Source organism: Cervus canadensis, chromosome 27 (assembly GCF_019320065.1).
Source record: "Cervus canadensis isolate Bull #8, Minnesota chromosome 27, ASM1932006v1, whole genome shotgun sequence".
Lineage (NCBI taxonomy): Eukaryota > Metazoa > Chordata > Mammalia > Artiodactyla > Cervidae > Cervus > Cervus canadensis.
This window is the reverse complement of record NC_057412.1, coordinates 35,502,678-35,646,856: the sequence shown is the minus strand read 5'-3', so window position 1 is coordinate 35,646,856 and position 144,179 is coordinate 35,502,678. Positions and strand designations below refer to the sequence as shown.

The following is a 144,179-nucleotide window of genomic DNA, read 5'->3' as shown; positions in this document are numbered from 1 at the left end:
CTATAGTCATCATCATCATTAAAAAGAAATATCTCTATTTCTTAGAAAAAAGAAAGGAGAACTAGCATTAAGTGGTGAAATATGAAATTCACAGATGGGAAAATGTTATATCTTAATCTACCTTTGACATAATGGATCCTGAACAAGAGCCTTAGAACCATAGAAAAGTTCTTTATTCCTAGGGGTAACATTTTCAAGGCTGGTTGGTGATGGAAATAGTTTCATTTGTTGGGAAATAGTGTTTCTTTGAAGATTTTTTACACCTGCAGAAAATGAAAACATATTTACTTCTGTAGGAATTTGCCTGAAATATTATAATTCATTAAGAAATGCCTGAATGAAACATAGTTCATTTCACAAACCTTCATTTTTGTGTTGAATTCAAAGTGGAAAAAGCTCTTCATAATTAAACACATCTGACTTCATTTTGTCAATATAACCTTTCTATTTCCAAGTGAATAGAAATCTGTAAATATGGTATAAAAAGAAGTATTTTAATCTTTTTAAAAAATCTGTTCAAACCTGCATCAGCAAGTAGTCAAGACTCCTATTTATGTATACTCTTTTATGAAATTTCTATTAAGCGCTTCTTAAAAATTCATATCAAATAGTTTAAGAATTGGTATTCATTTGCCAAGTCATGTCCAACTCTTTGTGACCCCATGGTCTGTAGCCACCAGGCTTCCCTGTCCTTCACTATCTCTCAGAGTTTGCTTAGACTCACATCCAACTTCAAACTCATGTCAAATTCATGTTTAAATATAAGACATTTTACTTGGTGTGGTAAAGCTTTTCCTATGTAGATTTTTCCTTCCTCTGTTTTTGTATCCTGTTGATAATATGTCCTTTTAACAAGAAGAAATGCTGATAGATTAGATTATGTGTCTTTGAATAATGCTTCAGTTTTTTAAGCAAATATATAGAGATTATTCCAATATATGTGATATTAAGTGTGGACAGATATCTACTTTTTAACATATTTGAGCTTTCCAAGACACCAATTTTTTTTCAAATTGGAGTCATATCTTTAATTACAGTACTGTTTTTAATTTTATGGTGTATGCATTAATGGAGAAGGAAATGGCAGCCCTCTGCAGTGTTCTTTCCTGGGGAATCCCATGGACGGAGGAGCCTGGTGAGCTACAGTCCATGGGGTCAGAAAGAGTCAGACATGACTGAGCAACTAAACAACAACAATGCATTAATAACGATCTTATCATGTTTGCATGTAGTCATTTTTTATAACAATCTGTTCTGATTCAGTATGACAAACCTGGAGATGATCCACCGTGGATCCTGGAAGGAACTTCTGTTCAGAATGCTGAGGTAGCACAAAGGATTAGATTGGCAAATCAGAAATATAAGAAGTGGAGGTCTTACCCAGTGTCAACTTTATTAATGCTTCAATGACACAAGGAAATACAGTGCAGAGAAAAAACAAGGAGAGGTGTAGTACCATCAGGGCAATCTGGCCCTTTCTCTCCTCATCGGAATGCACTCCAGCCCTAAGTAATCACAAATCTATATTACTTATACAAAACCTGCCATTTCAGCATGAACCATCCTTATTTAATACTAAGATAGTTTCATAGCTTTTGTGACATTTTCAAGAAAGCCCTGGGCCATAAACACAAAGTTCTAGGTTTGTTTAAAATAAGCAATCTTAGACAGAGTAGGAACATTCTGCTACAAAGATTACACATCCAAAGACTCTTTGGCTAACAATTATCACTGGTTAATTTTCAGCATACTCTGTTTTTAGAGGGTCTACAGAGGAGAGTTGAAGCATCTCCTTCCTTAGTTATTTGTCGGGAGGTTCTGCCCTTGTAAAAGGAGAGAATGGACTGAATGCTAATTGTTTATTACTTTCGCTTAAGCATTATCAGATGGGGAGGAGTGTCAGTTGAAGTAATGGAAGGCAGTAGTGAAAAGAGAAGTAGTTTGACCAGGACATTACACACCAAAAAGAGGTATAAGGATTTAGGAAAGAGAAAGAAAGTCACTTAGGAGAACTTTTGCCTATTTCAAAACTCTATCTATACCCCAATATCTGTATAAAATACTTATGATACTGTCACCACCCTGTGAAGAGTTTAATGCCATGTTTTGCTTTCATTATTGAAATTGCTTTAGTTTGTTAAATAGTTTTCTTGATGAATATTACTTAGGACTTCAAATCGTACACCAAGGCACTAAAAACATAATGGAACTGCTGTGTAAAATGAATGAATTTTATTATATTTTGCCAGGCCAGCAGTCACTGAAATGATTAAGAACATTCTGCTATCACTCCACTGAGAAATGATGTATGTCAATTTAAATACTTTACTCAAAAAAAAACACATGTATGCCAAAGTTCATTGCAGCACTATTGATAATAGCTAGATCTTAGAAGCAGCCTAGATGTTTATCAACAGATGAATGGATAAAGAAGATGTGGTGCATATATACAGTGGGATATTAGCCATAAAAGGGAATGAAATTGAGTCATTTGAAGTGATATGAATGAACCTAGAGCCTGTCATACAGTGTGAAGTAAGTCAGAAGGAGAAAAACAAATATATTAATACATGTATATGGAACCTAGAAAAATCATACTGATGAACCTATTTGCAGGGCAGGAATAGAGATACAGACAGAGAGAAAGGACTTGTTGACACAGAGGCGGAAGGCGTGGGTGGGACGAACTGAAATGATAGCATTGACATATATACACGTCCATGTGTAAAATAGACAGCTAGTAGGATACTGCTATATAGCACATCTGCTGCTATATAGCTCAGCTCAGTGCTCTGTGATGACACAGATGGGTGGAATGGGGTGGGGAGCAGGTAGTGGGAGGAAGGCTCGACAGGGAGGGGATATATGTATACATATGGCTGATTCACAAAGTTTTATAGCAGCAACTAACACAACATTGTAAATTATATTCTAATAAAAAGAAAAAACTAAAAAAACAATTAAATATGAGAATATACAATTAGAAAATATAAAATTATACCTAAAACCATTTGGTTAATGTACTTCATGTGGTTGGGCATCTTAAATGGTGTTAAGATCTTGTCTGAGTAAAAGCAGTGAAGGAATATCATTCTTGAGTAGAACATGACTTTTAAATTTCCCTTAAGAACAAAATTTGGTGTTTAACAGAGAAAATATAATCAGATTGGTCTACATATGCAGACTATCTACATAAATTTTCACCATGCTCAAATGCTATCTGCAGTAGCTCCCAGATATAAATCATCCCCATCCTTCATCAGTAATGCAGAAGCATATTATTAAACGCCTAGAGTAATTCTGGGGAGAGACTCAGCAGTAAGTTGTCTGCAGGCAACACTCTGAGCAGCTGGAAAAATTAATGCCTTGATCCTGAAAGTGGAGCAGGAGGTCCAGGAAGCATAATATTTCACTCCACTCTTTTATCAAAATGAAAAACAAAGACCTTCAGAAAATATCAGCTATTTATAACCAGAAAGTCTGTTTCATAACTGATATTCATATAAAAGATACATATCAGGTAGATTTGGATACTTAAGTCATATAATGGAGTCTTTTGGAGTAACATGAATATATTTCCTCATTACTGTTCTTCATATTCAGTTTTGGTTGTGATTAAGATTACAGGACATAGAATATTTACCTAGTGTGGTGGTGAGTTTTATGTATCACCCTGGAGGATGTTTTTGAATGAGATTAATTTTCAAATTCATAAACTTTTAAACTGCCTTCCATAAAGTGAGTGGGCCTCATCTAATCAGTTGAAGATCTGAGTAGAGCAAATGACTAGCCTCCCTGAGCATGAGGGAATGCGCCAGTTGACTTTCCTCAGATTAGAATTGCATCATAAAGTCTCCTGGGTGTCCAGGCTTCCACCCCACACTACAGATTGGGACTTGTCAGCCTCCATAATCACATGAGCCAATTACTCATGAAAAATTTCCTTGTATATGCACATATATTCTACTCCTGTTGGTTCTATTTCTCTGGGGAAATGTGCTTAATAGATCTCGTTCTGGGATTTCCCTGGTGGCTCAGATGGTCAAGAAGCCCCTTACAATGCAGGAGACCCAGGTTTGATCCCTGGGTCAAAAAGATTCCCTAAAGTAGGAAATGGCAACTCACTCCAGTATTCTTGCCTGGATAATTCCATGGATAAAGGAACCTGGCGGGCTATAGTCCATGGGGTCACAGAGTTGAACACCACTTATCTAGTTTAAAAATCGAGCTATTAATCTATTGATAAAAGTTAGGAAATTATCACTGATTTTTATGTAATTATCTTTCATCTTATTTTTGCACTAACATTACACACCAACTAGATATCTCTGGAAAACCAATTTGGGATTTAGTACAAAGATATTCTAAACTTCTTTTTATTTGTCATGTGAGTGCTCTTTAATAAAATTATATAAAAAATATATGACTTTGATTTGAGTGGAATAAAAGAGGACAATGTCAAACAGGAACTTTAAAATACTTTAAATGTTAGTTTTATTCTTCTCCTTTATTATCTTTCCCAAAGACTGGAGTATAGTTGTTTAAGTGAAATTATAAAGCTGTCAACTCAATTGAAAACACATATTCTTAATGCTATAGTGCTTTGTCTATAAAGTCTCACTAGTTCATTTCTGTAAATATTTATCTATATCTATTATTTTGCAGGTTCTATCTAAGGAAGTGAAATACATTTGTAAATAAAGTTTATATCCCTGATATTGTAGGGCTTATGCTGAAGTGAACTCTAGTAAAGATATGGGCCCATTTACAGTTTTATTGGCTTTGATCCCTGGGTTGGGGAGATCCCCTGGAGAAGGAAATGTCTACCCACTCCAGCATTCTTGCCTGGAGAACCCCATGGACAGATGAGCCTGGTGGGCTACAGTCCACGGGATTGCAAAGAGTTGGACATGACTGAACAAGTAACACACATAGTTTTATTAGCCTATTTTTAAATTAAATTTGTTTAGCTTTATCATTAATCTCATGATAAGCTTCCTTTTACTTTTTTACATAATATCTTCTAAGTTCTTCCCATTGAAATTCTGAATAAAATACAATATATATATTCATCTGACATCTGCCCATATTTCCACTTTTACACCACTCTTTGCTTTTTATGTTCCACTTATACTTTTTTCCTTCAATTTTTCTGACATAATGATCTTGGTATCAGAATATTCTCTCCTCTTTCTACCTATAATACTCTCCATTATCGCCATCTCCTTATTCACTTAGCTAAAACTACTTATTCTCCAGACACATCTTAAATCGTCACCTCTTGCAGAAGTTTCCTGGTCTATGTTAACACTTTCTAGTGGGTACTTTTTTATGCACATGGCATGCTTTAAATTATGTATATTATGTCCTCTTTGCTAATTGTAAGTTGCCTCACTGCAAAAAATCTGTTTATTCACCAGTGTATTCCCAATGCATGGTGGAATGGTTAATTCTCAAAAAGTAATTGCAAGTATATGACAAGAGTCTTACAAACCAAGATACAGCCTACAATGAAGTTGTTACTTCCAGTTGTTAATCTACAAAATGCTATAATAATCACATTTATATTTGTCTTTTATATCCAATATATTCCAAGGGACCTTAATAAATAACTTATGGAATCTAGATTCAAATAACATTAATGAATGTCAATGTTTAACACATTTCTCTAGTATACCAGGATAACAATACTGAAAGAAAAAAATAGCTTGTTTTAAATCAACCAACCTGACTCCTGATTATTGTGTTTTCTTCAAATGCCCATAAACCATAACATAATAAATATTTGAGAAATGTGTGTCATACCTATTTTAAATTTGTCATCCTTTATTTTATGGAATATAATCAGGTCTATTTTTGAAAACTATACCTGTGCATTTTAAATTATTCTGTAGGGTGTTTCACGTACTACAAAAAAATAAATAGTTTGAAGGTAATTATAAGTTAACATCATTCTTACAACATTAGGAGATTTAAGCAATTTTAGATCAATTAGTTGCTATCATAAAATCTGCTCTTCACAATTAATAATTTAGTCTTGTTAAGCATTATGTTGTTCTCTATGTAAATTTGTCTTAGGCTTCCTCCAGAATAAAAGCTTTGTTGTATTGCTATGCTCCCTACAGGATTGATGTGCCATGTGTGTGTGTGTGTGTGTGTGTGTGTGTGTGTGTGTGTGAGCTACGTGTGTGAGCAGCTCTCGGTTATGTCTTCTAGGCCTCAGATTCTATCAGCCTGCCCTCTCCTCCCTCCTCCATCCACACTGACATTGCTGCTGTCTCTTGTACATGACAAGCCTGGTCCTCTCTTGAGGCCACTGCCCTTACTGTCCCCTCTACCTAGTGGAGTTTTCCCCCAAATATCCATGTGGTTTGCTGATATCTACTGAAACACCACATTATCAGACGGGCCTTCCTATGATAATAACCTTCTCTAAAATGCTTAATATTTATCCAGTCTTGTTTTTGTCCTAAATAGTTTTCACCATGCAGCGTATCATGTGTTTTTTATCTATTTACTCTGTTTCTCCCAGATAGAGTGAGAACTCCAAGAGGACAGGAAACTCACTTGTTACTGCTCTATCATTTGTGCCTAGAACAGTGACCTGAGTGCCACAGTAGTCACTCAATGAATATGTGTTGAATAAATGAATGGTTGATAAAGAATAAATAAATGAATGCACTTAATGTTTCCAAGATTTCATCAATTTATCCTGAATCTATGTTTAACTGTAAAGTTAAATAACTTTGGCCTCACTGTTGACAGACACAGTGGTACAAGATTTGTAGTCTAGTTACAAAGTGGTCATCATAGTGTTAGTTTCTCTGTCCTGTCTGACTCTTTGTGAACCCACAGACTGTAGCTCACCAGTCTCCTCTGTCCATGAGATTCTCCAAGCCAGAATACTGGAGTGGGTTGCCACTCCCTTCTCCATAAGATCTTCCCGACCCAGGTACTAAACCCAGGTCTCCTGCATTGCAGGCAGATTCTTTACTATCTGAGCTACAGGGAAGTCCCAGTTCAAAGTAGCAAAGGTGAAAAATTCAGTTTCATTCCTTTTATTCCTTTGACCATTATCACTTTATATTATCAACGGAGATACCTTGTCACTAAGAACTGTAGTGCAAAACATGATACACAACTTTGATTCCTCTCCAGAATTCTATGTCTGTTTCTAATCATAGTTGCTGATCATTTCCTGGGTCACATCATAAATGCAATTAGTGGTTTATTTTTCAACTCAGATTAAGTCTCTGGATTCAATTAACCACTGAATCCTGATACTGGTAGTAACTCTCTCAAACTTTTTATGCAAGACAGTTTAGTATCATCTGTAAAATAACTAGCAAGAAAATCAAATTAAATTCATTTTGCTAATATAGCATGGCCAAGAGAATTGGAGAATATGATAGAATTGTGAGTAGTCTAATTGAAATGGATTTGAGAAGCTTAAAAGTTACCAAATTTTCCTAGTAATAAGTAGGTTTCATATTATACAAGCAGAGCCTTCAATAACACTGACCAATGAATAGACATAACAAAACAAAGTCATAACTAGAGGACAACCATGTGGTTGCCAGAGGAGAGATGGCAAGGGGAGGAGAGAAATGGATGAGGGAGATTAAAAGCTCTAAGTTTCCAGTTGCAAAATAAATGAGTAACGGGTATGAAATGTACAGTGGGGAGAATAGTCAATAGTTATGCAATATCTTTGTATGGTGACAGATGGTAACTTCACTTATTGTGGTGATCATCTTGAAATGTATAGAAATATCAAATCAATATGTTATGCAATTGGAACTAACATAGAGTTATAGGTAACTTATACTTCAAAAACAAACAACGAGACATAGAAAAAAAAAGATTAGGTTTGTGGTTACCAGAGGTAGGGTTTGAGGGGTAGTGGATTGGATGAAGGTATAAACTTCCCGTTATAACATGCTAGGGATGCAATGTACAACACTAAAAATATAATTAACATTGTGTGTGTGTGCTCAGTCGTGCCCTACTCTTTGTGACCCCATGGACTGCAGCCTGCCAGGCTCTTCAGGAAAATCTATGGAATTTTTCCAGGCAAGAATACTGGAGCAGGTTAGCATTTCCTACTTCAGGGGATATTCCTGGCCCAATGATCGAATCCTTATCTCTTGTATCTCCTGCATTGGCAGGCAGATTCTTTACCACTGGGCCACCTGGGAAGCCATAATTAACATTGTTATATATTATATAAAAATGTCAAGAAAATAAATCCTGAGTTCTCATCACAAGGAAAAAAATTGTTTCCCATTTCTTTTGTTTTGAACCTATATGACAGGATGAATGTTCACTAAACTTATTGTGAACAAATTCATTTCATGATATATGTAAGTCAAATCATTATGCTATATACCTTAAGCTTTTATAGTGCTATATGTCAATTACATCTCAACTAAACTGAAAGAAATAATACTGACCTTGTCTTTGCTTCTATAGGGAAACAAAATCTAGCTGTATTTCACATCAATTTTTTCATTTTAAAATGATTGTAGTAATATCACACAGAAATAGTTGAAATCAAGTAAAATCGCTTTCTCTTCATTTACATTTTTCATTTGTTTTCCTCTTAAATAAGATTCATAAAACATCAAAAAATATTACCTCTATGGTGCAGAAATCAAAATCCTATTTTATATATATATATCATATCATATATATATATATCATATATACATATATATATATATATCATTATAGTTCTTGTGCATTAAAAACATTTTGCAAGCATTGAATTTGATGGCTTAAGTGTAAATGAATCAGAACAGCTGAAGTTAGGTTTTTCTTCCAGTGTTTACTAATAAAGGAACACAATAATAGGTAAGATGTGTGCTTAATCACTCAGTTGTGTCCGACTCTGTGATCCCATGGACTGTATCCTACCAGGCTTCTTTGTCCATGGGGATTCTCCAGGCAAGAAAACTGGAGTGGGCAGCCTTGCCCTTCTCCAGGGGAGCTTCCCAACCCAGGGATTGAACCCAGGTCTCCACATTGCAGGCAGATTCTTTGCCAACTGAGCCACCAGGGAAGCCCAAGAATACTGGAGTGAGTAGCCTATCCCTTCTCCAGGGGATCTTTCTCACCCAGGAATCAAACCAGGGTATCCCTCAATGTAGGCAGATTCTTTACCAGCATTACCTTACCAGATTCTTTAACTCAGCGTTAGGTTCCCTGAGTTATCAGGGAAGCTCAGGAAGTAAGTAAGTAAGATACTTGCTAATAATTTGTGTAGGTATTTCCATTATATTTGGAAACACAAATACACATGGTTATTTGCTTTTCAGCAGAATATAAATTGTAAAGTCCTTTATTTATTTATTTTTTTATTTTTTTCTCTTGGCCACAGTGTGCCATGCAGGATCTTAGTTCCCTGACCAGGGGTTGAATCTGTGCCCCTTTCAGGGAAGTGTGGAGCCTTGACCACTGGACCACCAGGAAAGCCCCAAATAAGTCATTTTCTATGACTAAAGTATTTCATAAAATTTCTCATAAAACATTCACTTTGAAACTAAGGAATCACCTTCATTAGAAATCTCTTTTTATGGAGTTGGTCTTAGTTATAAACATAACGACGCCTTGACAATAAAACTGTATTTGATACTTAGCTATTTGATACTCCTATTTCAGGTAATATTTAATATGAGGAAGTTTACCTCCACTTATTACAGTGGAAAGTTTAATTCACAGCTAGTATTAATTGCATTATAGGTATTTCATCCTCATTTTAAAAATTTTCAGCAATAATCGCATTGAGAGTGCTAATTGATATTTTAGGTTTATATATCCTCTCCAGTCCATTTATCTTCTAAAACAAATTTTCACTTTTTATACTTTTTCTTATGGTTGAAAATAATACTGGAAATTTTACTGTATGTAGTCAGGTAAAATGTTCACCTATTCAGTTCAGTCACTCAGTCGTGTCCGACTCTTTGCAACCCCATGAACCGCAGCACGCTAGGCCTCCCTGTCCATCACCAACTTCCAGAGTCCACCTAAACCCATGTCCACTGAGTTGGTGATGCCATCCAACCATATCATCTTCTGTCATCCCTTTCTCCTCCTGCCCTCAATCTTTCCCAGCATCACGGTCTTTTCAAATGAGTCAGCTCTTTGCATCAGGTGGCCAAAGTATTGGAGTTTCAGTTTCAACATCAGTTCTACCAATGAACACCCAGGACTGATCTCCTTTAGGATAGACTGGCTGGATCTCCTTGCAGTCCAAGGGACTCTCAAGAGTCTTCCCCAACACCATAGTTCAAAAGCATCAATTCTTCAGCACTCAGCTTTCTTTATAGTCCAACTCTCACATCCATATATGACCACTGAAAAAACCATAGCCTTGACTAGATGGACCTTTGTTGACAAAGTAATGTCTCTGCATTTTAATATACTGTCTAGGTTGGTCATAACTTTCCTTCCAAGGAGGAAGCATCTTTTAATTTCATGGCTGCAATCACCATCTGCAGTGATTTTGGAGCCCAGAAAAATAAAGTCAGACACTGTTTCCACTGTTTCCCCATCTATTTGCCATGAAGTGATGGGGCCGGATGCCATGATCTGAGTTTTCTGAATGTTGAGCTTTAAGCTGACTTTTTCACTCTCCTCTTTCACTTTCATCAAGAGGCTCTTTAGTTCCTCTTCACTTCCTGCCATAAGGGTGGTGTCACCTGCATATCCGAGGTTATTGATATTTCTCCTGGCAATCTTGATTCCAGCTTGTGCTTCTTCCAGCCCAGTGTTTCTCATGATGTACTCTACAATAAGCAGGATGACAATATACAGCCTTGATGTACTCCTTTTCCTATTTGGAACCAGTCTGTTGTTCCATGTCCAGTTCTAGCTGTTGCTTCCTGACCTGCATACAGGTTTCTCAAGAGGCAGGTTAGGTGGTCCGGTATTCCCATCTCTTTCAGAATTTTCCATACTTTATCCACACAGTCAAAGGTTTTGGCATAGTCAATAAAGCAGAAATAGATGTCTTTCTGGAACTCTCTTGCTTTTTTGATGATTCAGTGGATGTTGGCAATTTGATCTCTGGTTCCTATGCCTTTTCTAAAACCAGATTGAACATCTGGAAGTTCACGGTTCACATATTCTCGAAGCCTGGCTAGGAGAATTTTGAGCATTACTTTGCTAGCATGTGAGATAAGTGCAATTGTGCAATAGTTTGAGCATTCTTTGGCATTGCCTTTCTTTGGGATTGGAATGAAAACTGACCTTGTCCAGTCCTGTGGCCACTGCTGAGTTTTCCAAATTTGCTGGCATATTGAGTGCAGCACTTTCTCAGCATCATCTTTCAGGATTTGAAATAGCTCAACTGGAATTCCATCACCTCTACTAGCTTTGTTCGTAGTGATGCTTCCTAAGGCCCACTTGACTTCACATTCCAGGATATCTCACTGTAGGTGAGTGATCACACCATCGTGATTATCTGGATCATGAAGATCTTTTTTGTACATTTCTTCTGTGTATTCTGTGCCACCTCGTCTTAATATCTTCTGCTTCTCTTAGGTCCCTATCATTTCTGTCCTTTACTGAGCCCATCTTTGCATGAAATATTCCCTTGGTATCTCTAATTATCTTGAAGAGATCTCTAGTCTTTCCCATTCTATTGGTTTCCTCTATTTCTTTGCATTGATCACTGAGGAAGGCTTTCTTATCTCTCCTTGCTATTCTTTGGAACTCCACATTCAAATGGGTATATCTTTCCTTTTCTCCTTTGCTTTTCACTTCCCTTATTTTCACAGGTTTATTTGTAAGGCCTCGTCAGACAGCCATTTTGCTTTTTTGCATTACATCTACTACCGTGGGCAGGAATCCCTTAGAAGAAATGGAATAGCCATCATAGTCAACAAAAGAGTCTGAAATGCAGTACTTGGATGCAATCTCAAAAACGACAGAATGATCTCTGTTCATTTCCAAGGCAAACCATTCAGTATCACAGTAATCCAAGCCTATGCCCCAACCAGTAATGCTGAAGAAGCTGAAGTTGAATGGTTCTATGAAGACCTACAAGACCTTTTAGAACTAACACCCAAAAAGGATGTCCTTTTCATTATAGGGGACTGGAATGCAAAAGTAGGAAGTCAAGAAATACCTGGAGTAATAGGCACATTTGGCCTTGGAGTACAGAATGAAGCAGGGCAAAGGTGAATAGAGTTCTGCCAAGAGAATGCACTGGTCATAGCAAACACCCTCTTCCAACTACACAAGAGAAGACTCTACACTTGGACATCACCAGACAGTCAACACCGAAATTAGAATGATTATATTCTTTGCAGCCAAAGATGGAGAAGCTCTGTACAGTCAGCAAAAATAAGCCCGGGAACTGACTGTGGCTCAGATCATGAACTCCTTATTGCCAAATTCAGAATGAAATTGAATAAAGTGGAGAAAACCACTAGACCATTCAGGTATGACCTAAACCAAACCCTTATGACTATACAGTGGAAGTGAGAAATAGATTTAAGGAACTAGATCTGACAGACAGAGTGCCTGATGAACTATGGATGGAGGTTCGTGACACTGTATAAGAGACAGGAATCAAGACCATTCCGAAGAAAAATAAATGCAAAAATAAATAAAATAAAATGTTCACCAAGCAGTCATAATTCACAGAGCACCTTTCTGCCCACCCTCCCAACTCCCATCCCAGAAGCAGGTACAGTATTTCCCCGCATAGCTATCTAATCAACAGCTCTAATGCATGTGAGCTCAGCATCAATTGATATTCACTATAAACTCTAAGGATATTAAAAAGAGTATGCTTCATCAACAGTTATTACAATTAGGAATTTCAGAGTCTTGGAAGTTACAAGGTCCATTTCTCGCCAAAGTTCAAATATTATTTCCATTATCATGTATAGCCTTCCTTCTGAAACCTATAGGTTTGGTAAGTATAGTGTTGGAAATAAAATAATTAAGTAGGGATTCAAGAACTAAACATACTTCCTGATTTTTTTTTTTTTTTTTACCTTTCTACTTTTAAAGTAACTACTGGCTTTTTAACTAGGAATATTTATGGATGGAATCTAGGCAATTTTTTTATTAAAATAAAATCTTGAACTCTAACTGAAACGTGTCTCAAATAAGTCCAATGTCCAAAGAATACCTTGTCCCTCTTCCTGCTTTTTTGTTTTCCTGGAATAATCAACACTATTAAAGAAAGGGCCAGTTTATAGTCCCGATTTCAGAAGTCATAAGCTAGAAAGTAAAAAATAAACTCTAATGCTGGTTAAATTGGAAACAGAACCATTTAGAGAAAGAATGAACAATTCTGACTCAAAATTTAGGAAATTAATATTTGCTATTTTTCCTTCAGATCATACAATTATAGATTATTAAAATTAAGGACTTCAGAAATTTTCTACTTTGACTTTTTACTTTTGTAAGTGAAGAAATTGAAGAAATTAGTTTTTTTTCTTTCCTCATAGCTGTTATTCAAAAAATTTATTGGATGTGTAATATATGTGTGCGATGGTCTGAAATGTTTGTGCTCCCTCAAAATTAATATGTTGAAATCCTAATACCCAGTGTGACAGGATCAGCAAGGAGAGTCTTTGGAAGGTGACTAAGTTGGGAGAGTGGAGCCCTCATGAATGAGATTAGTGACTTTGTAAGAGAGATCTCACAGAGCTCCCTTGCCCCTTCACCACCAGAGAATATGAGAAGTCACCTGATTTTAGACCTCTAGCCTCCCAAACTGTAAGAAATAAATTTCTGTTGCTTATAAGCCATTCAACCTATCTTGTTTTGTTGTAGTAGCCCAAACAAACAAAGACAGTATGGGATACTCTCTTAAAGACTGACTCTGTCTCTATCTATCTATCTATCTATTGATAGATAGATACACACATCTGTGTGTGTGTGTGTGTACATACACACACACACACACACATATATATATATATATATATATAATATCATCTTCTTGTGGGTGAATGTTTAGAAGGAAGCTGTGATGTTCAGCTTTTGAGTAAAATTGAATTGGTGCAGTGAAAATGTGTGCATTCTGACTTTTTGCATTTTTAAAAATAAGCTACTGCAACAATAAACTGTACAAAATTTCTGAATGTTTCTGTTTAGATCTGACAAGAAGTTTGTTTTCTCCAGTGTTGCTGCCATTGGCCTTTTTTGTTTGGTTCTCTTTGCCCTTGGAATCCAATATTCTCTGACTCTAGGCGCCTTGCTCAGAACCCAGTCTTGCCTACCTCAAAGGCTCTATTCCTGTCAGACTGGCCTTGATTTTATTCAGAGCTGATTAGACTAGAGTGGAGGCCAGGAGACCAACTGGTAGTCTTCTGCAGTAAGCAAGGTACTAAATGGGTGAAGGATTGAACTGAGTCAGTGATGAAGGTCAAAGAGAGGATTTTAAATATTGTAGGTGTTAAGAAGAGAGAGTGTGCTAAGGTTTCACCACTACCTACCCCCCAACACACACAAACACACACACACACACACATACACACACACACACACCACTGCTGAGTCTTCAGGGGATTAAATAATCTCAACTGGGTAGCCATAGAGGAATCAAAAGAATATATCATCACTTTGCTGGCCTACTGTATACCCTGTAAACTGGTATCTGTAGGAATCAGTAATCTCTAGCTACTCCTAATGGCAATAAAACATTTAAAATAGGTTCTTGTCCAGAAAAACAGTGAATAAGTCCTTTAAGAATAGTTGAAAGACTCCAGATAACACTCTTTTCTCCCTCTGTCAGAACTCATGAGCCACTCAGAAAACCTGCAGTAAATATTTTTTAAAGGAATAATACATTTAAATAATTAGGGGGCTTGAACAGATTTTGAATTAGCAGCTATAATTATAACCAGCTTGCAGTATAACCAAGTGCTTACAATGTAGTACAAAGGAGACACTCTCCCAAGGGTCTAAACGGACAGCTATTCAGAAAAGTGTGAAACGGTGGTGATTCTAGTCTTGTCTGCTCCCTGCAGATGGTATTAAATGCCTATGCAGTACTTAAGGAGAGCATAAAGAGATATAACCCTTTAAACAGATATCAGTGTATGAGTGGGTGCTAGACAAGCATGCATTTACAAGTAAAATGAATCTGTCTGCCACTTATTTGATACCATTCGCAGGGATATCAAAAGTGATGCCATTATCCCACAGATGACTGGTTCTGGGCATTGTATCATTTATGTAAAAGAGATGGCACATCTCCCTTAACAGCACGTCTGGTAGGTGTGGATAGCTTTCAGCCAACCAAAGTTTTACAGTAAATTTCAGATGGTCTGCATGAAAAGGACTTGTGTCTCTTGGCAGCCACAATAGAGGCATCTGCTGCTTTGTTTAAGTCTGCCTTTTCCTTCTTCCTTTCTACATTTTTTTTTTCTTTTTGTAATCACCATGGTAAGTCTCAATTAACCAATCATAAATATTATGGCTGTTATGGATATGATTATGATTACTTAGGAGTTGTCCCTCTGGTCTGTAAATTGGTGATCTTGTTGATTTGATGGTCTGTATCTGTATAGCAAATTTCATTTTAGCCCTCACTCACAGAGCCAAACAAGGTTCAGTGTAGCTGTAGCAGCATTTATAACTAATTAGAGTGGGACTTAGGAAGAACTTACAATATGCTTGTGTTTACAAAGGAAACTTTAGGGCTTAATCTTATTATTATTATCAATATTATATATCAAATTTCAGCTCTAGAAGAACTAAAAAATATAACTTCCTCTAAAATATCTAAATCCCAGCTAGCTCGGTGAATTACCACAAGATTTTTAACTTTGGACCTGTACAGTCCAATGTTTAAAATAATAGGTATGTTAATTAAGTGCAGGGTGTTAAAAATGGGTGGGAAGGAAATAACACTGTGTAGCACAATGAGGATAAAGAGCTTTAGACTGCATCTGAAATGGTGCATCTTTTCTATAAAGACAAAATTTTACATAAGCAAAAGCTATATTTGAAAAGTAGAACATCTAAGATTTACATGATGATTCAGTCATAGTGAAGAAGCAAGATGCATGGAAAAGTCCTAATAGTGGTATAATATATTCACCATAAAAACTAATGTGATTGAAGGAAAAAGAAGGAAGTTAGTTATGATTTTGCTGCATGCAGTGATACTTGCTGACATCTATGAAGTACTTTCTAAGTGACAAGCACTATACTAAATACTTGATATATTTTATGTTATTTAAAACTCTCAATTAAGGATATAGATATTCTAATTACCCCTTTTATATATATTTTATGTTATTTAAAACTCTCAATTAAGGATATAGATATTCTAATTACCCCTTTTATCATTAAGGAAACCGAGGCAATGAGAGTTAGGCTTAAAGTCGTTACTAATCAGATGATATTTGGAATAACTGCATCTGTTTGGGAATAACAAAATGGAATATAGTGGAAGATGAGTATGTTCAAAGAATTGAGAGGAGGAGAGTTAATTTTTTTTTTTAGATTCATCTTACTTTTTTATGAGTTATTATCTACCTCCTCTACGGGATGGTGAATTCATGAGCCCAGGGCCAGATCTGCTTGGTTTAAGGTTGCATTTCAAATGTCTAGCACAATCCTTGGTACAGAGTAGGTACTCAGTATATTAAAACTTTCTGGCTAATTTAATAAAGTCAAATGTCCTTGCACAAACAATACTTTGAGATCCAGGATAGCTATCATGATATTACTTAAGAGCTTTTCTGTGGAAGATTAGATTCGTTCTGCATGCTAGTGGTAGGAAGGAAACAGAGGAGAAATTTGAATTAAAAATATTTTAAGAGTGATTGTTGCCCAGAAAGAGTAGATAGAATGAGAAGCTGCTATTTCACTGTCACGGGGTGTTCCAGCATAATCTGGGTATAACTTTTCAAGGGTAATGGAAAACTATTGTAATGGTAACAGGTGTCTGAGGCCTTTAAGGTCATTTATAGACTGAAATGGGGCTTCCCTGGTAGCTCAGCTGGTTAAGAATCCACCTGCCATGCAGGAAAGACTGGTTCAATTCCTGGGTGGGGAAGATCCCCTGGAGAAGGGATAGGCTACTCACTCCAGTATTCTTGGGCTTCCCCTGGAGTTTCAGATGGTAACAAATCCACCTGCAATGCAGGAAACCTGGGTTCAGTCTCTGGGTTGGGAAGATCCCCTGGAGGAGGGCATGGCAACCCACTCCAGTATTTTTGCCTGGAGAATCCCCATGGACAGAGAAGCCTGGCGGGCTACAGTCCAGGGGGTCACAGAGTTGGACACAACTGAGTGATTGAGCAGAGCAGCATGGCATAGACTGAAATCCCCTGCTTTTAGTTTGCATTCTAGAGAGGAAGGAAGTATCTAAAGGCTTGTTGAATCTTTGAGGAACAGTTTGGGGGTATTTTGAGTTTGAATTAAGAAAGCATTTATTTATAACAATTATATTAATAAAAAATCCTTAATATAGCAAAATCATTTGGTAACAAAGTAAATAAAGCAGATCCTCCAATACAGTGGCATAAGTGAGTGGTTTATTTTTATGAGAATAATTTAAGAGGACTGTCCAGGGATTATAAGATAAATATTAGTGTAATTACTACAGAATTGCTAATTGCATATAATTAATGCCTAAGGCTATACATGTGAATCTGTGTGATTTTTATATGTATCATGCAAATTCTAAGTCAAATGAATGTTCTTTTCCCTTCAGGTATGAAAGTGAAACTTGTTCAGCTGTGTCCTACTCTTTGCGACCCAATGGACTATACAGTCCATGGAATTCTCCAGGCCAGAATACTGGAGTGGGTAGCCTTTCCCTTCTCTAGGGGATCTTCCTAACCCAGGGATCGAACCCAGATCTCCCACATTGCAGGTGGATTCTTTACCAACTGAGCTATGAAGGAAGCCCTTTGCAACCCCACGGCCCCATGGACTGTAGCCTGTCAGGCTCCTCTGCCCATGGAACTCTCCAGGCAAGAATACTGAAATAAGTCTTCTCCAGGAGATCTTCCCAACCCAGGGATCAAACACAGGTCTCCCACATTGCAGATAGATCCTTTACTATCTGAGCCACCAGGGAAGCCCTCCCTTCAGGTACATATTACACAAACACAGAGACAGATAAATCATCATATTCAACCAATACATTTTAGTATATCATATAGTTTAGATATTATGTCAAACATTTCTATTTTTATAAAATCAGTAGGAACTAAAGACCAAAATGAGATATGCATATGGAAATCTTCCTTGATAGGCAGCATTCCACATCTGGCAAAGAGAATTATGAGATACGCCTTTTTTAAACATAATGATTTGTGGCAAGTATTTGGTGCAAAGATTTCAAAAATAATAAGGGTAAACACTATAGTTCTAAGAATTCCAATACGTAACTTTTCCTATAAAGGATATGGGAAATTTTTAGTAAAGTTTGGAGAATCAGTCCTCAAGAATATAAAAATTGGACAACTGACTGATTATTTTGGGCTTATCAAAGCAGATTGACTCATTTGTAGAAAGATCCAAATAAAGAGTTAATAGTATTCAATTTTAAATGTTCTGCATTGTATTTAATGCAGAAGTATTAAATGTCTATATGTCCAAGACTATATTCTACCTAAAATTTGCATTTTTCATACTTCCAACACAGCATCATACAGATATTTGGTGTTATAAATTGTTAAACTCTTGTATAGCTATTTTTTCAGACAATGTAGTGATTACACAAAAGTCACATACAAAAAAAGATTTATAAGGTTTCTTTAGCTATACTTTTACCACCTATGGAAATTTAGTTGTTTTTTTTTCATCAAATATATATTAAGTGCTTGGAAACTCTCAGAACTTTTGTAAATGCTGAAGACATGGAAAGGAATAAGTCAAATTGTCCAGGCCTTTAAAGATTTCAAAGTCTTCTGAGCATTATAGATTGAGTGTCCAAAGAGTATACTGCAATAAAGAAAACACTATAATAAATATTCAAATCAGTGCATCAGAATGTCCATAGAAGGAATAGTTTTCACTGGCTGGTAAAGAATGCAATGGAGTTGGTTAGGAAGAATAAAGGTGATATTTGAGTTTGGTCTAAAACAATTAGCAGGAATTTACAAGGGAGATAAATATAAAAGCATAAAATGCTTAAATTGCTCAAAAAAACACAAGGAGCAGGAACTTCCAAGAAGCATGGGAACCCTGGGTCACTATAGTAGCATATAAGATGGCTAGAGCCAAATTGTGGAAACACTCATAGGAGATGATGACTATAGATTTTAATCTGCAGATCATTTAATGCAAGAATCGGAGGATTTTATTTAAAAGGACTTATAGTTCATCCAATTATTTTGAAAGCTGAGGTTGGTCATTCTAGAGAAGACCTAAAGTGGAGGAACTGTGGAAACAATAGGCCAGGAATCAGCACTGTGATATAGTTTGGAAGTAAGCGATTATAAGAGATCAGCTGTGACTGTGGCCAAGCTTTTCAACAGTCATGTTCAACATGATGGGATGGTATTGAATCAGTTTAGTTAAGCAAAAGTAACATTTCCCAGAATTTTTTTTCCCGTGCTTATCCAGGTTAGCTTGGCCAGAGAGAAATCACATGAGACTTTAAAGCAACAAGCATTTTGCTCTCAAAGTTACAGTGAGCCACCAAGGACCATTTCTGCTCATGCGTGCTGTCATTAACCTCCCCCTCTTCACATCCTGTTTATACCCTCTCCCTGGTCCCAAATCCCATGCTTTAGGTTTCTGTTCAACTGGAACAAGTTTCAGAATCAATTCATTTTCTGGCAATCTATTGCTGAATAACAAGTCACCCCAATAATTAATGACATAAAACAGTAGCCATGTTATTGTATCCACAAGTTTGTGGTTCAGAGTTTGGGCAGCACACAGTGGGGACAGCTTGTCTTTATACCATAAGGACTGGGACTTAGGTGGAGCAGCTCAAATGGCAGGATATGGCTGGGATGGTTGAACTAGATCATACATCTTGGTTCTTGATTCTGGCTGCTATATAGATCCTACAGTTCTTCATATCATCTTTGCTGGGGCCTGATATGCTCAAGGGAAGCTTTTTATTCATTGCTTTAGTCCCTAGAAGAAGGGATAGAAAAGCCAAAGCCTGCTTCTTTTTCTCTGGGCTTTTCCGTTGTCCATGCAGCATCTCCACTCGGGCTTCCTCATTGTCTGGTGGTCTAATTACAGTCAGACCTAAAGCAAGCATTCCAAGGGACCTGGCTGGAAGTTGCAAAACTTCTAATGAACCAGCACAAAAGTCCTAGAATATCATTTCCACAGGCTTTTATTAGTCAAACTTAACTAACGCTAGTACAGGCACAGGGAGGAACTCTGCATCTCAATGAGAGGAATAACAACAAAGATTCAACCATCTTTAATCAGCGATCTTTAATTTACTTTTGGAGTAAACAAAAGTTATGCATAGGCAAAGGTAAGCAAAGAGTGAGGAATGACTGAGATTTACAAATAGATTGAATAATTACCTCATTAGTGCACAATGAAGTTAATGCTGGTCTCTGTGGGCTAAGCTTGAGATCTATCTAGCACTAAACTTTAGGTCAATGCATAGAGATCAAATACCAGTTATCCACAAGTTTAGATGCATAGAGATCAAACACCTTCATTTTTCTCATGTATAAGACATAGGATGAGAGAGAAGACAAGTTTAACTTCAAGGGCACCATTTAGGTATTCCTTGACATACATTCTTTAAAGATTTACTGGAGAATAGTTGATTTACAAATTTGTGATAGTTTCAGGTGTATAGCAAAGTGAATCAGTTATACATATATCCATTTTTTTTTAAGATTCTTTTCCCACACAGGTCCTTAAAGAATACTGAGATGAGTTCCCTGAGCTATTCAGACCTTATTAGTCATCTATTTCATATGCTTTTTATTATAATCTTTTGAAATTAAGGCCAGACTTCTTGCTGAAGGCAGTTCCTGCATGGAAAGAGGTCTGAATTCTAGTCACGTAGGTCTCTGTAGGATATGTAAGCAAAAGATTGACTTGTGGATGTAAAGGCCATAGTCCCAGATCATATGATAAAAATGAGAAACTCCTCTTCATCTGAACATTGAAAGGAAGGGGTGGTGAGCATGGGTGGAGGGAGTGGGAATGCTGCTGCTGAAGCAACTCTGTGATATCCTCCCTTAGAACTTCTGGTTCCTAAAGCTACAGCAGTTGTAAAAGTAAAATAGGATCACATATGAATCATCTATTTGAAATGAGGAATGCAGTGGAAGTCCATAAACCTGAGGGGAAATAGAGCAAAGGGGCTTGCTGCTGGAAAGAACAGAGATGGGATCAAAAGAAATCCAGTTTCTATTCCTTGCTTGACTTTCTGAGTCTTAACTTCCTGCTCTATGAAATAAAGGGATCAGCCAGAGATCGTTAATAATACTCTCAATTCCAAAAGTCCATAAATGGCTCAGGGAAATATAAGAAGTCAATTCCTGGCTAACTTAAATGTGAATATAACACCAACACGACTTGTGTCATATATTCATATAATTGTATGACTTAGCTTATCCAGATGACCTTTACTTCTTCTCCTTTAAGTAATGATAAACCTGAGATTTTTCAGGAGCAATCTTATTTTTAAAATTTTAATTATGCCTCCCTACTATGTGGCTCAGTGATAAAGAATCCACCTGCCAGTGCAGGAGATGCAGGTTCAATCCTTGGGTTGGGAAGTTCTCCTGGAGAGAAAAATGGCTTCCCACGCCAGTGTTCTTGCCTGGGAAATCCCATGGACAGAGGAGCCTGGCAGGCTACAGTCCATGGATTCACTAAGAGTCAGACATGACTGAATGACCAAAGGACAACAATAACTATTCAGACCACATATCTGAGCATTAAGTATACATTTTGCTCACTATAAATAAACACATCTTTACCAAGACTCCATGCTCAAAAAGGACAAGTTGCAGATAAGGAATGTTTGTCTTTAGACAATGGTATATGAGAAGTTGTGCTGTTGACCAACGCCAAACAACAACAAGAAAAATGTAAAAAACAGAGAAACAAGGAATCATGAGATAGCACATGTGTTATCCTGCCCAGTTGCTCAGTCATGTCCGACTCTTTGCAACCTCTTAGACTGTAGCCCACCAGGCTCCTCTGTCCATGGAATTCTCCAGGCAAGAATGCTGGAGTGGCTTGCCATTTCCTGCTCCAAGGGATCTTCCCAACCCAGGGACAGAACCCACATCTCTTGTGTCTCCAAATTGGCAGGAGAATTCTTTATCACTAGCACCACCTGCGAAGCATATTAAATGCCAAATAGATAAATGACTTTCTACTAATAAATGACTATGAAAACTATATTTCAATCCATCAAAGCCAGAGTATTTTGATTTCTGTAATGTTTATGGAAAGTACTACTTTTGGAAAATATTACAGGGTAAGATATTACATACTGATAGTATTTTTCTCCTTTTTTCCCCCCCAAAATGTTGAATTATTCTCTAAAAGTTTATAGAATGGGAGTATTTAACTTAATAAATACATGTTTTATGTGAGTTTGACAGAAGTAAATAGTCTCAATTTTGAGATAGAAAAATACAAACAAGAGAGTGACTATGTGATTTTCCCATATTCACTAACAAAAATTCTTGATGAGTAATACTATATCTTTTTTCACAAATGCTGACAAAATGATTCCTGAGAAGGTTTGGTTATATATTCTAGAAAAAAAAAAAACCTGTCATATTTTAGCTGATAAAAGTATGCATAGAAATCCTTTAGAATGCATGTTAATTTTTGCCATTGTATGAGACCTGCAGCTGGTTTTCATAAGGTCTGCAATGAGAATGGTTTGGGAATAATTTTGCTGCCAATAGTGGAACTAAAATGAGATTCATCTTTTGCTGTTCAACTATCCAGGCATTTAATCCCAGTATAGTTATGTTAAAGTACACAAAGGGATGACCAGGACAGGGGGGAAAGAAAACGTAATATCCACTGACTCTATGAAATGCCAGTATCACAAGGTATAGTATGAGACCTTCAGAAGCAAATGACGAATGTGTACATTTGTCAAGTTCTTATGGGTATGGTCAAGGTCTCTCTGGTCATTTCTTTAAGAGACAATTTTCTTTTCAGAATGAGAAGTTGAAGAATCATCTTCTTCTTTGGGGAATTTGAAGGAAAGGGTATTTTTTAAGGTTAGTTATAGCAAAGCTTGCTCTGTACCCAAGAGGATGACTTACACACATTTTCATAGTCTCATCTAGCCCTATAACATAATAATGTGACAATATATGTAGTTACATGCATGTAATGTGACAAGATCAGACAATTTTGCTATAGATAAAAAGGCACAGATTAACAGGCAATAGAACCTCATAAATTCTCAGGGACAATTGTTAAAGTCATAAAAGTATAATGGAGAAATAATAAGATAATTCTGTCAATAAATTATACTCCTCAACAAGGGAACACAGATAACCATTCAGATAGGTCAAGACAAAGGATTATTCTTTTTAACTAAAATATGTTGTTCTCTGAATTAATAGAATTATTATCTCCCATTCCACTGTATTGTTGCTAAAACTGGAATAGATTTATTTTCATGACATTTGATGTTAGGATGAAAGAAACAGAAGACAAAAGAAAAATTAAGTATTTAAAAATTAAGTTTATCCCTGACCAAAATTTTTGTGATGATGGCATAAAATCCAAGACCATTTTCACCACCACTGCCTTCATCTGTGTCAAAGTCCCCTCAACTATAACTTCCTTTTTCTTTTTTAATTGAAAATGAATACTGACATTATAGAATCACTACTAATATTGGGACAGATGACTGAAATGAAAAATTCATGTTTTTGAGGGTGCAAAAAGAATGCTCTTGGAGGTCTGAAATAAATGATTTGCTGAGACTGTGTGTACATGGGCACAATAGTCTTTTCAGCAGCAGACAGAAAAGCATGCCAGGCTCATAAATCTGAAGAAACAAAAGGGGAAAAACACCTCAGAAAAAACAATCCCACCAAATCAAACAATGAACAATCTCTCCCTTACTTGGAACAGAAATGTAATATGGATGACAATAATATTATATGCAAAATGTGCATAAAAACCTGCTTCTAGCTTAGGGAATTGCATTCCACTACAGATATTCTTTTGTCCATTCATTTTACTGTTGTAAAAATTGAAGTGATTCGAGACTTAACACTTTCAAAGTCTCCAAATAGCCAAGACTGAATTGTGTCAGTATTAAAAGCACAGATATTCTACATGAATAAAAATACCAACATAGGAAACAGTGTTTCAGTGCCCTCCAGCCAAAGATAACCAAGAATCGACCTATTGTTGAACAAGTTCCAATGAGACATATCACACACCATGCGGTACCATGAGGTGTCAGTAAGAGGGTTTCTGAGAGGGCTTACCGCAAGATTTGTGCTTATTAGATGATGACTTGGGGGGGGGGGGTCTTCGAAGAAGCAGCAGTTCATTATGGAGTGAATGATGTCAGGAAGCAGGGTTAATTCTATGATTAGAATTCTATGATTAGAATCCTTACTAAGAAGAAGGATAAAACTGAAAGAGGAGAGTGAAAAAGTTGGCTTAAAACTCAACATTCAAAAAACTAAGATCATGGCCTATAGTCCCATCACTTGATGGCAAATAGATGGGGAAACAGTGGAAACAGTGAGAGACTATTTTGGGGGGATGCAGCCATGAAATTAAAAGACTCTTGCTCCTTGGAAGAAAAGTTATGACCAATCTAGACAGCATATTAAGAAACAGAGACATTACTTCACCAACAAAGGTTTGTCTAGTCAAGCTATGGTTTTTCCAGTAGTCATGTATGGATGTGAGAGTTGGACTATAAAGAAGGCTAAGCGCTGAAGAATTGATGCTTTTGAACTGTGGTGTTGAAGAAGACTCTTGAGAGTCCCTTGGACTGCAAGGAGATCCAACCAGTCCATCCCAAAGGAGATCAGTCCTGAATATTCATTGAAAGGACTGATGCTGAAGCTGAAGCTCCAGTACTTTGGCCGCCTGATGCAAAGGGATGACTCATTGGAAAAGACCCTGATGCTGGGAAAGGTTGAAGGCAAAAGGAGAAGGCAGCAGAGGATGCGATGGTTGGATGGCATCACTGACTCAATGGACATGAATTTGAGCAAATTTCAGGAGATAGTGAAGATAGGAGATAGGGAAACCTGGCACGCTGCAGTCCATGAGGTTGCAAAGAGTCAAACACAAATTAGCAACTGAACAATAACCACAACAAAAGTGTTGGCTGGGTTCTCATGATACTTGGAAGTGAAGAGTACTGTGTGTAGGAGGGGATGGGAGGTGTTTAAATAAAATCACAAAGGGGTCTCTTTGTGTGTGTCATTTCATTAATATCTTAGAGTGGCCTTGGTTGGTGTTTTGGCATTCTGGATCATTTACAGGATTGAAACCATCTTGATCTAGCAGCCAGACTAGTTCCTTCCTGTAAAGGGAGCTTTCTCACTCTCAGCTGTAATATTTAATTAACCATAAGGTAACAGATAAAAGTAGTCTGAAAAGCACACACACATATTGAGTGAATCATTAAATGGACTTTAGAAATAACTTTAAAAACAGTAATTTATTTTATAGAGCCCTTGCATAATATATGCTTTAGGCCAGGAATTTTCTAAATATTATTTCATTCAGTCTCCATAAAATAGGTATTACTACTGTCTCAAATCTAAATACCAGGAAACTGAAGCACAGAGAGATTAAGCAGTTTGTCCAAAGATGCACAACTAGTAGGGAGTGAAGCTGAAATTTAAACCTGGGAAGTTGGCTTCAGAGTTTAAACTCATTACGGCCATGCCGTGCTACTAGTAAAAGCTAATTCTACTTTTCTAGACTGTACTTTTCACATTTTACATGGAGATTATGAGGAAAAAGTTGAACCTACCACCAACCAACTGAAAATTTGTTTTCCTTTACCTATAACCATTCCCACCTCCTGTTCATCATTGATGTAATAAACCTTAACACACTTGGGAGTGACTTGATTAGCAATGAGATAGCACAGGCTACTCTGGGTTAAACTGTTGTACCAGCTATTACTCAACCCACAAGACCAATGAATAGTGACAGGCCAAGCAGAGGACAGAATGGAAACTGAGCAAAGAGAGATCAGCCTGACTTAACCCATTAGAACAAAAGTCTACATTACTAATTATTTCTAGTTTTCAATTGTTCCTGGTTTTGTTTTAATTTAAGGTTTCTATACAGCTATTCAGCCTTCAGTTCAGTTCAGTCACTCAGTTGTGTCTGACTCTTTGTGACCCCATGGACTGCAGCACTCCAGGCCTCCCTGTCCATCACCAAATCCAAGAATTTACTCAAACTCATGTTCATTGAGTCGGTGATGCCATCCAACCATCTCATCCTCTGTTGTCCCCTTCTCCTTTTGCCTTCAATCTTTCCCAGCATCAGGGCCTTTTCAAATGAGTCAGTTCTTTGCATCAGGTGGCCAAATTATTGGTGTTTTAGCATCAGTCCTTCAAATGAATATTCAGGAATGATTTCCTTTAGGATGGACTGGTTGGATCTACTTGCAGTCCAAGGGACTCTCAGGAGTCTGCTCCAACACCACAGTTCAAAAGCGTCAATTCTTTGGTGCTCAGTTTTCTTTATAGTCCAACTCTCACATCCATACATGACTATTGGAAAAACCATAGCCTTGACTAGACGGATCTCTGTTGACAAAGTAATGTCCCTGCTTTTTAATATGCTGTCTAGGTTGGCCATAATTTTCCTTCCAAGGAGTGTCTTTTAATTTCATGGCTGCAGTCACCATCTGCAGTGATTTTGGAGCCCCCCAAAATAAAGTCAGCCACTGTTTCCACTGTTTCCCCATCTATTTGCCATAGAGTGATGGGACTGGATGCCATATCTTTGTTTTCTGAATGTTCAGCTTTAAGCCAACTTTTTCACTCTCCTCTCTCACTTTCATCAAGAGGCTCTTTAGTTCTTCTTCACTTTCTACCATAAGGGTGGTATCATCTGCATATCTGAGGTTATTGATATTTCTCCCAGCAATCTTGATTCCAGCTTGTGCTTCATCCAGTCCAGCATCTCTCAATGACGTATTCCGCATATAAGTTAAATAAGCAGGGTGACAATATACAGCCTTGATGTACCCCTTTTCCTATTTGGAACCAGTCTGTTGTTCCATGTCCAGTTCTAACTGTTGCTTCCTGACCTGTATACAGGTTTCTGAAGAGGCAGGTCAGGTGGTCTGGTATTCCCATTTCTTCCAGAATTTTCCACAGTTTATTGTGATCCACACAGCCAAAGGCTTTGGCAAAATCAATAAAGCAGAAATAGATGTTTTTCTGGAACTCTCTTGCTTTTCCTATGATTCAGCAGATATTGACAATTTGATCTCTGGTTCCTATGCCTTTTCTAAAACCAGATCGAACATCTGAAACTTCACAGTTCATGTATTGTTGAAGCCCGGCTTGGAGAATTTTGAGCATTACTTTGCTAGCGTGTGAGATGAGTGCAATTGTGCAGTAGTTTGAGCATTCTTTGGCATTGCCTTTCTTTGGGATTGAAATGAAAACTGACATTTTCCAGTCCTGTGGCCACTGCTGAGTTTTCCAAATTTGCTGGCGTATGGACTGCAGCACTTTAAAACCATTATCTTTCAGGATTTGAAATAGCTCAACTGGAATTCTATCACCTCCACTAGCTTTGCTCAGTCATGCTTCCTAAGGCCCATTTGACTTCACATTCCAGGATGTCTCACTGTAGGTGAGTGATCACACCATCGTGATTATCTGGGTCGTGAAGATCTTTTTTGTACAGTTCTTCTGTGTATTCTTGTCACCTCTTCTTAATATCTTCTGTTTCTGTTAGGTCCATATACCATTTCTGTTCTTTATCGAACCCATCTTTGCATGAAATGTTCCCTTGGTATCTCTAATTATCTTGAAGAGATCTCTAGTCTTTCCCATTCTGTTGTTTTCCTCTATTTCTTTGCATTGTTCTCTGAGGAAGGCTTTCTTATCTCTCCTTGCTATTCTTTGGAACTCTGCATTCAAATGTGTATATCTTTCCTTTTCTCCTTGGCTTTTCACTTCTCTTCTTTCCACAGCTATTTGTAAGGCCTCCTCAGCCATCCATTTTGATGTTTTGCTTTTTTTTTCCTTGGGGATGGTTTTGATCTCTGTCTCCTATACAATGTCATGAACCTCCGTCTATAGTTCATCAGACACTCTGTCTATCATATCTAGTCCCTTAATCTATTTCTCACTTCCACTGTATAATTGTAAGGGATTTGATTTAGGTCAACCTGAATGGTCTAGTGGTTTTCCCCACTTTCTTCAATTTAAGTCTGGATTTGGCAATAAGGAGTTCATGATCTGAACCACAGTCAGCTCCAGTCTTGTTTTTGCTGACTGTATAGAGCTTCTCCATCTTTTGCTGCAAAGAATATAATGAATCTGATTTCAGTGTTGACCATCTGGTGATATCCATGTATAAAGTCTTCTCTTGTGTTGTTGGAAGAGGGTGTTTGAAATTACCAGTGCATTCTATTGGCAAAACTCTTAGCCTTTACCCTGCTTCATTCTGTACTCCAAGGCCAAATTTGCCTGTTACTCTGGGTGTTTCTTGACACCCTACTGTTGCATTACTATAGTCCCCTATACGGAGAACGCAATAGCAACCCACTCCAACACTCTTGCCCTGAAAATCCCATGGACGGAGGGGCCTGATGGGCTGCAGTCCATGGGGTCGCTAAGAGTCAAACACGACTGAGTGACCTCACTTTCACTTTTCACTTTCATGCACTGGAGATGGAAATGGCAATCCACTCCAGTGTTCTTGCCTGGAGAATCCCAGGGATGGTGGAGCCTGGTAAGCTGCCGTCGATGGGGTCGCACAGAGTTGGGCATGACTGAAGTGACTTAGCAGCAGCAGCAGCAGTCCCCTATAATGAAAACGACATGTTTTTTGGGTATTAATTCTAAAAGGTGCTGTAGATCTTCATAGAACTGTTCAACTTCAGCTTCTTCAGCATTGCTGGTCAGAGCATAGACTTGGATTACCGTGATATTGAATGATTTGCCTTGGAAATGAACAGAGATCATTCTGTCGTTTTTGAGACTGCATCCAAGTACTGCATTTCGGACTCTTTTGTTGACTATGATGGCTACTCCATTTCTTCTAAGGGATTCTTGCCCACAGTAGTAGATATAATGGTCATCTGAGTCAAATTATCCCATTCCAGTCCATTTTAGTTTGCTAATTCCTAAAATGTCGACATTCACTCATGCCATCTCCTGTTTGATCACTTCCAATTTGCCTTGATTCATGGACCAGGTTCCTATGCAATATTGCTCTTTACAGCATCAGACCTTGCTTCCATCACCAATCACATCCACAACTGGGTGTTGTTTTTGCTTTGGCTCTGTCTCTTCATTCTTTCTGGAATTATTTCTCCACTGATCTCCAGTAGCATATTGGGCACCTACCAACCTGGGGAATTCATCTTTCAGTGTCCTATCCTTTTGTCTTTTCACACTGTTCATGGGGTTCTCAAGGCAGGGATACTGAAGTGGTTTGCCATTCCCTTCTCCAGTGGACCACATTTTGTCAGAATTCTCCACCATGACCTGTCTGTCTTGGGTGGCCCTACACGGCATGGCGCATAGTTTCATTAAGTTAGACAAGTTTGTGGTCCATGTGATTAGACTGGTTAGTTTTCTGTGATTTTGGTTTTCAATCTGGCTGCCCTCTGATGGAGAAGGGTAAGAGGCATATGAAAGCTTCCTGATGGGATAGACTGACTGAGGGGGATACTGGGTCTTGTTCTGATGGGTGGGGCCACGCTCAGTAAATCTTTAATAAAATTTTCTGTAGATGGGTAGAACTGTGTTCTCTCCCTGCTATTTATCTGAGGCCAAATTATGGTGGAGGTAATGAAAATAATGGTGACCTCCCTCAAAAGATCCCATGCATGTACTGCTACAGTCTGTGCCCCCAACCCTGCAGCAGGCCACCGCCAACCCACGCCTTCACTGGAGACTCCCAGACACCCACAGCAAGTCTCCTGTAGGGTCACTGTTCTTTTCTCCTGGGTCCTGTTTCACAAGGTTCTGTTGCCCTCCAAGAGTCTATTTCCCAGTCCTATTCTGTCTTCCCCAATCACAATTAGAATGTCATCTCATGATTATAAGACAGTCATCTAATTACTATTAGATAGTCATCATCATTCTGTGCTTCCAAACCTCTTTGTGGCTGTCAGTGATATTTATTTATCTGGTTTGAAATAAAAATAATACTAAGGCCTGGGTCATGAGCCTGTGTTCCTACTACAACCACTGCTTCTATAGAGCCCATCTATCCACTTTGTCCTGTATATGCCAATATTCTTACTTATTTATTAGCAATTGCAATAATACACAGATGACATCACTCTTATGGCAGAAAGCAAAGAAGAACTAAAGAGCCTCTTGATGAAAGTGAAAGAGGAGAGTGAAACCATTAGCTTAAAACTCAACATTCAGAAAACTAAGATCATGGCATCCAATCCCATTACTTGATGGCAAATAGATGGGGAAACAATGGAAACAGTGAGAGACTTTATTTTTGGGGGCTCCAAAATCACTACAGATGGTGACTTCACCCATGGAATTAAAAGATGCTTGCTCCTTGGAAGAAAAGTTATGACCAACCTAGGCAGCATATTAAAAAGCAGAGACATTACTTTGCCAAGAAAGGTCCATCTAGTCAAAGCTATGGTTTTTCCAGTAGTCATGTATGGATGTGAGAGTTGGACTATAAAGAAAGCTGAGCACTGAAGAATTTATGCTTTTGAACTGTGATTTTGGAGGAGACTCTTGAGAGTCCCTTGGACTGCAAGTAGGTCCAACCAGTCCATCCTAAAGGAAATCAGTGCTGAATTTTCATTGGAAGGACTGATGTTGAAGCTGAAACTCCAATACTTTGCCACCTGATGCGAATAACTGACTCATTTGAAAAGACCCTGATGCTGGGAAAGTTTAAAGGCGAGAGGAGAAGGGGACGACAGAGGATGAGATGGTGGGATGGCATCACCGACTCGTTGGACATGAGTTTGAGTAGGCTCCGGGAGTTGGTGATGGACAGGGAAGCCTGGTGTGCTGCAGTCCACGGGGTCACAGAGAATTGGACATGATTGTGCGACTGAACTGAACTGAACTGAATGATCTACAAAGCTTGTCCATAATGGTAATCCAATATAGATTCCCTTAAATAAAATTTCAGATTACTCATTTAGTGAGACCCATGCATTCTGGAAATGCATTCATTTTACAGGAACACTTAAGGTGCTTCAGGTTGTGAAACAACACTTACAAATTGCACCAGCTGTTGACTTTGCATCCCCATAAGTTCTAATCATTGAGGTCTTTCATTGTCAAGCTCAATTCACCACAGTTCCTGTGACCATGGAATAAGGCATATTAATATACTTCTCAGCTTTCTTCTGAAAGTCACCTGTAGCCTAAAGCTTCTTAACTGATGACTTTAGAATAAGCACTAAACATCCAAGTACACAATAATTTGGAACTTCCTCCTATTTCTTCATGTAGCCCCATTCTTATCACTTAGCTCCTAGAACTGTATTCCACTAAATATTTTATTTATTTTCTCAAGTGTATCATTTATTGAAGACTACACCTAATATCAATCATAACAGCTCACTACCATGTCTGACAGTTTTCCAGACACTAGACATAAAAAAGGGACAAAGTAGCAAAAGTCCCAACCCTTCTTGAGTTTTCACTTTACGGAGTAATTAGATTAGCTAGAGTAGCTAACAAACCTCCGAATATATAATGACTCAAACAAAATATCTCATACAGATAAATTGTCAAAAGAGTTACTCTGGGTTTAAGGTGGAGGTAGGGCTACTTTGCTGAACACGTCCATTTAACATGTGGCTTTAAATATTGCTGGGATTCCTAGTTTTTTTAAGGAATACCACATGTAAAATAGATAGCCCATGGGAATTTGCTGTATAGCTAAGGAAACTCACACAGGGGCTCTGTAACAACCTGGAGGGGTAGGATGGGGAGGCAGATGGGAGGGAGTTTCAAAAGGGAGGGGATACATGTATGCTATGGCTGATTCATGTTGAGGTTTGACAGAAAACAGAAAAATTCTGTAAAGCAGTTATCCTTCAATAAAAAATAAATCAATTTTTTAAAAAAGAAAAATAAATAAATAAATAAATATTGCTGGGATACAGTATCCAGTAGGCAAAGGAAAATAAATACATGTGGAATCTTTGTATGTCTTTATATTCTAAAATCAGAAGCAGTATTCTTTACTTCTGCTGCTGTTCCATGGGACAGAACAAGTATTGTCCTTAGACATGAGCATGTAGGGCCTCTGTCTCAAGCCCTGCACCCCACAGGGCCCATGCTCCAGAGTGCCTTCTTCATAATTATCTAAGGCCCCTGGTTGCCTGGGATTGGCATGGAACTGGCCAGAAGTCCTGCCTAAGTAGATAGACATATATAGACTTTGACGTCTAAGTATACCTAGACTAGGTTCTTTGTGAACTTTCATTTCCAGTTCTCACCTTGGGTCATCCTGTGACCCTCTACCTCATGTGCGAGGAAAACTAGCTGTTGCAAAAAGCTCCAGGACTTAAGTCTATGAGATCATTCTGAATCCAATGCCCAGGTTTTAGTTTCAGGAAGGCAGCCTGATGAGCAAATCACTCCCACTAGGTCTTGTGGTATTTCTTTGCAGGGTTGCCTAAAATTAAGGTGACTAAATGAGTTAACATACTGATGCTGGGTGAATGTCACTCAGAGTAGACATATGCTGAGTTAGAGATCTAGACCACCGACAACTAGCACCAGCAGTTGGGCTTGAGCCACACGTGTGAGGCCAAGCATCCGCTGTCACTGGTCCACATTGTGACTGTGGCGCTGATGCTTTTCTGCAGCATCCACAGGAGGTAAGTAATGGAAGAAGGTGTCTTTTATTCTGTAAGCCCCATTCTGATGGTACCTAGTACCATATGTCAGGCTATCCCTTAGGAGTGCCTACACCTATGTCTTTCAAGTGATTTTGAGATTTTTCTTCCACAGTGACAAAGGTCCTATGATTGTTGTCTTTTTGCCTCCGATATTGTGGCACTATGCTCATCCAAGTCAATCTTAAGCCCTGCCAGAGGACAGATGGACATTTCTCAGATAGATGTGGCTTCTTTTCTTGCTCTACCCATTGATCCCTTATCTATCCTCTCCACTGGTGATGGTATATGGAAGTCAGTGATGTACTCAACATTCTAAGAGATCATACTCCAGGAAAACAGTGAGTATGATTTAAAGGGTTTAAGAGAAAGTATGGTTAGAAGATGTACTATTATCCTTTCCAAATGGTAACTTTAAAATGATCAGAAAATGAATTATCTTTCATACTAGTCTACATTCCCTGGATAATGCTTGCATTTGTCGTCATCACCAATGAGACACAAGAAGAATTTTTGAGAAAGTCATTGAAAGCTGATAGTCTCTAACAGGGTTTCCCAGGTGGTGCAAGTGGTCAAGAACCTGCCTGCCAATACTGAAGATGCAAGAGACACAAATTCAATTACTGGTTTGGGAAGATCCCTTGGAAGAGAGCATGGCAACCCACTCCAGTATACTTGACTGGAGAAACTCCATAGACAGAGGAGCCTGGAGGGTTACAGTCCATAGGGTCACAAAGAGTCGGACATGATTGAAGTGACTCACCAGGGCCATAGGCTCTAACGGCATGATGGATAATGCAGTGTCGTGAGTAAAGACAGATGCTGAAGCTGAAGCTCCAATATTTGGCCACCTCATGCAAAGAATTGACTCATTGGAAAAGATCCTGTTGCTGAAAAAGATTGAAGGCAGGAGGAGAAGGGGACGACTGAAGATGAGATGGTTGGATGGCATCACTGGCTCGATGGACATGAGTTTGAGCAAACTCTGGGAGTTGGTGATGGACAGGGAAGCCTGGTGTGCTGCAGTCCGTGGGGTTGCAGAGTCGGACATGGCTGACTGACTGAACTGAATTGGAGTAAAGATGAAAGAGGCATTAAACAAATGGAGTTAGAAAAAGTTAGAAAAAGTTAGAAAAAAATGCAAGAGGGATATATATGGTTTAAATACATAGGTTCCATAAAGCCATGGAATCATTAGTAATCATACGGCTGGTATTTTTTTCTCACAATATGAGACAAGAAATTAGCCAGGACTGTCACATTTGACAATAAAGAACCCAGGGGGACCTCAATCTGAGCAAGAGGAGATGGTACCTGGACCCTGTGGAGATTCTTTCCATGCACTTATTGGACAATAAATCAACTCGGAAGTAACTATGCTCTACTTATTATTCTAAATTATCACTGATAAATTATCATATCTCACATAGGCCCATGGATTCAATAACACACTTTTTCTTTTTCTCATTAAACTTTTTTTTAATGGGTCTCAAATTCTGTGACAGATTTTTAGTCAAGTTGTTTTCATTAAGAAGTACTGATTTTAAAAACTAATAACTTAAACTGCCACACACAAAACATATGGTCCACGAAACATTCTCCTTTCTTTCTGAAGGTTTTACGATGCACTGTGATCATTAACCAGTCTTTTACTATTAAACTTAAGTGGCCAATTGAGACAAACAGTTTTGAGACCGTTCTTCCACCACTGATTAAGACTGGGGTGGCAGGTGTTGGGAATAATATTCATTTAGTCTTCTGAGCTTTCTGGGCAGACTTGGTGACCTTGCCAGCTCCAGCTGCCTTCTTGTCCACCACGTTGATGACACCCACAGCAACTGTCTGTCTCATGTCACACACAGCAAACTGGCCCAGGGGAGGATAGTCAGAGAAGCTCTTGACACACATGGGCTTGCTAAGAACCATATCAACGATGGCAGCATCACCTGATTTCAGGAATTTAGGGCCATCTTTCAGCTTTTTGCCAGAACAACAATCAATCTTCTCCTTCAGCTCAGCAAACTTGCAAGCAATGTGAGCTGTGTGACGGTCCAGCATAGGTGCATATCCAGCGCTGATTTGGCCTGGATGGTTCAAAATAATCCCCTGGGCTGTGAAGCCAGCTGCTTCCACTGGTGGGTCACTTTTGCTGTCACCAGCCACATTGTGATGGCCACGCAACGAACATCTTTGACAGACACGTCCTTGACATTGAAGCCCAGATTGCCCCCAGGAAGGGCTTCACCCAATGCTTCATGGTGCGTTTCTACAGACTTCACTTCAGTTGATACATTGACCGGAGCAAAGATGATCACCAGGCCAGGTTTGAGAACACTAACCTCCACACGACCCACAGAGACAGTACCAATGCCACCAATTTTATAGACATCCTGGAGAGGCAAACGCAAGGGTTTGTCAGTTGAGTGAATTGGTGGCAGGATGCAACCCAGGGCTTCAAGCAGGATGACTCCACTGGCATTGCCATTTTTACAGGAGACTTTCCATCCCTTGAACCATGGAAGGTTCGCACTTGGCTCCAGCATGTTGTCACCATTCCAGCCAGAAATTGGCACACATGCTACTGTGTTGGGGTTGTCACCAATTTTCTTAATGTAGGTGCTGACTCCCTTAACAATTTCCTCATATCTCTGCTGGCTGTAGAGTAGCTCAGTGGAATCCATTTTGTTAACTCCAACAATTAGCTGTTTCACACCCGGAGTGTAAGCCAGAAGGGCATGCTCATGGGTCTGCCCATTCTTGGAGATACTGGCTTCAAATGCACCAACACCAGCAGCAACAATCAGGACAGCACAGTCAGCCTGGGATGTGCCTGTAATCATATTTTTTATGAAGTCTCTGTGTCCTGGGGCATCAATGATAGTAACATAGTACTTGCTGTCCTCAAATTTCCACAGGGAGATATCAATGGTGATACCATGCTCTCATTCAGCTTTCAGTTAGTCCAAGACCCAGGCCTACTTGAAGGAGCCCTTTCCTATCTCGGCAGCCCCCTTCGCGAACTTTTCAATTGTTCTCTTTTTTTTTTTTTCCATGTTTTATTTTTATTTATTTATTTATTTTCATGTATTTATATTAGTTGGAGGCTAATTACTTTACAATATTGTAGTGGTTTTTGCCATACATTGACATGAATCAGCCATGGATTTACATGTGTTTCCCATCCCGATCCCCCCTCCTGCCTCCCTCCCCACCCCATCTCTTTGGGTCTTCCCAGTGCACCAGCCCTGAGCACTTATCTCATGCATCCAACCTGGCCTGGTGATCTGTTTCACCCTTGATAGTATACTTGTTTCAATGATATTCTCTCAGAACATCCTACCCTCACCTTCTCCCACAGAGTCCAAAAATCTGTTCTGTACATCTGTGTCTCTTTTTCTGTTTTGCATATACGGTTATCGTTGCCATCTTTTAAAATTCCATATATATGCATTAGTATACTGTATTTGTGTTTATCTTTCTGGCTTACTTCACTCTGTATAATGGGCTCCAGTTTCATCCATCTCATTAGAACTGAATCAAATGAATTCTTTTTAATGGCTGAGTAATATTCCATAGTGTATATGTACCATAGCTTCCTTATCCATTCGTCTGCTGATGGACATCAAGGTTGCTTCCATGTCCTGGCAATTATTCAATTGTTCTCTTGATCCCGCCACATTCATAGATCAGATAGCTAGTCATGGTAGACGTCCCTGAATCTACATGCCCAATGACAACGATGTTGTTGTGGGTTTTCCTTTCCCATTTTTGCTTAGGTTTAACTGTGGTTTTCATGACACCTGTGTCCTGGCGGCAAACCTGTTGCCAAAAAGCTCAATAATACAATCATAGTCCAATTGTTTAAATAGATAAGGGCCCCACAAAAGTATTTCCCTGGGTCTCTTTTTTTTCCAACAGTGGCTATGACTAGAATTCATTCCCATGGACACACCTGATTACAAGGGTGAATGGAAATGTAGTTTTTAAAGTACTAAGTCAAGCAAGAATAGAAAGCATTTGTGTGGAGTGTATATGTGTGCATGGCTAGCAATTCTATTACTGAGAGTTAGATGACGAATATGAACATGTAAGTTATCGAGTATGTTACAGTGTAAAATGTGCTTTAAAGAAAAAGTTGAAATGAGAGATGGGAATGTCTAATCTATGTTAAACTCTTAATAACGCTTTATAGTGGTAGTAAAGCCATGTTCATCATAAGATTAGTTTTGATCTCATTTTGCCCATAATGGATTATTTTCTTATCTTCATATAAACTTGTGTCTCTAATGAATTATTCTCTTCTTTGCTTACTTAATTTCAATTCATTGTTTAGAGTCCAGGACAATTAGCATTTATTCAATCGAGCTCTCTTTTCCCACTGATTATTCCCTCTAGTTTTTCTGAGCACTTCTGTTTATGATTTAGCTATTCTGCCTACCTCATTCTGTACTGCATCACACCAAATAGTGCATATTTCTTGAAGATAGGATTCATCACTTACTTTTTAATCTCTGAATCCCATAATGCTTACTGTTGACTTCAGTTTAGGAAGTCCTCTACAAATGTTTGCTGAATTGACTTTTAGACCTGTTCACCTTGAAAAGGTGGGGCTTCCCAGGTGGTGCTAGTGGTAAAGAACCTGCCTGCCAATACAAGAGAAATAAGAGATGTAGGTTCGATCCCTGGGTCCGGAAGATCCCCTGGAGGAGGACACAGCCACTCACTCCAGTATTCTTGTCTGGAGAATCCATGGACAGAGGAGGAGGCTGGCAGGCTACAGTCCATAGGGTCACACAGAGTCACACATGACTAAAGCAACTTAGCGCCACACAGCACAGTGCCTTGGAAAGGCAGCAAAGGCTCAGCTGTTAGCGAGCAACTGTGTCTCAGGAAAATTCATACAATTGAGTTTTGGGTGTTTTGTTGCAAAGATACAAATTGTTTAGGGTGAACTAATTTGAAATATTTCTTAATTATCAGCTACCATGGAGTTAGCCAAGAAAAATTAATTTTTAATTTTTAATCCTTGTTTTTCAAAGGCCTTTGCATGTAGGATTAACTGAATATAAAAAAAAGAAAACCATAGAGAAAGAATACAGCAATTTTTTATAGGTATTTTTCAGATGCTTAGTACATCATGGTGTATTATCAGCCTGCCCCATTACTTTAAATCACTAAACAGCCATTAACATTTTAATAAAATAAAATGTCCCTGTCTATCTACAAATAAAATTGCTGGGGAATTTATAAGGTACTTGAATTCTGATTTAGGAAAATTGATTTCAAAATGCCAAAATGATCACAAATCTTATAAAAAGTATTAAGAGACACAGGGATGGGGATGGGAGCCTATCTGGTGAACGAGGAAGAAATTTCAGGTAAATAACTGGAAAACTCATTTTCAAACCCTTTAACCAGGACTGAATATAGAAGTTGTGAAAGAGGCTTGAGGACCATGGGACAGCTAGAAATTCTGACTCTTTCCCTTTTCCTCAGCTTTCCCTATCAACTACAACTGGTGAAAGGGAAGGGGCATTAGCACTTAATCTGTAATTCCTGATGTCACAGGACACATAGTAGCTGACCCAGAGGGTGGTGTTCCCCAAGATGGGACCTACAGTTTCAAAATTAATGGCAAACTGGCCCACATTGGAAATTTCTTGGTAAGTTACCAAAAATCTCTCAGATGCAGCAAATTGCACTTTGACTCCAAGTGTCGGAGGGTTTACTTGGAGCGATGCACACAAGCCCTCTAATCCTAAAACAGAACTTCTCTGAAATATTTTACAGGGTATTCAATAGAATTTGGTCCATTGGTGAACTTAGATCACAGTTAACAGGAGCACCATCCTTTCCTTGACTAACTTCTGCATTTACCATATTTTATTCAAATTGTTATTATATTATTAATCTATTTCCTTAAAGGGCGAGAGCATTGAAGTATTACCACTCTATTCCCTTGTTTGATGAAGACTATGAAATGCTTTTTCCTTCTATCATCTCATCCTTAAATTATTGGCTATAGTATGACTACAACATGGACCCTGATGCAAATTTTCTCTATTACTTGGGAAGCCTACAATGCTCCATACTCATTAGAATGATATTCCAAATAGCAGTCAGTACTGAGTCTCTTATCAGTCAGTACTGATAACTTCCAAGTTCAGCCCCTTCATTATCTCTGCTAAACATTTGGTTTCTCAGCTTGGTGCTATGTGCCTGGCATTTGTTTCTCTCCTTTTACAGCTATACGAAGTTTGTATGCATACCCAGAGACCTGCTAGAGCAGACCTCTTTTGAAAGAACAATAAAGTAAATAAATTCACATTGATCTTTTTATACCATATGCAATGTACCATCTTAAGGTTGAAAGAATAAGCAAGATCATAGACAGATACATCTTTTGAATTTCATGTTTATGAAATATGAAGACTGTGGCTTAGGGGGAGTGGTAAAATAGGTGAAGAGGTGGGGCCTGATAAAGAAGGCTGTTTAAAAAAGTAGGGCTGGGGCTTCCTTGGTGGCTCAAGAGTATAGACAGTAGCCCCCAGTCACCACAACTAGAGAAAGGTCAACATAGCAGCAAAGACTCACACAGCCAAAACTAAATAAACAAATACAATCATAATAAAAAAAAATAAAGAAAGTAGGACTGGAGAAAGACTTGGAGAAGACACTGGTCAGCTGGTGAACAAAAGATGGGTGTGACTTCTACAGTAGCAGAGGACTAGAGGAGGGCCAGTTTACCTACAAAATCTCTATGTTACTCCTGAGCTAGCAAGGAAATGTAACGCTTGAAGCTACATTTACTGAGCTAAAAGTGAAAAAAATAGAACAGAAACAAAAATCTTTGAGTTATATACTCCCTCTTTTTTTAGTGGGAAAAAGATCAAAATATTACAAAGAGCAGAAATATTTACAGTAAAAAATATCAATAACTTTACCTAATGGAGACTCAAGTGCATATTTGCATTGTATAGATTAATAAAGTTTACAGTCACTGTCCAGAAAAAAAAAATATCATAACCTGGACCAGATAGTTTATTTTGCCAAAGATGCTATATTTATTTTCAAATATATCTTTTTCTTGTGATTGCTACTAAAAACTGGCTTAAAATGCAGCATAATTTACCATGTAATAAAAATATTGCCCCTCACTACCCAGTTACTTTTCAATGATATTTTGCTAGAAAATTGTATCTACAAGTGCACATCTGAAAGAGATGGTTAATTCAATTGCATCTGTTTCAGGCTGTGGACCTCTTTGCCTGGAACTTCCTAAAAATGGACATTTGAAATACTGTTCATTGTATTTCAATATTAATGTTAGTTAAAATATTTTGTTAAAATTTCAAGCCAGTTCTGTAGTATGAACTCATAGAAAAATTCACTTTTATTTTCTATTTCTTATTTCTGCTTCTGCTGCTGCTAAGTCGCTTCACTCGTGTCCAACTCTGTGCAACCCCATAGATGGCAATCCACCAGGCTCTCCATCCCTGGGATTCTCCAGGCAAGAACACTGGAGTGGGTTGCCATTTCCCTCTTCATATAGTACTAAATGTGTAATTTTGTATGTATTCCCCAAAAAAGACACTAATTTAACACTTACTAAATTTGTACTAGTCTGGCTGACATTAGGTTGGTGCAAACATAACTGCAGTTTCAGATTGTGAACTTTAAATCATTATAACGAGGCTCAAACACATTTTTATTAATCACAATAGGAACCATTACAATCAACACATTTCTGCCAATGTGAAATAAATTTATTTATTCCTGTAGGATAAAAATCTGTGCTTCAGGATTCGACAGACTCTTGGAAAGCATTTTCTGCCTCCTGCCATTTGTGGAAGCATTTTCCCTGCAAAGAGTTGTCAAGATGCTTGAAGAAGTGGTAGTCAATTGGTGAGTGGTCTGGTTAATATGGCGGAGAAGGTAAAATTTCACAGCCCAATTCGATCAACTTTTGAAGCATTGGTTGTGCTATGTGCAGTCGGGCATTGTCATGGGGAAGAACTGGGCCCGTACTATTGACCAACGCCATCCGCAGAGGTTGCAGTTTTCAGTGTATCTCATTGATCTGCGGAGCATACTTCTCAGCCGTAATGGTTTCCCTGGGGTTCAGAAAGCTGTAGTTGATCAGACTTGCAGCAGACCACCAAGCAGTGACCGTGTGTGAGTCTGATGCACCTTTGGCTTTGGGAAGTGCTTTGGAGCTTCTTAGTCCAACCACTGAGCTGGTCGTTGCTGGTTACCAAAAATCCACTTTTTATCGCATGTCACAATCTGATCTAGAAATGGTTTATTGTTTTTGTATAGAATAAGAGAAGATAAAATGATAATTTTTTTGAGGTTTCTGTCAGCTCATGAGGCACCCACTTATTGAGCTTTTCCACCTTTTCAATTTGCTTCAAATGCTGGGTTCTTTGGGATCTTCTCTTGTGGTTATGAGAGGATCAACCTCGATGACCCTTTCAGTTGGTCACTGTCAACTTCCAGTGGCTGGCCACAATGCTCCTCATCTTCAAGTCTCTCATCCCCTTTGCAAAAACTTGAACCACCACAGCACTGTACGTTCATTAGCAGTTTCTGGGCCAAATGCGTTATTGATGTTCTGAGTTGTCTCTGCTGCTTTATGATCCATTTGAACTCAAATAAGAAAATTGCTCAAATTTGCTTTTTGTCTAACTTCATTTCCTTAGTCTAAAATAAATATAAAATAAGTAGCAAGTAATAAGTCATTAGAAAAAAAACATAAAGCAAGAAATGTGCATTAAAATGAGGTATAACATAACCATATTTATTCATGAATGTATTACAATATCAAAAGGCAAAGTTCAACAATTCAAAACTGCAATTACTTTTGCATCAACCTAATAAATACTTCCCAGGTGATGCTAATGGTTAAGAACCCACCTGCCAGTGCAGGAGACATAAGAGATGTGGGTTCAATCCCTGGGTCAGAAATAACCCCTGGAGAAGGGAATGGCAACCCATTCCAGTATTCTTGCCTGGCGAATCCCATGGACAGAGAAGCCTGGCAGGCAATAGTCCATAGAGTTACAAAGAGTCAGACAAGACTGAAGTGACTTAGCACACAATAAATTCTTAGAAAAACTTTAATATGTGTATATATGCATAAGTATATTAATATACATATGCATATTGATTCATACTAATATGCACATCAATATACATATATGCATGTGTGTATTACATAATTAATATGTAACTAATTGTAACTGAATTTTCTGAACTGGCTTCATAGAAGATGAAAAGCAAAAAATGTGAAATTTTTAATACACTCTATTGTATGCAGCAGTTTTGAGTTCACAGCATAGTAAATTATAGAGATTTAGAAATTATAGAGATAATTCAATATAATTACAGAAATTATAGAGATTTCTCTATACCCATCCTGTTGTCCCTACATATGCACAGCCTTCTTCACTATCAAAATTCCACACTAGAGTGGTACATTGACATATCATCACCCAAAGTCCATAGTTCACAACAGGGTTCACTGTTAGTTTTGTACATTCTGTGGGTTTGGACAAATGTTTAACATGTATACACCAACATAGTATCAAAGTAGTTTTACTACTCTAAAAGTTCCCTGGGCCCTGCCTATTTATCCCTCCCTCCCTCACAGCTAAGCTCTGACTACCATTAACCCTTTTACTGTTTCTACAGTTTTGCCTTTTCCCAAATGTTATATAGTTAATATCATACAGTATGTACCTTTTCAGACTGGTTTAAATTACTTAGTAATGTATTTAAGCAGAGAAGGCAATGACAACCCACTCCAGTACTCTTGCCTGGAAAATCCCATGGATGGAGGAGCCTGGTAGGCGGCAGTCCATGGGGTCGCTAAGAGTCGGACACAACTGAGCGACTTCCCTTTCACTTTTCATTCCAGTGTTCTTGCCTGGAGAATCCCAGGGACGGGAACCTGGTGGGCTGCCATCTATGGGGTCGCACAGAGTCGGACACGACTGAAGCGACTTAGCAGCAGCAATGTACTTATGAATCTTCCATATCTTTTCATGGCTTGAAGCACATTTATTTCAGCTCAAAAAATTATTCCATTGTATATTTCCAGGGGCACAACTGCTGCATTGTATGGTAAGAGTCTATTTAGTTTGTAAGAAACAGCTGAACTGTCTTCTAAAGGGGCTATACTATTTTGCATTCCCAACAGCAATAGCTAAGAATTACCATGACTCCCTACTCTTGCTAACCTTTGGTGGTGTTAGTGTTTTGGATTATAGTCATTCTAATAGATGTGTTGTGATATCTTTGCTGTGTTTCAATTTTTAATTTCTTGATGGCATATGATACCAAGTATTTTTTCACATGCTCATTTGCCATCCTCATATTTCCTTTGGTGTGTTGCCTATTCAGACCTTAGTTGCTAAGTCATGTCCAACTGTTTGCAACCCCAAGGATTGCAGCCCACCAGGCCCCTCTGTTCATGAGCTTCTTCAGGCAAGATACTGGAGTGGGTTTCCACTTCCTTTTCCAGTTCAGATCATAGGTCAATTTTAAATTGAATTGTTTCTTTCTTATTGTTCAACTTTAACAGTTCTTTGTATATTTTGCCTAGCATCCCTTTATCAAATAGGTCTTTTGCAAATATTTTCTCCCAAACTTTGGCTTTTCTTTTGATTCTTCTCATACCCTCTCTTCAAATATCCTTTGAATTCAAATATCCTTGGAAGAGAGGGTATTTTAAACATTAATTAAGTTCACCTTATCAATTCATTTCTCCATGGATTGTGCTTTTTGTGATGTATCAAAAAGAGGCATACAGGATCAAAAAGAGGACCACAGCAAATTGTGTGGATCACAACAAACTGTGGAAAATTCTTAAAGAGATGCCTTACCTGTCTTACCTTACCCACCTGACCTGCCTCCTGAGGAATCTGTATGCAGATCAAGAAGCAAAAGTTAGAACTGAACATAGAACAGCATACTGGTTCCAAATAGGGAAAGCAGAACGCCAAGGCTGTATATTGTCACCCTGCTTATTTAACTTATATGCAGAGTACATCATGAGAAATGCTGGACTGGAAGAAGCACAAGCTGGAATCAAGATTGCCAGGAGAAATATCAATAACCTCAGATACGCAGATGACACCACCCTTATGGCAGAAAGTGAAGAGGAACTAAAGAGCCTCTTGATGAAAGTGAAAGAGGAGAGTGAAAAAGCTGGCTTAAAACTCCACATTCAGAAAACTAAGATCATGGCGTCCAGTATCATCACTTCATGGCAAATAGATGAGGAAACAATATAAACAGTGAGACTATTTTTTTGAGCTTCAAAATAACTGCAGATGGTGACTGCCGCCATGAAATTAAGAGACACTTTCTCCTTGGAAGAAAATTCATGACCAACCTAGATGGCATATTAAAAGCAGAGACATTACTTTGCCAACAAAGGTTCATCTAATCAAAACTATGGTTTTTCCTGTAATCATGTATGGATGTGAGAGTTGGACCATAAAGAAAATTGAACATTGAAGAATTGATCCTTTTGAACTGTGGTATTGGAGAAGACTCTTGAGAGTCCTTTGGACTGCAAGGAGATCCAGCCAGTCAATCCTAAAGGAAATCAGTCCTTAATATTCATTGGAAGGACTGATGCTGAAGCTGAAATTCATTGGCCACCTGATGCGAAGAACTGACTTATTGGAAAAGACCCTGATGCTAGGAAAGATTGAAGGTGGGAGGAGAAAGGGACGACAGAGGATGAGATGTTTGGATAGTATCATCAACTCGATGGACATGAGTTTGAGGAAGCTCTGGGAGTTGCTGATGGACAGGGAAGCCTGGTGTGCTGCAGTCCATTGGGTCAGGATAGCTTAAGGTGAACGGTGTCGGATTTGTGATCTCCAAAGAAGATTTAGCTTCAGGACCAGAGACCAGGCTTGACCACTCAGGGCTCCTGTGTGGCACAAGTTTTACTATAGTGAAAAGCAACAGAGAAAGCTCCTGACACAGAACATCAGAAGGAGGCGGAGAGTGCCCCACCTGCTAGTCTTTAGCAAGGGAATTATATACTTTTTAATTAGCTATTACAATAAATCAAAAGAATGTCTCAAGTTTGTGAAAGTTTTATCAGACCCACTACCACAATTTACATTTTAAGATAATAGAATTAGAATTTAACAATAGAAAGATCCTACTAGACCCACTCCCATAATTTAGATTTTAAGATATCAGGATTAATCAGAAGTTTTTCAGGAAGGAGAAACTGTCCTCAAGCAGGGTACACTGTTGTTATACAATCCCTAGTACAGAGTGTAAACTGAGTTGTTTGTTGTGCAATCATCAGTTCCGAGCTTAAAGAAAAAAAAAAATTTTACGTGACTAAGACTAAGAAAAGTGGGGGGGGGGGGTTCTCCTTTCTTCCTCTTTGAGAACCCCAAACTCCTATCTTTGCTTCAAGAGCCCCAGATCCCTTTCTCCTCCTCAGGTACCCCGGACTTCTTATCAACCTGCCTAGGAATTGACTCACTCAGTCACAAAGAGTGAGACATGACTGAGCAATTGAACTGAACTGATATTCACAGGAAAAACCTTGGGTCAGACCTAGGGTTTTTTCCCAAATTCACCTTTTTTTTTTGCACATTGATGTCCAGTTGTTCCAGCATTATTTGCTGAAAAAACTGTAATTGCTCTATTGTATTGCCTAGGCTTTTTTGTCAAAGATCAGTTGATCATATTTATGTGGGGCTATTTCCATGCTTTCTATTCTATTCTGTAGATTTACAGGCTTCCCCACGGGCTCAGTGGTAAAGAATCTGTCTGCAATGCAGGAGATGCAGGAAACATAGTTTCAATCCCTGAGTCAAGAAGATCCTCTAGAGAAGGAAATAGCAGCCCACTCCATTATTCTTGCCAGGAAAATCCCATGGTCAGAGCCTGGTAGGCTATGGTCCATAGGGTTGCAAAGAGTAGGACATAACTGAAGTGACTGAACACAGCACATCTGTCTATTATTTAACCAGTACCACACTGTCTTGATAACTAGCTTTATGTTAAGTCTTAAAGTCTAGAAATGTCAGTCATCTGATTTTGTTCTTCTTCAAAATTGTTGTGGCTACTCTGGGTCTCTTGCTGCTCTATAACAAGTTTAGAAGTCAGTTGAGTTCAGTTCAGTCGCTGAGCTGTGACTTTGTGACCCCATGGACTGCAGCCCGCCAGGCTTCCCTGTCCATCACCAACTCCTAGAGCTTGCTCAAACTCATGTCCATCGAGCCAGTGATGCCATCCAACCATCTCATCCTCTATTGTCCCCTTCTCCTCCTGCCTTCACTCTTTCCCAGCATCTGGGTCTTTTCCAGTAAGTTGGTACTTTGCATCATGTGGCCAAATTATTGGAGTTTCAGCTTCAGCATCAGTCCTTCCAATGAATGTTCAGGACTGATTTCCTTCAGGACTGACTGGTTTGATCTCCTTGCAGTTCAAGGGACTCTCAAGAGTCTTCTACAACACCACAGTTTGAAAGCATCAATTCTTTGGTGCTCAGTTTTCTTTATGGTCCAACTCTCATATCTATATATGACTACCGGAAAAATCATAGCTTTGACTGTATGGACTTTTGATGCAAAGTGATGTCTCTGCTTTTTAATATGGTCTCTAGGTTAGGCATAGCTTTCCTTCCCAGGAGCAAGCATCTTTTCATTTCATAGCTGCAGTCACCATCTGTAGTGATTTTGGAGTCCAAGAAAATAAAATGTCTTACTGTTTCCATTGTTTCCCCATTTTTTTTGCCATGAAGTGATGGGACTGGAGGCCATGATCTTAGTTTTTTGAATGTAGAGTTTTAAGCCAACTTTTTCACTCTCCTTTTCCACTTTCATCAAGATGTTCTTTAGTTCCTCTTCACTTTCTGCCATAAGGGTGGTGTCATCGGCATATCTGAGGTTATTGATATTTCTCCCAGCAATCTTGATTTCAGCTTGTGCTTCATCCAGCCCGGCATTTTGCATGAGGCAATCTGCATGCAAGCTACATATGCAGGGTGACAATATACAGCCTTGATGTACTCCTTTCCCAATTTGGAACCAGTTCATTTTACCATGTCCAATTCTAACTGTTGCTCCTTGACCTGTATACAGATTTCTCAGGAAAGTTTAGACATTTAGAAGTAGTACATCAGTATCCACAAAATAACCTAACCGAATTTTAGGTTATTGCATTGAATCTGTAGATTTTGTGTGGGTAAAACTTATATCTCAAGTCTTTCTATTTGTGAAAATTGAATATCTCTCCATTTATTGATTATTTGATATATCTCTTTAGAGTTTTGTAATTTTCCTCCTACAGATTATACTCATACCTAAGTGTTTCATATTTGGGGTTCTCATATAAATAGTATTACATTTAATATCAAATCCCACTTGCTCATTGCTCATACATAGGAAAATGATCAACTGTTGTATATCAACCTCACATCCTTCAGTTTTGGTATAACTACTCATCATTTTGAGTAGTCATTTTGTTCATTCTGTGGGGTTTTCTATGCATTCAAGCAGGTTATCTGAAAACAAACAGAATTTCTTCTTCCCAATCTGCATACATTCTATTTCCTTTTTCTGTCTTATTACATTTTCCAGGAGTATTAATACAATGTTGAAAAGCAGTGGTGACAAAGAACACCCTTGCCTTGTTCCAAATCTTAGTGGGGAAATTACAAATTTCTTACCATTCAGTATGATGTTACCTTTAAGTATTTTGTAGAGGATCTTTATCAAGTTGAGGAAATTCCCCTCTATTACTAGTTTGCATAGTTTTTATTATGAATGGGTATTAGATTTTTTTCAAATGATTTTTCTATATCTATTGATATGATTATGTAATTTTCTTCACTAGCCTTTTGATGTAATAGATTACATTAATTGGTTTTAAAATACTAAACCAAGACTGCAATACCTGGGATAAATCCACTTGCTCATTGTGCATAATTTTTGTATACATTGTTAAATTTTATTTGCTAATGTTTCATTGGGAATGTTTATATCAATGTTCATATGAAATATTGTTATGTAGTTTTCCTGTAATGTCTTTGTTTTGGTGTTAGAGTAATTCTGACTTCATAGAATCAGCTTCCCTGGTGGCTCAGATGGTAAAGAATCTGCCTGCAATGCAGGAGACCCAGGTTTGATCCTTGGATTGGGAAGATTCCCTGGAGAAGGGAATGGGTATCCACTCCAGTATTCTTGCCTGGAGAATTCCATGGACAGAGGAGCCTGGTGGGCTACCATCCTTGGGGTGGCAAAGAGTCAGACACGACTGAGTGACTAACACAGGGACAGACTTCACAGAATGAGGTAGGGACTATTCACTCTGCTAACATGAAGACAGTATTAGAGTATTAAGAATGGAGATTTTATCATTCACAAGTATTTGTATTTTTCTGTTTGATCAAAGTCTGTGGCTAATAAACCTGGATTAAAGTCAGAAAATTATGTTCTTGGATTGTTCCCTTCTCAAGTTTTCCATAGAAAGAAAACAACAAATCACCCTTCCCTATAGGTGAGCCCTGGTTTTAAAAATCACATGAGTGATCATAAAAGGATTATTTTTTTCTTTACACACTGCATGTCATTAGCTAAATGACATATACTTGATAACCATGAACTTTTATAGAGGACCCTTTTTTATCTTCAGCTTATACTGAATAGCTAAATATTAAAACCATCTTTGCAAGAAGTTTAAAAAAGTTATTATGTAACAAAACAATGTGGACTTTCCTGGTGACTCTGTGGTAAAGAACCTGCCTGCCAATGCAGAAGACAAAGGTTTAATCCCTGGATTGGGAACATCCCCTAGAGAAGGAAATGGCACTCCACTCCACTCCAGTATTCTTGTGGGAAATTCCATGGACAGAGAAGTCTGACGAGCTACAGTCTATGTGGTCGCAAAAGTGTCAGACAACTTAACAACTAAATAAACAAAAATTAGGTGTTTTTATAGCACAAAATAATTTCCTTCTGCTTGTTTTCATTTGTTCCCTGAGATATTTTCCCAGCCCTTTTTGAACATATTAAATAAAAATTTAGGTTATAGTTTAGATCCTGTAGCTAATGGCAGCATCTTATAAAACTGAATTTAATTAATGACCATGACTTCTTCTCCAACTATGGGGTGATTCCAGGACAAGAATTAGAGAAATCAGGGACCCTCAGGAAGAAAACCAAAAATAACATTAGAGAAAGTCTTTTAGGGAAGCAATATTAAGACAATAAGTCCTGATTGTTTGGAAACATTCTTAAAGTTGGGTTCCAAGGATATTAAGTCATTACAATTTTTTCTTATATTAGCATGAATTTATAGCATGATACATTTCATAGGGCTAAAGGAGTTAGACTATCACAATCATCTCCATAGCACATGAACACACATGTGTGCATACTCACATGCCCCCACATATACATATATCACACACATTCCATGAAAATTTCCATTCATATCCTCTTTAGTCCCCCTTAGGAAAGAGCACTGATTGCCTTAATAAAACCAAACCTAGAACTTCTAAGTTTGGCTATGGCCATACTGGAAGAGAACTCTGTAGCTTACCTAGTGGCACTGTCCAACAGAACTTTCTGTGATGATGGGAACATTATGTTATGTATAAATATTACATATATAATATATGTCATAATATATATATGTAATATTTAATACTATACCACTAGCTGTATGTGGCTAATGGAGTATGTGGAGTGTGACTAAGAATGACAGAAATAGAGCTTAAATTTCATTTAATTATATTAATTTAAACTAAAATTTATAAAGTAGCATGTGGCTAGCAGTTATCATACTGACAGAATAATATATAGACTCTATACTTTCTTTATGATTTCCCCAGGAGTGAGTTCCTGCTTTACTGCTCTATCACATGGTAGTTAACTCTGGCTACACATTTTATTAGCCTAGGGAGTTTTAAAAATATCAACTTTTTAGCATCACTTGACGATTTTATTGGGACTCTAAGGCTCAGAATAATTGCTGCAGCCCAAGTGTGGACTCACAAATCTTTCCTTATCTCTATTAGTACAGGTACAACCATTTAAACTAGAAGCTATTCAAAGCCTTGTGATAATAGGATGAGAATAGGCTGAGAAGATGCATCTATCCCAATCAGTGATTCTCAAAATGTGTTCACTGGGATCCTAGATCCATAAAAGAGAGCAGAAACTTTGCTATCATATAATCTGGGATATTTAAAATAAGATTCCAAGTAAAGAAGTCAAACTTCTTTATTATAGGATTTCTCAGAAAGTTTAAATACTAATGTATCAAACATTTCTAAGAAGAATAAGGATTCCCCTGGTGGCTCAGATGATAAAGAATCTGCCTGCAATGCAGGAGATCTGGATTTGATCCCTGGGTTGGGGATATTCCCTGGAGATGAGATGGCTACCCACTCCAGTATTCTTGCCTAGGAAATCCTACGGACAGAGGAGCTTGGTAGGCTAGAGGCCATAGGGTCACAAAGAGTCGGACACAACTGAGTGACTAACACACTTTTCAAGAAGGATAAGGTGTACCAAGGTGGCTTTTTGCTTACAGTTTTCTTGGCCAGGATTTACTTCTTCTAGAGTAGTGTTTCACCAATTATACCTTGAAAACAAAAAATATTGGTAAAGTGGCTTATGAAGTAAATCAATTCTCCTATTACCAAACTGAAAGATCAAAGTATGATTTTACTAAGAGAATGGGCAAATTTGCTGACCATATTTATGCTAATTTCATTTTAGCTGAGTCCCTCAGTAGATATTGACTGATTATATTCAAATGCTTGGTTTCAAGTCCAGGTTCTAGAGTTAAATGGCCAAAACTGTAATATTGCTTCCACCATACTCAAGAAACTATGAGTGATCTGAAATTTCACTCTGCTTGCAAGCTAACAACTTAGCCTGTCACAGTGTCATCACTGGTGGAAGAAGACATGAAACTATTGAGTCAAAGAGAGAGAACTTTTTTTTTTTTTCATTTATTTTTATTAGTTGGAGGCTAATTACTTTACAATATTGTAGTGGTTTTTGCCATACATTGACACGAATCAGCCATGGATTTACATGTGTTCCCCATCCCGATCCCCCCTCCCACCTCCCTCCGCATCCCATCCCTCTGGGTCTTCCCAGTGCACCAGCCCTGAGAACTTGTCTCATGCATCCAACCTGGGCTGGCGATCTGTTTCTGAGAGAACAGCATTGAGACAGAGAACTTTTTATTATAAAGCACAGAAGGCATTATGAACTTCATGTGCACATGTGTTCCTCTTGACCCTAGGCCCAGAGTGCCATGCTGAGAGGTACAAATAGATGCTATATACACAGAAGGTTCACATCATAGTGAGGAACTCAGAGCTTAGGAAGTCCCTATCTTATGAGTTGTTGGTGTCAACCAGCCCAAAATTTCCCCTGTACAGAGACATTATCATAATTTTCCTACTCTGAAAATAAAACTTTTGCTCTGGAAGAAGATGATGCTATTTTTATCTTCCAAGGCTGTTTGCTATACCAATGTCCTTGAATAGACTTTTACTATTGTTCAGTTGCTCAGGCATGTCTGACCCTTTGCTATCCCATGAACGATAGCACATCAGGCTTCCTTGTCCTTCACAGTCTCCTAGAGTTTGCTTAAACTCATGTCCTTTGAGTCGGTGACGCCATCCAACCATCTCACCCTGTGTCACCCCCTTCTCCTCCTGCCTTCAGTCTTTCCCAGCATCAGGGTCTTCTCCAGTGAGTTGACTCTTGCCATCAGGTGGCCAAAGTATTGGAGTTTTAGCTTCAACAGCAGTCTTTCCAATGAATACTCAGGGTTTATTTCCTTCAGGATTGACTGGTTTGATCTCCTTGTTGTACAAAGGACTCTCAAGAGTCTTTTCCAACACCACAGTTCAAAAGCATCAGTTCTTCAGTGATCAGCTTTCTTTATGGTCCAACTCTCACATCTATACATGACTATTAGAAAAACCATAGCTTTGACTGTATGGACCTTTGTCAGCAAAACAGTGTCTCTGCTTTTTAACATGCTGTCTAGGTTTGTCATAGCTTTTCTTCCAAGGAGTAAGCATCTTTTAATTTCATGGCTACAGTCACCATCTGCAGTGATTCTGGAGACCAAGAAAATAAAGTCTGTCACTGTTTCCATTGTTTTCCCATCTATTTTCCATGAAATGATAGAACTGGATTCCTTGATCTTAGCTTTTTCAATGTTGAGTTTTAAGCCAACTTTTTCACTCTCCTCTTTCACCTTCATCAAGAAGCTCTTCAGTTTCTCTTTGCTTTCTGACATTAGGGTGGTGCCATCCTTGATTAGATAGTTTGGAACAAAAAATATCCATGTTTCTCCACAAAAAGTGCAGAGATTCAAAAGGACCATGGAGAGCTGCTTTCCAACATTATTCACTGGCTGCAATACCTCTCTAAATTTCAATCAAATAATCACTGAAATAGCAATCACATCTGCTTTGCAGAATTTTTCAATATATTAAATTGCTCCAGTGCTAGAAAGTACATCTAGCTCAACAAAAAATTAAATTTCTGTATAAATCTATAGAAAGTCTTCCTGTTTTGCTCAATGGTATCATTTTATTTATTATCAAACATTTATATTATTTATATTATATTTATTAGCAACAGTAAACTGTTACTTTCTTATTGCATAAAAACAGCATCAATGCAGAAACCCTCCTCTCTTCTTTTCTTTCAATTCTTTCCCAGATATGATCCAGAACCCTAGGACCTTACATGTAGCTCTGGCATCAGAAAGATAGATTATCAGAACACATCCACTGAGGTTTTACTCATTTTGTGAAATCACCACTTGTACTTGGATATCAAAGTCTATTGTGCCCAGATCCATGATGAAGCCCTGGCATTTCTGGCTGACCTTTGAAATTTTTAGAATTAAAATTATCAACATGAAAAAACAAACAATGTCTTTCTTTCTCAAACACTTTAGTCATAGCAACTTCTGCTATGATTTCAAGAACATGCATCTGAACCCAATTTCAACACTGAAATTTTGTTTTATTTATGTCCTTATCCTTATGAGAGTATAGGAATGCTCTAATGGGATCTGAAAGGGAATTGTCATAAAAAGGGTGTAAAAAGCATATCCAAGTTAATATCTTAAAATGCTTTCTGTCGTATATGGAAAGGATCTGGAGATAGAGAAATTACCCTGCATTGTCTGAGTGGAACCACTGTAATCACAAGGGTCCTTATAAGAGGGAAGCTAAGGGGAAATGCTAAAAAAAAAAAAAAAAAAAAGGCAAGATGATCACAGAAGCAGAGAGAGAGGGAGCGTCCATTGCTGGCTTTAAAATTGCAAAATGGTGCCATGAACCAAAGAATACAGTTGTCTCACAGAAGCTTATAAAAGAAAAAAAGGCAAGGAAATGGACTTTTCCCTAGAACTTCCAGAAGGAACATAACCCTCCAGATTCTTTGATTTTAGGACTTTGAGCCTCTGTAACTGTAAGATAGTAAATTTGTGTTGATTTAAGCCACTAAATGTGTGGAATTCATTCAAGTAGTGGTAAAAACGAATATAGCATGCTTGTTTTGTTAAACTCTGGCCAAGAACAAAATAATACCATGGTAGCTGTGCTTTAAAAAATAGTTCTCCAATTTTGTCTCCTATTTTAATCTTACATTACATATTCTATAGAAGAGAGATGGGTAAAGGAGCAAAGCATCTGGATATTCTAACCTTAAAAATGTTGTGGCAGATAGGAGAATGGATCACTCAGATCCTATTCACGATAGGACTTGTGGTAAGTGTCACTGCCCTGACACAGGGTGGCAGTCCAGCTTTCAACCCTTCACCGAAGGTGTGCTGGTTTGGCCTGATAGAGGACAGAACTACCCTGGTCCTTGCCGTGATTCAGACATTTGAAACATACAATGCAAATAACAGATATAAGGACTGAGGCATTGGATGTTGTCACTAAGTTGCATTTATTCCTGCAGGCAGATGACAAAAAGTTGAAGGCAAGAACTAAGAACTGAAAACTTAGTCTGAGAACCAGAGTCTCTGGGTATACAAAGATGCTCCATCTCACAGAGCAGAAAAGTAGAAAAAGGTGAAGGTTGGCATAAGAATTTTAGTCAAAGTGGCTGAATTTCAAAGATCTTTGAAACAGCTGAGGTAGGTCTGTTATGCCAAAGTCAGGACCCAAGTTAGGAAAAGTTGGGCCTTTGACACATTATTTGAGGACATCTATGTGACTGTCTCCAAAGACTCTGACTCCTCATATTTTTCTAAACCACTTGAAACAAAGAACTGATCTATCCTCCCTCTCTCTGTTTAGAGTTGGCACTTACTTCAGGAAGAAAATACAGATACTGTTTCTCACAAGGCAGAGTTGCTACCTTATGGACATACCCCCACCTTTTCTCCTGCAAACTGGTAGTTAGAGTTAAGTGGTTGCATAACCCAGCCATGCCATGCTGGGACTAATGGGAAAGCAGAGAGACTAGATCCTAAAGTTAGTTATGGAAAAAGAAAGCATTTATTGGTGAAACAGGGATCTGAGGGAGCCTGGTGGAAGGAACTGAAGCTGTTTGTTGACTCAGGGCACCATCTCAACAAACAGGATTTAACTCCCTGACAAGATTCCCCAGGGCACACTGCAAATTTGCTAGATCTAGAAACTTAGAAAACGTAATGGCCCACACTGAGGGAGATTAAAATGCCTACATTGCCAGCAGAGATGGGAAAGGGATTAAAGGTCAAGAAAAGTGGGCACACTTGAAGGGCTTATAACATGGCTCAGTGGTAAAGAATTTGCCTTCCAATGCCAGTCACATGGGTTCAATTCCTGAGCTGGGGAGATCCTGTGGAGAACAAAATGGTAACCCACTCTAATGTTCTTGCCTGGAAAATCCCATGGACAGAAGTGTCTAGTGGAGCTACAGTCCAGGGGGTCACAAAAAAGTCAGACACAACCTAGCAACTAAACAACAAAGATTATGTGAGGTCACTCAGAGAATTATGAGAGCATTCAGAGAATTTTATTCCATGGCCTCCAAATTGCAACATTCACAAATCAGAATGTGATTTGTGAGTTGGCACTTACTATCAGAGTTGGCACTGTGTGTAAGTAAGTGCCAACTCTAGTGTAACTACTATCAGAAGCACACTCATGGGAAAAATGCTTCATGGCAGGACAGTTAGGAACTTCAGTTACAGCTCTCCTCTCCAGGTTAGGGCTAATGGTAGACAGGCTGTCACATGCTTGACTTGCTGAAAGCAATGAGAACAATGATATGATCCCAAAGAAGCAGGGTCCAGGTATCTATGTTGAAACTGAAAGTTTATCAGTTGTGTCCAACTCTTTGCGACCCCATAAACTATACAGTCCATGGAATTCTCCAGGCCAGGATACTGGAGTGGATAGCCTTTCCCTTCTCCAGGGGATCTTCCCAACCCAGGGATCAAACCCACGTCTCCCACATTGCAGGCAGATTCTTTGCCAGCTGAGCCACAGGGAAGCCCAAGAGTACTGGAGTGGGTAGCCTATCCCTTCTCCAGCAGATCTTCCCAACCCCGGGAATCAAACCAGGACCTCCCGCATGGCAGGAGGATTCTTTACCAACTGAGCTACCAGGGAAGAAATCAGGGGGTTGTAATGATCATAATCACAGACAGATTGGAGAGGCTCCCCTGGCTAAGGGCACTTAACACATACAGAGCCATGGGGATGTTTCAAGAGCCATGGTGTCTCTAGGGGTCAAATAAATAGCAGCTAACAAATGTACCAATAAAAACTAAATCACTCCAATAAAAACTAAAATACTTTGTACTGTTTCTCAATCTTAGATGGTTTTCAAACCTGGACCAGAACATGCTGACTTGTTAGATGATCTGAATCCCAGAGGAAGGACCCAAAATATCATATCCAACATATACTGTTATGATTCCCCAAGACCTTCCGCAAAGGGAAGGCTACCTATGACCACTTACTGCAGTGATTATAACCTGGGTTAAGAGGAGTTTCAGAGAATATTGGATACAGTTTTCAGCTGACATTGATACTTGCAGACTTTAAGATATATCATGGCCCCTGGTAAGAGTGGGAACATGTGAGTGTCAAATAATAAATGAAGTCTTGGTTTAATTCCAGCCTACCCTAGGTGACTTGGGTCTATAAATCCAAGCTTTGATCATTTGTATGGTCCCCAGATGCATTTGGGGGGATTTACACAGTTGGTAGTTTTAGTAATGTTCACATTGGATCCTTGGGCAAGGGGGTAAAAGCTATAATAGTGGTGAGGGCCAAGTGTAAGCCTCTGAAACTGCCTCTATGATTAGGATTGAATAGTATCACTTCTGGGGGAAGAGGCCACAGAGAAAAAGTAGAGATGAATGATATGCCATAAGGTTTCAAAAATATAAGGGGACTGATTTTTATCATATTTCTTTTTTAAATTGAAGTATAGTTGATTTATAATATTATATTAATTTAGGTATACAACACAGTACTTCAATATTTTTATAGATAAACTCCATTCAAAGTTATTATAAAATATTGGCTATATTCCCTGTGCTGTACAATATATCCCAGTAGCTTATTTCATACATAGTTTTTACCTTTTAATCCCCATCCCTATATTTCCCCTTCCCACTTTCTTCTTCCCACTAGTAACCACTAGTTTGATCTCTACATCTGTGAGTCTGTTTTATTATATTCATTTGTTTGTTCTATATTTTAGATCCCACATGTAAGTTATAACACATAGATTTGTCTTTCTCATTGTGATATATTTCCCTAGGAATAATATCCTCTTCACCCATCCTGTTGTTGCAAATGGCAGAATTTCATTTTTAATGCTGAGTAATTTTCCACTGGAGATGGTGACTGCAGCCATGAAATTAAAAGACACTTACTCCTTGGGAAAAAAGTTATTACCAACCTAAACAGCATATTAAAAAGCAGAGACATTACTTTACCAACAAAGCTTCATCCAGTCAAAGTTATGGTTTCTCCAGTAGCCATGTATGGATGTGAGAGTTGGACTATAAAGAAAGTTGAGCACTAAAGAATTAATGCTTTTGAACTGCGGTGTTAGAGAAGACTCTTGAAAGTCCCTTGGACTGCAAGGAGATCCAACCAGTCCATCCTAAAGGAAATCAGCCCTGACTGTTGATTGGAAGGACTGATGCTAAACCTGAAACTCCAATATTTTGGCCACCTGATGCGAAGAACTTACTCATTTGAAAAGACCCTGATTCTGGGAAAGATTGAAGGCAAGAGGAGAGGGGATGACAGAAGATGAGATGGTTGGATGGCATCACCAACTCAATAGATATGAGTTTGGGTGGACTCCAGGAGTTGGTGATGGGCAGGGAGGCCTGGCGTGCTACAATCCATGGGGTTGCAAAGAGTTGGACAAGACTGAGCGACTGAACTGAATTTTCCATTATATGTATGTTTATATCCAATACTTAGGCCACCTGATGTTAAGAGCTGACTCATTGGAAAAGACTCTGATGCTGAGAAAGGTTGGAGGCAGGAGGAGATGGGTACGACAGAGGATGAGATGGTTGAATGGCATCACTGATACAATGGACATGAATTTGAGCAAACTCTGGGAGATGGTGAAGGAAAGGGAAGCCTGGCATGCTCCAGTCCATGGGGTCACAAAGAGTTGGACACAATTTAGTGACTGAACAATACAATATAATAATACAATACAATACAAACAATACAACCACTCTTTATCCATTCATCTGTTGATGGACACTTAGATTACTTCCATATCTTGTCTATGACCATTGGGGTGAATGTGTATATATTTTCAAATTAGTGCCTTTGTTCATTTCAGATATTTACCACGGAGTGGAATTCTTAGATCATACGGTATTCTATTTTTAGTTTTTTGAGGAACCTCCATACTGGTTCTCACAGTGGCTGCACCAATTTACATTCCCACCAATAGTATGTGAGGGTTCTTTTTTTTCTTCTCCACATCCTCAGCAACATTTGTTATTTGTAGACAGTTTCATGGTAGCCATTTTGACAGGTGTGAGGTGATAGCTCATTGTGATTTTAACCCATAAGTCTGGACTCTGCCAAAATTGAATTGACCATGAAGAGTCAGTATTAAAAGAAGAGTCAATTAAATTGTCAGTTTAATCACAACTGAACTGTCAGATCTGATGTAGTATTGTTACTAAGGCAGATTAATAGAGCCTCCGAAACCTACTAAGCAGTCAGTGATTTAGAATTTTCTTGTTTATCAGGAAAAAAAATCAAGAACAATCCACATTCACTTAGAATGTACTACAACATTTATTAGCTTTGCCCCATGGCTGAACACTCTATCCTCTTACTATATCCCCAAAAGATATTTTCACAAAATATCATGTTGATTCATTATAATAATAATTAGGCAGGATGAGGAAGAAGTGTCTATGTGATCATTTTAAATGACATTAGCTCCTAAAGGTGGGAGTTAAACTACATGATGAATTAGGAACCTGTTACTTCAGCAAGAAGGAAAAAAAAAAAAATTAGAAGACCAATAGCCAGGGGCATGCCAATCCCTCCACTTCTAAACAAAGGACGCTTTGGTATATCTTTCATCCTTTTGTACCAAAACTGAAGCTCACTGCTCAGAAAGCCTCTAAAGTTCTACAAATACCATATTCCACACCTAGAAATGCTCTTCTGGCCCAGATATAGGATGATATGTGAGGCTGCCAGTTTGAGTGGGACCTGGAGCAAAGAAGGTCTGGCACCAGGTCATGCTACAGTGCAAGCAGTCCTGCAACTCAGATCATATGATCCAGCACACCATACTGTGTTAGAGATTTTAGTGGTGGAAAATATTCAACGTGGACTTTATGGACAGTACCACTGGAAAAATCACAGATGGAGCCCTGGGTTCCTGGACTAAAACCATGTCAACTCTAGCAGAGAATTGCATACGGTTAAAATACAATTACTGGCATGCTGCTGGGCCCTGGTAGAATTGGAATTTTGGGGGCATAAATAAACAGGGAGCCTACTTTACAGTGAAAAAGGCATGTGGAAGGAGCCCCATGAACATGGAATCCACAAGTCACATTCCCCTTCCTCAAGATAGCAGCCTGATAGAACATTAGAATTACGTGATGTAGGTGTAGCTGAAGTACCATCTCAGAGTATATAACTGAATGAATTGGGTAAGCAGTCATAACCATGAATGAACAGCAATTCTGACCTGAAAAGGGTCAGAATCTTAAGGAATGCTGCCAAGGGTTCAGAATCTTAAGGAATGAGGTCTGGATCATTCTATGAGGTAAGCTATCAGGATTAACAGAAATTTGGCAAGGAAAATTTATTATAGATGGTAGTGAGTGTCAGTTCCAGTCTCGAGACCAACTGCAGGAGGGTCTTTGACCCTCTTATTCCAAGTTTTCCCTCAGGAAAAAAGTCTCATCAGTGCTTGAATGAGCTGCTCATTGAATCTGTGTGGAGAGGTTAAGCTACAAGGCCCAAAGAGTGGACTGTGGAAGAAATGAGCCACACAGATCCTTGCTTGTAATGAGTGTTGATTAGCTGATGGCCTTTAGCTGTTAACTCATTCAAAATGTTCATCTCAGATTTCAAAGCAAAGTTCTTTCTGCATTAGCATGACATTCAACCAATGATTGCTTAAGGTGGTGCTCATTGAACAGCAATTCTGATTTTAAGCTAGCCATTCCCTCTCCACACAGGACTTCTCTAATTGGGAACCCCTTCTCTCTTGTTCCACGTTGGGTTAAAAAAGACTTTGCAGAGTCAGTGACAAGGTCTGATGACCATCTCATCCAGTCCTGCTTCCCTTCCTTTCCTTCCTTCCTTCAGGTGTTACTCATAAAATCTTTCACACACCTAACTTTATCTTGTCATCTGCTTCCCAGAGAACCCAGCTTGCCTCAACTAGCCAGGCTTCATACACTCTCTGACATCATTAAGGAAGGGCCTTTTACAAGATTTTATTAATACCATAACACTTTGCAACTAGATTAATAGGAAGCCATGATATGGGAATAATGATTTTTTACATCCTGATAAAGCAAGACATTCTAGACAGTCTTGTGATTGATAACTACTGTCAACAAAGGATAAAAGATATCAAAAGGAAGACTTATAGTTAAGCTACTAGTTTTCAATTTACTATGTAAAAGTGGCATAATCTCATAACCTTGTATCAACAGCTGTCTTCTAGTAAAGAAGAGAGGGAAAAAATGTGCTCATGATTAACACCTACAAATTGAGAGAGGTATAAATTTTAAGCACAACAAAGATAGAGGAAAAATATATTCTGAACTTTATCTTGATTCCATGAATCATTTTAATCAGAAATGCATGATTTCCAAATAAGTGAAATACAAATTAATACAAAAAATAATTTTGAGATAAAATAGCTCTTAATATTGAGTATTAGACAATATAAAATTGATTTGAAATATGCTAGGATCTAGTGCTTATTCTTCCTGTGAAAAGAAAATAAAATTTCTTTTGTTCTCTTGTGGTTATGATGAGTAGAATTTATTATACTCAGAAAGAACGCATGTTCACAGAAATTATGCCCTTTATAATTTTGTTGCACATTTTATTACCATGCCTTCAGTGGTATTTATCATTTCATGGACAACTGGCAGTTTAAAAGGTTCAAACATTAACATTTTAATTCATCTGCAGACTTATTTCAGAAATGAGCTATATACAATGTGGGTTCTCTATTACATCTTCCCTTGAGCAAATATCAATGTCAACATGTAACTATCTTTTATGGTTTTACCTCTTCTTGAGAATGGGTATTTGGCATCTGATTATTTCAACAGAGAGATTTTGTTTGAAAAATTATAGAGTTGTCAGTATTGACATCATCAAAGGAGTAAACTAAATTAGGTTTTGAACATGAGTTTAGTCACACTAATTTTAGGAGAGTCAAAATTTTTATTCATTTTTATACATTTAAAAGTGAACATAATCCAGTGTGAGGACAAAGTTGTAAAGGTCAATATATTAGTAAAAAGAATTTTTCCTTTACTTGAGTATATTCTTTAAGACATTCAATCTTTTTGAATTTGAGAGCTTCTACATTGGAAATGTAAACTTTAAATGACAGGCTTGCCATGGATTAACTATTTTTGTTCACCAGCTTCCTATTAGTTCATTATAGCTTGCATTTGTAACAAAAGATTAAAGGTGTTGGATCCATTTATTCAGAACCAGACAAAAAAGTAAAGTGGTAATTTACTTAAGAAGTAAACTCTAGTAGAAAATGGTTATTTAAGGGGGCTATTGATCAACTCACTCTCTACCTCAGAGAAGACAGAATTATTAATACACAGGGTAGTTCACTGGACTCAGAAAGTAATTAAATCCTAGAATTGGAAAGTGGTAGAATCTCTTTCCTTAGAAACCTTTGAGACTAGAGTAGATATTTTTCTTTGGGTGTCTTTTAGCTCTATAATTCTTTGATGCTGAGATGACTGTGGTATTTCTTTTTTGAGATCATTTTAGCAGTTTCCATCTACTGCAACTGAGAGGAATGCAACTTTTTAAAGTTAATTAATAGATTTTCTCAAAGCAGTTTTAGATTTACAGAAAAATTAAGCAGAAAGTTATTGGACTTCCCAGGTGCCTCAGTGGTAAAAAAAATCCACCTACCAAGGCAGGAGACGTGGGTTTAATCCCTAGGTAAGGAAGAGTCACTGGAGAAGGAAATGATCGCCCACTCCAGTATTCTTGCCTGGGAAATCCAATGGATAGAAGAGCCTGGCAGGCTACCGTCCATAGCATCACAAAAGAGTTGAACATGACGTAGCCACAACAGCAGCAACAGCAGAATCCTCATATGGCCCATCTTCTCCACTGGCTGCACAGTTTCCCCCATTATCATCCTAAATTAGTGTGGTGCATTTGTTACAACTGATGAACAAATGTTGATACATTATTACTAATTGAAGTCCTTAGTTTACATTAGGGTTCAGTTCTATAGGTTTTAAAAAATGCATAATGTCATGGACTCACCCTTAAAGTTTCTTGCAGAACAGTTTCACTACCTTAAAAATCCCCTGCACTCCAGATATTTGTTCCCTCTCTGGCGACCATTGTTTTTACTGCTTCTGGAGACTTTCCTTTTCTATAACACCGTATAGTTGAATTCATATCACACTGTCATTTTTAGACCAGCACAACCTTTCCAGGGCTGAATCCCCCATCCTTATTTTGGGTATTGGTGCACCTCTCAAACAGAAAGTCAAAAATATTAAAGAGTTTGTGCTTTATTGCATTAACGATTAAGGATAATAATGATAATAAAGAGCATTACGTTCTACATAGATGAACAAATAAGAGTTTGCATCACAACCTACATCAAGATATGGCTATTATATGCAAGTGCACATTTTTGTGGCTTTCCAGGTGGCTCAGTGGTAAAGAATCTGCCTACTAATGCAGGAGACACAGGAAATGCAGGTTCAATCCCTGGGTCGGGAAGATTTCCTGAAGTAGGAAATGGCCGTATTCTTGAACCATGGGCAGAGGAAACTGGTGGGCTACAGTCCATGGGTCACAAAGAGTCAGATACAAATGATCATGCACATACATACATTTTCACTTGGTATATTTAAGCTGCTAAGGATTGCTTTTGACTTTTTAGTATCTAACATCTATGTGAAAACAGATTCAATTTTTCTGTTGAATTTATATACAACCTGAAACAACATATTGCTAATATATCAGCTCCATTGTGTATGATCTTTCTCAGGTTTGCTCCCTATAGCGGAAATCAGCATCTACTTATTGTTCAGGTTCCCTTTGAACATTTTTCTTTCTTACAATTGTTCTAATAAAAAATAAGGGACCCTTTTGTCCCGATTTTTGATGGTGATGTCAGTTGATGACTATAATGGCTACAGAAATGAATCACATTTATGTTGTTCTCTAGTCATGAGACCAGAAGAGAAAATCTATGATCATCAGCAACTAAGTTAATTTTTTGCTCTTGAATCATTAAAGTTGCAATATCATTATCATTTAAAAAATACAGTACAGTGTACAAAATATAGAAGTATTGTGAGTACTAATTTACATACCTGGTGATTAAGTAGAAAAGCTGCAGAAAGGCAGAATGATACTTTTTCCCCTCAGGCCCATTCCTGAAAAGGTTTTCCAGAAATTATGGAGATTTGAGACTGAAAAGTAAAGCTCTTTTGAACAAAACATTCTATACTTTCCATTCCTGAAGTGAATAAAGCCAAACACTTCTTGGCACACAAATGGTAACAGGGAAGAGAGCAAACTGAAATAGCATGCAACAGACCCATGTAGAAAACTTAAGTACATGAAAGTTACACTGTTTCTTAGAAAATATAAATGTCAACTGTAAATTCCCTGAAAAGATGCTTGCAGTTGGCCCAATTACTTCTATCTTATCATAGAACTAAAAGATACTTTTGGCTATGATAGGTAGAATATTGTGTGCTTCATAGAAGAATAGGAGCTAGCCAGTATTTCTAATAGATAGAAGAAAAAAAATAGCGAATCATTTCTTTATCTCTTTGCTAGTTATGTATTTAATATTCTTATCAGTGTCTATATATAATTTTATTTTTAATATTTTCATTAACTCTATAAAGAAGGCCCTAGTATTATACCCATTTTACAGGTGACAAAACTGTTCTCATTTACCTTTTTTCAGGGACAGTCCAATAGAGAAGTTGGTATTCACACTAAAACAATCTCAGGCTAGAGGCTGCACACTTATGCACTACAGGGTTGCCTATCTTTTCTTCACTGCATTATCTTCTTTGTTAAACAGATGAATATATTTTAGAAATATATACATATTTAAAACCGATATGGATCTTTATAAGAGGGTCATGTGCTGTCTTAGTTGCTCAGCCGTGTCTGACTCTCTGCAACCCTATGGACTGTAACCCACCAGGCTCCTCTGTCCACGGGGATTCTCCAGGCAAGAGTACTGGAGTGAGTTGCCATGCCCTCCTCGGGGGGTCTTCCCAACCCAGGGATCAAACCCAGGTCTCCCTCATTGTAGGTGGATTCTTTACCATCTGAGCCACCAGGGAAGCCCAAAAGAGTGTTATAGAAGTAATTATTTAATTTCGAAGCAGATGAGATAAACTGATACAGTCAAAGGATTAATATGTTCTCTTAAAATTCAGGTTTCATTGTTATGCCATACATTTTTCATAGGATCTCCTCTCTAGAAGATCAATAAAGCACCCACTCCACTTATCATAAAGTTATTCCTTATTTTAAAGGGCATTAGTTAGGGCATTAGTTAGTCTTTCCCAGTAGCTCAGTCAGTAAAGAATCTGCCTGCCATGCAGGAGACCCAGATTCAATCCCTGGATTGGAAAGATCCCCTGGAAAGAGAAGTGCCCACTCCAGTGTTATTGCCTGGAAAAATCCCATGGACAGAGGAACCTGGTGGACTATAGTCATGAGGTCACAAGAGTCAGACATGACTTAGTAACTAAACCACCACAGTTAGTCACATAATGCTTAAAACTCAGATGGTATTACATTTTGTTAACGATCTGCTTCTATCCAAGTTAGTGATTTAGAAAAATCTTTTAAACTGCTATTTGTAGGAGGACTAAAAAATTAATGAGAAGTGAACCTCTGAAGGTTCTTGACATCTCAAGCTGAAATTCTTATAAAAATGTATTTTATTTCTTTTTTTTCTGCAGAATTTATCATTCTCCCTCTTTCTTTTTCAGCTACAAATATTAGGAATCTATGTGACCTATACAAATTTTATGACAACAGATCACAGGAATATACAGTACCAAATGTCAAGGAGTACACAGTACCAAGGCCTTATTCCTGCCTTCAATGAGTTGATCATTCCTTTAGTGAGATGGTGTATATGTAAACAAAAATGAAAATGACAACAAAAAGAAGACATAAGAAATAAACTTTTATTCATAACTAGGGGCTGCAAATTTTTTTTGTAGAGGTCCAGATGCTATATATTTTAGGGTTTATGGGCCTTATATTGTCTCTTTCTTGTATTCAACTTTTTACTATATCTCTTTAAAAATATAAAAAATGTTCTTAGCTCCTGGGATATTGAAAAAAAAAAAAAAACAGTGGCAGATCAGATTGGCCTATGGGTCATAGTTTTGCCAATGTCTTACCTATAACAGTATGTTTAGAACAGTGCAGTTCTACTATCAACAATGAAGCTTGAGACAATGAACCAATAATTAAATAACTAATAATTAAAGATCTTCACTTGTACCTATATAACACATGAGACCTATGTATTAATAATAAAATCTTTCCCATCTGAAGTTAGAGTACAGTCAAGCTAAACTCTCTAATATATCCTTATGAAATAAAAAGTTAGTGAAGAAAATCTCTGAGTGTGTACACACATGTACACATTCAACTTGTCACAAAACCTTAGGACAAAAGTCTTCTTTCTTTTTATTCCGTAAGAAATGTTCCATTCCAATACTCTTGCTCACAAATTTTCCACTCACTGGTGTACTACTTTTGTGATTTTGTTCTGATTTCCCAGTCCACCCTTTATTAGAAATAGGAAACTAGAAATTATTAAAAATCTCTAATAAAGACTTCAATAATGGCCACAAAAAGTAGACTAAAAACAGAAAAAGAAAATAAAGTCTTAAAATGTAAATAAAGCTACACTATAAATTGTTTGTTGTTGTTTAGTCTCTGAGTCATGTCTAACTCTTTGTGACCCTATAGACTGTAGTCTGCCAGGCTCCTCTGTCCATGGGATTTCCCAGGCAAAATTACCACAGTGGGTTGCCATTTCCTTCTCCAAGGGATTTTTCTGACCCAGGGATCAAACATTCGTCTCCTAAATTGGCAGGTGTGTTGTTGTTGTTGTTGTTGTTTTACCACTGAGCCACCAGGGAAGCCCTCCTATAAATTACAATAAAATAATACCGAATGTTCATATTGATGACTTTATTCTAAAGTGAAATTATGTTCACTAGCTTTTTTGAAAAATATAGGAGATGACTGTGGCTTTGTAGTATAGTCTGAAGTCAGGCAGGTTGATTCCTCCAGTTCCATTCTTTCTCAAGATTACTTTGGCTATTCGAGGTTTTCTGTATTTCCATACAAATTGTGAAATTATTTGTTCTAGTTCTGTGAAAAATACTGTTGGTAGCTTGATAGGGATTGCATTGAATCTATAGATTGCTTTGGGTAGTATAGCCATTTTGACAATATTGATTCTTCCAATCCATGAACACGGTATGTTTCTCCATCTGTTTGTGTCCTCTTTGATTTCTTTCATCAGTGTTTTATAGTTTTCAATGTATAGGTCTTTTGTTTCTTTAGGTAGATATACTCCTAAGTATTTTATTCTTTTTGTTGCAATGGTGAATGGTATTGTCTCCTTAATTTCTCTTTCTGTTTTCTCATTGTTAGTGTATAGGAATGCAAGGGATTTCTGTGTGTTAATTTTATATCCTGCAACTTTACTATATTCGTTGATTAGCTCTAGTAATTTTCTGGTAGAGTCTTTAGGGTTTTCTATGTAGAGGATCATGTCATCTGCAAACAGCGAGAGTTTCACTTCTTCTTTTCCTATCTGGATTCCTTTTACTTCTTTTTCTGCTCTGATTGTTGTGGCCAAAACTTCCAAAACTATGTTCTGGCACAAAGACAGAAATATAGATCAATGGAACAGAATAGAAAGCCCAGAGATAAATCCACGAACCTATGGACACCTTATCTTCGACAAAGGAGGCAAGAATATACAATGGAAAAAAAGACAACCTCTTTAACAAGTGGTGCTGGGAAAACTGGTCAACCACTTGTAAAAGAATGAAACTAGAACACTTTCTAACACCATACACAAAAATAAATTCAAAATGGATTAAAGATCTAAATGTAAGACCAGAAACTATAAAACTCCTAGAGGAGAACATAGGCAAATATATATATATATATAGGAGAGTGTCTAATAATGTTCAGAAAGACTTTAGTTAAAAGAATTATGACATTTGGAGTTATTATGTAATAAACCCAGAGATAATCTTTGAATCCTCATCTCTCTACATTCACATAGTCAAATGTGTTGTCAAGGTCCTTTCAAACATACATTTTCAAATCCATTTTCTCTTTTCCATTTCCACCACTACACTCAGATTTTCTCTTAGGAACAGTTATAACTGTTTTTTTCTTTTTTTCCCCATTTATTTTTATTAGTTGGAGGCTAATTACTTTACAATATTGTAGTGGTTTTTGTCATACATTGAAATGAATCAGCCATGGATTTACGTGTATTCCCCATCCCGATCCCCCCTCCCACCTCCCTCTCCACCTGATTCCTCTGGGTCTTCCCAGTGCACCAGCCCTGAGCACTTGTCTCATGAATCCAGCCTAGGCTGGTGATCTGTTTCACCCTAGATGATATACATCTTTCGATGCTGTTCTCTCGAAACATCCCACTCTCGCCTTCTCCCACAGAGTCCAAAATTCTGTTCTGTACATCTGTGTCTCTTTTTCTGTTTTGCATATAGGGTTATCGTTACCATCTTTCTAAGTTCCATATATATGCATTAGTATAGTATTGGTCTTTATCTTTCTGGCTTACTTCACTCTGTATAATGGGCTCCAGTTTCATCCATCTCCTTATCAAATCCATTTTCTCTTTTCCATTTCCACCACTACATTTAGATTATCTCTTAGGAACAGTTATAACTGTTTTTTAGATGATTATCTGACTAGAGTCCCCCTGAGACTCTAATTTATCTTCCACTTACCTATCTGAATTAAATATCTAAAACAAAGATCTCATCTGGTTGTTTCTCATCTTAAGTACTTTCAATGGCTCTGCATTTTCTACAGGATTAAGCCCATTCTTCCTAGTATACATTCAAACCTGGCCCAACCCATCTCCCTTGGCTTGGTCCCCACCAATCCTTTTATACAGGCTCTGAACCAGGCAGCTTCAGTTCTTCCCACAAGCACCCCCTGAAAGTTCCCTCTCTGCTAACTTTCATTTCCTGCTTCCCTGCCTGTAATTCATCTAGTGAGTCATCTTTTCAACACATGACTGTCATCTTATATTTTTGAAAGCTTTTTTGACAACCCTATATTGAAACCATTACTACTCCTTTCTCTCCTATAATAGTTTGTTTGTACAATTAGTGCAGCATTTATCAAACTATCTTTTATTTATTTGTGTACACATCTCCCTCACCAGACTAGGAGGTCTTCTATGAGATTATCTATTTTTACCTTCAGGTTTCTAGCACAGTCCTGGCACAAAGTAGGCATTTTAATCAATGTTATTGCATTGAATTAATTAGTGTGTTTGGATGCTTATAACCAGGACAAAGTGTGTGTCTGTGAAGAACAGAAATCTGATTAGGTGTTAGACTTATGGACCAAAGCAAAATTTATTACTCAAAATAATAATTTTCTGCTAATCAAATAAAACTGAAATTATATATTGAGAGCTTAATCATTTTACGTTAGAAACTTCACCTCATTAAAATACAAATCCCTTTAAGGGTGGAGTGATATGTTAAACTGTTATTAGGGATTTAGTCCAGAGAGTCAATCATATAATATACATTGTAGGGGAAAGGTAAAAACTGGAAGAGCTCTAGGCTCCTTTATAAAGTTGATTATAATGGTTAATTTTATGTGCCAACTTGGCTAAGCCATGGTACTCAGACCTTTGGTCAAAAACCAGTCTTGATGTTTCTGTGGAGGTATTATTTTAAGATGAGATTAACATTTAAATCTTTTTCTTGGGGTGTTAGTTCTAAAAGGTCCTGTAGGTCTTCATAGAACCGTTCAACTTCAGCTTCTTCAGCGTTACTGGTCAGGGCATAGACTTGGATTACCATGATATTGAATGGTTTGCCTTGGAAATGAACAGAGATCATTCTGTCATTTTTGAGATTGCATCCAAGTACTGCATTTCCGACTCTTTTGTTGACCATGATGGCTACTCCATTTCTTCTAAGGGATTCCTGCCCACAGTAGTAGGTATAATGGTCATCTGAGTTAAGTTCACCCATTCCTGTCCATTTTAGTTCGCTGATTCCTAGAATGCCAACATTCACTCTTGCCACCTCCTGTTTGACCACTTCCAATTTGCCTTGATTCATGGACCTAACATTCCAGGTTCCTATGCAATATTGATCTTTATAGCATCGGACCTTGCTTCTATTACTAGTCACATCCACAGCTGGGTATTGTTTTTGCCTTGGCTCCATCCCTTCATTCTTTCTGGAGTTATTTCTCCACTGATCTCCAGTAGCATATTGGGCACCTACTGACCTGGGGAGTTTCTCTTTCAGTATCCTATCATTTTGCCTTCTCATACTGTTTATGGGGTTCTCAAGGCAAGAACACTGAAGTGGTTTGCCATTCCCTTCTCCAGTGGACCACATTCTGTCAGACCTCTTCACCATGACCCGACCATCCTGGGTGGCCTCACACAGCATGTCTTAGTTTCATTGAGTTAGACAAGACTGTGGTCCTGTGATCAGATTGGCTAGTTTTCTGTGATTATGGTTTCAGTGTTCCTGCCCTCTGATGCCCTCTCGCAACACCTACCATCTTACTTGGGTTTCTCTTACCTTGGACGTGCGGTATCTCTTCACGGCTGCTCCAGCAAAGCACAATTGCTGCTCCTGACCTTGGATGAGGGGTATCTCCTCACTTCCTCCCCTCCTGACCTTGAACGCAAAGGTCCGTCTAATCAAGGCTATGGTTTTTCCAGTAGTCATGTATGGATGTGAGACTTGGACTATGAAGAAGGCTGAGCGCTGAAAAATTAATGCTTTTGAACTGTGGTGTTGGAGAAGACTCTTGAGACTCCCTTGGCTGCAAGGAGATCCAACCAGTCCAACCTAAAGGAGATCAGTCCTGGTGGCTCATCTTCCAATGAGCACATTGGAAGAACTGATGCTGAAGCTGAAACTCCAATACTTTGGCCACCTCATGCAAAGAGTTGACTCATTGGAAAAGACCCTGATGCTGGGAGGGATTGGGGGCAGGAGGAGAAGGGGACAACAGAGGATGAGATGGCTGGATGGCATCACCAACTCGATGGACATGAATTTGAGTAAACTCTGGGAGTTGGTGATGGACAGGGACCTGGCGTGCTGCAATTCATGGGGTTGCAAAGAGTTGGACATGACTGAGCGACTGAACTGAACTGAACATTTAAATCAGTGAATTTTTAGTAAAGGAGATTACTCTCCCTAATGTGGGTATACATCAATAAATTGAAGGCCTTAAGAGAAAAAAAAAAATCTGATGTTCCCTGAAAAAGAGGGAATTCTGCCTCAGTGGACTGGGGTTGCAATGTCAATTTGTCTTTGGGTCTCCAGTCTGCTGCCTGAGCTGCAGGGTTTGGACTTGCCAGCCTTCAAGATAATGTAAAGGGGAAAGTAGGTTACTAAATACTCAAAAGACTTTTTTTTAATAGTCACCATTGAAGCTGGTCATGCACAAGGCTGATTTCCAACACAGGACTTTTGAAAGCAAATTGGAACTTCAAAATAAAGCAAATGTCAAGTATCATAATATAAATCTCAGATAACATTTTACCTTGTTTTACAGTTTCTCTTCAGAACAATTGACCTACACATGTTGTGTCATTTTTCTTACAAGTAAAATTTTTTATATTGTTATGTGGTCAATTTATAATATCTAAGAGAGAATTACACATTTTATAGGCTGTATTCTCAAACTGGTTAGGTGGCATCCTGTTGCTAATGTCTTAGGTTCCAGTATTGTTTATTGTTCTAGTAACTGCTTTAGCAGAAACTAGCTTATATGTACTTAATTTATTTTAACCAAAGATCATTCAAAATGAGATACTTTCTCAGAATCAGTATTTTCAGTTATAAATTTTTATCAGGAAATAAGAATGTCTTTATAGTTTAATGAGAGTATCAAGTTAGTTTCATTTGCAAAAGCAAATCAAACAGTAGTTATAATCATAGGAACATAGTACTTTTCTTAGTGGATACTTCTAGAACACCTGTGCTTTCCATATATTATATAATTATCTGTAGTCTCATTAGAGCTAACATAGTTCCATTACTGAAATAATTTACATTTTCCTTTTCAGTCTATTTCCATCATTCAGAGAATCTTAGAAGTAAAGTACCTCATAGCATCATCTGGCTCATTTTCCAAATTCCCACACTCTGGCAATGAAATTACCCAAGACTCTGACTACTCATCTCATTTTAGAGTCATCCAAAAGCAAGGATTTCCCAAGCTTGATAAGATTGTATCTCATCCATCTAATAGCCCTACAAATCTTTAGAGCATGAGATGAAATGTATTTGTAGATCTGTATGCACCTGTATAAACATATGCACTTTAAACTTGTTAATACAAATTTAACAGATATAAATGGAAGTTTCCCATTAATTATTTTTGTTTGTTTTTTGCCATGATAATAAAAAATGTGACAACTTTCTGATATAGACAGTCTCTCAGCAATATCCATTGCCAATATCACACACAAAATGCTTGAACATTTCCTGTGAAAAGAAGCTCGTTGCCTCACAGGAAGGTTAAGAAGGCTGAACTGTCCTTAGAGCTGTAGAAAATTGTTTCACATATTAAGTATAATGGTTTAACCCTATATCCTACATTGGACCACTCCCAAACTCTTCTGCAACCATTGTAATTTCCTTGAGTTAATCTACCATGCCCACACAGGAGTATACTGGAATCATTTAAAATTCCTAAGCAAATCATTTTGGAAACTGGTTCAGATTTCCATTCCATAATCCAGGCTGTATTCATTTCTATAGTCTTCATAATTGAATTTCAATTTTTAATTTTTCACTTCTACTGCCACCTTACCTATAAGATTATCTACCTAGTATAGGTTCTCTATCATAGTTCTTGACCTGTAGCATTCTGCCTTGACTGGCAGATAAGTCAGTGTTCAGCTTTAGGAAACAGAATAGACTGCAGGTACTTTCAAAGACTGGGGCTTAATAGTGTATTAGGTACTTATAAAATTATTAGAAGGCCTGGAGCGTAGACTTTTACTCTAGCCTCAGCTTTTCAAGGAGCTGCAATTTCTATCATAATCAGGGAGACGGGGGATCAAGTGGTCAATACTAGAACTTGGGTTCAGATCAAAACCCCATCTGTGTTGTATTATTAAGTTTGGGCTAAATTATGTTACAATAAAAAAACAACCTAAAAATCTCATTAGGTTAAAATGATAAAACCTTATTTCTTACTCACAAAGTTCACTCTAGATCAGGGAAATTCTCCCAGATTGTCATCTCCTATGAGATGTCTCATAGTTGCATCTTTATATAAATACGGACATACATGAACCCCATGGCAGGGGGAAAAGCAGATTAAAAAATAATTCAGCAGTTCTTAAATAATTTCTCTCCAAAATTATATATGGCATATTTTACTCATCAGCCAAAGCAAGTCACATGACTCTGTCTAACTTCTACTTGGCAGGGAAATTTATCCACACCTTGGTTCTGGAAGGAAAATGTTTATTGGTGAACAGTACTAATGACTAACATAGTATGCCCTTTTAATGCCCCCAAATCTAAATTAATTGTAGCATTTAAGTTGATAGCTGAGAGCTTCTTGGCATGCATGATAGTCTCTACATCAGGTCTAGATATAGTTGCTCTTGATCCCATGCCTTTATAAACTAAAATGCAAATGGTGTACCCTAACACCCAATTTGTAGGAGTGGACAAGATTATTTCAATGAACACTTCCATCCTGAGAGGAGAAGAATGGGATACACACAGAAGATACTCTCCTGTAGCAATTTAGAATTCCCAATGGACTTTCTACTCTGAGGGTGAGGAATACCCCTTCATTATGCCCCTTCTCTGCTCAGGAGAAACAGCTTCTCCTCCTGACTCTGTGGTCACTGAGAACTTCTTCCTTTGCCGTTTTCCGTCTCAGAACTGGCATCACAACTAGGAAATGGGGAAATATACTTTGAGGCTGAGCAATTTTCTCAAACCAGTTCCTGCTTATACTACTTCGTGAGCCAAAGTTTCACTTTAATTCTTCAGTTAGAGATTATTTTTAATTTAGATTTAATTCCTTTTGATAGAAAACCTCTTGAAAAAATTTCGTAGACTATTTGAGTCCAATCAAAAACAAGTGATAATGGTCAAATGCACAGTTCCTCTTAGAGCATTGTTCTAAAATTTGTAGTATTTATTTAATTTCTGTCCCATGACCATCTCTCTCTTTTGACCAGTTGCGATTCTATGTGCTTTGAATGGGGTAGCTCTATAATTGAGACATGCCTTAATCTCTTTTCCATGAGACATTTTAACTAATTAAAAGATTTACTCAGCCACAATTTTAATTGGATCTTAAACCTGAGATAGATTAATCCATTCAGAGATTAAAATAACAGATGTGATGGCCAATTAATTTGACTTGTGTGATTCAAAGCCTCCTTTAGTTTTTACATGTAATGTGAAGGGCTAAGAAAGGTTCTTCCAATACCACAAACCGCCAAGATTCTAGTTTATTTCTCTTCCATGTTATTCTTGCTTGTTAAACTGTCCAATTCTTTTCTGAACTTACTTCTTTCATATAATACCTTCCAACCACAGTCAATAGTAATCAATACACACAACCTATGTTCACTTTGCCATCATCTTCGTCTAGACCTGAAAGGTCATTAAGTATATGATATCCTCTGTTAACTCAGAAGTCCATTTAACAAATTATTTCCAGCAATGAATAGCATAGACTGTTAGTTTTTGGACTCCAGTCTCCTCAACAATTCTGCCCAAATCAATGTTACCTATTTTAGGCTTTGTTATTACATTCCAAGCCTGGTGTCAATTTCTGCAGTGTTGAGATTAGTTTAGGTCTTGCTATAGTAACAAATAATTCCAAAATCATGATGATATAAAACAGTGGGGGAAAAATTCAAAACAAAAATGATGATATATTTCTTACCAGACAAGATCTACTACAAATCTGGAAGTCACTAGGGCAACTGTCACACATGAAATGGTTGAACATTCTAACCACTCTGCAACACACAGTTCCACCTTTGCTGTGGCCAAGAGAAAAATTAAGGAACTACATACCAGTTTGCAGATGCTTCAACATGGGAGTGATATATATGCCACTTCCTTCACATTCTATTGAGCAAAGCATGTAACATAACCTTGCCCGTTTCAAGAGGTTAAGGATGTGAAAACTAACCACATGTTTGGAAGAAGAATGCCTGAACTATTGGTGTTCAACATGAATGAATAACACAACCGTGACACAGGAGTAAGGGATCTCTTCCTGTTGCCTCTGTAACTGCTCTTTGCTGCAGTAGTCACTGAAAACTTGAATCCAAAACAACCCATCTGTTTCTGCTTGCTAAGTCACCTTAGTCATATCTGACTCTTTGAGACCCTATGGACTGTAGCTAACCAGGCTCTCCTGCCCAAGGGATTCTCCAGGCAAAAATACTGGAGTGGGTTGCCATGTCCTCCCCCAGGGATCTTCCCAACCCAGGGATTAAACCCAAGCCTCTTAGGTCTCCTGCATTGGCAGGTGGGTTCTTTAACACTAACTCCAGTTAGGAAGCCCTTTTGGGGCACATACAATTTTAAAGAACAAACAAAATAATCCAATATCTGCAGTAGGAAAATGGCATTTTCTTTAATTCTGCCCTCAAAATTTTACATATAACAACTTCATTTGAGGGCATCTTATCTGAAAGAGAAGCTGAAAACAGTGGGATTTAGCTTCCTAAAATCTGAAGTCTAGGACAGCATACCAGAAGAACTTCGGACTGGAAGCTGACTGCCAAACCACCATATGATTACCCCATGTTCTGTGATCCCTGTCCTCTAGCATTTACGGTCCCATAGCTCTGTTTAATCTCATCACCACCTGATAGGGAAAAGCATGCGACAAGCAAGTTTAACTCCTTTTCTCTAAAAACTTTTCAGATATTTGGCTCCCTCAAGATTCCCTTTGCTCACAGCTCAACATTCTCAATTACTTTCACTGCTTCTCATACATTTCTTCACCATTTTGTTTATCCAAATCTGAATCCATATAGCTCGTCAGTAACATCCATCTTAAGAGGTAGAACCAAAACTTAAAAATTTTTTGAAGGAAACAATTCATAAAGAGAAAGTATACCATGTTTTCTATTCATTACCTGAAATCTCTAAATTATATTATTTCTTATGGAAATAGAAGGTGAAGGTCAAGTCGTTCAGTCATCTGTAACTCTTTGTGACGCCATGAACTGTAGCCTACCATGCTCTTCCGTCCATGGGATTTTCCAGGCAAGAGTACTGGAGTGGGTTGCCATTTCCTTCTCCAGTCTGGAAATAGAACTAGCCCTCAATAAAATGCCCTTGTTTATACTATTTTATCTGCTACTTCCTGGGAAAAAAAAGAAAATCTTTGAGAAGCCTGGAGTGGGATGAGCAGTATAATGGACTATAACACCAACCTCTATCTTCTGCCACCCCTATTATCACATCATCATTAGCCTGCCTTTTAGTTTCCCTGGAGTTGGAGAGAAGTATGAAGAGGAGACAAGTTTGAAGTCAGGAGAGGTCATATTTGCCTGATACCAAATTTTCTCTGGCTGGGATGTTGTTTATACCTGATTCTCCCTGGGCTTTCTGAGTATTCAGAGTATTTAGCTGAGCATCTACTTACGTGAATCTGCAGAGATTTCTCTCTTTTATCACGGGGGATCTCTTCCCTGTAGTTCACTAATTCAGACATTTAATGTGACTGGAATTGTGGTACCCTCTTCAGTCCTGATTTTCTGAAATCTGCACTATAAATTTCTACCTGTTGGAATTCATTTGCTATTTTAATCTAACCTTTTCATCAAAGCTACTTTAACACCTCAAAGCTGATTATTTTCCCAAATGACCCATATCTGGACTATGAGAAACATTCTCACTTCCTCAACAAATTCTGGGAGGGCAGATGATTCATGATATTATTTCTTTCCCCTTCCCTTTCCTTAGGCAGAACAGCTAGTTAGCAATCATTTCTCACCATTATGCTTCTCCAGTGTCGGTCTCACTTAATATTTGACCCATAAAGATTCAAAGAGTTACAGGAAATTTCTCTAAATGACCAATTTTCAGATCCTATTGCTATGCACAAGTGAAGAGAAAAAAGAAGCAGGCCAGGGCCAGGTGACAAGAGACCAAGGAGTGCACAAGGTAGTTTTTGTCCTCAGTTTGGAAAAAGCATATCATACTTGAATGCCTTGAATTTTCCTTATAGTCTCTCCAGCAATCTCTCTGACTATAAGATTCAGCCTATCCTTTCCCATTTTTTTTTTCTTTCAAATTTTCATCTACATGTCTAACTATGGTCAGAATGTCCTTTATAATTTTTCCAAGAGCTTTTCCATGGATAAGCCATATTCTTTCAAACTTTTCATCACTTTCAAATTATCAGTCAGATATTGTTTGCTGGTTAGAATGAAATAAACATTACTCCTTCCTGATATTGCTTCTTTCAACCCTCCAACAGTGAAATTCCAGTGAGGATAATCAAGAAGTAACAAATGACATGCTTAGAACATACTAACATTTCTAGATGAAGGTAGGATCATTGGAGTTCACATCTTCCATCATTATTATATGATCTGCATACATATTAATTGTTGGAAAACATATTTTATCTTTTCATTATGGCCAGGCTGTCAATACATCAGGGCTACTCATAGTGACAATGCGTAAGTGAAAATGAAATAAGGAGCTTGTGTTAGAATGTAATTAAATTTGCTACTTTCTTCATTGAAAAAAAAAAAAAAAAGCCAGCTGACCTAAACACTGTGCTTAATGGCTTACATGAGTTTCACTTTGGCATAAACTTCTATGAAATGAAGCAGGATGTACGGTCCTTGCCCACCCCCACCACCTGTCCTCTGCCTGCCTTTTGCCTGTGGAAAACTTTAGTCCAAGAATAAGTTTAATTGGAGACGTGAGAAATGTTGAAACAAAGGAAAGCAGTCAAAGAAGACTAAATAATAATAATGTAGTCATTAAGCATGGTTAAGGACGTTTAGTGCTTCCTGAAGGGCTAAAGATGATACTCTGAGCCATAGCTTGTGAGTTATCTTGTAAAAACTAAAACTCCAGGTGGAAGAGTTCACTGCATGATGACCAGACTGTACACAGGACTTGAGCTGCCACAATTCTGAGAATTGATTGCAAAGAAATGGGAACAAGTGCACCCCAGAACTGAAGAGCAACTTTACCTAAAACAACCAAGAAGATGCCGGTCAGACCACTGATGACCAATTTGAAGATGACTGTTAGAGATGACTGTGCTGTTTCTGCATGTAACCCCCCGACCCCCAACTCTCTATAAATGCTCTCACCCTCTGCTTGTCATGGGCATGGGCAGGAGAGGAGTTGATCTTTGGACAGGTGTCAGCCACCACCACCCACCACCCCCCCCCAACCCCAGTTGCCGGCATCTGAAATAAAGCTGTTTCCTTTCCACCAACGTGGACTAGTTTATTGGCTTTTGAGCAGCGAGCAGGCAGACCTGCCACACTCTTTCAGCAACAATTATGAACCAGTGAAGTTGCTTAGTCGTGTCCAACTCTTTGCGATCCCGTGGACTGTAGCCTACCAGGCTCCTCCATCCATGGAATTTTCCAGGCAAGAGTACCAGAGTGGGTTGCCATTGCCTTCTCCAGGGGATCTTCCCGACCCAGGGATCAAACCCAGGTCTCCTGCATTGCAGGCAGACGCTTTACCGTCTGAGCTACCAGGGAAATCCAGTTATGCACAGGTAACAAATAGTTCATGGACGCACCTCATCACACTGTGAAACACTCAGATCTAAGGATTCAGGACCACTTCAATTTAACTTTCCTTTAACCTCACAAGGTAAAATTGAATGAATTCCTAAAGACAAACACACATGAAGCCACGCATGTGTGCCCAGTAAACTCATAAGACATTTACTAGGGATTTCAGGAAATTTTAGAGCTACTCACTTCTTGAGGACCACCCCAAAAAACAAATTTAGACTGCTAATGAAGATCATCAGTATTTGAAGATTGGTTATGCTAATATAACAGAAAAAAAAAAAAAAACTTTCATGAAGATCAAGAAATCTATCACCTTGCCCTTGATTTTAAAACATTATTGCAATTAATTGTGTTTAAAAGAAATGGAGAAAAATACAGTTCAAGTTATTCTTAGGTAGGATGACATGTTTAAATTTTGTTTCCATCAGCAATTTCATAAAAAGCCTGGAGACACAGTTAATGAGCTAAAAATGCACCTAAAAATTTGTCAGCCTTCAAGATTTGTAGTCCATGTACCTTGTAACTAAAAGAAACCACCAGTTATCTCAGATTGTTCTGATTTTAAAGTTAAATAGAAGCTAGGAAAATGTCAACCAGCCACTTGATTATTGGAAATAATTTATTTAACCTTAAAACTGCCATGCTGCTTTGAGAAAACAGCAGCAGCACATCCCACATGAAAATTATTAAGATATTTCTTTTCTAATGTTATTGTTACTGTCTTCTCTGATTTCAGCCACAGCCCCAATTCTCTCTGACTCTGATTTATGTGGAGGCTGACCTGAGACTAACCCTGTCAGCCTTAACTCTAAGCAAGCCTTTAAGATTGTGAGGCTCTGATCTGTTACATTCCCAAGAAGAAAAGTTTAACTGAGGACCGTTTTCTCTGACAAGTGATGAAGCCATGCTCTTTTCAGGCTACACCAAATCCAAGGTTTGGCACAAGTAGAGAAAGAAAACACAATATGAACTAAGGTGACAACTTAAGTAGAAAACTCTGTATACAAGAAAGCCAGAGAAGACAAAGGAAAGGAGAAAAAACATAGGTTGCCTAGAAGCAATCAATTCTTATTTTTATAAAGCTCAGAGTCTAGAAGAGTAATTAGCATCAGGGCCAGATCAATTTTCCTAGACATAGTATTTTATTAGATTTCTACACAGCAGCATACTAATTAAAACTGATTGCTCTAATTAGAATCTCATTTATAACAAGAAAGGCAATGTCAGATGTACCACTATATCCACAGTACCTTGACTCATCAAATGCTCCAACACTCAAGCAGTTGCTTTTTTTGTCATTTTTTTTTTTTTTTTTTTTTTACTAAGAAAGGAAGAGAACAAATGTGGTACAGGGTGGTATGAAGGACAGTAAGCTCTGTAGGACCGTAGCAATGAGGACCTTCAAAAAAGAATTAGTAAAGTCCAAACACTAGAGACATTTTTAGTAAATTAGCATTTCAAAAACTAAGACTCAACTAAGAACCTAAATTCTTTGGACACGGGTTGTTATTGTTGAGTTGCTAACTAGTGTCTGACTCTTTGAGACCCCATAGACTGCAGCACACTAGGCTTCCTTGTCCTTCACTATCTCCCAGAGTTGCTCAAATTCATGTCAATTGAGTCAGTGATATCATACAACCATCTCATTCTCTACCATCCCATTCTCTTCTGCCCTCAATCTTTCCCAGCATCAGGGTCTTTTCCAATGAGTCAGCTCTTCACATCAAGTGACCAAAGTATTGGAGTTTCAGCTTCAGTATCAGTCCTTCCAATGAATATTCAGGGATGATTCTTTTGGGATTGACTGTTTGATCTCCCTGCTGTCCAAGGCTCTCAAGAGCCTTCTCCAGCACAACAATTAGAAAGCATTAATTCTTTGGCGGCAGCCTTCTTTATGGTTCAATTCTCACATCCATACATGAGTAATCAAAAAACTACAACTTTGACTATATGAAGCTTTGTTGGCAAAGTGATGTCTCTGTTTTTTAATATATTGTCTAGGTTTGTCATAGCTTTTCTTCCAAGAAGCAAGAGTCTTAAAATTTCATGTCTGCAGTCATTATCCTCAGTGATTTTGGAGCCCAAGAAAATAAAGTCTGTCACTGTTTATACATTTACCCCATCTGTTTAGCATGAAGTGATGGGACCAGATGCCATGAACTTCCTTTTTTGAATGTTGAGTTTCAAGCCAGCTCTTTCACTCTCTTTTCTTGCCCTCATCAAGAGAATCTTTAGTTCCTCTTTGCTTTCTGCCTTTAGAATGGTATCATCTGAATATCTGAGGTTATTGATATTCCTCCCAGCAATCTTGATTCCTGGTTGAGCTTCATCTAGCCTAGCATTTTGCATGATGTACTCTGTATAGAAGTTAAATAAGCAGGGTGACAATACACAGCCTTGAAGTACTCCTTTCCCAATTTTGAACCAGCCCATAGTTCCATGTTTGGTTCTAACTGTTCCTCCTTGACCTGCATACCAGTTTCATAGGAAATAGGCAAGGTTATCTGGTATTCTCATCTCCACAAGAATTTTCCACAGTTTGCTATGACCCACACAGTCAAAGTCTTTAGCATAGTCAGTGAAGCAGAAGTAGGTGCTTTTCTGGAATTTCCTTGCTTTTTCTACGATCCAACAGATGTTGGCAATTTGAGCTCTGGTTCCTCTGCCTTTTCCAAATCCAGTTTGTACATCTGGAAGGTCTAGGTTCACTTAAGCTGAAGGAGAGCATGAGGGATTTTGAGCATATACCTTGCTAGCATGTGAAATGAGGACAATTGTACAGTAGTTTGAACATTCTTTGGCACTGCCTTTCTTTGGGATTAGAATGAAAACTGACCTTTTCAGGCCACTGCTGAGCTTTCCAAATTCCTGCCATTATGAGTGCAGCACTGTAACAGCATCATCTTTTAGGATTTGAAACAGTTCAGAAGGAATTCCATCACCTCAACTAATTTTGCTCATAGTGATGCTTCCTAAGGCCCACTTGACTTTGCACTCCACGATGTCTGTCTCTAGGTGAGTGATCACATCATTGTGGTCATCTGCGTCATTAAGATCATTTTAATATAGTTCTCTGTGTATTCTTGCCACCTCTTCTTAATATCTTCTGCTTCTGTGAGGTCTTTATCATTTCTGTCCTTTATTGTGCCCATCTTTACATGGAATGCTGCCTTGGTATCTCCAAATTTGTTGAAGTGATCTCTAGTCTTTCCCATTCTATTATTTTCATCTATTTCCTTGCTTTGCTCACTTAAGGAGGCTTTCTTATCTCTCCTTGTTATCACTGGAATACTGCATTCAGTTGGGTATATCATTCCCCTCCTCCTTTGCATTTTGCTTCTCTTCTTTTCTCAGCTATTTATAAGGTCTCCTCAGACAACCATTTGGCTTCTTAAAATTTTTTTTCCCTTTGGAATGGTTTTGGTCACCACTTCCTTTACAATGTTACCAACCTCTGTTCATAGTTCTTCATCCACTCTGTCTATCAGACCTAATCCCTTGAATCTATTTGTCACTTCCATTGTATAATTATGAGGATTTTTATTTAGGTTAAACCTAGATCAAATCAATCCTAGTTTCTTCCATTTAAGACTGTATTTTGCAATAAGGAGCTCATGATCTGAGCCACAGTAGCTCCAAGTCTTGTTTTTGATGACTGTATAGAGCTTCTCCATCATTGGCTGCAAAGAATGTAATCAATCTGATTTTAGTATTGACCACTTGGTGATGTCCACGGGTAGAGTCATCTCTTGTATTATAGGAACAGGATGTTTCCTACGACCAGTGTGTTCTCTTGGCAAAACTCTGTTAGCCTTTGCCCTGCTTCATTTTGTATTCCAAGGCCAAACTTGCCTGTTACTTCAGGTATCTCTTGACTTCCTACTTTTGCATTCCAGTCTCCTATGGTGAAAATGATATCTTATTTTGTTGTTAGTTCTATAAAATCTTATAGGTCAACACAAAACTGGTCAACTTCAGCTTCTTCCCAATGGTGGTTGGGGCATAGACTTGCATTACCATGATGTTGCATGATTTGTCTTGGAAATGAATCAAGATCATTATATTGCTTTTGAGATTGCACCCAAGTACTTCATTTTGTAGTGTTCTGTTCACTGTGATGACTACCGCATTTCTTCTAAGGGGCTCTTGTTCACAGTAGTAGATATAATGGTTATCTGATTTAATTCACCCATTACTGTTTATTTTACTTCACTGATTCCTAAAATGTCAAAGTTCACTTTTGTCACCTCCTGCTTGACTATGTCCAATCTACCTTGATTCATGAACCTAACATTCCAGGTTCCTATACAATATTGTCTTTACAGCATCAAACTTTACTTTTATCAACAGATACATCCACAACTGAATGTCATTCTGCTTTGGCCCAGTCACTTCATTCTTTCTGGAGCTATTTGTGATTGTCCTCTGCTCCTCCCCACCCAGTAGCATTTTGGACACATTCTGAGCTGGGGTGCTTATCTTCCAGTGTCATATCTTTTTACCTTTTTATACTGTTCATGGGGTTCTTGAAGCAAGAATACTGACATGGTTTACCACTCCCTTCTCCAGTGGACTACATTTTTTTTAGAACTCTCCACCACGACCCATGCATCTTGGGTGGCCCTGCATGGCGTGGTTCCTAGCTTCATTGAGTTATACAAAGCTGTGATCCACGTGATCATTTTGTTTAGCTTTCTGTGATTGTGGCTTTTGTTCTGCAGCCTGTGGGATTCAGCCTGTACTTCTTGTTTCTTCTGTTTGCTCTCTGACAGAGGAGAATAAGAGGCCTATGCAAGCTTTCTGATGACAACCAAGATGGCAGAGTAGACAGACATGCCTTCATCTTCTCCTGCAAGAACACCAAAATTGGAACTAGGTTTTGAACAACAATTGACTGGAGGATGTTGGAACTTACCAAAAAAAGTTTCACTACATCTGATGACAAAGGAGAAGCCACAAGAAGATGGTAGGAGAGATGTAATCAGGTTGAAATAAAATCTCCCCGGGTGAACGACTCACAAGCTGGAAAATAAAATATCAGAGAAGTTCTCGCACTTTTGCAGAGATTCTAGGCCCTACATCAGACTTCACAATCTGGGCTTTGAGCAAAGGGACTGGGAATACCCAGGGAAACTGATTTTGAAGGACAGCAGAATTTGACTATGGAACTTCCACAGGACTGAAGGAAACAGACTTTTGGAGGGCACAGGCAAAACTTTGTGTGTACCAGGAGCCGGGGGAAAGGAGCAATGACCCCACAAGAGACTGAGCCAGACCTGCCTGTGAGTGTTTAAGGGTTTCCTGCAGAGGCCTCGGTTGACAGTAACCTGGTGTTGGGACAGGGGCGCTGGTCGCAGCAGTCCTGGGAGGTGTGTGTTGGCATAAACCCTCTTGGAATTCACCATTAGCCCTACCAAAGAGCCTGTAAACTCTAAGACTGGGTCACTCCAGGCCAAACAACCAACAGTGAGAGAGTACAACCTGACCCATCAGCAGACAGTTGAATTAAAGATTTACTGAGCATGGCCCTACCCACCAGAGCAAGACCCAGTTTTCCCCACAGCCAGTCTCTCCCATCAGGAAACTTGTACTAGAATTCTCCACAGTTTGCTGTGATCCAACAGTCAAAGGCTTTGCCATAGTCAATAAAGCAGAAGTAAATATTTTTTCTCTCTCGCTTTTTTGATGATCCGATGGATATTGGCAATTTGATCCTCCAACATTTCTCTAAGACTTACTACACTAACTTCCTGGCCAGTTGTACAAGTGTCTCTTGGGTACCTAGAACTCTCAGTCACTAGCATTTTAAGGACATCCTAATTTCCACAATTGCTATATGATACATTTGTACTACATGATATATCCTATCTCTGCCCTCCTTTTTTCCTCTATTAAAAAGAATTCCTTTGTTTTGCGCACTCTGAAGTATATACATCACACCATTCTACAAGTTTCAAAAGCTCAGCCTAGAGTTTTTCTGCATTTTTTCTGTCCATTTTTAAATTGTCTTTAGGAAAGGGAGAGTGGGGATAATTTAAGTTTCCTCCTAAATCATTGTGCACCATTCATTCCCAGTAAATTTCTCTCCTACAAGTTTGGTCACTTTTCTTTTTTCAGATGACAAGATGGGCTTTATAATTCACTACTTGAAATAAGTTTTTATATAATGTATACTATAAATATGTGTCTTATATGTTTCACAAAGTCTCAATTTCCTGTGTATATGTGTGTCAAGATCTGTGTATTTAATAGAGTATTCTAACCATGTAATACATGCATGTAAAACATGCAATACATGAACCATGAACTTCCAGAAGGGGACAACAGAGGATGAGATGGCTGGATGGCATCACCGACTCGATGGACATGAGTTTGAGTAAACTCCGGGAGTTGGTGATGGACAGGGAGGCCTGGCATGCTGCGATTCATGGAGTCATGAAGAGTCGGACAGGACTGAGTGACTGAACTGAACTGAACTGAACCATGTAAAAGACAAACTCCAAATATCAATGGCTTAACTCAAGTAAACAAAGATTTATTTGTTTTTTTGTGTTACATTCCTGTCTAGGTTGGATAGTGAGGAATAGGAAAGAAAAGGGATTTTGCTAAGCAGTTACTCAGATTTCATAGTTTATTCCACCCTGTGGTGCCTCCATCCTCAACTCCAACCCTAGGTATACAGAATGGAGGGATAGATGGTGGATAATATCTGACAGATTTTTACATGTCAGGCCCAGAAGCAGCATACCACATCTCTACCCACATTACATTCACCAAAGCTTATGTACATGTTTCCAATTTGACTGAAAGACAAGTTCCTCTTGTTTATGTGGCTAGAAAGGAGAGGGAAAACACGCAAGCACTAGATTTCTCTGCCACATTCTATCACCAAATATACTTTTGCTCTTCTTGTTCCACACATAGAATACTGTCTTCCCCTTACCCAAAGAAGAAAATTCCACATTCTACTTCATCTTTGCATTCAGCTGAAAAACCAGAAATTTTAGATGTGTTATTCCATCATCTATAATGCTGGTTATCTGCTCTCCCTGCAACCCCACACTGAAAATTCAGTGATGGGTTAGGAATAAGATAACCTTAGATATAACTGAAACTAGGATTGATGAGTGAACCTCGTCTGGTACTTCTAAAACTTATAAGTTATTTGGTTTAAGTTATCCTATGTACCAGAAAAACATCTGAAGTTCTTTTTAGACACAAGAATCAAATTTTCTTTGAATTTGCTTCTTTGCCTCCATGCTTCTCTCTCTCATTTGGCTGGAAATAACACTGATGTTATCAGGTGTGAACAAGAGAAAGCTACCTTTTATGTAATCTTTGACCCAAGTCTGGGTCTTAATGTATTTTTAGTGGTGAAAAGTTTCCCACTCGATTGGTACTATATAATACTTAGAAGACAGTTACTTTTATTTTTGCTTTCAAACCACTCAATTCGTAATTCCCTTCTGTAGTCATCACTTGTTGAAATACTGTGCTAAACAGCCAATATCAATAGTCACTAACTTTTTTCCCAGTCAATTTCTTTAGAGATGCTAGCTCAATAGGTGTATAGATTGTTTTTAACATTATGTTAACCAAATTTTCAGAAACTGAAACCTGATTGAAATAAAGAGGCATTTATTTTAAGTTTGTTAGGGTTGCACAAATTCAAGAAGCACTTGAATTGTGTTCCTCCAGACTACAAAATTGGAGGAGGGTCATAAAGGCAAAGACTTCCCTGGTAAGGCAAAGGCTCAGCTGGTAAAGAATCCGCCTGCAAAGCGGGAGACCTGGGTTTGATCCCTCGGTTGGGAAGATCCCCTAGAGAAGGGCATGGCTACCCACTCCAGTATTCTGGCCTGGAGAAGTCCATGGAGTGTATAGTCCATGGGGTTGCAAAGAGTGGGACATGACTGAGCAAATTTCACTTTCACTTTCTGAAAGGCAAAAACCTCAAGGTCACAGTACATGAACTGGCAAGAAGGGTCCTTCTTAAGCAAAGATTGGTTGGTGTCCAAAATGGTTGCATAGTTAAAGGAACAACCTTGAGACATGGATTAAGTATGCGCTTAGTCGTGTCCAACTCTTTGCCACCCTGTGGACTGTAGCCTGCCAGGCTCCTCTGTCCATGGGGATTCTCCAGGATAGAATACTGGAGTTGGTTGCCCTGCCCTTATCCAGGTGATCTTTCCAACCCAGGGATGGATTCTAGGTTTCACATTGCAGATGGATTTGTTACTGTCTGAGCCATCGGGAAAGCCCAAGAATACTGGAATGAGTAGCCTATCCCTTCTCCAGCGGAACTTCCCAACCCAGGAATTGAACTGGGAATTCCTGCATTGCAGGCGGATTCTCTACCAGCATAAAGTTCACAGAAAGTTCAAGTCATCAGTGGTGCAGGGATGCATCTGAGACTAGATCTTCAGTTTATATTTTATTTTCTAAAAATTCTATGTGTAAAATTTCCACAGCTCTATTTTGTATGCCTGAACTAAGATCAATCCATTATAATTTCAACCAGTCATAAATTAATACAGGCAACATTTTTATCAAGAATTCTGATATGTCATTAACATATATATCAGTTTATTTCCCTTCTGTGTTTTGCTCACCTGGGCTTACCTGGTGGCTCAGTCGGTAAAGAATCCTTCTGCAATGCGGAAGACCTGAGTTTGATCCCTGGGTTGGGAAGATCCCCTGGAGAAAGGCATGGCAACCCACTCCAATATTCTTGCCTGGAGAATCCCCATGGACAGAGGAGCCTGGTGGGCTACAGTCCACGGGGTTGCAAAGAGTCGGACACAACTGAGCAACTAAGACAGCACATCACTGTATTTCCCCTCCGTGTTTTGCTCCCTTAGACAATTATGCCAGTACCATATGGTTTGAGGGTTTTTTACAGTAGCATCTATCTTTAGGATTTTAGTTTTAGTATTATCTGTATGCTGTTATATCAAGTAGCCCCAAAAGCTCAGGAACATTTGTCACCGATGGTTTGCCTAATGATCACCTCTTTCTTTTGCCTTTTTCTTTTCACACATAGAAAATTCTCTCTGAAGGAGATGATCCCAAATTCCATCTTTGCTTCCAGCTGAAAGACTATATTAGAGGTGTTCTATTGTTCAGTCATATCTGTTGGGTCAGATGTGGCTCCTTTTGGCAGAGCATCTTCCAAAAAGAATCACTTAGGTAGGGGAGGGCCGCCGTGTCCCATAGAGTCATTTAGGAACCCTGGCATTTTAATCTTGGGCACTATGATTTTCAATGTTATCTGCACACCCGCCATGCAATGGGAAAATAGAATAGAATTTTACACATGGGATTTCTGTGAGCCTTGAAGTAGTCTGTATCATTTTGTACATCTTTCACTGGCTAGAACTCAGTTTTTTATCACTAATGTAAGTATAAAGGATATAAGAAACACTGAGGAGCACTGAACATAGGAAGATGAGAAAAAACACAGTCTGATGAGCATTGCTAGCCCTATTAGCTCACAAGTGTAAGCATTTTCTATTTCAACAAACACAGATGTACATTTCAAAACTTTTTATTGTCTTTTGAGGAAACACGAGAAAGCATTTGGAAAAAAAAAATTGGAATCAAATTGAAGAATGAGTTTATCAGAGAGCCACTTCATGGATCCTATGTCTCCAATAAAATTTTACTCAAATAAATTTTTTTTTATTATTCTCATAGCAGCATGAGGGTGTTTTAGAATTTTTATCCTAGTGCTTCTAACCCAAAATATGATTCTTTAAAAATTGTACTAGATAGCTTCAAGAGAAGCAACACTGAAAACAATCAGAGTGGAAAAGGTGATGAAAAATTTGAATGGGTTTGTTTCCTGATGGAGCTTGTGTCAGCTCTCATAGGAAGGAGTGTGGTTATATCGGAAATAGACTCAAATACACTGAAAGCAGACTGCTAGCTTGAGTAAAACCCAGCAAATTAAAGAAGGGCTTGTGCAATATTGAAGAAATCTTGGCCAAATCTTAAATAAGAATAGACGTGTGTGATGAGGCAGGAGGGTCCAGGATTTATTTATGACCCAAAGGTTAAGTCCTTGAGACATCAAAGAAATTAAAACTGAACTTAGGTCTCAAAGGACTATTCATGAACAAGTGACCACAATTGATCTGACATCTGGAAGGGTTCAAATTTTTACTCTTTACTTCCACACTGTTTCCTTAGTAAGTCTCACATCTATCAGCAGATGCCTACTCATAGGTTCATAGGCATTTTACTATGCTAAACAGTTCCATTATCTCTTTTTAGGATAACAAGGTGCACTTATATGTTGCCTGATGTCTCTGGAATCCATTTTCTCAAATTGCTCATCCAGAGATTCATCCTTTCCTGGAGTCAAAGCCTGAGAGGGTTATATTCTCAATGTTAGGGTTACCAGTGGGGCTTCCAACAAAGACGTAGATGCTAATATTTCATTTCTAAATTTCTAAATATCAGTATATCATTTTAATATCATACTTTTGCCACCATAGGAAGCCATTACAAATTCTTCATGTAATTTTTTCAGTAAATTAAGGTCCTTATCTACAAAATTCTGGTCTACCTTGCCAGCAACTGAGTAAAAAACAGCACCAAAGTCCATGAGTTTATAGCTCTTTCTTTAGCCCAGGAGATCTTTCTGTGTAGTGAAGATAAATGGACTTTCTAAGGACAGATATGTTTTATTCAAACCAATGACATATCTCTATATTTTATTTACCCTACTTTCTCAGGGTCAGACAGCTACAGTCAGATTCTGAATCTAGCAATTCGGTATGTTGATGGGAATAAAATGGAGAATTAAGCACAGCAGTTTCATATGACTTTCAGACAATATTATTAGTAGGAATTTCAAGGACCTCATAGGATACTACTTTCCAAGGGTTATTTGAAAATAAGGTTGAATCATTCTACAGAACTCTTCCAAGACTCATGTAAGCATGATATGTATTTAATATTCTATAGATAAAGGATCTCAGTTGCCCTGGAACTTTATTTCTCCTCTAATCTTGAATGTTTATAGTCACAATGAATGTGTAGAAACTACATTTTAACTTTTTCTCTAATAAATACGAGTTCACTTGATAGCAAATCCTAATGTACCATTAGGAACCTGGCACTCTAAAGCACATAACTGACAAGTATTTTTGCACATAAAATTTCTTTAGATAAGATGAAATATAGGACAACAGAAAATAATCAATTTTTAAAAGTTTATCTGTACCTTTCTCTTTCCATTAAATATCTTCAAAACTGTGTTTTATATATATACAGCTAGGAAATGTTTTCTATCCTATAATAAGCTTTCAAGTCTTCAAATGCGTCTGCAACTTACTTACCCTTGTATCTTTTAAAATGCCTAGTTTAGTGCCTGAAATATAGTAATGCTCAATTAAATAAATTATAATTAAAAGAAAATTATGGAAGGAAAGAAGGAAAAGGGGGGAAAGTAAGGGGATATTAGAGAAGTTGAAAAGAAGAAAATGAAGAAAAGCTTTTAAAATAGAAAAAGGAATTTCTTTAAATATATTTATTTTAAAATTATTATTTACTTTCTTTCCACCACATAATTAGCCATTTCTGAATTCTACAAGTATGATGTTATTCTAAACATCTGGATATAATTTTAAAAAGGAAATTATGTGGTACTCTAGTATTTTGTAGTTGCTAAATTAGTCCAAATATAAATTTTAAAAAAAAACAACTTAACAGTGATTTCGTAAGGTTTCCAAATGCAATTTTTGGGCCAAGGGATTTTTACCAACACCAGTTGTAATTGTAAATCATTTTCACTATCAGAGTTTTCAACAGAACAAAGGTAAATGCTAGAATGTATGTTATGTTTGAAGGAAATGAATGATTTGAAATTATGATTCACAAGCTAAAAACAAATCTTTGTTTAATAGACATCTCAAACATCTTAGAAATGTAAGATTTCTAAGGTAAACTGTGGATTTTTTCTCAGTATTCTGGATTTACTCAGAATATTGAAAATCACAATTGATGGCAAAAATACACAACTTCTAAAAAATGTTGACCTTAATTTTAAATGTGTACCAGGGTTTCCTCCTCTTGCTACCTTCTCGTTATTTACAGGTTCCTTCAGATCAGTAGTCTTCACGTTTAGAGTTATGCTCTAATTTTCACAAGAGAATAAATTATATATAATAATATAATATATACACATTTATATATGTATTTTTTATTTCCCCACTTTGTCAAATGCTTGTAATCAGGATTTGGAATTTAGAAGACTATAAATTTTTCAAGAAAAGTCAGGAAAATGTTCCTGTTTGAATACTTCTAGTTGGATTACTTAATCTAGTCATCTCCAAATATTAAACATCTAATATGTGTTATTTAATGTGCAAGATTGAAGATGAAATACTAAATAAGATAGACATTGTATAGACGATGATGGAGCTTACATTTTAGCTGGAAAGTCTATCAGCTAATCAAAAAAATGCAATGAGGTATGGAAAGAGTACATTTGGGTCGTGCTAAATGTTTTAAGAACATAAATTAAAAGTTTGGTATTAAGCCCATGCTCAATCACTCAGTAGTGTCCTCTTCATATTAAAATAAAATACAGGCAATTAGCATTTACATAGCTAGTGATACTATTAGGCATTTATATGATTAAGTATAGAAATTTGAATCAAATCAAGTACAATAGAGGAACACTTTCTGTGCTTTTATAACACCGAACATTTCTCAGACAGAATGGCTTTCAGTTTTCTATGAAAGTGACAAGTGAAAGTGAAGTCACTCAGTCGTGTCCGACTCTTTGCAATCCCCGCAATCCCCTGGACTGTAGCCTACCAGGATCCTCAGTCCATGGGATTTTCCAGACAAGAATACTGGAGTGGGCTGCCATTTCCTTCTCCAGGGGATCTTCCTCACCCAGGGATTGAACCCAGGTCTCCCACATTGTAGGCAGATGCTTTAACATCTGAGCTACCAGGGAGAATCAAATAAAAATGTTTCATTTTTTTTACCTTAAAATGATGCCACTCCCAAATGATTAACTTACGTTTTATTACTAAATAACTATCCAGTAATAGAGTTGAGTGGATTGCCTATACATAGAGCATGTTAATAATGTTCAGAACAGTCAAAATCAATATTAAAAAAAAAAAAATCTAGGAACTTCCCTGGTGGTCCAGTGGCTAAGACTCTGAGCAACCAATGTAGGGGTTCTGAGTTCGATCCCTGGTCAGAATTAGATCCCACATGGTGCAAGTAAAAAATCCTGCATGCCACAACTAAGACCTGGCTCAGCCAAGTAAATAAATAAATTAAAAACAATTTTTTTTTTTTTAATCTCAAAGTTACTCTGATCTAGAGAATAATACCACAACTTTAAGAGTGAAAGCATACTTGTGACAAGCTATAATGGATATAATCTACAAAAACACTGAGTCACTATGCTATACATCTGAAACTAACACAATATTGTAAATTATCTTCAGTAAAAAAAGGAGTAAAAGCAATATTCAAACTTATTACATGAATTATTTAAAGTTTAATGAAGTTGATATTTAACTTCTCCTGAAGTATAACATACACCTAAAGCAAGTACAAAGTTATGTTTTCAACTCAAGCGAAAATGAAAGTTGCTCAGTCGTGTCCGACTCTTTGAGACATAGGAATTCTCCAGGCCAGAATACTGGAATGGGTAGCCGTTCCCTTCTCCAGGGTATCTTCCCAACCCAGGGATCGAAACCAGGCCTTCCACATTGCAGGCAGATTCTTTACCAGCTAAGTCACCAGGGAAGCCCAAGAATACTGGGGTGGGTAGCCTATCCCTTCTCCAGCGGATCTTCCTGACCCAGGAATCGAACCGGGGTCTTCAACTCAAGAGCTTTGCACTTAGTGAACATCCCCATGAAAATAGCACTCACATGAAGAAATACGTGACTGGTAACTAAAGACCCCATGTATTACTTTGCAGTCACTATCTTTCACCCAGAGGAAGCCAACATCATTACTTCTATGAGCAGAGATTGATTTTTGCCTATTTTGGTACTTAAAAAGTAGGTTCCTTTAGCATATATATCTTTTTGTCTTGCTTCTTTGGCTTAAATCATTTTTCTGTGTGTTTTTCAAATGTTGCTACTGTATAAATAGTTCATTCTCATTGCTGTTTTAGTGTTCATTTTACTAACTACAACATAATTTATCTATTGTACTGTTGATTCTATTGTACAATTTATCTATTGTACTGTTGATTGTACTGGGTTCTTTCCAGTTCTGATTCTTATAAATAATATTTCTAAGAACATTATAATGCATGCATTTTGTGAATAAATATACACATTTCTGTTAGGTATGCATCCCTAAGAGGAAAAATGTTGGTAATAGACTATGATGGTGGCAGTGGATTCTTTCAGGCAATAATGAACCGTACAGAGGGCCTTTATCTCTGACTGAATCCTCTATTCCATTTTCAAAACTTTCAGAGGCTTTTGAGTATACACAGCTTGAGTATGACCCAAGGCCAAACAGGAACTTTTCCAAATCCTGGCAGAAGTCTGGATTTAAATCAGAACCAGAATCACCTCCAGGTGGCAGGACATAAAGGCAACGTTTAATAAAACTTCTCCCTAAGTTATTTGACATTTTGTCAGATATCAGAGTCCAGGAAGCAACACAGAGAATATAAAAGGCTAAATCAAAGAAATTTTGTGTTTTTAAACTTTAGGAAAAGAAAATCAAATAAGTTACTAAATCACTTGAGCCCCAGGCCAAGCTCTGGATAGAAACTTGAAAAGGTTAGTGCATTTTCTTCACAGTTTTTAAAGGCACATTGATTGACGATTAATCGTTCACAATCAAAGTACTTATTTCATGAACACACAACCATCATTGGGAAGCGCTTTCTATATCTCTTAAAAAGAATCAAAAGAGAGACTAAGGAAATCACATTCTGAAAACGATTACAGTGTTTTCTTTGGACACACAGGACGTACATAGAAGTAGTTTGAAATACTGAAGGAAATTACTTGGACATTTTTAGATTTTAAATGGTAACCAGGGAGTAGCAGCTTTTGTTCTGTTTCATCCATGTTTGCAGGATCCACACCAGTAAAACACAAAAGAAAAATAAAGAGTTGTTTAAAAGAATCATCTGGCAGAAAAAATGAGAAACTTTGTATGGGATACTTTTCCTTTAATTCACTCATCAGTATCTAAACCTCCTCTCTGTATTTTTGTGTTGTTGTTTAGTCACTAAATCCAACTCTTTGCAACCCCATGGACTGACTGACTATAGCCTGCCAGGATCCTCTGTCCATGGGATTTTCCAGGCAAGAATCCTGGAGTGGGTTGCCATTTCCTTATCGATGTTTGGGGGACCTTATAAGTCTACATGAGAGGTAAAGCTTATGATAGAAACTGAAAATTCTGAATAGCCACTTTTCCCAGTCTCCTCTGTAGCATTAGTGTGAGCCTAAGACCTAGATCTTCCAGTAAAATCTAAAAGTCTATCCTGTACTGTGAATTAGGAACAATGACTCAGTGCTTCCTAAATGCCACCCACAGTGGTAAAAACAGCAACAAATTTCCCAAAGAAGGACTGGCAGTTTTGCTGTCAGGGTCCAGTTTGGACAGTGGAAGTGTTATCAAGTTAGGGTGTGTGTTACTACTAAAGAACTGCACGCTCACTATACTAGATCTGCAGTTTAATTTTGGGTACACCCAGGCTGCTTAGCCTTTTAGAATCTTCTTTGAGCTACAACATATTCTTTTCATAAATTAATTTACTAGTAAGCACAGCCAAAGCCGTTTCTGTGTGGCTTGCAACTGAGAACCATTGGTCCTGGGGTGAGGGTGGTCAAATTCTGATGACTCTCTTTCAAAATGTACAAATTATTTGGGAGATAAATCTTAATTTCATAATTCAAAACAATTTTCATTTCTCCAAAGAGTAATGTGTTGTATTATTTCTGCCTGCTCTAGCCCTTAATCAAACACTCAATAAAAATTGATGATAAACATAATGTGATTATAGGCTAGAAGTTCTATCTCAAGTATCTTCTGAAACAAATATTATTTAGACATTAGAATAATATTTTTCATTGATTAAAAAATGGGTAGACTGAAGTCTTAAGTGTATCTCAATACATTTCTTTTTTTTAAGTTAAAGAGCAATCAGAGAATAGTAGCATCAGAAAAAAGCACTTTTTTTCAATACCATCACTTAACAACAGAGCCACAAAACTCTGTCAGCTATAAATGACTATTCTGTTACCAAAGGAGAACTGTACGTTAATAAGTTTATGTTTATAAAGTTTAGAATGTTTTCTAGAAGCGTATTCTGTAAAAATTGCTCTCTAGTGAAGTTAAAGAATGCCACAAAAATCTTCTTCCTAAGGCAAGGTAATTCTCCTGAGTAAATAAAAATACCTATGGCAAAGACAAATTATGATGACATTTTATAACACAGAGAAGCTTCCTTTAAAATGGAAGATTTGCACAAACCCTTTAGAAAGCCATTGAAAAGGTCAACTTTCTGTCATCCAGTGGTTTTTAGCTACAGAGCAGTGACAAATGGGTGTGTTGTAATCAGTCATAGGGATGTGTTACAGGTAATTTGTTACAAACAATATTTAAGGTACCACAGTTTGTGAATGATCCACTTTTTATGAATTACAGTCCGGTCAAGGTTATCCCAATAAATAACATTACTCTCACTTACATCTCAAACACCATCTAGAGAAGGACTATGTCTTTCATGGGTGTTTTATTCTTCATAGGTGGCATTGGGGAGGGAATGTTGAGAACTATGGAATTTTAGTACTATTTAATAGATAACAGATGTCAGGGAAGTTAGGAATCTATCTAAATCTCTTAAGTTTTAGAAGTTAAAAGGAGTAGAATACACATCCCAAAATGTGCCACGTTGCCCTGTGGATTATTTTGAGCTGAAGGCAATCAAAACCAAGCAGGCTTAGGAAAAGTTTTTTATCTCCCCCTTAACTGCTTAAAAGAATTCAGAAAGGAGGCGTGTATCAGGAAGAGAACTATTACCAGAAATAACTTTCTATATCTAAAAGACTAATCTGTATCTCAAGACAAATTATTAGTTTATCTAACATCTACTCTTCTCATCTTCCTGTGAATTGTCTTCTTTCCGTTTAAACTTCAAGACCTCATCCCTTTCCTTAACTCAGGATGGTTTATAAACTACAATTGCCTGACTACCTTGGAATCTCATATCTTTGTGGGGCTTCTGGACATATGAAATTAAATATTTTTTTCCTGTTACTCTCTTTTATGCCAATTTAATTATTAAGCCTGCCAAAAGAAACACAATAAATTGTGGAAGATTCTGAAAGAGATGGGAATACCAGACCACATGACCTGCCTCCTGAGAATTTGTATGCAGGTCAAGAATCAACAGTTAGAACTGGACATGGAACAACAGACTGGTTCCAAATAGGAAAAGGCTGTATATGTCACCCTGCTTATTTGACTTATATGCAGACTTTATCATGAGAAATGCTGGACTGGAGGAAGCACAAGTTGGAATCAAGATTGCCAGGAGAAATATCAATAACCTCAGATATGGAAATGACACCACCTTTACGGCAGAAAGTGAAGAAGAACTAAAGAGCCTCTTGATGAAAGTGAAAGAGGAGAGTGAAAAAGTTGGCTTAAAGCTCAACATTCAGAAGACTAAGATGATGGCATCTTGTCCCATCACTTCATGGCAAATAGATGGGGAGATGGTGGCAGACTTTATTTTTGGGGGCTCCAAAATCACTGCAGTTGGCAATTGAAGCCATGAAATTAAAAGATACTTACTCTTTCGAAGGAAAGTTATGACAAACCTAGACAGCATACTAAAAAGCAAAGACATTACTTTGCCAACAAAGCTTCGTCTAGTCAAGGCTATGGTTTTTCCAGTAGTCATGTGTGGATGTGAGAGTTGGACTATAAAGAAAGCTGAGCACTGAAGAATCGATGCTTTTGAACTGTGGTGTTGGAGAAGACTCTTGAAAGTCTCTTGGACTGCAAGGAGATCCAACCAGTTCATCCTAAAGGAAATCAGTTCTGAATATTCATTGAAAGGATTGATTTTGAAGTTGAAACTCCAATACTTTGGCCACCTGATGTAAAAACCTGACTCATTTGAAAAGACCCTGATGCTGGGAAAGATTGAAGGCGAGAGGAAGGGGACGACAGAGGATGAAATGCTTGGATGGCATCACTGACTCAATGAACTTGAGTTTGAGTAGACTCTGGGAGTTGGTGATGGACAGGGAGGCCTGGTGTGCTGCAGTTCATGGGATTGCAAAGAGTCAGACATAACTGAGCGACTGAACTGAACTGAGCTGAAATAACCTAGAAGGAAAATTTTTTCCTCCCCAGTTAAGTATTGAAAATAAAATTTAAAATAAATTTTGATAAGCATTAAAATGTAGTTTCATATAACAAAAATGAAGAGAAAATAAAGTAATTTTTGTTAAACTGTAAATTAAAAAAATGCCAACATAAAAGGCAGAACAAACAAAACAGATTAATTCATAATTGAGTTTATTTAACTTAGCTTTGTCAAACTCATAATCGAGTTTATTTAACTTAGTTTTGTAAAGAACAGAAACAAATTGGTAATATGACTGAATCTGATGAGTTACTGGATTAATTATAAGCATAAAAAAGAAAAGCATGACAAAGCCTAAAATTAATTAAAATTATTATAAAACTTGATTGTATAATTTTTATGTATTAGTAAATTATTAACTTTCTGGCTATGATCATCAACAAATACCTCTAGAACTTATTCAACTCTTTTATCTAGTTATTTTTAAGTATGACTCTTGCCCCCACATCAAACAATTAATAACTGGATTACGGAATTCATATCAAATGATGAAACAAAAGCCAGAGAGAAATTAGGAGCAAACCAAAAATGCTTGGACATTGTTACTGTCAAAGATAGCCATTAAATATATTGATAAATTTCAAAAGCTGAGCAGGTAGGAACAAATACCACTAATATAAGCCCTGTATACTGTACTTTCATTGTCTGTGCAGTAGCAAGAAAAGTAGCAAGAAGCAGAAGAAAGCAACGGGACATGTAACAGGAAACTCTCCAGTAGACACAAGTATTCACTGGGAAGCATTACACACCAAATGAGGAAGAGTCACTGAAAATGAGAATGAATTTACCCAACTTAAAATCTAGAAACAGTTAAGTCAAAAAAAAAACCCATGGACGGGTCTGATGGAGCTGGGGTCATGTAGCCTATTTCAACTCCAGAAAATATCTAACTAGAAATCCTTCTCAGACAGAGCCCCAAGCCAATAGGAAATTGCTGGCAATAGAACAAAATTGGCAAGAAAGGGCAACATACAAAAGGAAAAAAAGGCCTAGATAAAGCTGAGAAGTAGGAATGGATCAGAAAACTCAGAGAACAAACTGTCCTATCTTCAGACACTCTATGAAATCAAGAGAGGAGGAAGCTCTGTGGGGTTAGAAAAGCTCTCCTGAACTACACCCCAAGGAAGTGAGAACTGCAGGAAATGGGTTTCTTTTTGAGGAGATTCAAGTAGTCATAAACAGACCATGGCAGTTATTTCAAATATCTGTAATATGCTAAAAATCATTAGTTCATAAATCTCAAATGGGTAAAATGTATGGTAAGTGAATTATATCTCAATAGAGTTTTTTTTTTTTTAAGAGAAGACAATTAAAAAGTGACTAATAGGTGAAGATTCAACATATAATAGCAATTGATTGCTATATGTGTAGCAAGATTGCTACATATAATAGCAATCTCTGAGGAAGAGAGGATGGAAAACAAATGCAAAAATCTTTAATTAAGGAAGTTCACTGAAATAATTAGAAAAAGATTTGAAAGTACATATTGAAAGAATCCACACTTCTGTGAAAATAGTGACAAAAGTGTTGTTGATTGTCAGAGTAAATACGCAGAGGAAGCATTCATAGAAGTTGAAGCTATAAGATTTTTTTGATGGGCCAAAATGGTCAAAGAGCATATTGGAAAGGATTCAACCAAGAAGCTGAGGAACCTCAACCAAGAAGCTAAGAACAGTGAAAAATGGGGACAGACAGAACACAGGTTCAGCAGTCTCAAAATGTAGTCTGCAGACTGGCAACCTCCGCATTACCTACTAAGTTAGAATTTCCAAGAGTTGAGTTCAAAAATCTATGTTTTAACAAGCCTATGGGTGATTCTTATGATTGGTCAGATTTGAAAAACACTGATTAGATGTAGAGAAATAATGACCTGGAAATCAGGGATTTCATGTAGTGACTGACATTGACAGAGACACCTGTCACTAAGGGTTACAAATAGCCGTGAAAGAAGAGAAGCGAAAGGCAAAGGAGAAAAGGAAAGATATACATATTTGAATGCAGAGTTCCAAAGAATAGGAAGGAGAGATAAGAAAGCCTTCCTCAGTGATCAATGCAAAGAAATAGAGGAAAACGATAGAATGGGAAAGGCTAGAGATCTCTTCAAGAAAACTAAAGATACCAAGGGAACATTTCACGCCAAGATGGGCTCAATGAAGATAGAAATGGTATGGACCTAACAGGAGCAGAAGATATTAAGAAGAGGTGGCAAGAAAACACAGAAGAAATGTACAAAAAAGGTCTTCATGACCCAGATAATCACGATGGTGTAATCACTCACCTAGAGCCAGACATCCTGGAATGCAAAGTCAAGTGAGCCTTAGGAAGCATCACTATGAACAAAGCCAGTGGAGGTGATGGAATTCCAGTTGAGCTATTTCAAATCCTAAAAGATGCTGTTGTGAAAGTGCTGCACTCAATATGCCAGCAAATTTGGAAGAATCAGCAGTGGCCACAGGACTGGAAAAGGTCAGTTTTCATTCCCATCCCAAAGAAAGGCAATGCCAAGAATGCTCAAACTACCACACAATTGCACTCATTTCACACGCTAGCAAAGTAATGCTCAAAATTCTCCAAGCCAGGCTTCAACAATACATGAACTGTGAAGTTTCAGATGTTCGATCTGGTTTTAGAAAAGGTATAGGAACCAGAGATCAAATTGTCAATATCTGCTGAATCATAGGAAAAGCAAGAGAGTTCCAGAAAAGCATCTACTTCTCCTTTATTCTATGCCAAAGCCTGTGACTGTGTGGATCACAACAAGCTGTGGAAAATTCTTCAGAGATGGAAATACCAGACCACCTGACCTGCCTCCTGAGAAATCTGTATGCAGGTCAGGAAGCAACAGTTAGAACTGGACATGGAACAACAGACCGGTTCCAAATCAGGAAAAGAGTAGGTCAAGGCTGTATATTGTCACCCTGCTTATTTAACTTATATGCAGAGTACATCATGAGAAACACTGGGCTGGAGGAAGCACAAGCTGGAATTAAGATTGCCGGGAGAAATATCAATAACCTCAGATATGCAGATGACACCACCCTTATGGCAGAAAGTGAAGAGGAACTAAAAAGCCTCTTGATGAAAGTGAAAGGGGAGAGTGAAAAAGTTGGCTTATAATTCAATATTCAGAAGACTAAGATGATGACATCCAGTCCCATCACTTCATGGCAAATAGATGGGGAAACAATGGAAACAGTGACAGACTTTACTTTTGGGGGTTCCAAAATCACTGCAGATGGTGAGTTCAGCCATGAGATTAAAAGACACTTGCTCCTTGGAAGAAAAGCTATGACCAACCTAGACAGAGTATTAAAAAGCAGAGAGTACTTTGCCAACAAAGGTCCGTCTAGTCAAGGCTATGGTTTTTCCAGTAGTTATGCATGGATGTGAGAGTTGGACTGTAAAGAAAGGTAAGTGCTGAAGAATTGATGCTTTTGAACTGTGGTGTCAGAGAAGATGCTTGAGAGTAGCTTGGACTGCAAGGAGATCCAACCAGTCCTTCCTAAACAAATCAGTCCTGAATATTCATTGGAGGACTGATGCTGAAGCTGAAAATCCAGTACTTTGGTCACCTGATGTGAAGAACTGGTTCATTTGAAAAGACCCTGATGCTGGGAAAGATTGAAGGCAAGAGGAGAAGGGGACAGCAGAGGATGAGATGGTTGGGTGGCATCACCGACTCAATGGACAGGAGTTTGAGTGAACTCCAGGAGTTGCTGATGGACAGGGAAGCCTGCTGTGCTGCAGTCCATGTGGTCGCAGAGTCAAACAGGATTGAGCAACTGAACTGAACTGAATTGAATGGAATCAATTATTGGTTAAAGAGTCATTCTGAAACTAATTGGTTTAAATTTGTTTGTTTGTTATTTCTTTCAAATTTTCAATATTCATTTTGTCCAGTTTTAAAACTGATTCAGATGTAGTTATTGTATAAGTCCCCTAAATTCTGAGAATAATTCCTTTAAGACAATTCTTCCACAAATTCTAGGCAATTTAACTCAGATTTCAGAACTTAGGTTGTGTGAAATTATAGAGTAGGTCTTGTCAACTGAAAGCTAGCTTTTCTATAAAAAAGAAAAAAAAAAGGATTTGTTACTCTGATAATGGCAACTAAGGAAGCCTGAATGTAATTTTAATATCTATCTTTAATATATCACTCTTTCCTCCCTGTAAGCTAATTAGTTATGTATTGATACTTATTATTTTAAATGATGCACATATTTAAACACAAGTTCCCAGAAAATCAGTTTTCTTCGTAACTGGAACCTTTATATGAAGGAACTGAATTCAAACTATTACATATGATTCATCATGCTCTCATATATGCAAAATGAATATGAATGCATGATTATTTGCTGAACGTGTCTAATGTCAAGCCCTTCTAAATTTTGGATTCAGACAATCAGGAATTTCCATTTTCCTCTAATGGAAAAGGTGGGGAAGGATGAGTAAATAGAGCTGTATCTTTGTGTATACATTTTTATTGATTTTGTTTCTGCTGTTTTTGCTAATCTCTAAGCGATACAGGAATATAGCCCTTGGACCCATTTCTTACCACACTTAGTTTGTTACAGCCTTTAAAGCCAGTTTCTAGTTCTAATGTCTGTTTTTGTTCCTTCCTAGGGATCTGAAGAATATTCTTCATGCTTTGATGGGGAAGAGATTTAGGGTTCCCCTTTTCCTTCCTTCACTCTTTCCTATTGTTTTCTTTCACTGCTATGATTTTCCCTCCAAACCAACCTCCCTAAGAAGATGGGGTTAGGTTCCTCCCCTTCTCCATTCTCAAGTTTAGGTGATTTATTTTTTAAAAAATGGTAAAATTTAGTCATGATTTTATAAAAAAGAACAAACCTGAATCCATATAGAATCTATCTCCCGAGCTCTAAACTTCGTGCTCTGTTGCTCTGTGCTTAGCCTTGCTGACTCATCATCTGCATCTCTGTTTACACTGCAGATGGTGACTGCAGCCATGAGATTAAAAGACGCTTACCCCTTGGAAGGAAAGTTATGACCAATCTAGACAGCTTATTAAAAAGCAGAGACATTACTTTGCCAACAAAGGTCTGTCTAGTCAAGGCTATGGTTTTTCCAGTGGTCATGTATGGATGTGAGAGTTGTACTACAAAGAAAGCTGAGCACCGAAGAATTAATGCTTTTGAACTGTGGTGTTGGAGAAGACTCTTGAGAGTCCCTTGGACTGCAAGGAGATCCAACCAGTCCATCCTGAAGGAGATCAGTCCTGGGTGTTCATTGGAAGGACTGATGTTGAAGCTGAAACTCCAGTACTTTGGCCACCTGATGCAAAGAGTTGACTCATTGGAAAAGACTCTGATGCTGGGAAAGATTGAGGGCAGGAGGAGAAGGGGATGACAGAGGATGAAATGGTTGGATGGCATCACCGACTCGATGAACTTGAGTTTGAATAAACTCCAGGAGTTGAGGATGGACAGGGAGGCCTGGTGTGCTGCGATTCATGGGGTGGCAAAGAGTAGGACACGACTGAGCAACTGAACTGAACTGAACTGAACTGATAGACTGAAATATACATGATGACCTAGTGTCAAGGATCTGCCTTCCAGACTTGAACTTTGAGGATATAACACTTTTGCATTCCTAAAGAGATAAAAAGTTACAGAACAGAAAATAACGATTGTCTTGTTGGAGGTTTACAGAAACATTATGACCAGGCCTAAGAGCACAGCTAAAGGACAGAGATTATCAGTTTCCCTCTGAGATCCGGTAAAGCTTGCAGTAGCAGCCACACCTCCTCCCATTTAGTATAAAAGAATCCTGAACTGTAATGGGTTACATGGTGCTTTGAGACACTGGTGCTGGTCTTCTCAGTCTGCTGGCTTTCTGAAGAAAGTCACTGTTCGTTTTCCAACACCTCATCTCTCGATGTACTGGCCTGTGATGCAGCAACATGCTTCCCAGGTAGCACCAGTGGCAAAGAACCCTCCTGCCAATGCAGGACACATAAGAGACGCAGGTTTGACCCCTGGGTCGTGAAGATTCCCTGGAGGAGGGCATAGCAACCCACTCCCATACTCTTACCTGGAGAATCCCATGGACAGAAGAGCCTGGTGGGCCTCAATTCATGGTGTCGCAAAAAGTTGGACTCAACAGAAATGACTGAGCATGCATGCAACAACAAGTACAAGCACGGACTCAATGACAATTTTGTCTTTGAATATGCTCAGAAAAGTAAAGAGAAAAGGATTAGGGCTAAGATGAGGGTAAAACGAACAACAACAACAAAAAAGGCTGAGATAAGAAGCTTATGCCCCTGGTAATTTGTCAATTGCACTAATAACTAAGAGATCATGACATTGATAAGCAGTGCTCAAGAAGCAGTGAAGAGGCAGAATAAACTGTAATAAATGGATTAAAAGATCCATGAACCAGAGAATAATGTAACTACTGGGTGAATCAAACTAAGTAGGGTGGTCTAGAAAGCATGTCCCTCACAAGTGGAACAACTACTGCGAATTTTTTGCATGTGGGAACTGCAGAAAGCAAAGACGACTGCCTTCATGCTACTAATGATTTATGGTTAAACTTAGACTAGGAAAATTTTTTAAATCACTCTTTGGATAAACCATGAAGACAAAAAATGCATCTGTGAATAGAACTCAGCCCATGAATCATCAGTTTAACTCTGTCCCAGATTCATTTTTTTTTCTCTATTATTTGACAAATAGTTCAAACTAAATAGAGCTCTGATATAAGAGCTATTGCAAACAAAAGTCCTACCTACTTTTGAGGTTTATTGCTTGATAGGCTCATGTCTGTCTAAATATAGCTACTTATTGAATTAAATTAATAGACAAATATGCTGCATTGGCAGGGTTCTGTATTGTTAGGAAAATGACCAGCATTAAACTGATCATATGTGTACAGAATGAAATAGATAGTCATGCATATAATCATGTATATAGTATATATATAATTATGCCTATAATTATGTATCATATATATATATATGTGTGTGTGTACATACACTTTTTCCAGATTACAATTTCAAAATTTTATGGTTAAGATTCAAAATAATATATATTGATTATACCAAACATATTAAAGCATAATCCTAAACAATAGGTGATTTTAATACTGTACTTTTAAAATAATTCTTCTTTAGAGGGATTATATTAAGCTGAAAATGATTACCAGAGGGAATTTTGTGTTTATACTTACAGAAATTACACATAAAAAATCATATAATTTCCTATCAAATTTGATAAGCATAAACAAGACATATTATTGAAGCAAATGCTCTTTAATGCTCCTAGAAGCAATATTAAGAATGACCTCCACATTGATAGGATATGATTTGAAATTAAATTCAAGAAATTTTGTGACATTAAGAATGGTTAAATGCAATCATCATTTCAATTTTTACTTCTTTAATTTGTATGGTATATCTGAAAAGCTAAGAAAATGAAAATAAAATTATTCATGAAAGTCTACTGATTGGGATATTAGCTGTTAAAGTTTTTGTATTGTTTTTCTCTAGTAAATATCACCAGGATTTAAAATCAAAAAGAGAAACTCCATGAAAATAAAACATGCATTTTGGCAGGTGTAAACTATCTTGCAAAGGTTCACATATACATTCCACTCTTGCAATCAAACCAAAAATCTCTATACTTTCAAAATTTTCTAAACCTTTCAGGTTAAAGGACAAACATGAGCATATGGATAGGATATTATACTAGGACAGCTTTAAAAATTTTGTAACTTGTTCATAGGATGTGTGAACTGCCTAGAATTTTTGGAAATCAGAGACTCAGAGTCACTCCCTTTTACAAATCAGGACAAAGGGAACTTCAAAATTTGAGTAAATTGCTCAAGGTCACATAGAAACTGAGTCAGTGGTATCAGCATAAAACTCCAAATAACTTTCACAGTGCTACAAGGAAGTTTTTCCTTAATAGTCCTGATAGATGACCAGGCAGCTATTTATAAGTCTTTCTGGTGGATATAAAGTGTTTCATAATAGAAGTAATTCTGCAATATTCTGCAGGCAACTCTAGAGTTAACAGAAATACTGGGGTGGCCAAAAAGTTCATTTGGGTTTTTTCCCTGAATAAGTTTATGACTGAGCCAATATTTTGCTTATCTATTATTGCTGATGTACAGAACAGACTTTTGGACTCTGTGGGAGAAGGCAAGGATGGGGTGTTCTGTGAGAATAGCATTGAAACAAGTATACTATCAAGGGTGAAACAGATCACCAGCCCAGGTTGGATGCATGAGACAAGTGCTCGGGGCTGGTGCACTGGGAAGACCCAGAGGGGTGGGATGAGGAGGGAGGTGGGAGGGGGGATCAGGATGGGGAACACATGTAAATCCATGGCTGATTCATGTCAATGTATGGCAAAAACCACTACAATATTGTAAAGTAATTAGCCTCCAGCTAATAAAAATAAATGAAAAAAAAAGAAAAACAAAGAAATTTAAAAGAAAAAAAATGATGCAAATCTTTGAGATATTGTTTATTTTTAAAAGTTACAGGTCCTTTGAATAATTGGCAAAAATATGTTAATATTGTAAGACAGGATATAATCTTACTTTATTTAAATATTGCTTATTATAAACATGATGGTCAGTTTATGGAACATTTAACAAAAATTTGAGGCAAATTAAAACAACAGGATGGGAAAGACTAGAGATCTCGTCAAGAAAATTAGAGATACCAAGGGAACATTTCATGCAAAAATGGGCACAATAAAGGATAGAAATAGTATGGACCCGACAGTAGCAGAAGATATTAAGAAGAGGTGGCAAGAATACACAGAAGATACATACAAAAAAGATACAAAATACAAAAAAGATCTTCACAACCCAGTTAATCACGATGGTGTGATCACTCACCTAGAGCCAGACATCCTGGAATGTGAAGTCAAGTGGGCCTTAGGAAGAACCACTACGAACAAAGCTAGTGGAGGTGATGGAATTCCAGGTGAGCTATTTCAAATCCTGAAAGATGATGCTGTGAAAGTGCTGCACTCAATATATCAGTAAATTTGGAAAACTCAGCAGTGGCCACAGGACTGGAAAAGGTCAGTTTTCATTCAAATTCCAGAGAAAGGAAATGCCAAAGAATGTTCAAACTACCACACAATTGCACTCATCTCACACGCTAGTAAAGTAATGCTCAAAATTCTCCAAGCCAAGATTCAACAATACATGAACTGTGAACTTCCAGATGTTCAAGTTGGTTTTAGAAAAGGCAGAGGAACCAGAGATCAAACTGCCAACATTCACTGGATCTTCGAAAAACCAAGACAGTTCCAGGAAAACATCTATTTCTCCTTTATTGACTATGCCAAAGTCTTTGACTGTGTGGAGCAATAAACTGTGGAAAATTCTGAAAGAGATGGGAATACCAGATCACGTGGCCTGCCTCTTGAGAAACCTGTATGCAGGTCAGGAAGCAATAGCTAGAACTGGACATGGAACAACAGACTGGTTCCAAATAGGAAAAGGAGTACGTCAAGGTTGTATATTGTCACCCTGCTTATTTAACTTATATGCAGAGTACATCATGAGAAATGCTGGGCTGGAAGAAGCACAAACTGGAATCAAGATTGCTGGGAGAAATATCAATAACCTCAGATATGCAGATGACACCACCCTTATGGCAGAAAGTGAAGAGGAACTAAAAAGCCTCTTGATGAAAGTGAAAGAGGAGAGTGAAAAAGTTGGCTTAAAGTTTAACATTCAGAAAACTAAGATCATGGCATCTGGTCCCATCACTTCATGGGGAATAGATGGGGAAACAGCAGACAGTGTAAAACTTTATTTTGGGGGGCTTCAAAATCACTGTAGATGGTGATTGAAGCCATGAAATTAAAAGATGCTTACTCCTTGGAAGGAAAGTTACGACCAACCTAGACAGCATATTAAAAAGCAGAGACATTACTTTGCCGATAAAGGTCCATTTAGTCAAGGCTATGGTTTTTCCAGTGGTCATGTATGGATGTAAGAGTTGGACTATAAAGAAAACTGAGACCTGAAGAATTGATGTGTTTGAACTGTGGTGTTGGAGAAGACTCTTGAGGGTTCCTTGGACTTCAAGGAGATCTAACCAGTCTATCCTAAAGGAGATCAATCCTGGGTGTTCACTGGAAGGACTGAGGCTGAAGCTGAAACTCCAATACTTTGGCCACCTGATGCGAAGAGCTGACTCATTTGAAAAGACTCTGATGCTGGGAAAGATTGAGGGCAGGAGGAGAAGGGGATGACAGAGGATGAGATGGTTGGATGGCATCACTGACTCGATGGACATGGGTTTGGGTGGACTCCAGGAGTTGGTAATGGACAGGGAGGCCTGGCGTGATGCGGTTCATTGGGTCGCAAAGAGTCGGACACAAATGAGGGACTGAACTGAACTGAACTGAAGGTAACTTTATAGTAAGATCAATTCCCATTTATTATATGTAAATGTATATAATATTCATTTAAATTTAAGTTTTAAAATTAAGATACATATTAAATTTTCTGTGCTTTAGAATATGGGGCTTTATGGCTATGATCGAGGTGGTACTAAGTTCACCAGTAGGAACACAATCTCCATTTAAATAAAAAGAGTGCCACACACCCTACAAAGATCCTAGTTGTTTTCTAGTTGTGCCTTCAGCTCCCATCCCAGTGGTTTCAAAGAAACATTGGGTAATAAGTGAGAAGTTGCCTGGGCTTTATAAAACAAATTATCATTCACAGTATATTTAAAGGAATTTTAACTCTACTAGGGCTTCCCTTGTGGTTCAGTGGTAAAGAATTCTCCTGCCAATGCAAGAGACATGGGGTTGGATCCCTGGATGGGGATGATTCCCCTGGAGAAGGAAATAGTGACCCAGTCCAGTATTCTTGCCTGGGAAAACTCATGGACAGAGGAGCTTGGCAGGCAACAGTCTGCTGCTGCTGCTGCTGCTAAGTCGCCTCTCTGCGACCCTATGGACAGCAGCCCACCAGGCCCCTCTGTCCACAGGATTTTCTAGGCAAGAATACTGAAGTGGGTTGCCATTTCCTTCTCCAAGGCAACAGTCTATGCAGTCACAAAAGAGTCGGACACAATTTAGCAACTAAAAACAACAAAACAACAAATAGTTGAAGAGATCCTATAGTGTTGCAAAAGGACATGGAAATAACTAGCCTAAACAATCTCTTCTATCATATAATACACATGATTGTGTGTACCTGTTGACACAGATTTCTGAAAAAAACCACCAAATAGCAATTTGTACACACATACACAAAATAAATTAACATAAGAAAATGTAGAATTTGCAAAAAATAATATTCAGTTTGCAAAACAATGTAATTGGACTTACTTTACTGAACTGTGTATTGAAATGGTTAGGACAGTAAGTTTTGTGGAATATGTTTTTTACCAAAATGTATAAGAATTAAACAATGTATTCATAAATGCTGCTTATTGAGTTTAATTTGAATAGATAATTCAGCTCAAAATAAAGAAAAAAAGATTGAAACAAAATGTCTTGAATAATATGTGTTGATTTTTTTAAAATTTTATATTTTAAAGATAAATACTTCACAAATCAAGTTATATGCTGAAATAGCAATAAAAGCCACAACGGTGATTAAAAAGAGTAACTGTTAAAGACTTCCAGCACCTTATATTAATGTCTAAATTAGGTGGTTCCAATCTGAGAGCTAGTGAAAATGGAATTGTTTTAGAGGTTAATGCATTCTGGTGGTGTGTCTTAAAATACTCAGGGACCACGTGTTGATCAAAAATTACTAACAGGATGCTGTGCCAGTAAATCATTTACATGGTCATCAACTGAGCCACGGGCAGCAAATAGCATGCCCTAATGAGGTCCCAACTGTTATTTGTCTGAATGTCACAGATGCTATCCATTCCATGATGTTTCGGAAAACTACATAAATATACCATATGCATATAAGATGTGCAGGAAAAATAAGAACACCAAATGGTTTCCTATTATTTCCCATGAGTGCAAATGACAGCTTAATATATAACTGCTTCCTGGGAAGAGTCATGATATGATGCTTATTTATCTAGAAATAATCTCTTCACCTTTTCCCCAAGCTTATTCCTTGTTTACTTGATTTTAAAGTCACACTGAGCTGCCATTACCATATCCTTGCATCGATCAATCACAGGAACTATGCTTGTTATACTTAAAATGTCATTTTGGAATGATTCCATGCTTGAGTGTCTGTGCATACAATACAATCTGTATTGTATTATTGTTATGAGTTGAATTGTGTACTCCCCAAAATGATATACCGAATCCTAGCCACCACCGTCTCAGAAGGTAACATTTAGAAATGGGTCATTGCAAATGTAATCAGTAATTTCAATTAGAGAGGTCATACTGGTGAAAAGTGAGCTGTTAACACAATATAACCAGCGTCCTTCTAAGAAAGAAGAAACCAAAACAGAGGGAGATATCATTTGATGACAGAGGTAGAAATTGGAGTGGATTCAGCTGCGAAGCAAGAAATGCCAAGGAAGGATGGCCATCTCCAGAAGCTTGGCAGAAGGAAGGAAAGATTCTGCCCTACAGGTTTCAGAGGCAGCCTGGCCCTGCTTTTTGGAAATCTAGACTCCAGAACTGTGAGACAATAAGCTTATCTTAATTTAATCCACCCCGCCATTTGTGGTGCTTCATTACATCAGCCTCAGGAAATTAACGCAGTCATACCGGCCAAATAGGCAGAGAAAGTAAGTGTTAAAGAGAGATGGAGTGGAAGAGGGAAAGAATCTTTGTGTCTCTATTTTTATTATACACAGTAGAATTCTTTTAAAAAGGTCAGAGTTCTCTTGAAATTATTTCTGAAGCTCATTTAAAAATAGTGATTAAGAGGTCTCTATTCTCTCTATTTGATATCCAAATTATGATTTGCAATTTACTCAATTACTGAGTTACATTAACGCTAACATAATATAATGCAAAAATGGAGTAACAACCCTGATGGAAGAACTCAGGCCCTTTATGTGAATATGAGTTGGTTATGGGAAAGAGTTACCATGAGAATTTCATGTAAGTTTGGCTCATTTTTCCAACACCTTTACACTTGAGTTTTGGCTATTAATTATGTTTCAAAAATAGGTTAAAGCCAGGAAGGATTCTAGAAATTATTTAAAGTGATCATTCCATTTTGTAGTTGAGTACATTTAGATCTTGTCTTGGTCAAATACTTGATGCATGAAAGCCCCAGGACTTGAAACCCCTACCTTAACTCCTAGGACACAATTCTATTTTGTTTATTACATCCTCTTATTCCTACTTCTTGAAATAATAATTATCATAACATAAAAAGGGGTATTCAGTCAACAACAATCTCAGGCACAGATTCAGATATACAAAAAATGATTCTATTTTTCTATAACTAAACCATTCTTTTTTTTCAATTTCAGGTTCCCATTCTGTGTTATATTCACATAATAAGAAGTTTAAAAGACAAAAAGTATATCACTTGTATTTGAACTTAGGGAGAAAAAAAGGAAGCAACATGGTAAATACAAGAAAATCCTATCCAAAAAGAATTTGAAAACAAAGATAATTAGCGTCCAACTAATAAATGAAAAATAAATAAATAAAATTAAATTAATAAAATAAAATCATTAGGAAAGCAAATATCAATAAGGATGTCTTGCAAATCAAATGATAACAACACAAAAAACATTGTCCTTTATCCATACATGTTTTTGACTTGTCAAATTTCTTCACAATTTTAGAATTTTAGAATCATTTAATCTTAGAAATAAAATAATAGAAGAATCTTACAGATCTAGCTTACAATTTATATGGAAAGATATTATATTTTTATTTCATACAATTACATAAAGAGAATCCAAAGTGTGTGGCTAGAGTGGACAGCACAGTTACAGATTATTTGAGAAATACAAGGGAACGGAATAATCTGCTAAAATTAGTACTTACTCTGTTTAGTGCTTTTTTTTTTTAAATAATAGTGCTTAAATTTCCCTTTTTTGGTTTAATGGGCAGGAAAGCCCAAATTCTGAAACTTTAATCAAACTCATGGCCTCCCTTAGCAGGTGTTCACTCTTTAATAAGAATAGCATTTAATGATTTAAATTTAGGGCAACCACTAAAGTCTTGTTCTTTAGAATTGGCAAAGTGGTAAGTGAGAGAAGAAATAGTGACTTTTAAAAATAAACCTTAAATTTTATAATAATTTTACATTTACAGAAAAAATAAATAAATACAGTAGAGAGTTTCCATATATCCCAAACCCAGTTTCCCATATCGCTAACATCTTACATTAGTATGGCATATTTCTCCAAATAATGAGCCAATGTTTACATTTTATTATTAACTTAAATCCATACTTTCTTCAGACCCCCTGAGTTTTTAGTGTAATGTACTTTTTTTTCTATTCCAAGATCACGTACCATATACCACATTACATTCAGTCATCGTATCTTACTTTCCTCCTGATTGTGACACTTTTTTTCCAACTTTGTTCTTGATTTTCACAGCTTTGAGAAATACTGCTCAGGCATTAGGCAGAATGTCACTCAACTGGTGTTTGTCAGATATTTCTCCCGTGATTAGACCGAGATTGTGTGCCATTATCATCACATTGTATTAAGGATTCGTGCAATCCATATGATTTTTCACTACTGATGCTGACCTTGATCACCAGGCGAAGGTACAGTTTAGTGTCGGTCAGGCTTCTCCACTGTGAAGTTATTATTTTTCCCTTTAACACACAGTTATCTTTAAAAGAAGTCACTAGAGGCATCCCTTTGCTAAGAGCTGGAGAGTTATGTCATACCTTCTTAAAGAGGAGGTGGTATATAAATACATTATTTGGAAATTGGGGGGTTCCAAATTCAAGAGATTCAAGAGATTGGGGGCTCAAGAGATTTTTCCATTAGTCTCATTTTTAATTTATTTAATCATTTTTTTCTGTAATAATAGACATGGATATTTACTTTATACTTATTTATTTTATGATATAATAGAAAGTATTACTTTTGGAGCTACTAGAGAACGGGGACTATTTTATTCATCATTCATCCACTTGGACTGGAAAATTTTAAATAATCAGTAAAAATTCTTTTTATGAATTATGACAGGAAAGAGACACAAATAATCAACACATGCATAACAGTAGAATACATGCAGTGTTAACTCTACATATGGAAAAATGGGAGGGGTCTCAACTCATCCTAGAAGGGAACAAGTTAGAACAAGCTTTGAAAATACTTTGGACATGAAATAAGTTCTGAAAAATAGGAGTCAGTACAGTGATGAAATGTGAAAAATGAAAATTTAAAAAATATGTGTATATATACATAATGCATATGCATTTATATGATATGATTTTATATTATATTATATTTATGTGTATGTATAGTATAAGTACATATAGGCTAAATTATGACCCATCTGGAAAACTGTGTAGATGTGCTTGGCATAGGTGAAGTTTGGGCCCCATAAAGAAAAGTACAAAAAAAAAATGGAGAATCAGGCAGAGCCTAGATGGTGAGAAACGTGTATAGGTCGTCATTTTTCCTGACAGCAATGGAAAGTTATTGAAGACTTTAATAGGGAGAGCTGTAGGTTAATGAATGCCTTTCAGAAAATCTTCAGAAAGAAACACAACGTATTCATGCTTTGAATGAATATGTACATGTTTGGTGCAACAATGAGTTGCTTGTGAATTATTACTTAATTTATTAAGTGAAAATTGCATGATATAGGCAGAAAAAAGAAAATGATTCTAAAGAATGATTATAAATATGCCTTAAGGTTGGTCAAAAGCTTTAACAAGAAGCCATGCTTTAGTTATCCTGATAAAAGTATCAGAACCCTACCATACTTTTGAGGCTCCATGGATAAGAAACAGAAGATGGATCTAGATTGACTTGAAAAATCATAAAATATTTTGTTTATGTCCTGAAATTTGCTAATTAATGGAAACAGGTCTATGGAATCTCCTGCCTGACTCAAAGAACTACCTTTTGACTAAAACATATAACACACACAGACACACACACACACAAATTTTCTTTCATTTTGGCATTTTGCTGTCTTATTCTAACTTCCATTCTCCCCCAAGTACTATAACAAGAGACGTCCTAAATCAAGCAGATGAGAAACTAGCAAGAGATATGGAAGGAATCAGCCTATGAATGTAACATTCTCCTTTATTTAGAGGTGACTGTTCTTTATGAAACAGAGGTGACTGTTTCATCTTTTGTAAGTTCTTGGCATCTTATGCATCCCACATTAAAAACTGAAATGTTTCCAAGTAGTTCAGGCCTTTATTTCATATCTTGACACCTAAGATATTTCATAGTTGTTCACCAATTTCCAAAATCAATGAATCTAATCAATACCAAAATAGCATTTATTTTCTACATCAACTTGGAAAAAAGTGAAATTAAAATACTCTAAGCAAAAGAAATTATCACTCTGTTCACCATGAAAAGATAGGGATAACTGAATAGTCTAATATTTGCAAATGTTAGAGAGTAAAAAGCAAAAAAAAAAAAAAAAACCAGAAAAGAAAGCTAAAATTAAAAAAGTAATTCAGGTTCCAGACTACTTTTTTAAGTGGTTGGTCCCATTACCACTCCCTGTAGCAAACACTGTTGGTGTTCAATTCAGATTCCTTTCTGTCTCCTTTTGACTCTGTAAATGTGTCCCCTTCTTTCTTTGAGGTGATTTTGCTTTTTGTGGCCCCATCTTTGATTTTCTTTAGTGTGATCTACAGAGGTTGCTGGACCTATTTGACCTCACAGTACAGAGCTAGAAGCCTGGGAGTTATGACCCAGTTAACCAATGACTTCAGGGTATGGAACTTTGAAACTGCAATTCCATCATCTGAAGTGTAATTCACACTAGAGTCAGCCTCCAGGATCAGGAGAAGCAAACCTCTGTGGAACTGTGCCTGGCCCACAGTCTTGCTGGGCTCCTTTCCCTTCCTTGTCCTGCTTGCTATATTCTCCTCTAATTTCTCTAAGAAGCAATTTCTTTAAAAGTGTGGTCAAAAGTTTGGATATTTCAAAGATGGAACTACTGAAACCTTTACATAGGCCTACACCATGCAGAATTTTAAAAATTTAATAGAAAGAAGAGAAACTATAGATGATGATGTTTATCCTACACCTATTTAGAAGCACTGCATCTAGCAAAAGTTTTGGTACACAATCCAGATTGCTTCCTCGGGATCCTGGAACTCATTTCCCCCAATTCCGTAACTGAGGCACTCTCCATGACTACTTTGTCCAAGGATAAAGCCCTTCCTTCCCTAGGGGAATTCAGCTTCCAATAATGGGTTGATGTATAGGTACAAAGACAAAGCCCTTTTTTAATTTGGAATATCTCTAAAAACCTCAGCCTCAGACATCCCTGAGAGGTTAGCTGAGTTCACTTTTGTAACTTCACTACAGTTTAACTTCTTTCTCTGCCCAATCTTGCTTTGTTCATTCTTTTACAGGAATTATTCCCAGAAGTACCTCACTGTAGGTCACCTACATGACCATGCCCTTTTCAAAGAGAATATCCATTCAAATATGAGGTCTTGAATTCCTAATGGGTCTTAGTAGAGAAGGGGTTGGAGAAGGCAATGGCAACCCACTCCAGTACTCTTGCCTGGAAAATCCTATGGACGGAGGAGCCTGGTAGGCTGCAGTCCATGGGGTCGTTAAGAGTTGGGCATGAGTACAGGGCCAGTGGCGCAATGGATAGTGCGTCTGACTATGGATCAGAAGAGCTGGGCATGACTGAGCGATTTCACTTTCACTTTTCACTTTCATGCATTGGAGAAGGAAATGGCAACCCACTCCAGTATTCTTGCCTGGAGAATCCTAGGGACAGAGGAGCCTAGTGGGCTGCCGTCTATAGGGTCACACAGAGTTGGACATGACTGAAGCGACTTAGCAGCAGCAGCAGAGAAGGGGTACCTAATTATAAGATAAATAGAAAACATGCACTTGAAGCTTTTCTTTATAATCTGAGTTCTGTTATATTTTCCAATAGTTATGTATGGATGTGAGAGTTTGACCATCAGGAAGGTTGAGCTGAAGAACTGATGCTTTTGAACTGTGGTGTTGGAGAAGATTCTTGAGAGTTCCTAGACAGTATATTAAAAAGCAGAGACATTACTTTGCTAACAAAGGTCCATCTAGTCAATGCTATAGTTTTTCCAGTAGTCATGTATGAATGTGAGAGTTGGACCATAAAGAAAGCTGAGACCTAAGAACTGATGCTTTTGAATTGCAGTACTAGAGAAGACTCCTGAGAATTCCTAGGACTGTAAGGAGATCAAACTAGTCAATCCTAAAGGAAATCAGTCCTGAGTATTCATTGGAAGAACTGATGCTGAAGCTGAAACTCCAATACTTTGGCCACCTGATGTGAAGAACTGATTCACTGGAAAAGACCCTGATGCTGGGAAAGGTTGAAGACAGGAGGAGAAGAGGATCACAGAGGATGAGATGGTTGGATGGCATCACCAACTTGATGGACATGAGTTTGAGTAAGCCCCATTAGTTGGTGATGGACAGGGAAGCCCGTCATGCTGCAGTCCATGGGGTTGCAGAGTCGGACATGACTGAGCAACTGAACTGAACTGAACTCAGTTATATTTACACAAAGTGATAAACTTGTGCCAGCCGAACAGCAATTTATCATAAGATGGGATGGTACATCTTGGATTAGACATGATCACAGTTAGAAAAACAAGTAAAATGCATAAGCAGATGGCCCAGAGAACTTGACATTTTTCTTGCATTTATCTTCAACCCAAGCTTATGAGACAAGTCAGGAAGGAGAGTATCCCTAAAGACCAACTGATGGAAGAGAAAAAGTTTGACTTTGTTGACAAAATATTTAGCTCAGATATGGGTACAACAGAGTATGTTTTCAATACCACAGCACTTGAAAAGCAACACTGAGCAAAAACTTTCCAAATGTTATAGCTTTGGAAGATGCACCTGGTCATCCATTTGTATGGAAAGTGGCATGAAGCAAGACTATACAAAGATTAATGGGCAGTGTTTAGTGGGTCAGGGAATCTAGGAGAAAAATAATTGGAAAATTGAGAACAAAAAAATCCTAGGGAAAAGGCCTGTAAATAGATCCATTATACTGAGCACAGAGTATGAAGATCTTACATCACATACTAACAAGTCTCCTTCTGGCACTGAAGGTTTCTCAAACTACCAAGTAGATGTAACAATAGGCAGTTGATATTAGCCAAATACTTTCATGCTCCACCTCAACACTGTACTTTGGCCCATGGCAGCAAGAAAGGGGTGTGGGAATAGATGCAACAACATAAGCTCTTATTCACCAAGGCCATTTTAGTTATTGCTATTACCAAACTTCTATTGATATTACTAAACTTCTCAACAAGGTAGACCAAAAATGTCAGCACCCCTAAGAACAACTAGTCATTTGGTGACAGGTTGATTACATTGAACCCACACATCCTGCAAGGGATGGCAAATCATCTTGTTTGCTTGTTTGTCCCACAAGGCCTTAGCAAGCACCACTTACCCAAGGCTTTCAGAGTGCTTAATTCATCAGCATAGTATCCTCCATCATATCTAATTTGGGACAGTGATCTGTTTTGGAGCCAATGAGATTCAGCAGTGGGCACATAGCCAGAGGATTCATGAGTCATTTCACATGCCATACTGCTTAGAAGTTGCCATTGACAAAATGAGAAACAACCTTTTGAGCTGCCACCTTGGAGAGAAGACCCTGAGAGATAGGAAACCATCCCCCAAGAAATAGTGTATGCCCTAAAACAGTGACAGTTATATGGTGCTGTATGCCTAACAGGTGGAATACCTGAGTTCAAGAACCACACCATGAAAGTAGAAGTAACTCCCTTTTCCTTCATGCCCAATGAACCTGCTTAGAGAATTTGCATGTCTCTGCAACCCCAGGCTCTTTGGGTCAAGATGCCTTAGATTGCAGAGTGGGCACGGTTCTACCAAAGGATGCAGAAAAAATTTTATCAGCAAAATACGTCATATCTGTACAATGGAATATTATTTAGCAATAAAAAGGCAAGGAGTACTGATACATGCTAAGACATGAATAAACCTTGAACACATCATGCTAAGTGAAAAAAAAGTCACAAAAGGTCACATATTGTATGATTCTTTTATAGGAATTTTGATGAATAGTTACTCTGATCTTTTCTTGCATAACATGTATCATAATTATAAATATAAATTTACTTAACAACCATGTTACATACCAGACTCTATGATCTATGAAGATGGGTATCATCTCTGCCTTATTTACTCCAGGAATCTGCAATTTCTTCCACAGCACCTAACACATAGAAGAAACATAATGAGTATGTATTGAATAATCTATATGTTTTAAAAAACCTGCACATTGTTACAACAGTTTGTACCTGATAGTAAATACTTCAGTTATATACTTTTACTAAGATAGCATTTTTTTGACATAATTTAACTAACTTTCAGATTTATAAGTATTTCTAGGTACTGGTTATGGAGAAAAAACTAAAAGATGTAATTGTGGCCTAAAACTATGAAGTTTAATTAAAACTGTTTTCATTCAAGTTGAAAGTTTTGCACCATCTAGCTTTTAGAGTCCTCAAATCAGTGTAATGTGTCAGTGTATTTTGCAGGGTTGTAAATGAAATGCTGCGTGAAATGTCTGATAAGAGTGTGTTGCCAGTAAAGGCGAGCTTAGAGTGAAGCCATCAGGGACACGACAAAATTTGCCAATTCTACATGAGGAGAATAAGCAAATCTATTCATGTGCAGTTATATAAATAAATATGCACAAACATACATGCTACTGTAAATATTGAAAGCTAGCATGTTTCATCTAAGAAAATAGCTGTTTCCTAACCCATCTAATCAAAAGAATCTTATGGTGAGATAATAAAAGTGAGGATGACCAAAATATACTATCTAGATATTATATTTATTAAGAAAAAAATTAAAAAGTCTTTTTTAATCTTATTGATTTCCATTAATTCCTTGATCATTTCATTATTTAGAGAATAAAAATCTCAAAGAATGAGGACTAGACATCTATATTTTTATAAGACTCCCATGTGATCTTGAATTTCAGATAATTTTATATCTATTGATCTAATGTAACTTCTCCATTGTTATCAACAATGGCTACTTCTTTTAATTAATTTATTCAGTAATTTTTTATTTGATATATTCATTGGTAAGTTCTAATGCAAAAAGTAGCATTTTTCCTCCCTCTCTGGAGGTATGATATAGGCTGCCTCTGAGAATAGAGTCACAATTTCTAAAAAATTAAAGAAGGACTATGTTAGCCAGCAGGCGAATCATATAGATAGAAGGTATATATGAGAGAGAAACACAGAAGTAAACTTTCCCTAGGTCTTTCTAAATACTAATGAGGAGAAAGACCACCTTAGCCAGTGATCTGACTTGTTCAGCACACTTGAATGTATTTAAAAATATCTTCATCTCCTTGATACATTTATTGTCTAGTCTCTAGATCTGGATTATGATTTGAATCATCATGGAAGTCCTTTATTTATTTATTATTATTTTTGGCCACACCATACAGCATGCAGGATCTTAGTTCCCTGACCAGGGATAGAACCCACAGCCCCTGCAGTGGAAGTGTGGAATGTTAACCACTGGATTGCCAGGGAAGTCAAAGTCCAATTTTTATAGAGAGAACATGACCATGAGAATGCAGAAAATCCCATGGACAGAGGAGCCTGGTGGGCTGCAGTCTATGGGGTCACATATGAGTCAGACGTGACTTAGCAAGTAAACAGCAACAATGAGCTTTTCATGCTGAACTTTAGGTTCTCTTTCATGGAGTGTTAAAAATCATCATTTTAAAATTAGAAACTGCCGTTGAAAATGGTTCTTTATTTACTCAATATTGAAAGATATTGCCATAATACTGGAAATCATGATAGATAACAAGAAAAATAAACAAAACAGCCATTGTCCCCACCCTCACTGAGCTTACGCTTTAGTGAGGGACATAGACAGTTAAGCAAGCACTTACAGTAAAGTGTGATGAGTACTATGACAAGAGAATTCTAGATCTTATGGTGAGTTTATTTCAGGGACATGTAATGTATTTACATTTTTTAAAATGGGATCAGGGAATACTTTTTGGAGAAATTCCATTAACCTGAGCTAATAGCTAGACAGGTGAAGGGGAAAGAGTGTAGTGAGACCATGAGGGGGAATAACATGGGCAAAGATTTTGAGTTGAGAAACAGCAAAATACTTTCAAGAAACTAAAAGAAGATCAGTATTCTTAAGTAGAGTACCAATGTGGTAGGGACTTTTGAAAGATAATTCTAGAGAGTCAGATGGAAGCCAGATCATACTGGTTTGTAGAAAACTAAATTAAGGAACACAGACATTATCCTGGTTATAGCGTTTGAGTGGGAGAGTTATATGATCAAAATTCAATCTCAAAATCTCCCTCTGAAGAATATTCTGTGCAAAGAAAACCTCAATAACACGCTTGAAGGTATGACAATATGGAGTTGTGATATGTTTAGAGACTGTAACCAATAGGAATTGACCATGTAAAAGAGATACATACTACATTAGATATTTCTATCTGTGGGTAGTGATACATCTTATTTTACAGGCATAAATAATCATCTTGGTTTTATATACTAATCTTGTGAACTTGGTAAATGTGTTTATGTTCCTGGCAGATGAATGATATATTAACTTTTGGGGTATTATTGGTATAGTGAAGTTTCTTAGCAAGGAAACTAAACACTTGGCTTAATACATATCAACATAATTAGTGGATTTATTAAATCCCTTAGAAAGAGTCTGCTGATCTTGTCCCAGACAGTTTTATATATATATATATATATATATATATATATATATATAATTGTTAGGACTCTAAATAGCTTTAGTTAAATAAAATATACAGTAACAAAAAAAATGGTTAAAGCTAAATGAATAACAAATATTTCATGACTTGAGATAAAAGGTAAAATAGGGAATCTTTTATGAAGTCAACTTTTATTTTAGTCAGCATTGTCTCTTTTCATTTATTTATGGTAGTGGAAAATATAAAAGTATATCCTGGAGGTCAAGCTATCTAGATAAATGATTGCTTCTTAAAGAGATTTATAAGAATTTTCAAATGACATAATACTATATAGAAATCTTTCAAGTAGAACTGTGCTCTATTAAAGTTTATTGAATGATTTTCATTGATAAACAAAAGAAAAAAAACTTTAGTAGGGAAAAATCTCACTAAATAACTATCCAATGCATGCCCAAAGATTTTCATTTTAAAGTAGACACTAAGCCTCATTCAATCTGGTTCTCTACACCCACCTTCTCCTCACTATTACTTTCAAGGATGGGACAGAAATCTTTGCTCCAGCCCCTTCTCAACTCTTTCTCTCAAAAGCTTTTATCTCCTCTAATTAAGTATAATAAGATTCTAGGGAAATCAAAATCAAATTTTCACTGACGAAAGTTTCAGAGCCTTTAATACAAAAAGCAAAGATTTTGGAACAAAACAAAGAGCTCCCTTTACTGAATACATGATGAAAAGATTAACACACTGTGGTTTTCTCCATACCAGAGTCAAAGGTTTTCAAGAGAAAGGTTATAACATTGTTACGATTATGTTTTAGAAGGTAGAATGTTGGCTCACACTAAGTATTCATAGGGACCATAATTCTCCTCTATGGAAAAAAAAATTGTACAATCTTATCTAAGAAGGAAAAAAATAGGCTTGCTGTCACATGTATAAAATGCTCAGTTTGACTTAAACAACAGATCCCCAAATTTTCAAATACTTAGAAACGGTAATTTTACCAAGAAAATTTTTGGCATCCAATATATGTGTCATTTCCTTTTTCTCTGTATCCTTTAACTGTAACATGTTTGACCTTGAAGATGCATTTGATCAAAAAGCATAATTCCCCTTTGATGAGAATGTCTTTCTGAGATGTACTCCTCTCTGAGCAGGGTAATATGTTCTCTTCATGGGGAGCAGCTCTGATTCTGTCTAGTAGGAAAGAAAAAAAACTGTGTTTCTGTTACTGACCATGCCTGGGGAAAACTGTTTTTCAAAGACAAAGGCAATATCAAGGCAATGAAACTTTTGGCAGCCATTATGAACTTCAAGCTGTGTCTTGTATTCAACTGCTGACTAGACACTACACTAAAAAAGCATTAGAGAGGTTTTTTATTTTTGTTTTTTGTTTTTTTTTTTGGTGACAGCTGCCACTTCATCTATCAGCCATTATAGGAATAACATTGGAATATTCATTTAGTTTCCTAGATGCAGGTCTAAATCCTTGTTAGTCCCTAAACAAGGTAGTTTTGGCAACATTGCATAACAGAACTGAAAAAAGCTACATATAAAAAACTTCTTGTTTTCCCTAATGAATAAAATTAAAATAGTGAGGAGTATTTTTGGTGTTCTAATTTCTTTCTGTGAAACTGTTGATGGATTTTAACAATTATGGTTTTATTCGGTGAGAGAGATTGCAACCTCTATTAGGACTTGTTTCTGCTGCTGACATGCATACTAAGAAGACAATAAGAACTCAGGAAAGTCAACGTTTTTGGAAAGTGAGAAAGGGGATGAAATTATTAGTGTTTCAAGGTTGAGTTCTACTACTATTTGAACCTGAAGAGTCAACTTGTCAGTCATTAATTATATATTAATAGTGTGTTTAGGTGTAATTTTTGTAGTTAAATACTTCATACTTTCACTTCATTTCGATTTGCTATTCATTAAAGGATTACTTTATCCAAATGCTTGACTGGACATAATAATATGAACAGATGAAGGCTGTTTTAATTGTTAAAAGGAAAATTAGCTCTGTACATCACTGAGAAGTTTAAACTCTTCTCTTACCCATCTATATTCATAGAGCTCCAGAGTCAGCCACTGCTTTTTAAATACATTTTAAGAAGTGAAGATTAGACAGTTTTTCAACAAAGAGCAAGTTTTTTCTGAGAAAGGGATACAGATGAAGGATTTACCTTTATAGGGAAAAAAAATAAAAAATAAAAGCAGTAATATATGGAAGAGTTCTTTGGAACCAAGCTTAATCTTCACAGCTATATTTCTACTTGTACCCAAAATTAAACTTGGGTATTAATTAATTAATTAATCACTCAGTGATTCAACAAAATATTACTTATTTATTTGTTCACTGCTTCAAAAATTCATCCAAGTCTTATATATATTTTCTACATAGACATTCATATCATTTATAAACAAGAACTGTTTTATTTCTTCCTTCCCAATCTGAATATCTTTTATTTCCTTTTCTCATCTCATTGCCTTGGTTAGGATTTCCAGTACAATATTGAAAAGGAGTAGCGAAAAAGAACATTCTCGCCTTGTTCCTGATCTAAGTGGGAATCCAGTTATATTTTTAATGTATTCCCCAACAATTCTTACTATGCATTGTTTTTATACAGAAATGTGAGAAACAATTATTTGACAATAAAAAGCTAGTTATAGATTGTGAAAGATTACAAAGTAGTCACTGTAATACCAAAAAAAAAAAGAAGCAGCTTAAAAAATGAACTAGAAACTGTAAATTTCCATTTTGAATATTTTTAAGGTTATTAAAACATTGCCAGACAAAAATAACTTTCTAAAAATAATTTAGAAAACTCCAGACTCCTTTCTTTACATCAAATTTCTTTTAATAATTTTTATCTACAATTGAGTTCATTTAAAATTAAATTCATCATAAAAAATTTTTTTTAATTAGAAAAGCCAACAAAAAGAAGTTACCTACTAACCAGAAGACAACTTCTCTGTTACTACCTTATTTTGTTTTAAGAGTTTTCTGTGTATATTTGAGGCAGATCTTTTTCAAATGCTTATTGTTTTATAATCAATTACCTATTATTCAACTAATTCCCTACTATTAAGCTGAAATTTCCAAACACTAGTTTACTTTTTAAGCTTTTTCTTTTTCTTTTTTTAATGGTTTTAGGTTCTCTAATGATTTTTACTATTTTGGAATATTTATATTGATTTCATATTTTGAAATTTATATACAGTGACAATAAAAGTAACTGATTTGGGAAACACTTTCACTACCAAAATAATATAAGCGAATTAAAAATAGCCATATAATACACCATTGGCTATAATACTTGCAACACTTGGGGAAAAAAAAGATCTGAGGATCTCTATTTTTAACTAAATCTTAGTTTCAATTAAAATTATACTGGTCAACCAATTTGTTTTCACCAACTTATTGACCTTGTCCTTTTGGGCCAAATTACCTGAAGCTTCATGCACTAAGCATGAACACAATAAAACCAGATTCATATTTGAAAAAGTTTATTCTATAGATCATTTAGAAAACTTATTAGAGGGAAATAAAATAAACATGTCTGAAATACAAATATAAATTATATTACACTTACCAAAATGCAAGTAAAGGCCTGAATTAAAATTCCAAGAAGAGATATAAAAGAAGGTAAAAATACATGACACACTGGAAATATAAGATTTATAGGATAAAAAAGAAGTAGAAAAAGACAATGTGTGAGTTTCTTTAATGGGCAATATGAAAATTTCAGTGCTATTAACTGGAAGTAATTTCAGAGGAAAGATGATGAGTTCAGGTATGAACTCCGAATTTTCATTGTTTATCATTTATCCCCAAGAGCACTTTGACAGATGGTTTAGCTCATCTCTCTTAATCCCTGAAAAGAGATCTGGGCTAGAGATATTTATTCTAAAATCAAGAGCATAGGACTGGGAGATAAACTAATGAGTAGGTGAGGACCTAAGGACAGCATGCAGTGTGTAAGAAGAAAAGAGAATGGAAACTTAAAGAACAACTCATTTAAAGAATTAAATATAAAAACTTATGAAAAGTTTCACAAGAAACAACAAACGATGTTAGAAATTAGAATTAAAAGATAGGCTAAGGAAGAAGAAAAGTTTAATGGTGAGCGTATGATAATTTGGGCTTCCCAGGTGGCATATTAGTAAAGAATTTGCCTGCCAATGCAGGAGATGCAGGAGACCCAGGTTCAATTCCTGGGTCTGGAAGATCCCCTGCAGGAGCAAATGGAAATCCACTTCAATATTCTTTCCCAAAAAATCCATGGACAGAGGACCCTGGGAGGTTACAGTCCATGGGGTCACAAAGAGACATGACTGAGTGACTAAGGATGCACGCATATGATAATTCTGTCACATACACAGTTGACCCTTGAACAATGCAGGGGTTAGGAGGACCCATCCTTCATGTAGCTGAAAATCCAATTATAACTTATGGTTGGTCCTCTGCATATGCGGTTTGTCTACATCTGTCAATTCAACCAACCATGGATTCCATAGTACTATAGTATTTACTATTGAGAAAATCCGCTTATAAGTGCACCCATGCAGTTCAAACCCATGTTGCTTTGTGTGTGTGTGTGTGTGAAGTCGCTCAGTCGTGTCCAACTCTTTGCGACCCTGTGGACTGTAGCCCACCAGGCTCCTCTGTCCATGGGATTCTCCAGGCAAGAGTGCTGGAGTGGGTTGCCATTTCCTTCTCTAGGGGATCTTCCCAACCCAGGGATCGAACCCAGGTCTCCCGCATTGCAGGCAGATGCTTTATCCTCTGAGCCACCAGCTTTAGGCTGTAGTTCTTGTAACTAAAAGCTGTAGTTTTAGGCTGTAGTCTTTTGTACAGGCTGAACTACACAAAGAGCTCAAGTAAGAAAAGTATTACAAAAGAACTTCTTTTATCCCTGATCTCATGATTCCATGTAAAGAAACAGCTCTTAAAGTGACCTTCATGGCTTTTCTTTCCCCAGAGAAAAGTGAGTTAGAAAAAGGAACCTGCAGATAGGTCTCACCTTCTATTTCCTGCCATGGCAAAAATTCTTATCTCTGTGAGGGAGGCTTACAGCTTGGGATACATTTGATTCATGGACGTGTTAGAAAGCCTATTTGACTGCACACAGAATCCATGTCCTTCAACTTAGGTACTGTAAGTGATAATGCTGGCATTTTAATCTCCATTTTCACTGGCCCATGTCCTATTTTCTCAAATGTTTCAGAACTCAGGCATGAAAGAGAAACCTGTTACATATTGACTGGTTCAAACATCAGTAATAAAAACTGAATACTGTTCATCCATCTAATATAGGTATAGTGTGGTTACAAATAACCATGCAATCGTAATTACATCAGTTTTATTGGACTGGTTGTGGGTGAAGTCAGACAGTTATGTATTGGATAACAAATGTGTTAAAAGTGATGATGAGAAAAATGGGTTATTTTTCCAAGACTGTTGGCTTTGAAAGAAAAGAAATAGTGTGCTTGCTAAGGAGAACTTAGTGTTGAGAGAATTATGTGGCTTGGCTGTTGTTATTACCATTTATTATGAACAGAGCGTGGCGTGTCTAAAGCTTTAAGGAAGAACCAGAGGAACGTGCATGAGCAAGAGCATCTTTGATAGAGTGTGGACCTTGCAATGATGAGAGGGCATAAATTTCAGAACACAGGTAAACAGGGCAGATATGACTGAAATGAGAGCAAGGCAGATAAGGACAGGTTTACATGAACAAAGCACTAGGAATGTAAGGACAAATAGGACACAAGCCTTGCTTTCAAGGAGCTCCTTTTGGGGATTGAGGGAAACAAAAACTTCATCAAGCCAATCATAGGACAAGCTGTAGATTTGACAATTCAGCCACTCTGCAGTAAAGTGACTCTTCCCTAATATCTGAGAGTTCACTGATTTTCTTCTAGAAAATAAACAAAACTAAAGAACAATTTTCTGGTACAGCCTCTATATGAAGGTAGCTTAAAACTTAAGAGCCATATCACTCAAATCGCTGTTTTAAAATTTATGTAAGTCTTTTAAAGCTTTTACAATATCTTGCCTTAATATTGTTCATAAATACTCAAGAAGGAATATATTACTGTTAAAGAGTGTGCACATTTAGCCTAGATAACTTCTGGATTGGAGGTTTTAGCATTTTTGTAGGATTTCTGTCCAGGGCACATAAAACAGGAGAATAAATTTGTTTTGGAAATGTTCTGAATCTAAAGTATCCGCACAAAAACCATGATGTATATAATCAAGACATTTGTCTGCCAAAGTCTGACTGTTTACTTCAGTTTGCACATGAATGTGTAAAAGGCAGCTGTGGTAAAAGGATACGAATACAACAAAATAAAACAAAACACTAAATGTGAATGTAAGGCTGGTTTGAGTCCAGCTTCACGTTTCTTAATGTGATCTCTGATAGGATGCTTAATTTTTTCTTTCAGTTTCTTAATTTGTAAACTGGAGAGAGGAAAGGAGAATAAAAGGCAGTTTTTGTGCATCACTAACATAGCTTACTCGGTTCTACTGGAGGATATATTTATTAGAGAGTAATAAACACAGTGGTGAAGAGTAGAGTTTGGAGGCAGGCTTCCTAAGTTTGAGATTTGGTTCCACCATTGAAAAGTCATGTGATCAGGTTAGTTGCTTAAGTTCTTTAAGCCAATGTTGACTGATCTGTAAAATGGCAATAATAGCAAAGGTATATGATTCATTTGCAATACTTTGTGGTTATTAAATGGAATAATATATAGAAGCACTGAGAACTCTGCCTGAACATTGATAAACAGAACATAAACATAAGCTATTTTATAATTCACCTCATATTGTGGTTGCAAAAACCAAATGATATAATAGAAAAAAATCACTTCTTAGCATAGTGCCTGATAGATAATAAACTCGTGATAAATGGTACCTATGTCTTCCAAAAAAATCTGGTTGACAATATCGTCATTGGGTAGTATTTGTTTCTGTTTGTAAGATCAAAGAAATTGAAACTATAAAATTCTAAGAAACTTTGAAGTATTGAGAAGTAAAATCCAGACTCCAAACCCTACTCTAAATATTAAACAACAGCAAACCTATGCTTCATCCATTATTGATTTATTCTATATGAATGATTCAAAATTCAATAATGTCTACTTCACAGTGTTATTATAAAGATTTAGTGCTTTGTAAACATAGGAACTGTATTAATTTAAAGTGTTGTTACATCCTATGAAAAAGTCTATACTTTCAAGTTATACCTACCATAATATTCCAAGAGAATATGCAGTCTAGGTGTTGACCACAATTTATATCACAGCATGGAATGTATCAAAGACTCTTCTAATTTTGAAGAGAATTCAGAGAAAGAACATGATAAGATGATTCCTCTAAATCTACTTTATACATAATCTCATAGGCATCAGAATTGATATAGAACATGAATATTATGGCTTCAGTGTGAGGCAGACTGATGAGTATTTTTTTCTCCACCAAACCAAAACAGATTTGTTCATTTAAACAAATAATGCATCAATGTATGTGAAAAAGAGACTCAGACCAAAATGTATAAAGTATCTGCAAAATAAATCCATGAAAATTATATTGTAGGAAAAACTGACAATAAAATCCAGAGCAATATAAATAGAGGAAGTAATATAAAACAATGCATACCTTCATAAATTGAAACTCAGCTAATTATATGTGCCTAATTCACTAGCAAGTTAAAAGGAATTCATTTTAATTAGTTTATAGTATAAGCTTGGAAAAATTATGGATTTTACATTTCAATATACATTTTATTTTCTATAAATATTACAGCTAACATAAAGTTAACAATAGCCAAGAAAAATGATTCCTAGTAAACCTCATATCAAGAATTATTGAGTGTAAATTAACTATACAGAATTCATAAGTGGTTAATTAGTTTTTAATTAATAATCCACTTGACCTTTTAGGAAGTAGATGACACTTCTTTATTGCTGAATCACACTAGAGATAAGTAGGAGCTATTATTCAATATTTGCACCAGGTGGCAAATAGCCTGAATGATTAGTTGTCACATTTAGTTTCCTTGAAAAGCAAATACTTTTCCCTACCAGTATTATTATAAGAACTTGTAGATTATCTAAAAAGAATTAATTAGTGTTGGAAATTTAAAGAATGCTAAACCATTTTTAGAATTATGAAATCATAAAATCCAAATGATTAAAAGTCATCACTTTGAAGAAGACCATTTCAATTGATCATAAATTTTAGAGTTTATAAATGTTTCAGAAAGGAATGTTTAGCATCAAGGTGGAGGTCCTCGTAGTTGTGCTTTTCCCTTGACATACATTGCAAAGAGTGCTCATGCTGAGGTTTTGGGGTTTTGTTTTTTTAGTATTTAAGGAATTGCTTTTATCAACCATGTCTTAGAATCCGTAAGCATTTACTGATATAACAGTGCATCCTCAGAAAGCACATGGAAGCTGGAAGGACTCTGTGTAGTGCTCACAGAAGCGTAAAACCTCAGACCAGAAAAAACAAACAAAAACAAGGATCCTTCATAAAATCTCTCCCTTTCCTCCAATTTAATGTTTCAATTACATTTTTCTAGTCTGAATCATTTAAAAACTACACCTAGAATAGTTTTGCAATTCTATCTGTGTATCTACCTATCACTTATCTATTTACCTATCTATCTATATTAATTGTAGCATGGATTCAATTTTTCCTGCTTCTAATTTAAATGTCTCAATGCCTGAAGCAAGATATGCTTCCAGATTGTTCCATTAGGTGAGTCAGCAATCCTTTCAGATAATAAATGCTAATACAGATAAATATACTTTCTGTGGTTCACAGCCAAAAGAGTAATAATATATAAAATTAGACTATATATTTAAGTTTAATGATAGAGCACTAACTTTCTAACACTGAATCTTGTGAAAACATCACTGTTTCCGATAAACAAATGTTTCAGCAGTTCAAAATATGTACTGTGAAAAACCTCACTAATTTTTGGCCTTTTATTATCAATAGAAACAGTTCTTTACAGTTTGGCCTATGCCAATTTTATTTGTCACATCTCTAAAGAACTTCCTCCCATATTCCACCCTCACCAAGCTTTCTTGGGCTGTGCTGGCCTTGATGGGCATGCCCACTGATGTCTCCACCCCTGCTGGTCTGCATGGGCACTTGTGCTCCAGGGAAACCTTGGGAACAGATGCTGTGGGAGGAACACAAGCAGAAGTGGGGCTAAAACCACAGCTGAGGTTGTGCTCAATAACCACCTCACCAGCCAGTGGGCAGACATCAGAAGAAAGAGGAGCTACAATCCCACAGCCTGTGGAAAGGAGACCATGAACACAATAAGTTAGACAAAGTGAGACTAAAGAGAAGTCCTTGCGAATGAAGGAGCAAGGTAAAAACCTACAAGACCAACTAAACAAAGAGGAGATAGGCAATCTACCTTCAAAAAGAATTCAGAATAGTGATAATTAAGATGATCCAAGATCTCAGAAAAATAACGGAGGCATGGATTGAGAAGATGCAGGAAATATTTAACAAAGACCCAAAAGAACTAAAGAAGAAGTAAAGGGAGATGAACTATACAACAATGGAAATGAAAAATACTCTACAAGGAATACATAGCAGAAAACTGAGGCAGAAGAACAGATAAGTGTGCTGGAAGACAAAATGGTGGAAACCACCACTGCAGACAGAATAAATAAAAAGAAAAGAAATTTGGACAGTCTTAGAGACCACTGAGACAACATTAAACATGACAACATTAAAATTATAGGAGGTCCCAAGAAGAAGAGAAAGAGAAAGGGCCTGAGAAAATATTTGAAGAGATTATAGTGAAAGACTTACCTAAAGTGAGAAAGGAAATAGCCACTCAAATTCAGGAAGTTCAGAGTCCCATATAGGATAAATCCAAGGAGGAACACACCATGTCACATAGTAATCAAACTTAACAAAAATTAAATACAAAGAAAAAATATTAAAAGCAACAAGGGGAAAGCACCAAATAACATACAAGGGAATCACCATAAGGTTATTAGCTGATTTTTTAGCAGAAAATTTGCAGGCCAGAAGGGAGTGGCAGAAAACATGAACAGAACCAGTCACAAGTATTGAAATAAAATGTGTGATTAAAAAACTCCCAACAAACAAAAGGCCAGGATCAGACAACTCCACAGATGAATTCTTTCAAACATTTAGAGAATACTTAACACCTACCTTCTGAAAATTCCAAAAAAATTGCAGAGGAAGAAACATTCCCAAGCTCATTCTATGAGACCACCATCACCCTTTTGCCAAAATCAAAGATATCAAAAATAAAATTACAGGCCAATATCACTGATGAGCATAGATGCAAAAATCCTCAACAAAATACTAGCAAACCAAATCCAATAACACACTAAAAGGATCATACACCATGATCAAATGGAATTTATCCCAGGGGTGCAAGGATTCTTCAATATATGCAAAACAAATAATGTGATATACCATATAAACAAATTGAAGAATAAAAGCCATATGATCATCACAACAGATGCAAAAAGAGCTTTAGACAAAATTCAACACCCATTTATGATAAAAACTCTCAAGAAAGTGGATTTAGAGGAAACCCACTTTAATAATAAAGGCCATATATGACAAACTTATAGCTAACATCATACTCAACGGTGACAAGCTGTAAGCATTTCCTCTAAGATCAGAAACAAGACAAGGATGTCCACTTTCACCACTTTTATTTAACACAGTTTTGGAAGACTTAGCCATGGCTATCAGAGAAGTAAAAAAATAAAAGGAATCCAGATAGGAAAACAAGAAGTAAAAGTAACACTGTTTGCAGATGACATGATATTATACAAAAATCCTAAAACTGCAACCAGAAAACTACTAAAGCTCATCTATGAATTTTGTCAAGTTGCAGGATACAAAATTCATACACAAAAATCTCTTGCATTCCTACACACTAACAACAAAAGATCAGAAAGAGAAAATGAGAAAACAACCCCATGTATCATCACAACAAAAATAATAAAATATCCAGGAATAAACCTACCCAAGGAGGCAAAAGACCTGTACTCAAAAAACTATAAGATAATGATGAAAGAAATCATAGATGACACAAACAGATATACCACGTTCTTGGACAGGAAGAATCAATATCGTGAAAATGACTATGGTACCTAAAGTAATCTACAGATTCAGTGCAATCCCTATCAAATTATCAATAACATTTCTCACAGAATTAGAACAAATAATTTTACAGTTTGTATGGAAATACAAAAGATCCTGAATAGCCAAAACAATCTTGAGAAAGAAAAATGGAGCTGGAGGAATCAGGCTCCCTGACTTCAGAATATACTATAATGTTACAGTCATAAGAAGAGCATGGTACTGATACAAAAACAGAAGCATAGTTCAATGGAACAGGATAAAAAGTCCAGAGATAAACACATCTAAGGTCACCTGATCTATGAGAAAATAGGCAAGAATATATAATGGAGAAAAAACAATCTCTTCAACAAGTGGTGCTGGGAAAAAATGGACAGCTACATGTAAAATAATGAAATTAAAATACTTCCTAATACCATAAGTATTTCTTGAGAAATCTGTATGCAGGTCAGGAAGCAACAGTTGGAACTGAATATGGAACAACAGACTGGTTCCAAATAGGAAAAGGAGTACATTAAGACTGTATATTGTCACCCTGCTTATTTAACTTATATGCAGAGTACATCATGAGAAACGCTGGGCTGGAAGAAGCACAAGCTGGAATCAAGATTGTCGGGAGAAATATCAATAACTTCAGACATGCAGATGACACCACCCTTATGGCAGAAAGTGAAGAGGAACTAAAAAGCCTCTTGATGAAAGTGAAAAAGGAGAGTGAAAAAGTTGGCTTAAAGCTCAACATTCAGAAAACTAAGACCATGGCATGTGGTCCCATCACCTCATGGGAAATAGATGTGGAGACAGTGGAAACAGTGGCAGACTTTATTATTTTGGGCTCCAAAATCACTGCAGATGGTGACTGAAGCCATGAAATTAAAAGACACTTACTCCTTGGAAGGAAAGTTATGCCCAACCTAGACAGCATATTAAAAAGCAACGACATGACTTTGCCAACAAAGGTCCGTCTAGTCAAGGCTACGGTTTTTCAGTAGTCATGTATGGATGTGAGAGTTGGACTGTGAAGAAAGCTGAGCACCGAAAAATTGATGCTTTTGAACTATGGTGTTGGAGAAGACTCTTGTGAGTCCCTTGGACTGCAAGGAGATCCAACCAGTCCATCCTGAAGGAGATAAGTCCTGGGTGTTCATTGGAAGGACTGATGCTAAAGCTGAAACTCCAATACTTTGGCCACCTCATGCAAAGAGTTGACTCATTGGAAAAGACCCTGATGCTGGGAGGGACTTGGGGCAGGAGGAGAAGGGGACGACAGAGGATGAGATGGCTGGATGTCATCACCGACTCAATGGGCATGAGTTTGAGTAAACTCCGGGAGTGTGTGATGGACAGGGAGGCTTGGCGTGCTGTGATTCATGTGGTCAGAAAGAGTTGGACATGACTGAGCGACTGAACTGAACTGAAATGAATACCATAAGTAAAAATAAAATCAAAATGGATTAAAACCTAAATGTAAGATTGGATACTAAAAAAAAAATTAAGAGGAAAACATAGGCAGAACATTCTTCAACAGAAATTGCAGCAAGATTTTTTTCAATCCATTGACTTGAGTAATGACAATAAAGACAACAACAAGTGAATGAATAATTGAAAATAAAGGAACTAACAAGCGGCTAATCTCCAAAATATGCAAACAGTTCACATAGCTCAATATCAAAAAATCAAACAACTCTATCAAAAAATCAAACAAGTCAATCAAAAAATAGGCAAAATATCTAAATAGGCATTTCTCCAAAGAAGACAAACAGCTGGCCAAAAAGCACATGAAAAGGTGCCCAACATCACTAATTATTAGAGAAACACAAATCAAAACTGAAATGAAGTATCACCTCACAATGGTCAGAATAGCCATCATGAAAAATCTACAAATATTAAATGCTGGAGAGGGTGTGGAGAAAAGTGAACTCTCCTAAACTTTTGAGAATGTAAATTGGTACATCCACTACAGAGAACATTATGGAAATTTCCTCAAAAAACTAAAAATAGAGCTACCATATGACCCAGCAATCCCACTCCTGGACATATATCCAGAGAAAACCAAAAGTCAAAAGGATGCATGCACCCTGATGTTCATTGCAGCAGTATTTGCAGTAGCCAATACATGGAAGTAACCTAAAGGTCCAATGACAGAGGAATGGATAAAGATGTGGTACATATATACAATGGAATATTACTCAGCCATACAAAAGATACCCATTTGCAGCAACATGGTTGGACATAGAGATTGTCATACTGAGTGAAGTCAGAAAGAGACAAATATCATATGATATTGGTTGTATGTGGAATCTAAACAAGGTACAATGAACTTATCTACAAAACAGTAGAGTTATAGATGTAGAAAACAAACTTATGGTTTTGAGGGGTTAAGGGGAGGGGAACAAATTTAAAAATTGGGATTAACATATACAGACTATCATATACAAAATAGAAAATAAAGACCTTGTGTATAGCACATGGAACTACTCAATATTCTGTAATGGCCTATATGGAAAAAGATCTAAAAAAGAGTGGATATATGTATACATATATAACTGATTCACTTTGCTGTACATCTGAAACTAACCCGGTATTGTAAATCAACTATACTACAATAAATTTTTCTTTAAAGGGGGGAGGTAACAACTTAGGAAGCGAAGCCTGGCGTGCTGCAGTCCCTGGGGTCGCAAAGAGTCAGACAAGACTGAGTGACTAAGTTGAACTGAGCTGATGAACATAAATGGGATTTAAAAATACTGAGTCTTGTATCTCATTCAGTTTCACAATGAATTGTTGTTGTTATTATTTACAATCTGTCCCATAAAATTTAAAGCATCTTGCACAATTAGATGATCAGCATGTATTAACAATTTATCCATTGTTGTTAGGTTCTTCAGAGAAGGCAATGGCACCCCACTCCAGTACTCTTGCCTGGAAAATCCAACGGACGGAGGAGCCTGGTAGGCTGCAGTCCATGGGGTCGCTAAGAGTGGGACACAACTGAGCGACTTCACTTTCACTTTTCACTTTCATGCATTGGAGAAGGAAATGGCAACCCACTCCAGTGTTCTTGCCTGGAGAATCCCAGGGACAGGGGAACCTGGTGGGCTGCCGTCTATGGGGTCGCACAGAGTCGAACACTACTGAAGCAACTTAGCAGCAGCAGCATTAGGTTCTTATAGCTGCTGTAACAAATTACCGCAAATTTAGAAGCTTAAACCAACACAAATTACTGTTTTACAGTTCAGTAGGTTAGAAGTCCAACCCAAATCTCACTCAGCTGAAATCCTGGTGTTGGCAGGGCTGCATTTCCTGCCAGAGTTTCTATGCGAGAATCATTTCTTTGCCTTTTCCATCTACTAGATGCTGCCCTTGTTTCTCAGATCATGGCGCCTTCTTCCATCCTCAAAGCAGAAACTCAACAATGTTGCATCTGTCTGATTCTTGTTCCTTAGACATATCTCCCTCTGACTCTGAACTCAGCTGAGAAAATAAACTGTTTCTGCAGATTGAGGTGTGGACATATTGGGGGGAGGTGCATGGCATTATTCTGCCTACCATATTCATGTTAAAGACATAAAACTAAGATGATTTTTAAACTATGTATTTTCTTTCCATGAAGACCCCAAAACACTGCATGAGACTTGTAAGCCACAGTTCTGCATACTGACTATAACCCAAGCAACTCACCTATTTTAGGGAAAATGATGGTGGAACATAATCAACTGGCCAAGTAGGGAGTCAGTTATTTTAGGTATCTTTATAATGGCTTAATCAGAAAGGCACTGCAATTAGCCAGCTTCCCACTGGGCATAATCCTAGCTGACTCTCAATGTATTTCACACTGATTATAATATTTGTAATGTGTACCTTATCTAATGCTTTTATCCTTAAACATCAAAAAACTTTACAAATACAAGCAAAATCCCATTATTCATAGTCTCCAAAATATTAATTTCAGCATGCCAATGCTCATATCAAAAACACTGGACATTTATAAATTTTCAACAAGACATGGTTTTAGCTTAGATGAGCTCCTCATCTGTGAGTATATCCTTAACAGCTGAAAGGAAGTAATTTAATTAAGAACAACAAAAAGGGATCAAGTTTTTTGGTGTATTAGTTTGATGGAGCTGCTATAACAAAATACCACAAACTGAGTGGCTTAAAACAAAAGAAACTTACTAGCTTACAGTTTGGAGACTCCAAATCTGAGATCAAGGTGTCAACAGGGTTGATTGCTCCTGAAGTATGTGAGAAATAATCTGTTCCATGTTTCTTACATAACTTCTGGAGGTTTTGCTGTCACTCTTTGATGTAGAAGCATCACCCCAATCTCTACCTTTATCTTCACATTACATTCTCTCTCTATTCATTGATGTTATTTTTCAGCCACTCAGTCATGTCCACCTCTATGTGACCCCACGGACTGCGGCATGCCAGGCTTCCCTGTCCATCACCATCTCCCGGAGTTTGCTCAAATTCATGTCCATTGAGTGGGTGATGCCATCAAACCATCTCATCCTTTGTTGTCCCCTTCTCCTCCTGCCTTCAATCTTGCCCAGCACCAGGGTCTTTTCCAGTGAGTCAGTTCTTCACATCAGGTGGCCAAAGTATTAGAGCTTCAGCTTCAGCATCAGTACTTCCAATGAATATTCAGGGTTGCTTTCTTTTAGGATTGACTGGTTTGATCTTCTTGCTGTCCAATGGATTCAAGAGTCTTCTCCAGCACCACAGTTTGAAGGCATTAATTCTTCAGTGGTCAACCTTTTTTATTGTCCAGCTCTCATACCTTAACATGATTACTGGAAAAAACCTAGCTTTGACTATATGGACCTTTGTTGGCAAAGTAATGTCTCTGCTTTTTAATATGCTGTCTAGGTTTGCCATCGCTTTTCCTCAAAGGAGCAAGCATCTTTTAATTTCATGGCAGTAATTTTGGAGCCCAAGTAAATGATGTCTGTCACCCTTTCAATTGTTTCCCCATCTATTTGCCACAAAGTGATGGGACTGGATGCCATGATCTTAGTTTTTTGAAAGCTGAGTTTTGAGCCAGCTTTTTCCCTCTCCTCTTTCACTTTCATCAAGAGGCTCTTTAATTGCTCTTTACTTTCTGCCATAAGGATGGTGTCATCTGCATATCTGAGGTTATTGATATTTCTTCTGGCAATTTTGATTCCAGCTTGTGCTTCAACCAGCCTGGCATTTCACATGATGTGCCCTGCATCTAAGTTAGATAAGCAGGGTGATAATATACAGCCTTGATGTACTCCTTTCCCAATTTTGAATCTACCCAATTTTGTTCCATGTCCAGTTCTAACTGTTGTTTCTTGACATGCATACAGGTTTCACAGGAGGCAGGTAAGGTGGTCTGGGATTCCCATCTCTTAAGAATTTTCCACAGTTTGTTGTGATTTACACAGTCAAAGATTTTAGCGTAGTCAATGAAGCAGAAGTAGATGTTTTTCTGGAATTCTCTAGCTTTTCCTATGATCCAATCTATCTCCAAACTTCCCCCCTTTTATAAGGACAGCAGTCATAATCGGTTGGAGTTCACTCTCATGATCTCATCTTATCCTGATTACCTCCATAAAGATCTTGTTTCTAAAAAAGGTCACTTCCTGAGATATTGAGGATTAGGATTTCACCATGTGAATGTGTAAGGTCACACAATTTCAACTCATAATACTTGCTGTTAGATACTGACTTTCATGTATAGGTGCCTCCTGGCATTATTGTCAGCACAATGTCTGAGATACAGAAATTAAATTTCATTGAGTTTAAACTCTCATGCAGCAAAATGGGCATGCAAAATACAGTATAGGAAAATAGTAGGGAGCCACAATTCTTCAGATCCAGAATTTTATTTCATGGATACTATCCATACTCAAGCACTCAAAAATTTCACAATTACTGCTATGAGCTCTGTGGAGTAGGTCATTTTAACTGTTTCATTTAGAACTGATCAAAAGCTGCTGTCGGCTGCCTGGTACACTCCAAATAAAATCTGAATACACAGTGCAGAGTGTAGCTTAACTCATGACAGCAGTCAACCCCAACTAAGTCATATTTTTCATGTCACAGGCAATAAACAAAGCATACAAATCAAACAGCAGTGAAACTAGGAAGCACTACCCTTTAAGTTACTGACAGCAAAATTTCTCATCACTTCCCTACCAAAGTTGAAGAACAAAGGAACTGATATACAAAGTTAGAAAATGTCTATCCATGAGATGACAGGAATGACTTAAAGTCAGATTCTTATCTAATAACAGTATTTTGTCTCTGCTAAGGATTAATTCAAAAAAGACCTAGTCATCTGTCATGTACTACATAAACCTCAAAATAGCTTAAATATTTTTAATTTCAACTCATACCTTAAGCTGAAACTGAAACTGAAGTTGCTCAGTCATGCCTGACTCTTTGCAACCCCGTGGACTGTAGCCTTCCAGGCTCCTCCGTCCATGGGATTTCCCAGGCAAGAGTACTGGAGTGGATTGCCAATTCCTTCTCCTTAGTCAACCATTTATTTAGACACTTAGCAAATATTTATTGAGCATCTACCATATACCAAGCATTCTCCAAAGTTCCATTAGACATCTAATAAACAAAATCTTTATTGACAAAAAACTTAGTTATTTAATTATTCTAAACCAAATTACTTCTTTCCAGTGTCTAGGAATGCACTCCCACTAATAGATTGGAATTTCTTCTACTGCTTATTTTGACATAATTCTTACAGTTATTCAGAAAACATATACATGTGTGTGTATATACACATATATATATAAATTAGACTGGAATGAAGCACAGACAAGAAGGAAATTAATAAAATGAATGTAATTCTATTTTTAAGAGAATTGAAGATCTAAATAAGAATACCAAATGTAAGATTTAATTGGGATTTAGTATGAAAAGACAGGAAAAGGGAAAAGAAAATGTTTAAAATACTGTTAATTCTCCAGAATTTATGAAAGATAAAAATCATGATACTCAAAAGCCATATTATATTCAAAGTAGTATAAAGAAAAATAAATTCATTTAGACTACTTGAAATGAAACATTCTAAAGCAAAGATAAAATCTTGAATGTATAAGTAAGACAGGCCATTGAAAATATGCTTCCCAAGAACAATAGGAAAGATTATAAATTCTAAATTTTATTGAATGCATAAAATACATAAGCTATTTTACAGATACTATGGTTTATTTAGTTAACTCTATGAGACAAACTTTTTTTTCTTTTGCAGGTGAAGAGACTGAACGAGGAAAATTTACTTAATTTACCCAAAATTCCCCAGATACTAGGAAGGAGAGTCCAGATTTGAACCAACAAAGTTTGGCCCCAATAGTTAGGCTCTTAATCACTATTAACTCTTCCTCTACATGGAAATCCAGGTGACAGCTGAGAGAAGTGCTATCCCAATTTAAGTAATGATCAAAATAGTGTTTCGACAACAAGGCAAATAAGAATATTTTCATGAGAAAAAGAAACCAAAAAACCTGAAGGAATCTGAGTGTCAACAGATAGAAAAGAAAGAGCTAAAAGACTTAGTTTATGTTGAGCATGAATCTAGTAGAAAAATGAATTAAAAAAAAAAAAAGGTGACCAAAAACATTTTGGTACACTCACATTGTTTGCATAAAGTAGTAAAATAAACATTAAATTTGAAATTTTTTTAAAGTAGAACTGTAGGCTCATCAATTGTAATAAATGTACTACTCTAGTGGGGGATACTGATCAATAGATGTTATGCATGTGTGGGGATTGGGGAGTGGAAATGTAGGAAAAGCTCTGTATCATCCTTTCAATTCTGCTGTGAACCTAAAACTGCTCCAAACAAATAAAGTCTTTTTTGAGGGCTTCCCTGGTGGTTCAGATGGTAAAGAATCCGCCTGCAATGCGGGAGACCTGGGTTCATTCCCTGGGTTGTGAACCTAAAACTGCTCTAAATAAATAAAGCCTTTTTAAAAAGTCAGTCTAAAATACTGGACACTGATAGCTTGCAATATTAAAAGAGAGGGTAAATAGTCTATGGAGGATTCAAAATATCCACAAATTTTTTTCCAGCTTCACCCATCAAAAAAGAGTCTCTTTACTTTTTGAACCTGACTGAACTTATGACCTACAGCTGACATGATAATGACGGAATAGGAGGTCTTGCAACTTACATTCTCACCCTCTGCTGCCCTGAAATCTCCCTTTAAAAATGCTCTGGATTCCCAATCTGAGGATGAAAGATTATACAGACAAAGAGATGCTCTATTAAGGATGAAGGAGTAATTGAATCAGAATTTAAAAAAAAAATTCAATTCACTGTTATCACAATTCTTAATGCATATGCAAGTAATAAAAGAATATATTCTTAGAATTCAAGGGATAATTGTAAAATCAGCCATAATAGTAAGAGTTTCAAGACATCTTTCTTAAAATTACTTATTGATTGTGACCATCTGCCTGTATGTGCCAGTTCTTTACACCTTACACCTCTTCTGATTAGACATATATGCCATAAGGTTTATAAATGATTTGACATCATTCTCAATGACAAAGTATTAAACTTTTGAATAATGCATTAAACACGTTTTATTGCATGGACATGTATAGAACTCAATGCTTTCAAATTTGTGGCACTAAAGAAGATTCTTGAGAATCACTTGGACTGCAAGGAGATCAAGCCAGTCAATCCTAAAGGAAATCAGTCCTGAATATTCATTGGAAGGACTGGATGCTGGAATTGAAGCTTCAATACTTTGACCACCTGATGTAAAGAGCCAATTCATTGAAAAAGACCTTGACGCTGGGAAAGATTGAAGGCAAAAGGAGAAGGGGGTGACAGAGAATGAGATGGTTAGATAGCATCACTGACTCAATGGGTATGAGTTTGAGCAAACGCAGGCAATAATGGAGGACAGAGGAGCCTGGTGTGCAGCAGTCCATGGGTCACAAAGAATAAGACATGACTTAGCAAGCTAAAAACACCACCACCTTAAGGCCTATTCTTCCTCAGCATAAATAGTTTTTAATAAAAAATATCCCATGTATTTGCCATAAAGCAAGTTTTAACAAATTGTAAAAATTAGTGTCATATAGATTATATTTGTTGATCATGATGAAATAACTTAGAACTATATAATGACACATAAACTAAACAATGAAACAAATATTTGGACATTTAAAAACATACTCATAAGCAATGTATGCATCAAAGAACAAATATTAATGAAAGTTTAAATATAGTTAGATGCTAATTCACTTTGTTATACAGCAGAAACTAACACAACATGATAAAGCAGCTATATGCCAATAAAGATCAATACAAAATAACAATACATAAATTAATTAAATAAGATAATAAATATTGTTAGATGAAAAAAATCAAAAAAATTGGAAAACAAATTTTACTGAAGTCCAATGGGCTTCCTTGGTGGTTTAGACAGTAAAGAATCTGCCTGCAAAAAAAGACCTGGATTCGATCACTGGGTGGGAAAGATCCTCTGGAGTAGGGAATGGCAACCCACTCCGGTATTCTTGCCTGGAGAATCCATGGACAGAGGTGGGCTACAGTCCATGGGGTCACAAAGAGTTGGACATGACTAAACGACTAACACTTTCACTTTCAAATAGTAATACTGATAATCATATTGTTTTTTTTAAGTTAGTTTAATATTAGAAGCACATTTAAGGTAATTTATCACATCAGATTAAAGAGGAAACACATTTTATCATCTCAATATATGAATATAAACATTTGGGTAAAATATAGTGATAAAACTGTAAGTAAACTGAGAATAAAGAGTCTTGATGTAAGAGATTAAGGGAAAATCTGTAATAGTACTTGATAGGAAAATTTTAAGTATTTCTTTTGAGAAAAGAGACTACATATAGCAGTGCAGATTGTCTACCTCACAAATCCAAGGACAGGAGAAAACAAAATTATGGAAGGGAAATACACATATACAGAAAAAATGATCTATGACTTAAAATGTATTACACAGATAAATGAGAAAATAGATACTGCTTGCCTAGCTGTTATAATTTTTAAAGCAATTTAAATAGATATGTACTTTTTATCATGCTAAAAAATGAATCCTAGATGGAATAAAGTACTATATATTAAAATATAACAAACACATTTAGGTGAAAATACATTGGTAAACTCTGAATAAAGAAGGATTTTTAAAATAAGACACAGCAAGTACAGAAAAGGCAGACAAATACTTCCAAAATCAACTATATTATACTTAAGAAATTATGTATCAGCAAATAAGAATGAAGAATGAGAAAATGTAGTTGCAACAACTATAACTGATAGAGCATAGAGTACTGGCATTCAGAATATATAAAGGAAACAAATTCAATAAAAATTCCAATTGTAATTGGATAAATCCCAATATAGAAATGGACAAAATTCATTTATTTATTTATTTTTCTGCATTCTGGTGACATTTATTTCTGTGACTCTCTGGTATTGCATTAAAGTTACTATTAGTTTTTGTTTTCATTACTGATTTTTTTTTTGTTCTTGTTGTTTTAATGTGAAGGATAATTGCTTTACAGAATTTTGCTGTTTTCTGCCAAACATCAGCATGAACCAGCCACAGATACATACATGTCCCCTCCCTCTTGAACTTCCGGCCCATCTCCCTCCCCATCCACACCTCTGGGTTGTTAAAGGGCCCCTGTTTGTGTTTCCTGAATCATACAGTAAATTCCCATTGGCTATGTACTTTACATATGGTGATGGAAGTGTCCATGTTATCCTCTCCATAAATCTCACCCTCGCCTTCCTCCCCGCTCATCCTCATCCCCCTCACCATGTCTGTAAGTCTGTTCTCTAGGTCTGTGTCTCCATTGCTGCCCTGGAAATAATTTCATCAGTGCCATCTTTCTAGATTCCATATATATGTGTTAGTATATGATATTTTTCTTTCTGACTTCATTCTGTATAATAGGCTCTAGGTTCATCCACCTCATTAGAACTGACTCAAGTGTGTTTCTTTTTATGGCTGAGTAACATTCCATCATATATACATAACACAGCTTCTTTATCCATTCATCTGTTGATGGACATCTAGGTTGCTTTCATGTTCTAGCTACTGTAAACCGTGCTGCAATGAACACTCTGGTACATGTGTCTTTTTCAATTCTGGTTTCCTAGGAGTGGGATTGCTGGGTCATAAGGTGTTTTTATTCCTAGTTTTTTTTAAGGAATCTTTATACTGTCTTCCATAGTGGGTGTATCAATTTCTATTCCCACCAACAATACAAGAGGGTTCCCTATTCTCTACACCTTCTCCAGCATTTATTGTTTGTAGACTTTTTGATGAGGGCATTCTGACTGGAGTAAGATAATATCTCATTGCAGTTTTGATTTGCATTTCTCTAATAGCAAGTGATGTTGAGCATCTTTTCATGTGCTTGTGAGTTATCTGTACTTCTTTGGAAAAATTGTCTGTTTAGGTCTTTTCCCCACTTTTCGACTGGGTTGATTGTTTCTCTGGTATTGAGTTGTATGAGCTACTTGTGTATTTTTGGAAATTAATCCTTTGTCAGTGGTTTCATTTGCTGTTATTTTCTCCCATTCTGAGGGCTCTTTTCACCTTGTTTGGACAAAAACTATTAATGAACTTTTACAGAAGATGATGAACAAACTGAAAGTAAAAACCTACCAGATTATACAATTTCATGCTTATTAGATTAACAAGAAAGCTTTTATAATCTGTCAGTTCCAAGAATATGTAATGTGATAGCACAGTCATCCTCTGATATTGTGAATATAAATTAGCACAACCATTTTAGAAATAAATGTAAATTCTTCTAGTATATTTGAAGGTATGCCTACCAGAAAACAGCAATCTCACACTTAGGATATTTGAGACATACTTTATCATAGTATTCTATATATTATGTGTCTCCTACAAAGTACTCACAAAAAGTTTTCTCTAATATTATATCTTTTTACTTTTTAGCATAACATATCTATTAGCCAGAATGGGAGAATACTCTGTGTATAACCCAATACATTGATAGAAGCATTGTCCATGACACAAAATATCTGTGTCCATTGTTAAGATAATGGACTGAGAAATGAATAAAATCATAGAATGAAATATTATTCAGCAACTAAAATGAATTAAGTAGAGTTATGTGTATCAACATAAATCCAAAAGCATAGATTTTGGGGGGAACAAAAAGGTTTCAAAAAAATAAATACAATCTTAAAAACACCCACCTCCTGAGAAATCTGTATGCAGGTCAACATGCAACAATTAGAAACAGATAAGGAAAATAGACTGGCTCAAAATTGAGAAAGGAGTATGTCAAAGCTATTTATTGTCACCCTGCTTATTGAACTTACATGCAGAGTACATCATGTGAAATACTGGACTAAACGACTCAAAGCTGAAATCATGATTGCAGGAGAAATATCAACAACCTCAGATGTGCAAATGATAACCACTCTAGTGGCAGAAGTTGAGGAGTAATTAAAGAGCTACTTGATGAGGTTAAGGGAAGAGAATGGTAAAATTTGGCTTAAAACTCAGCACTCAAAAAATCAAGATCATGGAATCCAGCCCATCATTTCATGGCAAATAGATGAAGAGAAAGTGGAAAGGATGAAAGATTTATATTTTCAGGCTTCAAAATCACTGTGGATGGTGACTGCAGCTACAAAATTAAGAGATGCTTGCTCCTTGGAAGAAAACCTATGACAAACCTAGACAGCGTATTAAAAATTAGAGACATACACTTTGCCTACAAAAGTCCATATATTTAAAGCTATGTTTTTTTCCAGTAGTCATGTATGGGTGTGATATTTGGACCATAAACTAAGCTGAATGCCAAAGAATTAATGCTTTTGAATGTGGTGCTGCCCTTGGATAGCGAGGAGATTAAACCAGTCAATTCTAAAGCAAATCATTCCTGAATATTCACTGGAAGGAGTGATGCTAAAGTTGAAACTACAATACTTTGGACACCTGGTGCAAAGAGAACTTGATGCTGGGAAAGACAGAGGACAGGAGGAGAAGTGGGTGACAGAGGATGATTTGGTTGGATGGCATCACTGACTCAATGGATATGAGTTTGAGCAAACTCCAGAGATAGTGAAAGACAGGAAAGCCTGTGTGTCTGTCACAGTTCATGTAGTTGGTAAGAGTCAGATGTGACTTAGCAACTGGACAAAAACAAAAAAGAACAATTTATCTGTTAAGGATAACTATACATGTAATAAAACTATAATATAAAACAAAAAGAAGATAAATTCTCCAGTTCACAAGAAAGAAATATGCCTTTAGGAATGGATATGCAAAAAAAAAAATCAACTTATACTTTGTAACATTTATTTATTTATTTGGCTGTGTCTGGCACACAGGATCTTCCACTGGGGACTCTCTAGTTGTGGCATATGGGCTTGGTTGTTCTGTGGCATGTGCGATTTTAGTTCCCCAACAAGGGACTGAACATGTGTCTCCTTCATAGCAAGGCCAATTCTTAAACACTTGGACTACCAGGGAAGCCCCAAACATCACCTTATTGAGTAGAGTCTTCTCAAACTAAAAACTGGCTCTGTATGTGTTTAATTTGTTATATTTTTTATCTTATTTATGCAATACACATTTTTTCACTCAGTAAGACATTTAATTAATATTCAAGTTCCAGTTCAGTCTCTCAGTTGTGTCTGACTCTTTGGAACCCCATGAACTGCAGCACGCCAGGCCTCCCTGTCCATCACTAACTGCTGGAGTATACCCAAACTCATGTCCATTGAGTCAGTGATGCCATCCAACCATCTCATCCTCTGTCGTCCCCTTCTCCTCCTGCCCTCAATCCTTCCCAGCATCAGGGTCTTTACAAATGACAGCTCTTCGCATCAGGTGGCCAAAGGAGTGGAGTTTCAGCTTCAGCCTCAGTCCTTCCAATGAACACACAGGACTGGTCTCCTTTAGGGTGGACTGTTTGGATCTCCTTGCACTTCAAG

General features: G+C 37.2%; 1 pseudogene; it reads right to left on the bottom strand.

The window, feature by feature from the left end:
- Nucleotides 1-34,444: 34,444 nt before the first annotated feature.
- On the bottom strand, nt 34,445-141,015 carry LOC122428664 (annotated as a pseudogene).
- Between the last annotated feature and the right edge of the window lie 3,164 nt (nt 141,016-144,179).